General features: G+C 42.7%; 5 protein-coding genes across 5 annotated transcripts; all 5 read right to left on the bottom strand.

Moving 5' to 3' along the window:
• Nucleotides 1-3,439: 3,439 nt before the first annotated feature.
• LOC137375742 (protocadherin-10-like) lies at nucleotides 3,440-5,975 on the bottom strand. The gene has a single exon (XM_068043130.1). It carries the CDS (start codon nucleotides 5,972-5,974, stop codon nucleotides 3,440-3,442), a length of 2,535 nt encoding a protein of 844 aa, XP_067899231.1. The 5' UTR covers nucleotide 5,975.
• A 9,948-nt stretch (nucleotides 5,976-15,923) lies between these two features.
• LOC137375741 (uncharacterized) lies at nucleotides 15,924-44,963 on the bottom strand. Its single transcript, XM_068043129.1, is given in 4 exon segments — nucleotides 15,924-17,388; nucleotides 17,390-18,698; nucleotides 40,007-40,100; nucleotides 42,501-44,963. Coding segments are annotated over 4 exon segments (5,331 nt in total).
• A 296-nt stretch (nucleotides 44,964-45,259) lies between these two features.
• LOC137375740 (protocadherin-10-like) lies at nucleotides 45,260-54,355 on the bottom strand. The gene is made up of 3 exons (XM_068043128.1): nucleotides 51,872-54,355; nucleotides 46,178-46,364; nucleotides 45,260-45,336 (listed from the first exon to the last, which is right to left on the bottom strand). The coding sequence occupies exons 1-3, from the start codon at nucleotides 54,353-54,355 to the stop codon at nucleotides 45,260-45,262; spliced, it is 2,748 nt and encodes a 915-aa protein (XP_067899229.1).
• Nucleotides 54,356-54,650: 295 nt separating this feature from the next.
• LOC137375739 (protocadherin-10-like) lies at nucleotides 54,651-67,799 on the bottom strand. Its single transcript, XM_068043127.1, has 2 exons — nucleotides 65,313-67,799; nucleotides 54,651-54,761 (listed from the first exon to the last, which is right to left on the bottom strand). The coding sequence occupies exons 1-2, from the start codon at nucleotides 67,797-67,799 to the stop codon at nucleotides 54,651-54,653; spliced, it is 2,598 nt and encodes an 865-aa protein (XP_067899228.1).
• Nucleotides 67,800-87,777: 19,978 nt separating this feature from the next.
• Nucleotides 87,778-107,522, bottom strand: LOC137375738 (protocadherin-10-like). The gene is made up of 3 exons (XM_068043125.1): nucleotides 107,474-107,522; nucleotides 89,743-92,210; nucleotides 87,778-88,008 (listed from the first exon to the last, which is right to left on the bottom strand). Exons 1-3 carry the CDS (start codon nucleotides 107,520-107,522, stop codon nucleotides 87,778-87,780), a joined length of 2,748 nt encoding a protein of 915 aa, XP_067899226.1.
• Between the last annotated feature and the right edge of the window lie 14,374 nt (nucleotides 107,523-121,896).

Genomic DNA, 121,896 nt, shown 5'->3' with positions numbered 1-121,896 from the left:
CCCAAAATCCCATCGGGGGTGAATAGGCCCAGTGAAGATTAAAGAAGCTAAATGAAAGCCAATGGAATTTAAAGAGATGGAGGCAGAGCCAGAGGAAAGTAACGATGCTAATATAAATTCAGCAAAGTTTGAAGGGAATACACCAGATATATACTTTGCAGAAACCTTCTTTAAAGATTTAAATAGAGACAAGGAAAGTTGCCGAACAGGCAAACCAATAGTCAAGGAGATGCCTCACCCAGCTGAAGTACTGCACGGGAGTGCAGTGGAAGGTGGATAGCCAGTTGTGAGCAATAGTGTCCCAGATAACATGTGGCAGACTGGGGAAAACCCTCCCCGAAGTAAAGGGAAATGGGAAGGTAATATGCCCTAAGGTAAACAGCACTTGTGAAAGCCATAAGAAAAATAAAACTGAGGCCAGTGTGAATTTGCCCACTGAAGAATCAAATGGTCTGGTTCTAAATCCAAAGGTAACCAAACCCAACAAATTGGATTGAGAACGCACCATGGACAAATGGCAGGAGGAAAACCCAGATGACTCACAGGGGCTAAAAACAGTTCACCACCTGCTGACAACCTAAAGATAAGAATTATGAATGTGCTCGAAACCTAACTATTAAATCCATGCTGTTGTGGAAGCAGGAGTTAAGGCCTGGCAGGCAGCGAAATTTGGCAAAAGCCAAGAAAAATGTAGTAATGGAAATGTTTCTGTTACAAACCTTGGAAAAGAAAAAATGTCTGTGAAATTCGATCCCTTCAAGTGCTCAAGAGTTCAATTCGAGTTTCCACTTCGCCCAAAACTCACCAAAAGCCACATGTCTGTTGGTATTAAAATTCCCAAAGTACTGCAAAAAGATGCGAGGGACAATCCAACCCAATTTGACAACACATAACTGGGATTTAAAATTGGGAAACAGATAGAAGGCACCAGGTTTTCTAAACAGCAACCTCCCTAGAGCTAAATATCAATGCCTAAAAAGGATTCAATTATAATTGTGCCTCATCCAAAAAGGGTGATGAGAAACTCAAACTTGAACAACAAACGGCTATTGCAGACAATACCACGTGTAACAGTTATAACATTGAGGCATGGATGTCAGAATGGGTGCAGAATATGCGCTCATGTTTCTCTTACTTTACCCTGAAAATAATGTAAAAATGTAATCAAAATTCCCTTACTTTACCCTGAAAATAATGTAAAAATGTAATCAAAATTCCATTTTTTCAATGCAGTGGGGATGTGTCCTGCCCATTAATGACATGTCATATTCCTAACAACAACTGATGTACATTTCACGATTTTGCGTTATTATCAAGATTCATTCTATTCATACTTATGATACATTAATGAGTAATGAAATAAGCGGTCCTGATATCCAGACTCTGACACTATCAGTGGGTGCAATTATTTTAATAGCAGAGCTGTTAACCGCAATTTTAAAGTTAATATTTGTTTATACTTATTGGACATTAACTACCTTGGCATAAGAACTGAAAGTTGGTCTTGACCTTGTTGCAGAACATTCATATTCTTAGAGTTTAATATTTTTAGAATGTACACAAATAATAAATGCAATATTCTGCCGTACTTTGAAGCTATTGTTCAGTCAGATGTTCCATTTGTTTAAAAGAAAACAAACACTTTATGATAATTGCCCCAGGCTGAATTGGACTGTTTGGAACCTGGGCGTCCTATTTGACCTGAGCTGAGCATTTGACTCATGACCCTTCCATCCCAAAGGCAGCCGACTTCCATCTCTGTAATATCGCCCGTTTCCTCCCCTGCCTGATTCCATCTGCTGCTGAAACCCTCATTCACGCTCATGTTGCCTCCAGAACGAACAATCTTCTCCGGACATGTCTCCCATCTTCAAACCTCCATAAATCTGAGCTCATTCATAATTCTGCTTGCCATATCCTAACTCATACCAAATCCTGTTCACTCATCACAACCGTGCTCGCTGGACTACATTGGATCCCGATTGACCAATGTCTTGTGTTTTTTTTAAATATATAATTCTGATGTACAAAACACCATGCAGTCGTACCGGGGTCTCGCTCTGTATCCTCCTGAAGCCCTACAACTCTCGGAGTATTCCTCATTTCTTTAACTCTGGTCTCTTGTGAATTTCCGACTGCCTTCGCCCAGCATTGGGAGCTGTGCCTTCCTATGATCTCTGGAAATCCCTCCCCAAAACATTTTTTGCCTCCAACTGTCTCCTCCTCTAAGACTTTGCTGAAAACCTTCCTCTGTGAGCAAGTGTTTCGTTCCCTGTCCTAATCTCTCCTTATTTGGCGTATTTTCGTCCCTGTGAAACGCCTTGAAACTTTTAACTACTTTAAAGTGTTATGCAAATAGAAGCTATGTTGCTGAACTGAGTCGGGCAGTAGAGAGAACGAACACCTATGGAAATCGACACAGAATTAATCACCTTTTCCAGAAGACAAAGGAAGAAAACTAGAACAAAATACACCCATATTCTATGAATGTTTTCCCACTTAGTTCCACCACACTGCAAAATTCATAACACACTTAATAATTCAGTCTTAAATTGTACAAGGCATATCGACCTTGTTTCGTTATAGTTTGTTAATCCAAGTAAATAGAAACATGGAGCACTTATTAGCGCAGAAAGAGGCCATTCCACCTGTCGTGCCTGTGCCCGCCGAAAAAGAACTAAACTGTCTCATCCCACTTTGCAGTTCCAGTAGCCCTATAGTTTAGTAATACAGCACTGAAACAGGCCCTTCGGCCCACCGAGTCTGTGCCGACCATCAACCACCCATTTTATACTAACCCTACACTAATTCCATATTCCTATCACATCCCCACACCACCTACCTATACTAGGGGCAATTTATAATGGTCAATTTATCTATTAACCTGCAAGTTTTTGGCATGTGGGAGGAAACCGGAGCACCCGGAGGAAACCCACGCAGATACAGGGAGAACTTGCAAACTCCACACAGGCAGTATCCAGGATTGAACCCGGGTCACTGGAGCTGTGAGGCTGCGGTGCTAACCACTGCGCCACTGTGCCGCCCGAGATTACACGCATCAAGTGTATATCGATATTTTTTAATGTGACAAGGGTTTCTGCTTCTGCAACCTTTCAGGCAATGAGTTCCAGACCCCCATCACCCTCTAGGTAAAAAAAAAAGTTTTTTCTCAACTCTTCTACCAATTACTTTAAATCTATGCCTTCTGGTTAATTGACCTCTCTGCTCAGGTAAGTAGGTTATTGGTGAAGACTATCAAATAAACACGTCAAAAGGTTCTATTACAGACATATTGGAAGCTCTGATGTAAGTTGAAAATGTATTAAATAACACAGTATAACAGAGCTGTTAAAAGTCTGGCAAACTGTTTTCTTCGTCCACCTTTGTATTTAGTCACAGTAAAGGTGATAACGTCTGTATTAAGATGAAATGTCAAATCTCAAAGTAATTTCCCGCATTTTAAAACCATCAGCCTATCATTTCGCGTAGATGGGCATATTATGGGTGCAGAGACATTTATTTTACTCACCTCACTGGCAACATTAGCGCTTTGTTTCACGTGCTGACTGCACTCTGAGAAATGCATGTCAGCGTTCTTGGTATAGCTTCTACGCGTTGCAGAACTGGAAGGCGTGAGGAACACACAGTTCCTGTTCTCTGGTTCAGTTGTTGGACGAACATTATAGCAGTATGTTTCAGAGAGAGACCCAGTACCACAAACTTTCACAAAATTTGCGGTTGGTTGAACACTGGAGGCCATCCGAATGTTTGCATCAGACTTCTTCAATATATTGTTCGCAATCTCACGTCTAAAGCAACACGTGATCAGAGAACATTCGTCACCGTGATCATTGCTATTGTGGCACATGGTTGTAACGAGAACAATTATGATCAACAGAAGGATGAATGAGACTGTCCCTAGTGTTATTATCATATACATGGCCAAATTCGAGGAATGCTCAATGTTTTGGGGCATATTGCTCATGCCTGAAATCATTTCAGCAGTCCTATCCATCAATGACAACGTCGCTGTGACAGTAGTCGACAGGGAGGGATGTCCATTGTCTTTCACTAGGATTACAAGCACTTGTGTTGCGGAATCTCTGTCTTCAAAGAGTCGTATGGTTCTGATTTCTCCCGAATTGCGTGCTACAGTGAAAAGACTCCGATCAGAAGCTTGAATCAATTGGTACATCAGTCTCGCATTCTGTCCAGAATCAGCATCGACTGCAGTCACCTTGGTAACCAGGTAGCCTGGATGCGCAGATCGAGGCATCATTACCGGCGATCCATTATTTGTCAGGGAAGATACAATTACAGGTGAGTTGTCATTTTGGTCAAGGATTACTACATTCACAACAGCATTACTGCTGAGGGGTGGGATTCCAGCATCCCGAACTTGAACGTGGATTTGAAAGTTTTTAAATTGCTCATAGTCAAAAGAGCGCTGTGAAAATATTTGACCATTTTCTGAATTAATAGACACAAAGGACATGACAGACAGACCTTGAATCTGACTCTCCCTAATGGAGTAAGTAATGTGAGAGTTTTGACCCAGGTCTGAATCAAATGCTGTCATGGAGCAGATGGATGCACCGGGTGTATTGTTTTCCGTAACGTAAGCTGTGTATGATGCCTTCGTGAAGCATGGCGCATTGTCATTAATGTCTGAGACTTCCACTAGTATGACTTTATTGGCAAAGAGACGAGGGGATCCAGCGTCCGAACAACTGACGTTAATTGTGTATTGAGAAACAGTTTCCCTGTCCAATAAACCATTTGTGACCAGCATGTAAGTGTTCTTGAAAGACGATTTCAGCTGGAATGGGAGGTTATTGGCGATATGACAACTAGTATTACCGTTTACTCCAGATTCAGGATCCGTTACACTAATTAGAGCTACCATAGTCCCGATTGTCGCATTTTCATTTACGGGACTGGATAATGACATCAACGTCATCTCAGGTTTTACGTCATTCATGTCCACGATCTCCACTATAACTTTACAATATACAGGTACAGAAGTAGGACCCCGATCCCTAGCTTCCACATTAATCTCATAGACGTTGGCTTTTTCGTAATCCAACATTCCTTTAACTATGAGTTCTCCTGTATACGGTTCGACACTAAACAGTTCCCGGATTCTGTCTGGGGTGTTACTGCTGAAAGAGTAGATTATATCCGCATTAGTACCTTCATCCAAATCAGTAGCATTGAGATCAATAACTAACGTATTGTCCACTACATTTTCAATCACTTTCACCCAATAAACCGACTGATCAAATACAGGCACGTTGTCATTGACATCAAGGACAGTGATGATAATTTGGGCACGACCAGATCGCTTTGGAATCGCGCCATCTAAGGCACTGAGAAATAAGTGATGAACGGCTTGTTTTTCTCTATCCAAGACTTTCTCAAGCAACAAATACACACTTTTTGTTCCATCACTGCTGTTTCGAACATCCAATGTGAAATGGTTATTCGGATTGAGGATGTAAGTGTGAACAGAATTTGTACCCACGTCGGGATCATGCGCGCTCTGAAGTGGAAAGCGAGTTCCCGGTGGAGTTGACTCAAGAATCTCCAAACGTAGTTCATCCTGCGAAAAACTGGGGTAATTGTCATTGATATCTTGTATTTCAATCTCAGCACGGTACAGTTTTAATGGATTTTCGATGACAATCTCGAGATTTTGTAAACACGTAAGACTTCGACCGCAGAGCTGCTCCCTGTCAATTTTGTCGTTAACAAACAAAATACCATCTTTTAAATTCACTTCAAAATACCTCCTCTTTGCAGCTGACATGATCCGGAATCTACGCCTGGACAGTTCCCTTACATCTAATCCAATATCGTTAGCAATATGCCCAACAAAAGCGCCGTTTTCTAGTTCTTCTGGAATCGAGTACCGAATCTGGGCAGAAACAAAATCCCAGACGTATAGCAGAGTTATGAAAGATAACGTTTGCATTATCTGTGTGAAGACGTCCTTTCATTCGCACTGCTGTGTAAATATTAGTAAAAAGTAGATGTTACTTAAAGCCACCTGTCTTAGTGCGAAGTCCAAAGGAAAATGATTGATAAATCTCATGTCCGCCGAATGTAGAATCACTAGAAGGAAAGAAGGACAAAGATGGCTGAGATGCAACCGCAATCTGGGTGCCTGCCTTCCTTTCTCTTCCTTCTTCACCGTATGTACGGTGCTGGGGGAGGGCTGATGGATCTCTCTTCATTTTTCAATTCCTCATTGGTAGACAGCGACACAAAGAGTTTTATCCAATAATTACACATAGCACTTCTTAAAGTCATATCTTATCTCAGTGTAAAAATTGCCAATGTGCATTTTACCTGTAGTAATCCTTCTGTCATAACAAATTGGAATAGTGCTATCAGTTTCGGAGAACTCAATAATCTATTACCGAATGTTAAAGAAATTTTAATTGTGCAGTGACAATCACGCATGCTGCCTGTACTATAACTTTTGATAATAGATTTTGCCAACTAATTTGTATAATTTGTTTTCTCTTAGAAGATTCAAATAAATTCTTGCCAGTAACCAGAATATTCCGTGCATAACTAAAATGATGTCGCTGTCCAAGAGAAAATCCGGAATAGTTGCCAACTAGTTTTTTTCTGGACGTTAGCACATTGGAAGTCAGTCCCGTAGCTTAATTACAGGTGCTAGACCATTCATAATACTGTCAGGCCTTGCCAATTTGATACACAAAAAAATCACAAATTGGCTCAGACACTGAATTATGCTGTTACACCGAGAAAAGAGAACTACTTCCCTTAATCTGATTTTCCTCGAATGCAGCTCACCATCCACTTATTTTTTTTTAAATCTTCAGCTGAAACAATTTCTTCTACTTCTTGCCCCCAAGTCTGATTAAATACGATCTAGCGGAACACGCTTAATATTACTAAATGCGCTTTATCACGCAGTAGTATTTAAATTATAAATATGATACTCCGCAGGGTGCAAGCTAAATTGGAAGCTTCCATATCAAATATTTGTTTCTTCCTGCGACATCGTTTTCATTGTCACCAACTGCGTAATCCAGATATTAACGTATGCAGAATTAGGAAAGAGATATGTGACCAAATGCTCATTCAAAATACAAAACGACAAGTTAGATTATGCTAGACCACCCTCCTGCAACCATGTACCTTTTTCCTCACGAATCCGCCTCACAACTAAGGAATGCAGATCGCACATGGAACAAGAGAAATCCCTCCATTGCACATCTGAGAGTTTTGAATCATAAATAATTGTATGGAAAAAAAGATATACACAATAGGTTAACTTTCTGCTGAAACTCTACTCTCATCAACACAAATAAGAAAGAAAGAAAGAAAGAAAGAAAGAAAGAATTTGCATTTCTATAGCACATTTCATGGCCTCTGAACGTTTCAAGGCACTTTGCAGCTAATGAAATACTTTTGACGTATACTCACCGTGGTAATGTAGGAAACGCAGCAGCCAAAATGCACAGATCAAAGTTTCACAATCAACAATAAGATAATAACCAGATAATCTGTTTAATTGATGTTAATTGATAAACCCGTATAAAGCATTGGAGTAAAAGCAAAATACTGCGGGATGCTGGAAATCTGAAATAAAAATGAGAAACGCTGGAAATACTCAACAGGTCTGGCAGCATCTGCGGAGAGAGAAGCAGACTTAACGTTTCAGGTCAGTGACCCTTCTTCAGAACTGGCAGATATAAGAAATGTGGTTCGGTCTTATCTGGCAGACTGTGCCCAGTTATGGGCACTGCCCTTTAAGAAGGATGTGAAGGCATTAGAGAGGGTGCAGAAAGGATTCATGAGAATAGTTCCAAAGATGAGGAACTTCAGTTAGGTGGATAGATTGGAGAAGCTGGGGTTGCTTGCCTTATGGAAGAGTAGATCAAGAGGAGGTTTGATAGAGGTGTTCAAAATCATGAGAGGTCTGGACAGGGAGAAACTGTTCCTGTTGGCAAAAGGATCGAGAACCACAGGACACCGATTTAAGCTGATCGGCAGCGACTGTTAGGATCTGGAGTGCACTGCCTGAGAGTGTGGGGGAAGTACATTCGACCAAGCCTTTCAAAAGAGAATTATCAACAGAGAAAAAATGCAGGGCTACGAAAAAAAGCGCTGAATGGGAATAGATAAGCTGCTCTTGCAGAGAGCTGGCATGGCCATAACGGGCCGAATGGTCTCCTTCTGTGCGGTAACCATTCAATGATTCTACGAGTCTATCAACATTTACCTGGGGATCGGGGCTACATCCTTGCTCTCCTTCGAACAGCGCCATCCGATCGTTTCTGGCTACATGGGAGGGCAGGCAGACCTGGGCTTAATGTTTCCTCCGAAAGATAATGATAATGCGGCGCTTGCTCATTACTGTACAAAAGTGTCAGTTTGAATCATATGCCCAAGTCTCTGAGTAGAACTTGAACTCATAACCCTCTGGCTTACAGGCAGACTACTTTAACTGAGCCACGGCTGATGCGTAAAAATCAAATATTTATTCACGGCTTTTATTGAGACAGCATCGAGCAGCAGCGTGAAATTCTAATGCTACGTTGGGCTACCCGAAAGTGGAACGGGGAGTTGAAAGCTTTATGCGCAGATTAAAAGTCAGATATTCTAAGGACTAAGCAATTTGGCTCCTCGAGAGAAAACAAAAGCTGATGTATTCTAGTCTCTTCTCAGCATGGCACTGCTGATTTGCGTTCAAGCTAGAGTTGCTACTTCCTAGAGCATTCAGCCAGGATACAAAAATTGAAAACGATGACCCTGGTAGCTTCAAGGTTCCTCTTGAATCAACTCTTTAGCCGCATAGGGTTACAATGGAGCACTTTGACGAACCTGCTATATGTCACTGCTTAAACCACAGTTCAAGACGGAGAATCGAATAGATTCCCGCTTTCCAACAACATGCTGATTTTAAAACCAACAGAGAAAATGATTTGAAAAAATGCTTTGGAAAAGACACTTCAAGACCAACTTTAAACGCATCCACAAACAAATTATTGGGACACAGCGAAAGAAAATGGATGGCAACCTGCATCGCTTTCCTTCCAGAGAGCTAAGCTGTTCACAACCCTTACAAGTATCGTTGATCTGGGTTATACATCCCTGTCTAATAAGACCATGTAACCTGATAGTTTTCCACTGCTTCATAAAATTTTCATAAGGCTTTAGGTAAAATGGATATAAGATTCAGAAAAAAATGTAAATGCATTTTTCATTCATGCTATGACCTGGCATCAAGCCCCAAACAATTCTACCCTATCCATTCTTCACCAGAAATAAGTCCAGTTCTTTCATTACTACACTAGATGGGGGTGATCTAACATACTTGACAGTAAAACCCAAAGCCCCTAACAACAACTTGCATTTAACTAGAATTGTTTACATAGTTAAACGTCCCAATACGCTTCACAGAAATGTAATCAGACAAAAAATGGCACGAAGCCAAAGAAAGAGGCATTACGGGACATGAGGAAAAGCTTCATCAATTAGATAGATATTAAGGAGAGTCTTCGATATTCTTTATGAGTGTGACTATGATGCATTATCTCTCGTCATCATCCTCGACCTTTCTGTAGTCTTTTACACATTTGACCACACTACCGACCTTTGATGTTGCATGTCTGATGCTCAGTTCAATGGGGCGATCCTAACTTGTTTCTATTCTTATATATGCAGTCGTACCCAGAATATTTCTAGTCATAGCTTCTCTTTTTACCGTCACGCCATTACTTCTGGAATTCGTTAACAATTTGTCCTTGATCCCCTCGTCTTCCACATTCATATGCTGCCTTTGGAAACATCATCCATAGACAAGAGATCAACTTCAAACAGTATGCTGATGACAGACAGCTCTGCATTTCCATCACTATTCTCGAAATACTTGCTGTCTCATTGCTATCAGACTGCCTGTCCCACCTTTCATCTTGACTGAGCCGCAAATCCTCCATTAAACATCCAGAGTACTAATGCCATCGATTCTGGGCCCACCACAAATCATGTAAACTTGCTACTTGCTCTCTGCCTGTACATGGCCACTGTCTCAGGCTGCATCAAACGGTTTACAACGTATGGCATCCTATCTGACGCATAGCTTAGCGTTTAAACACGTATCCTGACAATCACAATGCTATTTCCACCTCCAGGACCACTCCATTGTCCACCTGTGCTTCTACCTCAGCCACTGAAAACGTAATCCTTGAATTTGTCACCTCTACAATTAACTACGGCAATGCTTTCTTGGGAGCCTTGCAACCTCTATGTTCTGTAAACGTCAGCTGATCCAAAACGGTGCTGCCCGTATTCTATATTGCACTAAGCCCCAACTAGATTCAGTACAGATCCAGCAGCTCAAAAGCTGACATCCATGAGGTGCTGTAGGCCATCAGCTGCAACAGAATTGCATTCCACCACAATCTGTAACCTCATGGCCCGGCAGAGCTCAATCTACCATTAATATTAAGCTAGGGGCCCAACCCTGGTTCAATAAGGAGTGCAGGAGAGTATGCCAAGAGCAGCACCAGGCATACCTAAACATGAGGTGCCGCACTGATGAAATTACAATAAGGGACTACATGCATGCGAAACAGCAGAAGCTGCATGCTATAGACAGAGCTAAGCAATTCCCCCAGCCAATGGATCAGATCAAAGCTTGTGAATGGTCATGAACAATCAAACTACTAACCGGAGCAGAAGACGCCCCCATCGGAAGCCAAGCACATCAGTGCAAAAGACAAGACTGAAGCATTTGAAACCCATCTTCATCCTAAGTGCTGAACGATGATCCATCTCGGCCTACTCCAAAGGTTCTCACCATCATAGATGCCGGTCTTTAGACAATTTGATTCACTACATGTGATATCAAGAAACAACTGAAGATACTGGATGCAGCAAAGACGATGGGCTCTGACAACATCCCGGCCGTAGTACTGAAGACTCGTGCTCCAGAACTAGCCATGCCTTTAGCCAAGCTGTTCCAGTACAGTGACAACACCGGCATCAATCCGACAACGTGAAAAATTGCCCAGGTATGTCCTGTCCACAAAAAGGAGGACGAATGTAACCCAGCCAATTACTGTCCCATCAGTCTACTCTCAATCAAATTCAAAGTGATGGAAGGTGTTGTCAACAGCACGATCAAGCGACACCTACTCAGAAATAACTGATGCTCAGTTTAGGTTCTCCTCAGCTCCAGACCTCATTGCAATCTTGGTCCAAACATGGACAAAAGAGCAGAATTCCAGAGGTGAGGTGAGTGTGGCTGTCCTTGGCGTCAAGACATCATTTGTCCAAGTGTTACACCAATGAACCTGAACCAGTTTCATGCCAATGGGAATCAGGGGAAAATTCTCCACTGGTTGGAGTCATACTGGTTGGGGCGGCACAGTGGCGCAGTGGTTAGCACCGCAGCCTCACAGCTCCAGGGACCCGGGTTCAATTCTGGGTGCTGCCTGTGTGGAGTTTGCAAGTTCTCCCTGTGTCTGCGTGGGTTTCCTCCGGGTGCTCCGGTTTCCTCCCACATGCCAAAGACTTGCAGGTTGATAGGTTAATTGGCCATTATAAATTGCCCCTAGTATAGGTAGGTGGTAGGGAAATATAGGGACAGGTGGGATGTGGTAGGGATATGGGATTAGTGTAGGATTAGTAGAAATGGGTGGTTGATGGTCGGCACAGACTCGGTGGGCCGAAGGGCCTGTTTCAGTGCTGTATCTCTAAACTAAACTAAACTAAACTAAACATACCTCGCATAAATGAAGATGGTTGTGGTTGTTGGAGGCCAATCAACTCAGCTCCAGGACAACGCTGCAGGAGTTCCTCAGGGCAGTGTCCTAGGCCGAAACTTCTTCAAGCTGCCTCATCACTAACCTTCCCTCCATCATAAGGTAAGAAGTGAGGATGTCCACTGATGATTGCAGAGTAATCGATACCACTCACAATAAGACCTGGACAATAGTCAGGCTTGGTCTGATAAGCATCCAGTAATATTCATGCCAAACAAGTGCCAGGCAAGAACCATCTCCAGTAAGAGAGAGTTTAACCATCTTCCCTTGATATTCAATGGCAATTCCGTCATTGAATCCCCCACCATTAACATCCTGGGGGGCCACCATTGGCCTGAAAATCAACCGGACTGCCATATACATATTGTGGCTGTAAGAGCAGGCCAGAGGCTTGGAATTCCGCAGCAAGTAACTCACCTCCTGACTCCCCAAAGCCTGTCCACCATCTACAAGGTACAAGTCAGGAGGGCAAAGGAGTATTCTCCACTTTCCTGGATGAGTGCAGCTCCAACAACACTCAAGAAGCTCAACAACATCCAAGACAAAGCAGCCTGATTGATTGGCATCCCATTTACCACCTTAAACGTTCACTCCTTACATCATTGGCGCACAGTGACAGCAGTGTGTACTAATATACAAGATGCATTGCAGCAACTCACCAAGGCTCCTTTGACAGCACCTTTTAAATTTGCCACCTCTACAAACTAGAAGGACAAGGGCAGCAGATATATGGGAACACCACCACCTCCAAGTTTCCCGCCAATCCACACACCATCCTGGCTTGGAACTAGATCACCGTTCCTTCACTGACGCCGGGTGAAAATCCTAGAACTCCTTACACAATAGCATTATGGGAGTACCTGCACTACATAGACTACAGTGGTTAATAAAAGTGGCTCCCCTTCTCAAAGGCAATTAGGGAAGGGCAATAAATGGTGGCCTTACCAGCGATGCTCACATCCCAATGACAAATAAAAAGAAACTATCATTCTACACGTGCTGACCTATACTAACTCCTATCGCCAATGCTTTATAATTGAAAGCTCATTCTCATGTCTTCACCCCTTCCTAATTTTTCACCCTTTTTCAAACTTGCAAATGCCCCAAAGTTTCTACCATTCTGAACCTGAGATACTGCCATGAAGCTTCATTGAAGTCATGTAGGAGGCCTAAGTGATTGAGGTCAGAGAGGAATTTAAGCGGCCAGCTAGATGGAGGTCAGGATAACAGATGGTAGAGCATGAAGGTCCTCAGTAATGTTTTCGCCCAATGTATATTAAGCTTTCCTGATGTAGATGTGGCAGCATTTTCGTCAGAAAAAAAAAGTTTGCGAGATTGAAGAAAATGCATGTAACATACTAAAATGAAAGGAATATTTGGAAACATGCTCCTCTGTGAGACAGGAAGTAAACTAATAGTTTTTTTTCATCTCCTGGAGTTAACTGAGAAGCTATAAGAAAAAAAACAACTGGATCTACTGGTGATGCTGGAAGAAGCAACTGGTGGTGCCAGGTCCCACCAAAGACAGCAAGGGAGGTAAGAGCAAAACGTGCTTATGTTATGTTTCTGTTGCAGTTGTTGGAAATGGCAGAAGACGACAATGCAAAGATTACTTTTCTGTGTAAATTGCATCGCCAGAGATGTAGGCTCCTTTTATCTATTGCACCTTTTCTGAATATAATAAATGCAATCTGTAATTATACACGTTTTGTTTTTAATATCCTTCCTTCTAAATGTCTACCCAAGTCCTCCTCCCTTCACTCCGTTTTTCTTCATAATTCACATTCAGAAAAGTGAATGTGTATATCTCTCCGCTCTAGCGTAAATGGTGCGAACCTTTATCATATTGCGCTGCTTCCAAGGTGACGTCTCACTGTAAATTGCTTCAACAATTTATTGCATATTATTTAGTCTAATTTTGCCTCTCCCATGTAGGTTCCTCAGATCACCCAGATTATGTTAATAGTACCGGATCACATAAGTAGACGTGCTTTGTCTGCTGATACTCACATTATGGCCGTCCAATTCATTGTTAGCACGTTGAAGTTCGCAATACGTCTGCGCTATATAAGCATCATACGCAATTATACATATTTATGATACTTAATTAACTATCCTCAAACTGAGGCATGATTAAATGAAGAAATCATTTCTTTTTTGAATGAAGTAACAATATTTTTTCATAACTACAGTAAGCAACGCATTATGACATTGAGCTCAGACTAATGTATTTCCAACAACATTCCTGTCTTTTTCTGCTGAGAAGTCCAGTTGGTGGGTTAATACCTAAAATGTAAGATACCTCAAGCGGTTGAGAAATATATAAAAAGACCTTGATTAATTAGCAAGTTTTGATTAGGTGACACCAGCTTTGGTTTAGCGCACACCAGTAAATTGTTCTCGTCCTTGCCCATGGTAGTTGATGAATATGTCGTATTTCTACAAGCTCGCCTTGGAACATTATGACAGCTGAGATAGCAAAAATGAATGCTAACTATTAAAATACAGTAGTAAATGTTCACACGCAAGCCTTACCAAAAATCGTGACAGCAGAAATTAGGGCTGCAAATTCGAGAGTGTGACAGCGGCGCAGTGGTTAGCACCACAGCCTCACAGCTCCAGGAAGCCGGGTTCGATCATGAGTACTGCCTGTGTGGAGTTTCGACGGGTGCTCCGGTTTCCTCCCACAGCCGAAGACTTTCAGATGACAGGTAAATTGGCCATTGTAAATTGCGCCCAGTATAGGTAGGTGTTAGGGAATATGGGGTTAGGGTTAGGATAAGTGGGTGGTTGTTGGTCTGCACAGACTCGGTGGGCCGAAGGGCCTGTTTCACTGCTGTATCTCAAAAAAAATTTGGGTGAAATGGAAGGGACAAAGCTTAATATGGATGATCCTTATAGAGCAAGATGCCTCATTAACATTAGAGAAAGAACATACGTGAAATCAGAAGATCAACCTTCACTTTTGCACAACTACCAAATTGGAGAAACAGATTAATCGAAGATTCCAGAGGCAACTTCTGTTACTGTCTGGAGTGAGCATCTGCTGAATGCGCAGCACGACTGTAGTGGATTATTTTTTGACGTTTATTCCAGCGGAATCAGTGGAGTATCAGATTAAAAACAAGAAATGCTGCAACCACTCAGCAGGTCTGGCAGCATCTGTGAAAAGAGAAGCAGAGTTAACACTTCGGGTCAGTGACTCTTCCTCGGAACTGACAAATATTAGAAAAGTCACAGATTATAAACAAGTGAGGTGGGGGTGGGGCAAGAGATAACAAAGGAGGTCTAGATTGGACCAGGCCACATAGCTGACCAAAAGGTCACGGAGCAAAGGCAAACAATATGTTAATGGTGTCTTGAAAGACAAAGCATTAGTACAGATTAGGTATTAATACACTGAATATTGAACAGCAGCAGTGCAAACCTGAAAAAAAAACAGCGGGTAAGCAAACTGAACAAACTAAGATGAAATGAAATAAATGCAAAAAAAAGATTGTAAAAAATGTAAAAAAGAATGTCTTTCAACACACCATTAACATATTGTTTGCCTTTGCTCCGTGACCTTTTGGTCAGCTATGTGGCCTGGTCCAATCTAGACCTCCTTTGTTATCTCTTGCCCCACCCCCACCTCACTTGCTTATAATCTGTGACTTTTCTAATATTTGTCAGTTCCGATGAAGGGTCACTGACCTGAAACGTTAACTCTGCTTCTCTTTCCACAGATGCTGCCAGACCTGCTGAGTGGTTCCAGCATTTCTTGTTTTTATTTCAGATTTCCAGCATCCGCAGTATTTTGCTTTTATTTTAGAGTATCAGATTAAACCTGGTCCCCACAATTATTATTGAATGAGGAAGTTCACCAAAAAAAAACCCACCAGAGGGGAAGTGCGAACTCATACCTACGTTTTCAACCTTTTGTTTTGTGTGTTGCTATGGATAATAGTGAAGAATCAGTATTGTTTAGTTTGAGATAGTTTAGCGTGTGCTCGTCAAATACAGTGAACGTGCGCAATGACATCACTACTCTCACCAATTCGGCCGTTTATACACCCTACCCATTTTAAAATCCGTGCCTTATATTCCCCAGGATCTGTTTTATGTTACAATCACTCCTTAGGAAAAGAAGCAACGTGAGTGCATCATATTTGCCAAAAAAAGTAAACTGAGCAAAATTGTGTAACGGGCAACGGAGTAAGACACAATATATTGCACTTTTGGTAGAATCAAATCTGAGCCAAAAATAGAAAATGCTCGAAATGCTAAATAGCAGGAACAGAACCTGAATTTTAAGTTGCCTCTTTCTCTAGATACTGGTCCACACGTTGTGCACTTCCAACTTTTGTTTTCTTTATTGTAACGTATAATACTCACTTCGCTAGGTATATATGCCCAATTATCCGTCATGTTTGCATTTCGTCCTGACGCACATGTTCGAATATTCTTTCTAAAAGTTCCAGAATTTGTTGGACTTACTGGAACGAAATACATCGATTCCATTTTGGTTGCCTCTGGTGCTAATCGAACTTTATAACGGTATGTATCTGAAATGGATCCATTCCCTCGAACCTCAAGAACATTCCTAATTAACTTGGAGTCTGGCACGACATGAAGGTCGACGTGTGAATTATGCATTCTAGCTTTGGAGTCTAATTCTCTGACACAGCAACAATTGGTAAGACTGCAAATTTCATTGCAGTCAAGTTGCCCGTCGGTTGGGCAAATGACAATAACAATAACAATGATAATAACAAGAAGTAAGAAGGATATTATTCCCAAAGAAATTATTATATAAAAAGCCAAATCGGACGATTGCTGTAAATCTCGGTGAAGATTGACAACTTCTGACTGAATTTGTTCGCTCTGTTCAATTATAGTGAGCGTAATCGTGGTAGTGGCAGAGAGAGATGGATGTCCATTGTCCTTTACCTGGATGACTAGTCTTTGTGCGGTGGCGTCATCATCATTAAATCGGCGAACGCTTCTTATTTCTCCTGTGCTATGAGAAACTCTAAAAAGACCCGGGTCAGTGGCTTGCACGAGTAGATAGGAAATTCGTGCATTCTGTCCAGAATCAGCATCAGAAGCAATTATCTTCGTTACCAAAAGTCCTGGATTGGCAGATCGAGGCACAATTGCCTTGTTGTAGTTCACTGAGCTAGGTGATGTAATTACAGGAGGGTTGTCATTCTGATCTAGAATAATGACATTTACAGTGGTATTCCCGGAAAGCATTGGGAGTCCAGCATCCTGAGCTTGAACTTGGATCTTAAAACTTTTAAGCTGCTCGTAATCAAATGACCGCTGCGAATAGATGAAGCCATTTTTTGAGTTGATAGAAACATATGAGGACACTGGATCTCCCTGAAGATTACTTTCCAGAATGCTGTAAGAAAGCTGAGAATTTTGTTCAGTATCTGCGTCGAACGCTGTCACTGATCCAATGGAATTACCAGGTGAATTGTTCTCGGTCACGTAGACTGGCGAAGACTCTATAAAGTTGGGCGCGTTGTCATTTATATCTGAAATATGCACAATAATTGTTTTGTTTGTGGATAGTGGAGGACTTCCTTCGTCTTTTCACAGTCACTGCGAATTCAGGGACACGTTCCCGATCAAGTATATCATTCAGGGCGAGTCTATAGGCATTCCAAAAGGAGGGTTTCAGAACAAAGGGCACATCTGGGGAGATCTGACAAATAGTATGACCGTTTCTCTTCGAATCTCGATCTGTAACACTAACCAACGCTACCAATGTCCCAGTAGGAGCGTCCTCATTGACTGTACTGGAAGCTGGTTTTAGAATCAAATCTGGCGCATTGTCATTGACGTCCTTGATATCCAGCCGAACAGTACAGTGTGCAGATAATGACAGTGCCCCCCTGTCTTTAGCTTCCACGTGAATTTCGTAAACACTTGTTTCTTCAAAATCCACTTTTCCCTTAAGCCTGATCTCTCCGAATTTCGGATTAATTCTAAATATTTCAGGTATTCTTTCCTCACTGTAGCTACCTAAAGAATAAACAATGTCGCTATTGGCCCCGTCATCCAAATCAGTAGCACTAAGTTTAATCACCAAAGTGCCAGGTGGGGCATCTTCCATTAAACTAACAGCGTACAAGGACTGTTGGAAAACGGGTGCATTGTCATTCGTGTCAGAGACATTAATGATTACCCGAGCAGTACCTGACTTCTCGGGTATCGCACCATCAACAGCAGTGAGTAATAAACGGTGGATCGATTGTTTTTCTCGGTCAGGAGTCTTTTTCACCACCAATTCGGGTAATTTCCATTTTCCAAGAGTCGGTACATCCAGGATGAAATATTCATTTGGAGTGAGTTGGTACATTCGAACAGAATTGCTTCCTAAATCAGGATCCTGTGCGGCTTCTAAAATAAACCTGGTTCCAGGTGCCACCGACTCTGTAATTTCCAAACGAATTTCCTGATTCGAGAAATTGGGAGAGTTATCGTTTATATCCAAAATCTCGATCTCTGCTCGATACTGTTCCATGTGATTTTCAATTTCCAGTTCCAAAAGCACGAAACAGGCAAGGCTCTGTTCGCAGAGTACTTCCCTGTCTATTCTTTTATTCACAAATAAGATTCCATTCTGGAGATTTATGTCGAAATATTGGAATGGTACTTGGGAAACGATCCTGAATCTGCGAGTTGCTAGTTCCTCTGAATTTAATCTGAAATCTTTGGCGATTTTCCCCACCAAAGCGCCGTGTTCCAATTCTTCTGGAATGGAGTAACGAATCTGCCCGGAAACCAGATTCCAGATACAAAGCAGCAAAATGGACGGTATGGCTTTCTTTCTCAACAAAAATAGCCCTTCTATAGGTGTAATTTCCTTTTCTGAGATGTGTTTTTCGACCCTCATTTTTACTTCCGTTCGTTAATATCAATTATTCAATTCCAAATAAGTAATATAATGCAAGAGATAAGTCGAAAAGCAAGGAGACCTTTTCAGGAGATCATCAATAGTCTGCCTGCTTTCGTCTCTCGGTGTTGGGGGATGGATGGTGGATCTCCAGCTAAAAATCTTCCCCTTATTGGTAGACAGCGACACAAAGAGTCTTTGTCTATAACTACACTGATGTCATACTAAAGCGAGGCATCACGTAAATTGTGAAAGTCTCAACTTTCTCATCATCGTTAAGTTAATTTTGGAGAATTCCAAGCTTAAAGAACCTTGTGACGGTGTCGATATTTTATCACTTAATTCAGTGATAAAGAACAAAGAACAAAGAACAGTACAGCACAGGAACAGGCCATTCGGCCCTCCAAGCCTGCGCCGATCTTGATGCCTGCCGAAACTAACACCTTCTGCACTTTCGGGGCCCATATCCCTCTATTCCCTCCCTATTCATATATTTGTCAAGATGTCTCTTAAACGTTGCTATCGTATCTACTTCCACCACTTGATGACAAGGAAATAACGTGTTACATTTGCAGCATCTATTATTGATATAATACAATTTGTTTTTGCACCCACACAAAATACCTCGTCCATGCTACCTAGTACTTTTATTTCTCAAGCTAAACGGCTGAACTATGCCCTTGGTTTAAATACTTTGGAGGAAAACAGAAATAATTCTGAAGTATATAATAATATTTGCATATACATACATGGACATATAAGGTATAGCAGTCACTTCTTATAATTACAGGAGGTTCACATCTCACTATATCCGTCATTGATGAATACGATGTCTTAGATTACGAATATTTTTCTCATGGGATTTAATATTCTTAGGCTTACATTGCACTTGCCTTTCAATTTTCTCACCTGTCTAGATTTACAGCTCCAAGTATTTGGCGTTGTATTGCTGTGATCCACAGTGATAATCTCTTCAGATTGCATTGCTCCTTCTGGTATGATGAAGTCTTGTCCTCGGCTCATTTTCCAACCAGCACAGCGCACGCGCAATGCGAAACGTGATCAGTAGATCCAATATTTCCCCCTATCTTGCAGAACTATTCACCAGATTTATCGTTCCTTTTCCTTTGTTATATGTATCCTCCTCCCAATGGTGCCCGCACGCTTCACTCCAAATTGCGGCGTAAAATGTCCTCCGATATCCCAACTGCCACTTGCTACGTGAAAACCATGCGCCCACCTGCCTTTCTGTAGCTATGGCGAGATTCCTTCCACAATCACTACCCACTGACTGGTGCTTGGTTCATCCAATGCCTACACCCCCACCCCCCCACCCCACCCCCGCACCCCCCGTACAAATCAGGAGGTAATTTTCTCCTTTTCGGTCAGCGACACTTGTTCGTGACATTCAAGGGTCACACTCTAATTTCGTTATTGTAATTGAAAGAGAAACTACAAACAAAACAGTAAATTGGCGCAGGACCTTGAATTTCACTGTCATCTGGCTGACGTTTGCGGTCAACATTAAAAGCTAAGAACGCCGTCGTGAACAGAAACTAATGTGTCCATCATTTCTGACTGATGTTCTCAAATACAAATACACACTATACAAATAAAAACCAGAGTTATGACCTGCAGCCTTAACATTAGAACAATAGAAATAGGAGCAGGAGTAGGCCATTGTCCCTTCGAGCCTGCATCACCATTCAATACCATCATGGTTGATCTCAAATCCACTTCTCCATACTATTCATCCTTAGTATCCCAAAATCTATTGTTTTCTGCCTTGAATATACTCACGGACTGAGCCATCACAGTCCTTTGAGGTAGAGCGTTCCAAAGATTCACAAACCTCATTCACCTCATCACAACCACTTACTTTGAGACTGGAACCCCTAGGTCTATCCACCCAAGCCCGGGAAACAGCTATCTAGCAGCTACCCTGTCAAACACTCATACATGCTTTAATGAGATAAACTCTCATTCTTCTAAACTCTAGGGAATATACTCCTCACTCCAAATATTCTTCAATCTCCCGTAATAGGACAAAACTCACATAGCATTGGATGTGGTGTATATGGATTTCAGGAAGGCGTTTGATAAGGTTCCCCACGGTAGGCTATTGCAGAAAATACGGAAGTATGGGGTAGAAGGCGATTTAGAGCTTTGGATCAGAAATTGGCTAGCTGAACGAAGACAGAGGGTGGTGGTTGATGGCAAATGTTCATCCTGGAGTTTAGTTACTAGTGGTGTACCGCAAGGATCTGTTTTGGGGCCACTGCTGTTTGTCAGTTTTATAAATGACCTGGAATAGGGTGTAGACGGGTGGGTTAGTAAATTTGCGGATGACACGAAGGTCGGAGGAGGTGTGGATAGTGCCGAAGGATGTTGTAGGGTACAGTGGGACATAGATAGGCTGCAGAGCTGGGCTGAGAGATGGCAAATGGAGTTTAATGCGGAAATGTGTGAGGTGATTCACTTTGGAAGGAGTAACAGGAATGCAGAGTACTGGGCTAATGGGAAGATTCTTGGTAGTGTAGATGAACAGAGAGATCTTGGTGTCCAGGTACATAAATCCCTGAAAGTTGCTACCCAGGTTAATGGGGCTGTTAAGAAGGCATATGGTGTGTTAGCTTTTATTAGTAGGGGGATCGAGTTTCGGAGCCACGAGGTCATGCTGCAGCTGTACAAAACTCTGGTGAGGCCGCACCTGGAGTATTGCATGCAGTTCTGGTCACCGCATTATAGGAAGGATGTGGAAGCTTTGGAAAGGGTGCAGAGGAGATTTACTAGGATGTTGCCTGGCATGGAGGGAAGGTCTTATGAGGAAAGGCTGAGGGACTTGAGGTTGTTTTCGTTGGAGAGAAGGAGGAGGAGAGGTGACTTAATAGAGACATATAAGATAATCAGAGGGTTTGATAGGGTGGATAGTGAGAGTCTTTTTCCTCGGATGGTGATGGCAAACACGAGGGGACATAGCTTTAAGTTGAGGGGTGATAGATATAGGACGGATGTTAGAGGTAGTTTCTTTACTCAGAGAGTAGTTGGGGCGTGGAACGCCCTGCCCACAACAGTATTAGACTCGCCAACTTTAAGGGCATTTAAATGGTCATTGGATAGACATATGGATGAAAATGGAATAGTGTAGGTCAGATGGTTTCACAGGTCGGCGCAACATCGAGGGCCGAAGGGCCTGTACTGCGCTGTAATGTTCTATAAAAAAAATCCCAGGAATCAGTCCAGTGAGCATTCGTAGCACTCCCTCTAAGGCAAGTAAATCCTTGCTTAGTTAAGGAGACCAAAACTATAAACAGTACTCGAGGCGTGATATCAGCAAAACGCTATATAATTGCATTAGACTTATTTATACTTATAGTCCAATCTTTTTTGAAATAGAGACGAACATGTCATTTTTCCTATTGCTAGGCTTTCGTGTTATCTTTCAGTGATTAGTACACAAGAAAACACAAGCCCCTCTGAATGCCAGCATTTCTCAGTCTATCACCATTTAAAAAAAAATACTTCCCTATTTTTCTTACCAAATGGATAACTTCACATTTCGCCACATCTTCCTTCATCATGCCTACTTTTTTGATCTGTCTATATCCCTTTATAGCATTGTTGCATCCCCCTCACAACTTACATTTCTACCTAACTTTGTGTCATCAGCAAGCTTTGATATATTATACTTGGTCTGCTTACCTAAGGCATAGACAGTGTAAAGTTTTTTTTAAATTAGTTTTCATGGGATGTGGGCATCGCTGGCCAGACCAGCATATATTGCTCAACCCTAATAGCTGAGGTTCAAGCACTGATCCTTGTGGTACCCTGATCGCCAGCCAAAAAGTACACGTTTATTCCTACTTTTTGTTTTCTGTCCATTAACCAGTCCTCAATCCATGTCAATATATTGCCCCCAGCCCCACGAGCCATAATTTTGCACAATAATCTCTCGTGTGGTAACTTTTCCAATGCTCTTTGAAGATCCAAATACATTACACCCAATTGTTTCCCCTGTTCTAACCTACTAGTTAAGACTCAGAAAACATTAATGGATTTGTCAAACACTATTTCCCTTTTATAAGTCTGTATTGGCACTGCTAAGCGCCCTGTTTTTATGTCCTTATAAATAGTTTATGACATTTTCCTTACTACTGATGTCGGGCTAACTGACCTACAGCTCCTCTTTTTCACTCTGCCTCTATTGTTGAATAGATGGTTGAAGTTTGATATCTTCTAATCTGCGGGCACAATTTTAAAGTCTATGGAATCCTGAAAGTACAAAACCAATGCATTCACTATCTCTAGCCACCTCTTTCATAACCCAAAGATGTAGGCCATTGGGTTCAGAGGATTTGTTCGCTTTTAGTCATATTAATTTCGTCAGCATTAGTTCTTTAATAATTCTTTAAGTTCCTCATTCTCACTAGAGCCTTGGTTTCTCCCTATTTTTGGAACGTGTATTGTGCTATCGTGCAGGCAGATGGCAAGTTTCTGTTGACTGCTTTTACTATTTCCTTATTTTCCACTCTAATTTCTCGTGCCTCTTTCTGAAAGTGACCTTCGTCTACATTTGCTAATCTTTTCCTTATGAAATACTTTTTGAAGCCTTTACAATCTGTTTCTCGGTCTCTTGCAATTCCTATGACTCCTACTCTCATGTTCTATTTTCTGTCTTTCTTTATCAATTTCTTGATCATCCTTTGCTGAATTGTAATATCCTGCCAATCCTCAGACCGACTACTCTTTTGACAACATTATGCGCCTCTTCCATTAATCAAATAGCAAAATACTGTGGATACTGGAAATCTGAAATGAAAAGAAAATCTGCTGGAAATGCTCAGCAGGTCAGGGATGATCTGTGGAGAGAAACAGAGTTAAATTTTCAGGTCTGTGACCTTTCATCAGAACTGGAAAATATTATAAATGCAATAGATTTTAAGCAAGTGAAAGGGGGAGAATTGGAAAAAGCATCCAAGGAAGGTCAGTGATAGGATGGAAGACAGGAAAGATTAAATAACAAAAGGTATGGTGGTGTAAAGCCAAATGGAGTGGTCATGAGGCAAAGAAAGAAACAAAATATATGACTAGTGGAGGTGTGAACGGAAGAAGGACGAATAGTTGTCCAAAAGTAAAGAAAGAGAAAATCAAGACAGTAAAGTCAAAAGCTGCAAAGGAAAAGGAAACAACATGGAGGCAGAGATTATGCTTTGAAATTGTTCAACTCAATGTTGAGTCCAGAAAGTTTTAAAGTGCCTAATTGAAAGATGACATGCTATTCCTCGAGCTTGCATTGAGCTTCATTGGAACACTGCAGGAGACCAAGGACAGAAAGTTTAGCGTGGCAGCAAGGGGAAAATTTAAATGACAGGTGACCAGAAACTCAGGATCATGCTTACGAACTGATTGGAGGTGTTCCACAAAGCAGTCATTCAATCAACTCCCCAATGTATTGCAAAGCACATTGTGAGCAGCGAATACAGTGAACTAAATTGAAAGAAGTACACGTAAATTGCTGTTTCACCTGGAATGAGTGTTTGGGGCCTTGGATAGTGAGGAAGGAAAAGCTAAAAGGGCAAGTGTTGTGTCGCCTGTGCTTGCATGGAAGATTCAATTGGAAGGGGATGGGCATTCGAGGCGATTTAGGAGTGGACCAGGGTGTCGCAGAAGGAACTATCCTTTAGCAATAATGAAAGGAGAGGAGAGGGGAAGATGTATTTAGTCGTGACATCATACTGGAGGTGGCAGAAATAGTGCAGGATGATTCATTGAATATGGAGGCTGGTGGGGTGCAAGGGGATATCTAGCATGGCTCTGGGAGGGAGGGGTAGGGGTGAGAGGTGAAGTACTGGAAATGGGATGGACACAGTCGAGGGTCCATGGAAACATAGGAAGATTTGCAGCACAGAAGCAGGCCATTCGGTAAAATGCTCAAGCATCTCAACACCATCAAGGAGAAAGCACCCTGCCTGATCGCCACGTCACCCACCACGTAAAACATTCACTTACTCCACCACTGGCATGCAGTGGAAGCAGTATGTAGCATCTAGAACTCACCAACGGTCCTTTGACAGCAATTATTAAACTCATGATTTCTACCACCGAGAAGGACAAGGGCAGCAGATGCATGGGAGCACCACCACCTGCCCAATTTCCACCAAGTTCCTCCCCAATCCATCCTGACATGGAACTATATCATCCTTTCTTCAACTTTGCTGGGTGAAATTCCTGGAACTCCCTCCCGAACAGCTCTGAGGGCATACCTACACCACTTGGATTGCAGCATTTCAAGAAGGCAGCTCACCACCACCTTCTCAAGGACTACTAGGGACTGGCAAAAATGCTGGCCTTGCCAATGACACTCAGATCCCTTGAATGAATAAAAACACATGTCTGCATCAGCAAAAATAATTTAAAAAATGTATCCAGGCTAATTACACCTTCCAGCTCTTGGCCTGTGGCCCTGTATGTTATGGCACATTATGCACATTTCCAGTGTTTTTTCAAATGCGATTAGGGTTTCGGCCTCTACCACCCTTTCAGGCAGTGAATTCCAGACCTCTACCACACTCTGGATAAACGATTTACTCCACAATCCCCCTCTAATCTTTCTACCAATTAGTTTGGACAGATATTTGAACAGGCAACATGCGATGCAAGGCCAGGAATCAAGGGAAACTCGCCTTAGACATTTGGGAGCCCATGGCTGTATTTAATGATACTCAGGCAGTTAACTTCCAGGCGCCTTGGTTCCCATCCCTTTCAGGATGGAGATCCTGCCTCCAAGAGCTGCCGACCAATCAGAGGATCAGCAGTTCAGCACTCCTAGCAGCACCAAGGGGTAGGCCAGACACCATGAGCAGCGCCGGAGCCCTGAACTGGATATTCATGGGATGATGGGTGGGTGGCCATTGAGGATGGGATGGTGTTGGCATGGGTACGGTGTTACTACAGGGAAGGCCCCCACCAGCCAGCCCACAGGAAGGCCACCTGGTTTTGCTGGGTGTCCTCCCCACGTGGCATAGGCTACACCCATTGCGGTTTAAATACCGGAGGCGGTGGGGTGAGACCCTTAAGTAGCCATTAATTGGTTACTTAAGGGGATAAATTGGCCTCTGGGTTGGGTGGGGAGGGGGGTGTAGAGCGGGGCGAGCTGGGAATGTGACAGGCACTCTGCTAAGGAAAATATGTCCTCTATATCCACTCTATATATGCCACCTCATAATTGTATGCACCCCAATTAAATCTCCCCTCAGCCGCCCCTCTCTTCCAAAGAAAACAACCCCAGCCCATCCAATATCTGCTTCAAAATAAAACTGTACATTCTTAACAACATCTTCATAAATCTCGTCTGTGCCTTCTCTACTGCAATCACACCCTTCCTGGAATGTTGTGACCAGAACTGTGTGCAGCAATCTAGCTGCAGTCTAACTCGTATTTTATACAGTTCTGGTATAACATACCTGCTGTTATACAATGGGGCCTCGGCCGATAAAGGAAAGTATCCCCTATGCTGTCTTGATCAAGTTATCTACCAGTCCTGCTACTCTCAGGGATCTGTGGACATGCCCTCTACACTCTTCAGAATCTTAGCTTTTGTTATCATTTATGTGATGGTTTGCTGATAAGGTGGGACGGGAGTTAACTGGTGTGGTTGGGAAGGGTTTAAACTGAATTGGCAGGGGAATGGGCACTATATCAAAGTAAAATAGAAGAATAAGCTACATAAAGGGCAAGTGTTGGACAGCATTCGGGAAGGAAGTAGCACCATATTAGATAGCAGCAGACTAAGAAGGGTTACTAGAAATAGAAAGACATGTTAAGATTACATGTATATGAACACACAAAGTGGGATGATTAAGTTTGGTGAGCTATAAGCAGAAATAGCCAAGTTGGAACATGATGACAATAACAGAAGCATCACTTAAAATGGTGAGGACTGGGTGCTTAACATTCAAGGATACAAAGTGTTCAGAAAAGATAGGGAAGGAAAAGAGGGAGGTGGGATGGTGGTACTAATTTGGGAAGACATTGTAGTGTTGGAAAGAGGATATCCTTGAGGGGCAGGGACAGAATTCATTTGTTTAGAGTTGAGAAGCAATATGGGTATGATCACGCTGCAAGGGTGTTCTACAGGTCTGCAAATAGTGAGAGAAAGAGACGAGCACATCTGTAGGGAAATCGAGAGATGTGCAAGAACTATAGAGTGGTGACATTGGGGGACATTAATTACCCAAATATCGATTGCCATAATCTTAGAGTAAAGGGAAAGCAGAGGGACGAATTTCTGAAATGTGTTCAGGAGCACTTCCTGGAGAATATATCTTCGGTTAAAAAGTGACATTGCTGGATTTCATGCTGTCGATTGAGGTGGGCCAAGTGGACCAAGTGTCTGTGGGATAACACTTGGGTAAGGGTGATTTGCATGGATTTGTCAAAGACAGATCGTGTTTAGTTTAGAGATACAGCACTGAAACAGGCCCTTCGGCCCACCGAGTCTGTGCCGACCATCAACCACCCATTTACACTAATCCTACACTAATCCCATATTCCTACCACTTCCCCACCTGTCCCTATATTTCCCTACCACCTACCTATACTCGGGGCAATTTATAATGGCCAATTTACCTATCAACCTGCAAGTCTTTGGCTTGTGGGAGGAAACCGGAGCACCCGGAGGAAATCCACGCAGACACAGAGAGAACTTGCAAACTCCACACAGGCAGTCCCCAGAATTGAACCCGGGTCGCTGGAGTTGTGAGGCTGCAGTGCTAACCACTGCGCCACTGTGCTGCCCCTATTTTTACGAATCTATTTTATTTTTTTGATGAAGTAACAGAAGATTGATGGAGGGAAAGCGATGGATGTTGTCTATATGGATTTTAAGGAACCTTTGACACAATACCACATAAAAGACTGAGTAACAGAATTGAGGCTCATGAACTAGGCGGGTCAGTATCTGCTTGGATAAAAACCACGAATTAAGGACAGAGTAAGTTGTTGTAATTGGTTGCTTTTCAGACTGGAGGATGGTAGGTCGTGGTTCCCCAGGGGTCAATGCAAGACCATTGTTTTTTTTTTGATATATGACTTGGATATTGGCAAACAAAGTAAAATTTCAAAAATTGGCAATGATACTAAACTTGAAGGTGTACAAACAGTGAAGATGATACCAATCGACCTCAACAGGACATAGATAGGCTAGCAGATTGGACAGACACGTAGCCGATGGAATTTGATATAGAGATGTGTGAGGTGATGCATTTTGGCAGAAGGGATATGGAGAGTTAATATAGGCTTAATGACACCGTTCTAAGGGGTGTAAAGGGACAGAGGCACCTGAGAGTTCATAAGCATCGTTCTTTAAAGGTGGCAGAATATATTAAGAGAGTAGTTAGCAATGCATAGGAGATCTTGGGCTTCATAAATAGAGGTATTGAGTAAAAAAGCAGGGGAGTTATGCTGAACCATTATCAAGTTCGGATTAGGCGACAACTAGAGTATTGCATCCAGTTCTGATCAGCACACTTTCAGAAGCATGTGAGGGTCCTTGAGGATGCAAAAGAGATTTACCAGCATGGTTCCAGGCATGGGGGAATTTTAGCAACAAGGTTAGGTTGGAAAAGCTGGGTTTGTTCTCCTCGGAGCAAAGGAGATTGAGGGGAGATTTAATAGCGATGTATAAGATTATGGCAGGTTTAGATAAGGTAGACAAAGAAAAGCTATTCCTATTAGCTGATCGTATAAGGACGAGGGGACACGGCTTTAAGTATTTGGGCAAGAAATATAGGTGGGATGTGAACAAGAACATTTTTTGTGCAACGACTGTTAATGGCCTGGAACTTGCTGCCGAGGATGGTAATTTAAATGCAGATGATCAATGATTTCAAAAGAAAATTGAAAGGGCACATGAGAGGAATAAACTTGCAGGGCTACGGGGATGGAGCGAGGGAATGGGACTGACTGGATTGATCTACAGAAAGCCAGCAAGTCTTCGATGGGCCGAATGGCCTCCTTCTATGCCGTAATGGCCCTATGACATTATGAGCTGAATTTTACAAGCCCACCACTGATATCGTGGGGTGAAAATAAACATGGTATATCACGGAGCCGCCGCGATCCTAAGCGCGGTGGCTCATTAGCAAGCCCAGGTCGGGCCACAGCCCCGCAATGATGTGGAGGGGGTGGGCTGGCTGACAAATCAGCAGGTGCTCGCACCATATTGAAATAGCAGCCTTCCCTGCATTCATTCAAAATCTCTTTCAGAACATTGCTGCATGAGCTGACCAGGCAGCACAGAATAATCTGTTCAGGCACATCTGTAAATCAAGACCCCTGGAATGCACACGAGGATGGCAAAGGTGGGAGGAAGGGTGGCCCCACGTTCAGCAAAGCCTCCCTGCTCACTCTCCTCTAAGCTGCACGGGCTAGGTGGGAGGTTCTTTTACTCAGCGTTGGTAAGAAGAGGCCCTTCCGCCTGGCCAAGCAAGCCTGGACGGAGAAAGCAGAGGAGGTAAGCAGCCATGGGGCTAGCCATCGAGACTGAGTGCGGTGCCACAAGTGGGTGAACAACCTCTTGCACTTGGCAAAGGTAAGTGGCACTTTGTTGCATAGCTCTGCTTGACCTGGGTGTCCCCACACAGTGGCATATGGGTGCCACTGCCATGCCAAAGACAGGGAGATCGGGCATGGAGGAATCATGCTACATGTATGAAAGAACTCACCTTTGTTTGCTGCACAGAGCATGGCACCTACAGACCGAGCTTCCCCCACATTTGTGTCATGCTGTTGTTTGGCAATGCTCAATCTATGCCTCCTTACTCCTCCAGGTTAAGAGGGCTACAATGTGCAGGAGGCATCTAGGACAGGTGGACGGGTGCCAGACATGCGACCGCTGACACAGGCCGAGGAGGAGGCCCCAGAGCTAACTGATATCCAGGGAAGATGTGCCATTGTAGAAGGAGAGTTTGGGGTCCTGTGTGAACTACAGCCTTTTGATACCAAGCCTCTCGTCAAGGTGTTAGCACAGAAGTGGCACCGCAAAACAGCACCCAAAAATGTTTCAAAAACACATCATGACACAAGTAGGTTTTTACGGGTAATAGTAATGGTGGAGACAAAGATGTTTACAAATGTGGACGGCTGCATGATAGGTGAACAAGGGTGGTGTATGGCGTGCAGAGCAAATGGTGCACTTAAGGGTTTGGTGAAGTGCTGAGCAATAAGGCATCATCATGCATCCCTTGTTCGCTGCTCACCCTGCATGCACTGCTGGGATGCTCTCTGTCCTCCCATTCACATTTCCTATTGTAAGCCCTCTGCCTCGTCATCATCCAAAGATGAGTCCTGTTCATGTCTCTCCTCATCCTGCAAGGCCGCCCTCCTATTTAGTGCAAAGTTGTGCAGAGCACAGCATGCAGCAACTATACAAGCAACCCTTTCTGCTGCGTAATGTAAGACACCACCCACCCACCCCCCCCCCCCCCACCCCCAATCTATCCAGGCACTGGAAACGCATCTTCAGCATGCCTATCACCTGCCCAATGGTGGCTCGTGTTGCACTGTGACAGACATTGTATCACTCCTTTGCATCACTGGTGGAGTTTCTCACCGGTGTCAGGAGCCATGTCTGCAAGGGGTATCCCTTGTCTTCAAGAATTCACCCCTTGATCTGGGCCAGAGCACTGGCACCTGGGAATGACGCAGGATGAAGGCATCACGGTAGCTGCCTGGAAAGCAGACATAGACTTGCATGATATGCTTCTGGCGGTCCCACCAAAGCCTTCCCACCATCCCTGACACCAATGATGTTACTTTGACCCCATTAACCCCTTCATGCACTGAGAAACCTACCTCCACCCCTCCCCAAAAGTGTTCCACCTCGTTTCCCTGGATGGGGATCTGGAGGGGCAGGAATGCTGACCACCGGGCCAAAGATCGGAGCGGGAACTCAGGCACATACATAAGTATAATTAATGCATTCATTTTCCTTTATTTAAATATGTAAATGGGGGTCCCATCACTGTGCAATGGGAGGCCGACACAAGGCCTCGCCGCTGCCAGCAATATTGGGCCAGGCCCTCCCAGTGTTAGAATGCATGATGGTCCTCTCCCAGAGGCACTTCCCGCCTCTCCACATCATGTAACCCGACACGTTGGAGGTTGGTGGTGGGGGCGGGGGGGGGTGGGGGGGGGGGTGGTGGGATTTGTAAAATCCAGCCCATTAAATCCCCTTTGGTTGTCAAACCTTCCACCAATGGGAACAGTTTCTCCTTATCTACTCTGTCCAGACTCCTGATGATTTTGAAACCCTCGATCAAGTCTCTTTTCAACTATCTCTTTAATGAGAACACCCCCAGCTTCTCCAATCTATCCTCGTAAATTAAATGCCTCATCCATGGAACCATTCTTGTAAATTCTTTGTGCACTCTCTTCAGATACATTATAAAGTTTGGTGCACAGAATTGGACATAATTAAAGTCAAACCAGTGTTTCAAATGTTCACCACAACTTCCTTGCTTTTGCACTCTATGGGCTGAATTTTATGGAGCCTTGGGGATCCTGGTACCAACCCTAAAAGGCACAGGGAGCCCCACCTTAGCCCTTTGGAGACCACCCTGGCTCTAGTTAATGTGCTTGGGCAATTAACTGCCCGGGCCATGGTCCCGGCCCTTATGGGGACCCTGCCTCCCAGAGCTGCTGGTCAATTACAGCCTGGCAGCTCAGTGTCGGCAGCGTCACTAGGAACGGTGGCCACTGCTGGTATTACAAGAGACCCAGGACCAAAACCATTGTCGGAACCCCGGACCCCAGGTAAGTGTGGCGGGGTCACAGGGGCCAGTCCGGCTGGTCCTGGTGAGGTGGTGGGGGGGGGGGGGGGGGGGGGGCGAGGGAGGTCATTGAGGGCAAAGGGTTTTCATGTAGGGGTGGCCTTTGCCACCAGGGGCCCTCTGTAGACCACAGGTAGGCCATGGGGGAGGCTCCCCCAAGCCCATAGGGTGGCTGCCTTGCTTTACCGGGTGACCTCCTCACATGGTGGGCTGAATTTAATGATTCTGCCACTGGTCCCAGCGGCAGGTCTGGAAAGATGCATCATTTCTGTCCATTGCTTGGGCGGCCGACCATGATCATGTGTGGGTTTTACATAGTGGAGACGTGGGCCCCCCAGTCATGTGCGAGGGCGGGATGAGCGTCGCCGATTATGGTGTCAGATGATGCCAGTGCAGCTGCTGGCACCATATTTAAAATCCAGACAGCCATGCATTCACTCCTGCCTTAGATTCATTGGCAGCTTGGAGGAGCTTTACACTTATTGTGACTGGTTCCAAAACTGCCCTCCCCCCATCCCCTGAGGACTGCAGAAAATTATGGCCGAGGCAAGACAAAGGGTGGCCTCATGGTTCAGTGATGTCTCCCTGCAGATTCTCCTGCAGACTGTCAGGGAAAGATAGGAGGTTTTCTTCCCCAGTGACAGCCAGAAGACTTCCTCCCAACTGACCGAGCAAGCTTTGGTGGCGATTGCAGAGGAGCTCAGCAGCCATGGGTCACCCAATATAACTGCATCCAGTGCAGGAAGTAGGTCAATGGCCTCCTGCATGCTGCCAGTTTGAGTGCTTCATACCACTCGCCTTTAGGGGGATTGCATGTGATAACATGGGGTGATGCGTGATATGGGGAGGTTGTTAATATTTTAGCAATGGCAGAGGTGCAAGATTAGGACCTCATCTTGACAGATGCATGCCTGTATCTCAGCCACAGGAAACTGTCCTTCATCGCTTACCACCTCTAACCCCTCTGGCATTGTGCGTCAGCATGAAAGATATCAGTTCCCCCAGCAGGGAATGAAGGTCTGAAACTAGCAGGAATGTCATGTTGATCGCTCTGGCAATCTCCACTGTCTCCATCTTTCCTCTTGCAAGATAAGAGGGCCCATAATAGGAGGGAGATCGCCCAGAATGGTGGCATTGTCCCAGCTCTGCATCCTCTCACGACTGCCAAGGAAAAGGCCTTGGAACTGGTGGGGACCCTGGGTGGCCCAGCAATTTTGGATGGGGAGACTGAAGTCCCTGCACAAGAAAGGGAAGATTTGCCTTCACTGACATAATTGTTTTAATGGCGAACCACACCATGCATGGTTGACATGACGAGATCTTCACAGCCTAACCCACAAATGTGTTCTTTCACGCCGTGCACAGGGGACTGCAGCTACATGGGGACAGCTGTCCACCTCTGAGGAGGAGGACCACACAGAGAATGCAGCAGTGGGTAACTGCTTGGCATTAAAATTAAGGTCACAAGCTTGTAAGAGCACTACATATGCGCCTGATCAGCTGGCTGCGGTTGAGACAGCCGAAGCTCTCCAACAGCCAGAGGATTTTCGGTGGCCAGGCACTTGTGGAGCTCCCGGCTGATGAGGAGCTTCTGGTGTTGACAGCACAGGGCATGATGGAGTTTCAGAACGAGGTATGGCAACATATGGCAGAAATACCAAAGGGCATGCACAACCATGATCAGATGATGAAGGAGTCCATCCATGCCATGAGTGTTTCCATGTCTAAGGCATGTGAGTGCATGGCTTCCTCCATCAAGAGGTCGGTGACTTTCATGATGAGCCAAATTCCACAGATGCATGCATCTGTGCAGACCTGCACACCATGGCCTTGGCCATGAGCTCGACGCAGCACTGGGAAGCTGAGCGAAGGAACAGAAGCCTGGAAACTTCCCCCACTCGTCGTCCTTCTCTGGTGAGCAGGGAGGTTCAAGTGAGCCTTCAAAGGGAGGAAGAGTAGCTGCCATCCACATCTTGGGGCTCCCCTCAGGGCCTTCTGAGCATGGACACCAACTCCACAGCCCCTCCTGCCATTGAGCCCTGCCCTGTATCAAACGCCTTTTGGAAGTCCATGTACATCACATCAACCACATTACCCTCATCAACCCTCACTATTTGACCTCGTCAGCAGACGTGGTCTCTTCAGACTACTAGAAAAGATCGGATGTCCACCAAAGCTACTAAGTATCATCACCTCATTCCATGACAATATGAAAGGCACAATTCAACATGGTGGCTCCTCATCAGAGCCCTTTCCTATCCTGAGTGGTGTGAAACAGGGCTGTGTTCTCGCACCCACACTTTTTGGGATTTTCTTCTCCCTGCTGCTTTCACATGCGTTCAAATCCTCTGAAGAAGGAATTTTCCTCCACACAAGATCAGGGGGCAGGTTGTTCAACCTTGCCCGTCTAAGAGCGAAGTCCAAAGTACGGAAAGTCCTCATCAGAGAACTCCTCTTTGCTGACGATGCTGCTTTAACATCTCACACTGAAGAATGCCTGCAGAGTCTCATCGACAGGTTTGCGTCTGCCTGCAATGAATTTGGCCTAACCATCAGCCTCAAGAAAACGAACATCATGGGGCAGGATGTCAGAAATGCTCCATCCATCAATATTGGCGACCACGCTCTGGAAGTGGTTCAAGAGTTCACCTACCTAGGCTCAACTATCACCAGTAACCTGTCTCTAGATGCAGAAATCAACAAGCGCATGGGTAAGGCTTCCACTGCTATGTCCAGACTGGCCAAGAGAGTGTGGGAAAATGGCGCACTGACACGGAACACAAAAGTCCGAGTGTATCAGGCCTGTGTCCTCAGTACCTTGCTCTACGGCAGCGAGGCCTGGACAACGTATGCCAGCCAAGAGCGACGTCTCAATTCATTCCATCTTCGCTGCCTTCGGAGAATACTTGGCATCAGGTGGCAGGACTATATCTCCAACACAGAAGTCCTTGAAGCGGCCAACACCCCCAGCTTATACACACTACTGAGTCAGCGGCGCTTGAGATGGCTTGGCCATGTGAGCCGCATGGAAGATGGCAGGATCCCCAAAGACACATTGTACAGCGAGCTCGCCACTGGTATCAGACCCACCGGCCGTCCATGTCTCCGTTATAAAGACGTCTGCAAACGCGACATGAAATCGTGTGACATTGATCACAAGTCGTGGGAGTCAGTTGCCAGCATTCGCCAGAGCTGGCGGGCAGCCATAAAGACAGGGCTAAATTGTGGCGAGTCGAAGAGACTTAGTAGTTGGCAGGAAAAAAGACAGAGGCGCAAGGGGAGAGCCAACTGTGCAACAGCCCCAACAAACAAATTTCTCTGCAGCACCTGTGGAAGAGCCTGTCACTCCAGAATTGGCCTTTATAGCCACTCCAGGCGCTGCTTCACAAACCACTGACCACCTCCAGGCGCGTATCCATTGTCTCTCGAGATAAGGAGGCCCAAAAGAAAGAAATTACCTCATCAAAAAATTAATAAAATTAGGTAAGCACGAAATAGAAACAGAAAGTGCTGGAAATACTCAGCAGGTCTGGCTGGGTTCTGATGAAAGGCCACAGACCTGAAACATTAACTCTTTCTCTCTCCACAGATGCTGCCACACCTGCTGAGTATTTACAGCGCTTTCTGTTTTCATTTCAGATTTCCAGCATCCGCCGTATTGTGCTTTTATTTTAGTAGTTAAACACGATTTTCCCTTATAAATCCATCTGGCTTTTAAAAAAATTAATCCACATTTGTCCAAGTGACTGTCAATTTTGTCCTGAGTCATCGTTTCTAAAAGCTTTCCCACCATCGAGGTTAAACTGTGCTTGCTTGAAACATCCTTACACCCTTTTTTGAACAAAAGTGTAACATTTGCAATTCTGAAGTCCTCTGTCACCACCGCTGTATCTAAGGAGAATTGGACCTTTATGGCCAGTGCCTCTACAATTTCCAGCCTTCTTTCCTTCAGTACCCTCGGATACATCTCATCCAGTCCGGGTGACTTATCAACTTTAAGTACAGCCAACATGTCTAATAAATCCTCTTTATCAGGTTATTATTTAGCCCATCAAGTGTTTCAACAACCTTCCCTTTCAGAATGACTTTGGCAGCATCTTCTTCCTTGGTATAAGCAGCTGAAAAGTACTCATTTAATACCTCAGCTATACCCTCTGCTTCCATATGTAAATCCACCTTTTGGTCTCTCGTCAGCTCTACTCTTCCCTTTATCGCTCTTTTATCCATTTTACTATTTATATCTCTATAGAGGAGTTTTGAATTACCTTTTATGTTGGCCGCCAGTCTCTTGTAATCTCTCTTTGCTGGTCTTTCCATCATTTCCCCGACCTTCTATATTTATCCTGGTTCTTATTTGTACAATCAACCTGACATCTGTCACACACGCCCTTCTTCTGATTCTATCTCTTTCGACATCCAGGGAGGTTTGGCTTTGTTTGCCATACCTTTTCCCATCGTGATTACGTACCTCGGCTGTGCTTAACTATATCATCTTTAAAGGCACTTACAGTTTTGTCTGCCAATCATTTATTCCAATTTACCGGGAACAAATCCATTTCCGCCCCATTGAAATTTGCCCTATCTCAATTAATTATTTTTACTCTGTATTGCTCCTTGTTCTTTTCCACAACTAACCTAAACCTTATGACAATGCACTATGATCACTATCCCCTAAACGTTTCCCTACTGATACTTGATCCACTTGCCCTCTCTCATTTCCCAGAACCAGACCCAGCACCGCCTCCTTCCACGTTGCACTGGAAACATATTGACCTAGGAAATTCTCCTGAACACACTTAAGAAATTTGTCCTGCTCTCTGCTCTTTACACAGTTGCTGTCCCAGTCTATATGAGAAGTCTACATTAGAATAACTCAATTCTCCCATTATAACTACTCTAGAGTTTTGCACTTCTCTGTAATTTTCTTGCAAATTTGTTCATTTATATATTTCCCATTAGTTAGTGGCCTATAGAATACATCCATTAGTGTAACGCTGCTTCTATTGTTTGTTACCTGGAACCAAATAAATTCTGCCCTTCACCACTCTAGGGCATCCTCGCTCTCCATGAATATAACATGTTATATTCATGATAATCAATACTCATTTGAGAGAAAAAAAAGTACTGCAACAAAGAAGCAGTAGGAATGAAATTCTCAACAGATAAGATGGGCTTCTTCATCCCAAGCTATATTCTCATCATGGGTTTTTCTGTTGACTCGGTACCTACAGCTGTGGATTTAGATTTTATAGTTCCAAGTAAGTAATAAGTAGGAGAAATTGATGAACGTGAAGAAGACAAAATAACTCTTTTTTTGTGAGGCAGATGTTTGAGACCAGGACATATAGAGCTGACATTTAAGTGTTTCAAAGCTAAGTTGCTGCAAAACCTAGACAGTTGAAGATGTTGGCTTTTCCAGAATAAAATATGGTTTGTTCTGTAGGGGCAACAAATGCTGCCAAAGCAGGTTTCGTTGGAACAACAAGATGATCAGCTTTGAGTCACACTGACTCCAAACACAAAAGATCGTCCTCCCCAATAATAATAGTCACTTAATTAGATTTGGCAACTGATGAACATAGGGTTCACCCATCGTTAGTTGATAACAAGTGTCAGAAGCTCCTCCCCAGCAGTACACATTTGCCACATTCTTTCAGATCATAGAATAGACATAACACACAACATCGAGCCTTGTTCCAATTGGTTCGAAATGTGGAGTTTCAGCAGTATGTGTTTGTTTTTCTGCAGTCCAACCAGTGGAAGCAGCATGCTTTTGACAGACCTAAGTGATCGCTCAACCAACACATCAGTTCAAAGCCGCTTCTTGCCACATCCAGTTGTGAATGGTAATCGACAATTTAACAACTAGCAGGAGGAAGCGGCTACATGAATATTCCCATTTTCAGCGATGGTGGAGCCTAGCACATGAGTACAAAAGAAAATGCCATAAGTGTTGAGGTCAACATGATCTTCGTTGCCAGTCTTCAGCCAATTCGATTGACTCCACGTGATATCAAAAAGTGACTAGAGTGCACTGCACACACCAAAGGCTACGTTTTCCAACAATATTCCAAATTTAGTGTGAAGACTTCTCCTCCAGAACAAGCGATGCCCCTTGCTACACTCTTCCAATACAGCTACAACACTGGCATCTATCGAAAATGCTGAAAATTGCCCAGGTCTTGTCTACAAAAAGCAGGAGATAGCCAGTCTGATCAATTACGACTTAATTGGTCCTCTCACAATCATCAGAAAAGTGATAGAATGTGTCATTGACATCGTGTGGCACTTACTCACCAATAATCCGCTCAACAATGCTCAATTTGGGTTCTGTAGGACCACTTGGCCCAGTCCATACTGCTGCCTTGGTCCAAGTATGGACAAAGGAACAGAATTCTAGAGGTGGAGTGCGAGTAACTGTGCTCAACATCAAGGCATTATTTGACCGTGTGTGGCATCAACCATCTTTAGCTGTTTCATCAATCACCTTCCTTCTATCATAAGGTCAGAAGTGGGGATGATCACCGATGTTTGCATTATGTTGAGTTCCATTCTCAACTCCTCAGATGATGAAGCTGTCCATGCCCTTATGTAGCAAGATCTGAACAACATCTAGGCTTGGGCTGATAACGGGCAAGTAACAGTCACGTCACATAAGTGTCAAACAATGGCACTGTCAACAAAACAAAATCTAACCACCTCAACTGGACATTAAACGGCATTACTATCGCTGAATTCCCTGGCATCAACATCCTGGATGGCACCATTGTCTAGAATCTTAACTGGACCAATAACATAACATACTGTGGCTACAAGAGCAGGTCAAAATCTGGGTATTCTGTGGTGTATAGTGCACTTTTTCACTCCCTAAAGCCTTTCCACCATCTACAAGTATTGAAATGCTCACCATTTGTCTGGATGAGTGCAGCTCCAACATGACAGAAGAAGCTCGAAACAATCCGGCTCAAAGCAGCAAGCTTGTTTGACACCTCATCCACAAGCTTATATATTGAACAACTGTTCAAGAAGGCAAATCACTACCACCTTCTCAAGGACAATGAGGGAAGGAAATAAATGCTGACCTTGCCAGCGATGCCTTCATCCCCTGAATGAATAAAAATACTGGCCCAAACCTTGGAGATATATATGATTTGCATATTCAATCACCTAGTTATATATTTCAGCAGCTGTAGTTCCACATTTTGCAACTAGTTATAACTTAAAACATTTGCCTTCAGCATTGTTTAAAGATGCATTTAACACATCTCACAGTGTGCAAGCTACAATGTCGCACTAAGCATCTAATTTCAACGATATATATTGGACTTATTCGTAACCAACTGTATTATGCAGATCCTTATTTGGATGGGCTGTAGAAGAGCTATTCCTAACTTAACACTGACTCATGGATCTATCAAGCTACATCGCATAAATATGTACCTGCAAAGGATATGGAGCCAAAATTGCTATGTGTAAACAGTTGGATAAATTGCAAGGCTGGGAACAATCATTGCACTGAACTCAGCTAGTCAGCTGGTCTGGAGACAGACAAAGGAAAACCAAAGTGTCATATTGCAATCACATCGTATTGCACAGTAATACATTGTACGTACAGCACAGAAGCAGGACATTCAGCCCAACAAGCTGATACCGCTGTTCGTGCACGTTACCATCTTCCTCCTAGCCTTCTTTGTCTAATCTCATGAACTATTTCGTTTTCCATCATGACTTTATCTCGATGCCCCTTAAATGCATATGTCCTAGTCACCTCAACTACTCTTTGTGGTGGCGAGTTTCACATTCTAACGACCCTGTACATAAAGAACGTTCGCCTGATTTCCCTATTGGATGCATCACAGATACGGCATTGGATGAGGAAAGGAATTTTCGGTTTCATATCACAGAATAGTAACTTGTGTAAGAATAAACAAAGCCAGACGAAAGCCTTTACAATATCGGAGGACATAGCAAACGTCATCAAAAGGAAAGTAGTTAAGGAGATATGTAGCTGGGAGATCACCAGTAGCCTAAATTCAAAATGGACTAGCCTATTTAAAACAGTGGGAAATCTGATATTAGACAGCAGCTTTCATAAATTGTGATGTTTTGGAAATAGGAAAACACTCGCAAGGATAGGAAGTAGAATCATTGATCCAGAGAAATTTTACAAACAGGATGAAGGCTGTATTGCGAATCAAAGACAATGTTTTAATGATGGATATTCCACACAAAAAATTCCATATATGCATAAAACCGCTATGGATGGAATGTTGGATGATTTATTGTTGTAAGGGAGCTGGAGATCGGAATCAGATGATAGAGAAAAACGTGACGTAGACCAAAGTAGTGGAACCCAGAGCAGCATCGCAGGCATTTCTTTGCCAGCATCTTAAAGATTTGATATAGAGTGAAAATCACAGACATAAATTTTAGCTGCGCCTTGAGGAATATATCATTTGAATTGCCAACACGCTAATTTCCACTTTTTTGAATTGTTGGACCATTCTGAACAATTCGCAACCGCACATGTAACTCAGATACAGCTTCGAAAAGCAACATATTGCAGATGCTGGAAATCTGAAATAAAAACAGAAAATTCTGGAGATACTCATTAGGTCAGCCAGCATCCGTGGAGAGAGAAACAGAGTTCACTTCTCATGTCAATGACTTTTTATCGGAACACGGACCAGAAACATTAAAAGAAAAGCAAAATACTGCGGATGCTGAAAATTAGAAATAAAAACAAGAAATGCTGGAAATACTCAGCAGGTCTGGCAGCATCTGTGGAGAGAGAAGCAGAGTTAACGTTTCCGGTCAGTAATTCTTCTTCAGAACTCCTGAAACATTAACTCTGTTTCTCTCTCCACAGATGTTGTCAGACATGCTGAGTATTTTCAGCATTTTCTGTTCGTATTTCAGATACAGTCCAGTAGGTTGCTAAGTGATATAACTGCCAATGACAAGAATGCTTGCAACAACACAGCAGCCATAATGATAGGTTATAAATGACGGTTTACATTGCACACACCCTGTCTTCCAAGATAAGCAACAACATTCCTAACCAATGTTGAGACAAAGTCTTCTTGAATATTTGTGCCTATTCAGCAAACCTATTTCTTTAAGCAGCCTTTACGTTACACCAAACAAAATTACGCATTCAAACAGGAAGCAATTGGAGGAACAAGGAGTGGTGCAACTATAAGAATGATTACTTAATACAGAAGACAAGTACATGGAAATCCTTCACATTAAACACATTCAAGATATCTTCATTACTCGCTTCGCGTTCCTTTTCAATAGGAATTACAGAAAAGGAGGTAGACTATTCATTCGGGGCGGCACAGTGGCGCAGTGGTTAGCACCATAGCCTCACAGCTCCAGCAACCCGGGTTCGATTCTGGATGCTGCCTGTGTGGAGTTTGCAAGTTCTCCTTGTGTCTGCGTGGGTTTCCTACGGGTGCTCCGGTTTCCTCCCACATGCCAAAAACTTGCAGGTTAATTGGCCATTATAAATTGCCCCTAGTATAGGTAGGTGGTAGGGAAATATAGGGACAGGTGGGGATGTGGTGGGAATATGGGATTAGTGTAGGATTAGTATAAGTGGGTGGTTGATGGTCGGCACAGACTCGGTGGGCCGAAGGGCCTGTTTCAGTGCTGCATCACAAAACTAAACTAATCCCTCAAGCCTATACCGCCATTTAAATAGATCATGACTGAGCTGCTCCCCAATTTCATGTTTGCTCAATATTCCCTGATACTATTATTTAATATAACTATATTGATCTGAGCCTGGACTGCCTTTTGGGGAGCCAGTTCCTAATACACATTAACGACACTTTCCCCATCCTCCCCCGACACACTGCATGCATTCACAAATGAGAAGTTTTGATCATAATACAAAACTGAACGTCTAACTTCTTGCAAGCTGCCAGAAAGCGAACAGTTCGCTGGCATCTTACAGAAATGTTGTCGTTGTTGAGCAACATTTTGTAGCTATTGTCTCTAATGAGGGGCAACGTTTTTTTTGTAAGCTGTCGGAAGGCATGAACAGTAGAAAATACACCCTATTGCGTGTATCTCTGCAAGTCTTGCTCCATGTCAAAATTGAAACGACATGTCGATTTGGAACCCCGAATACATTTTGGATACGTTAGTGCAATGAAAGAAACGTCCAATCCTATCAAGTTGCCCGATGGTAGCTTGAAAAGCAACAACACCTAAAGCGTTGCAGGCAGTGACCTTAAAAACAAAGTTGTGTTCATGGTCCACAGCCATGTAGTTGTGATGCCAGAGGATGAAACGTCCATCCAGGTAACTAAATGGGTTGACTACCCTGCTGCATAGTCATGCAGGTAATTGTTATATGCATTAAATGCGTTCCCATTAGTATATGAGGCAAGGGACCGTAAGAATTCTAGTCATTCTGCACTATCCTTCTACTCTCTAATTTTTGTGCGTGCGTGATAAACAACAAACTTTAAGAATTGCTGCATATTGTGTAAGCAGCACAATTTTTGTTATATTTCGTTGGTTTAGCTCCCGTTCCAAACAGAAACAACTATTGTAATACATAAGAAATCAGAAAGGCAGAACCAGTCATGCGACAAAAACAACTTTTTCATGGTTACTTTGTTTTACTCATCCAAGTTCCGAAAGTTATACTTTAATTTCACTTATTAGAATATGGGGCAATGTTAACATATATTTTGGTAGATTGCATCAAGTGAAATGATTACGTTTAGTAAATAGACAAATCAGGCGTTTGGCGGAAAGGATTATGATATTTCTAGGGAATTGGTGAAAAACTAAATGCTAAAGATATGATTATAGATGTAGAAAGTTCTGTAAGCCTACAAAGGTGGGTCTGTATATGGAAGTTAAACTGTCTGTCTATCCATGCCACCGGAGTAGCTTTCCTTTCCAGTCTTTTTTGCTGTTGTTATCATTGCGGCGTTATCGTGTGTCTATGCTACTCACCTCATTGGGTAGATCGGACCAGTTGTAATTCGGCTTCCCATTCTGCTGCGACACATACTTCGTGTTCCTTCCAATAGTTCCCGACACTTGCGGAATGAACGGTGTGAAAAACATTTCAGTTGATTCTGGCACGGACCGAATTTTATAACTGCAGGTGTCTGAAAGCGATCCATTTCCACGAACCTCGAGAATACTTGAAATGAAATTGGAATCCGGTACAATTTGAAGATTGACATTTGAATTCTGATGTTCTAATTCTTTGGTGCAGCAACAATTAGTGCGAGTGCAAACCGGACCATGAACTGGGCGTCTGCCCGTTGGGCAAATAGCGACAACAAGGACAATTATAACGACCAGCAGAACAAACGATGTTGCTCCCAAAGAAATTATTATATAAAAGGTGTGACTCTGTGAGTCTTCTAAATCCATGTGGGGTTCACCAAAATCAGCCTGAGTGTCTGTGCTCTCCTCAACTATTGTCAATGTAACAGTGACCGTGGTAGACAGAGCTGGATATCCCTTGTCTTTCACCTGGATAATTAGCCTTTGTGTAATGGTGTCGTTATCGTTAAATCGCCGAACACTTCTTACTTCTCCTGAGTTATGTGAAATTGTAAAAAGACCCGGATCACTGGATTGCAGAACTTGAAAGAAAAGTCGAGCATTCTGACCAGAATCAGCATCCGAAGCAATGATCTTTGTTACCAAATATCCTGGATCTGCAGATCGAGGCACTGTTGAAATGGTATAATTTCTTGATCCAGGTGATATTATAACAGGAGGGTTGTCGTTTTGATCAAGGACAATCACATTCACAGCAACATTGCTCGAAAGCAATGGCAATCCAGCATCTTGAGCTTGAACATAGATCTGAAAACTTTTAAGCTGTTCATAATCAAATGGACGCTTTGAATATATGGTGCCATTGTTCGGGTTGATATAGACATATGAAGACACCGGCACTACCTTAAGCTGGTTCTCCACAATAGCGTAAGAAACTTGTGAATTTTGGTCTATGTCAGGATCTAAAGCTGTTACTGACCCAATCGAACTGCCAGGTACATTGTTTTCTGTCACGTAGGTTGTGTATGAAGTCTGTGTAAAGCGTGGTGCATTGTCATTTATATCTGAAATCTGCACAACGATTGTTTTGTTGCTGAATAAAGGAGGGGATCCGCGATCCTTACACGTGACCATTATTTTATATTGTGGAGAGCTTTCCCGGTCGAGCACATTATTCGTGATGAGTCTATACGAATTTCTAAAAGAAGATTTCAAATCAAAGGGGACGTATGGAGAGATTGAACAATCTGTGTATCCGTTTTTATTAGAATCTTGGTCTGTTACACTGATCAAAGCTATCAGAGTTCCAATCGGAACATCCTCACTCACTGAAGGCGAGATTAAATTTAGAATCAAATCAGGAGGATTGTCATTGACGTCTTTGATTTCAACTCGCACGTTACAGTGGGCAGATAATGGTGTTGCACTTCTGTCCTTAGCTTCTACATCAATCTCATAAACACTTGTTTCCTCAAAATCCAATATTCCTTTCACCTGGATCTCCCCGGAATTAGAATTAATTTTAAATATCTTAGATATATTTTCCTCATTGTAATTACTGAACGAATAAACCACCTCACCATTAGGCCCCTCGTCCATATCAATCGCGTTAAGTTTAATCACTGAAGTGCCTGGTGGTACGTTTTCCATTAGACTGACAGTGTACAACGACTTCTGGAAAACCGGTGCGTTATCATTTGCGTCTAAGATAATAATAGTTATATGTGCGGTACCTGTCCTTTCTGGAGATCCACCGTCAAGAGCTGTCAGCAATAAAGGATGTCTTGATTGTTTTTCTCGGTCTAGAAAGTTCTCCAGCACTAATTCTGGTAGTTTCCATTTTCCACGAGTCTGCACATCTAAAATAAAATGTTGATTTGCAGTGAGCTGGTATGTGCGGATAGAATTGTTTCCTCCGTCCAGGTCGTTCGCGTGCTCTAAGAGAAAGCGCGCTCCAGGCATCGTTGATTCTGCAATTTCCAAACGAATTTCACTGTTTGGAAAACTCGGAGAATTATCATTAATATCTAGAATTTCAACCTCCACCCTGTACTGCTCCACAGGATTTTCAACTACTGCTTCCAAAAGCAGTAAACAGTTAACACTCTGGCCACAGAGTTGCTCCCTGTCTATTCTTTTATTCACAAATAAATTTCCGTTCATGCGATTTACATCCAAATATTGCATTGACGAGGCAGATATCATTCTGAATCTACGGCGTGATAGTTCCTCCACGGTCAAACCCAAATCTTTTCCGATTTTTCCTACAAAGGCACCGAGCTCCAGTTCTTCGGGAATGGAGTAACGAATCTGCCCTGAAACCAGATTCCAGGCACAAAGGAGAACGATGGATGGTATCGCTGGCTTTCTCAGCACCCAGCGATTGCCCGATTGTGTCATTTCTTTTCAGGTAAGATTTCTCCAAACCTCAAAAATTCTTCTTGGTGATGATATCACTGTGGCAAAGTAGCGGCAACACGAAGTGATCTTGTGAGGAGATGGGCTCGCCGCATTCGTGCAAACACCACCATTCTTTCTGCTGCCTTTCCCGGGTGTTGGGGGATGGGTGGTGGATCACCAGCTGTATTTCATCTCCTTATTGGTAGACAGCGACACAAAGAGTCTCGGCCTATAACTGCACTGAGATAATATTAAAGCTAAACTTCACTTAAAATGTTGAAATTCTAACTTTTTGGTCAGTATTCATACAGGTCCAGAATAGATGTAGCGTATGAAATAGTTGTATCTGTATTCCGACCACGTTTCCGTTTATCTGAGCGGCAAGAAATGAACAATTGCCATCATGAAGTTCTTTTATTGTATCTTTGGTAGCAGAATTCGCATATTAATGTGACTTGATAAGATATCTTAAAACTTACCTCGTTGTATAACTTCCAATCGAAGAAACATGTTCCTCAACTAAGCGAGTATTAATTGAAAGTAGAGTAAATTGTAACACCAGAAAAAAACCGCCGATTTAAAGTTCATCATTGTTCTTCACTTTAGCATTAAAGTTGTTTTGATATTCGAGTGTCAGTTATGTTGCTGAAATAAGATTTGACGTTTTACTTCGCGTCGAGGTCAGAGACATATCCCTGTCGGTCAACGGATAGTGTGCAAACCTCCCTTCCTGAAGGTTGCAAGAAGTATTAGAATTTCGAACCTATAATGCTTCATGCGGTTTCAAGCAATGATTGGGTTACATTGAATGATAAACAATTTTGCAAAAATGCAGTTTTGATGTATCTGTCCATACATTAATATTTCCCCCCCACTGGCTGCAATTCAGAAATGATTATTCTAGATAATTGACTATTCAGTACTAAGTGGAACTTTATGGTTGCGGTATCATATTAGTGTGGTGGAATAAATGTGCCTGAATCAAACCTTACAGCATTTTCGACAAACTCAAATCTAAAACAGTAGATTTTGAAAATATGAAGCATTAAATATTTTAGTAAAATTAAATAGTTCACACTATGATGTGAAGTATGATGGCATGTGTAGTATATTCATCAATCTTATGACATATACACTTCCTGTCTAGAGTGGTATTTATTTTTTGACGTTTTTGGCGCACTTCAGTGCCAACTTTTGATATGATAATTTCCTACGTTCAGGTTTACAATTAGAATTGCTTATGTGAACTTGCCACCTTGTAATTACACTTTGCATCTTGAGGTAGTGCTCGAGTGGTTCAGTTTTGTTCCTGAGCCACTGCAGTCGATAAACCTCCATGCTGCAAACACGGCTATTTCCCTCCTTCCCAAAATTTCCCTCAAGTTTTCTATTTGATTGCAACTAATGAAATAAAACCAACGTGCCATATAAAAGTAAGAGCAGATGTTATGACTTTAAAATGGTACTGAATGATAGCTGTACATCCTCGTGCTGTTGCTCCCAATCTCTATCTCAAGTTTACTAAAGAATGCATTTGGTCTTAAATCTAATGTGCAAAGCCATTGCTGTGTATAATAAGCCAGCCCAGCTAAGCAAATGGGGGTGAAGATTCAAACTTGCGTGACCAGACGTTAAGTGCGGAGAAGCATATCGTGAAAGCTCAGAAAGCATAATTATAATAAAAATAATTTGTCAGTGAGCATAACAACCTGCCGCTTTGAGAAACAACAAGCTTGCACCTGACAGTACATTTAATTTCTCTGAGCACACAATAAAATTTTTCGCAGAGTTTTACAAAGATGCATCAGACTACAAGACGTATGCTAAAAGTCCAAGATTGTATCAAATTACTGCAAAATTTAAGTAGCAGGTAATGTGCAGCATTTAGGATGATCACAGTTGGGCATGGTATAATTGTTGTGTGGAACGTCTTTGAATAATTTTGTAAATTACAACTTAATCTGACTAAACTCAAATGGTTCTACATTGACATCATTTCAAAATTCGAAACTATTATTTAATTATAGGTTATCAATCTGACACAATGTTTCAGACTAGAACAAGAAAAATGCTGACAAAGTGAAGAATTGCCCAGGTATGTCCTGTGCACAAAAAGCAGGCCAAATTCAATCTGGCCAATTACAAAATCCTGTAACCCCCTCTTTTCATGAGAAAAGTGATGGAAGGTAGCATTGACAACGCTATCAAGCAGCACTTACTATTGCTCACTTTGGGTTCTGCCACAACCAGTTGGCTCCAGCCCTCAATACAGCCTTCATCCAAACATGGACAAAAGAGCTGAATTCCAGAGTAAAGGTAAGAATGACTGTCATTGACATCAAGGTAGTTTTTGGCTGAGTCTGGCATCAAGGAGCCCGAGCAAAATTGAAGTCAATGATAATTAAAGGGAGCCTCTCCCCTGGTTGGAGATATGCCTGCTCAAAGGAAAATGGTTGTGGTTGCGGTTCGCCATTCATCTCATTCATCAGGGCAGTCTGCTCGACCCAACCATCTTCAGCTGTTTTCCTCCAACATCAGGCCAGAAGTGGGGATGTTCGCTGATGATTACACAGTGTTTTGTACCATTCCCAACTTCTCAGATAATGAAACAGTCCGTGCCTGCATGCCACACGCCATAGGCAACATTCAAGCTTGGATCGATAATTGGCAGGTATCATTCGCACCACACAAGTGCCAGGTAATTGTCATCTCAACAAGAGAGAGTCTAAGCACCTCACCTTGAATTTCAATGAAATTACCATTATTGAATCCCCACCATCAACATCCTGTGGGTCACCATCGATCACAAAATTAATTAAATGAACCATATAAATGCAGTGGCTACAAGAGCAGGTCAGAGGCTGGGTGTTCTGTGGTGACTAACTCACTTCCTGACTCGCCAAAGTCTTTACAAGGCACAAGTCAAGAGTGTAATGGTACACTCTCCAGTTGCTTGGATGAGTGCACCTCCAGTAAAACTCAAGAAGCTCGACACTATTCAGGATACAGCAATTCGCTGGATTAGTACCCAATCTATTACGTCAAATATCCACGCCTTCCACTAACAGTGCACTGTGGCTGCAGTATTTATCGTGTACAAAATAAACCACAGCAACACAACAATGTTTCTTCGACAACACCTTCGAAACATGCAACCTCCAGCACTCAGAAAGACGTGGGCAGCAGGCGCTTGGGAACACCACCAGCTACAAATTCCCCTCCAAGTAATTTATCATCTTGAATTGGAAACAAATCACCATTCTTTTATCGTCATTGTATAAAATTCCTGGAACTTACTACCTAACAGCACTGTGGGTGTACATGCACCACAAGGACTGCAATAGCTCAGAAGGTGGCTCACCACTATTTTCTCAAGAGCAATTAGGGATGAGCAATACATGCTGGCCTTGCCTGGTATACCCATACCCCATGAATGAATTAAACAAAACACACTAGCGCTGGAAACTCTTCTACTTCTCAGATTTTCAAACTGGTCAAAAAATTTACTTTTTAACTATAACAAATAATTAAAAATGGAATGTATATTTTATTAACTCTGCTGTATTTGCATAAACTTCCTTACTCCAAACAATAATTTGTAAGTCACATTTTTCACATTTTTATGAACGTTTTCCGATTATAAATTGGTGTCTACATTTCTGAAGATCATTTTTTTGTGCAGCGTGTTGTTGTGATTTAGGAAGTACTGCCTGCTGGAAGCATATTCAGTAGTCACTTTTTAAATGGAATCGGAGATATATACTTGAAAAGGAAACATTTGCAGGCTAAAGGGGAAAGAGCAGCAGAGTGGATTAAACTGGATCGTTTTTCAAACAGCCTGTCTGAATATTTACAGTGTAGCAATTACACTCTTCGCACGTCGACCCACCACATTCTCCAAATCGCAGTGTTGCGCTGTAGCACTTCAAATTTGACCAAACTACGTCTGCGAAACCACTCCATTTTGGTACCTGATGTGGAACGTTACAGATTAGCAACTGGGATGTTTGAAGAGCGTGTTCGGATAAAAGGCATGGCATGGATTACCTATCAAGCGTAGTATTCAAGTCTTGCAGACTGACTTGCGCTCTAAATCATGGAAAAGTTGTTTTGGCCAAAGTAAGTGGTCAGTAATAATGAGACGGCACAACTTTGGTGGGCAGTTTTACCACTGGAGTTGATATGCCAGTTCTATCTGATGTAAAAATAAATGGCAAAAATATGTAAAAAAAACCTAATTATCATCAAAGATACGAGGCAGTAACAATTGGCAAAGCACTACAGCTATGTACTAACTATGTCTCCTTAGAAGTAAACTAGTGAAACAAATTATAATGCTCCATTCCTGGGTTATGTCAAAAACTTAAATTCGTGTTTTAAGAATGCTGCTGATAAAATAACTTTCCATATCCTTTAGTATATGACGAAAGGTGATGAACATAGAGTGGAATTATCAACAGAGAAGGGAAGTGTGATCACACTTCTTAGCAAAAAGACGGGCATGAGTAATCTTCTACCCTGAAAGAACATCGGAACATAAGAAAAGTATAAAGCCATTCAATCCCTCAAGCCTGCTCTGCCATTTAATTAGCTTATAGTTAATCCGGACCACAACTCCATTTGCCCATCTTCGCTCTATGTACCTTGTTGCCTTACCGAACAAAATCTGTACATCTTCGTCATGAAAACTCCAATTATCCCAACAACCCAAGCCTTTTTAGGGAGAGAATTCCGCGTGACATGAAAACGTGCTTCTCGATTTCCTTCCTAAATGGCTTGGTTCTAAGCGTAAGACCATGGCCGTCCACATATACGGGATACATACGAGAAACAGTAGTCGTGGTACATAGAACCAGCACTGGAAAGTCCTTTGGGAAATGAGGGGGGAACGGTATGGGACAGGGCAAGTTATAATATGCATTTCCTTATGACAACATAAGGGATGTCACAAGTCCAGAAGCCTTATGGACCCTAGTGGGTACATGGTTCGATGGGCTTGGAAGAACAAAATATGATGCGGATCACAGCGCTACAATTGAAAGAAGTAATCGAGGAAGTGTCTTTGGCAATGTTATTAACATTCGTGAAAGAGGAGGGAATGTAAGTGACAGATCAACATTAATTTTTGTATTGTTAGAAAATTGAACATCCATATGAAATACTAAGGGTCCCGTCAGTAACTGATGTAGTTGGCATAGAAACGCGATCAGCTGCATAGAACAACAAGGTGCCGGGTTTGATCCCTGCGATGTCTTTACTTATTTGACCTCAAATGAGGGAAACAAATAAGGCTGTAATTAGAGCCAGCATTAGTTGAAAGGAATGAATTTTTGAGGAACAGTGAAACAGTCGGTTATACACTTTTTTTCAGTAAAGAGAGGGTGAGCACTTTTAATTCTGAGGTTACAGAAGTTACCAGCCAAGATGCAGTTGTTGGCCGAAGATGCTTCATATTGAGTGGTCAAGAAGGCATACGGCATGCTTTCCTTCATCGGACGGGGTATTGAGTACAAGAGTTGGCAGGTCATGTTACATTTGTATAGGACTTTGGTTCGGCCACATTTGGAATACTGCGTGCAGTTCTGGTCGCCACATTACCAAAAGGATGTGGATGCTTTGGAGAGGGTGCAGAGGAGGTTCACCAGGATGTTGCCTGGTATGGAGGGCGCTAGCTATGAAGAGAGGTTGAGTAGATTAGGATTATTTTCATTAGAAAGACGGAGGCTGAGGGGGGATCTGATTGAGGTGTACAAGATCATGAGAGGTATAGACAGGGTGGATAGCAAGAAGCTTTTTCCCAGAGTGGGGGATTCAATTACTAGGGGTCACGAGTTCAAAGTGAAAGGGGAAAGGTTTGGTGGGGATATGCGTGGAAAGTTCTTTACGCAGAGGGTGGTGGGTGCCTGGAACGCGTTGCCTGCGGAGGTGGTAGAAGCGGGCACGATAGAGTCTTTTAAGATGTATCTAGACAGATACATGAATGGGCAGGAAGTAAAGAGATACAGACCCTTAGAAAATAGGCGTCATGTTTAGATAGAGGATCTGGATCGGCGCAGGCTTGGAGGGCCGAAGGGCCTGTTCCTGTGCTGTAATTTTCTTTGTTCTTTGTTCTTTGATGAAGTTGCCCATGTCGTTCAAAGAATACATATTCAAGGAGATGGTGGAATGTTGAAAAGATTGAATAGAAAATAAGATCCAGTGTCGACAATCAGAGAAGCAAAACTAAAGTCTGACCATGAAACTTGAGTAAACCAGTATTGAAGATCATCCCAGTTGGGTAATTTATAGTGTCAAATAAGATTGCGTTTTCCCCCCAAATATGCCTGATTTTGGGGTGTTCTATAAGAGACAGTGACTGACGATTTTTAAATTAATAATGTCTATGATACAGACGAAATGACTAGAAAATGCAGCACAATATGATATCTTGGTTTAGATTTCATCAGTACTAATCAGAACGGGCAGATACTACAAAAGTGGTTGACATTTGTGACTTTTGGCTTATAGCGAACAATTGCCAGTTATTGCAAAAGTACGTCAAATTACTACATGTTTTTTTATCACTACATCCTAAACGATTCATTAAATGAGCTTTGTACTCATAGATGCCAATTAAAACCTACCTCTTGGCTTACTTCTCTTCGTACCTTAGGTTATCCAACGATTTAAGGTATTATCAGCTGTTGGGAACTAATGAAATGCTGTTCTAGTATACTTCTTTGAATTGCCTCAAGTGAAAGTGGGTTAAATTGGTAAACAAATCAAAGCTATTATATCAGAAAATAAAGCATGGGATATTGAGATAGATCAGCACCTGCTCGTTTACCCCTCCTCGTCGATTAGCTGTGCGTTGCCGCAATATCTATTTATACGTAAGCATTTGCTTTGTTTCAGTGTATACTACTCACCTTATTAGTTTTATCAAGCCAGTCATTGGTTACTTTTCCATTAACTTCTGACACAGCTGTTCTGTTATTCCTCTCATTAGTTCCTGATGTTACTGGACTGAATGGTGTGACGAACATGCTCTGGGTGGTATCTCGTGGCGCCGAACGAACTCTGTAGTAGTATGCATCTGAAAAGGACCCATTCCCTTGTACTTCAAGGATATTTGCAATCATTTTATGATCCGGCACAATCTGCAGGTTGACTTTCGAATTTTGGAATCTGTCCTTGGATTCGTGCTCACTGATGCAGCAACATTTCGCAATGGAAAAACTCCCAGAGCAAGCAGGGTATCTGTTAACTGGCCAAATGATGGCAACAAGAGTTATTATAACAACTAAAAGTATGAACGATATCACCCCCAAAGGAATTACTATATAAAATGCTAAATCAGAAGAGTGTTGTAAATCCTTGTAGGGCTCACCAAAGTTTGAGCGAATTTCAGCGCTCTGCTCAGTTAGTGTAAGCGTAACAGTAGTCGTGACAGAGAGGGGTGGATGTCCATTGTCTCTCACCTGTAGAACGAGCTGTTGTGTTGTGGCATCGCTATCCTTAAAATGACGAGCCGTTCGCACTTCGCCTGAATTATGTGAAACTGTAAACAAACTGGGTTCAGTGGCTCCCACAATCTGATAGAAAAGCCGGGCATTTTGACCAGAATCAGCATCGGAAGCAATTATCTTGGTCACCAGGAATCGCGGATCTGCAGATCGAGGCACAGCTATCTTGCTGTGGTTCATTGACCCGGGTGCTATTATTACAGGACGGTTGTCATTCTTATCAAGGATCATCACTTTCACAGTAACAGTATTGGAAAGCAATGGAACTCCACCATCTTGAGCTTGAATGTGAACTTGAAAACTTTTAAGTTGCTCGTAATCAAACGTCCGCTGCGCGTAGATGACACCATTTTCAGCGTTGATGGAGACATATGACGTTATTGGTGCCCCCTGCATTTGGCTCTCCTGAACATAGTAAGAAAGGTGGGAGTTCTGGTCCGTATCAGCGTCGAAAGCCGTCACTGCCCCAATGGAGCTTCCGGGTGCATTGTTTTCCATTACATAAACGGTGTATGAAGATAGGGGAAATCTAGGTGCGTTGTCGTTTATATCTGTAATGTGCACAACTATGGTTTTGTTGGTAGTCAGTGGAGGAGTTCCGCGGTCCTTGCACTTAATCATTATTTTATATTCAGGAGCACGTTCCCGGTCCAATAAATCATTTGACACTAACCTGTATGAATTCTTAAAGGACGATTTGAGAAGAAACGGGAGGTTTGGCGATATGTGGCAATCAACGCGTCCGTTTTCATGGGAATCCTTGTCCCTCGCATTGATTAAAGCTATCAATGTTCCCGTCGAAGCATCCTCACGTATTACTTTAGCAACAGAATTTAGGGTGATATTAGGAGCGTTATCGTTCAAATCCTTGACATTCACCTGAACATTACAGTGTGTGGCTAACGGGTACAAACCTCTATCCTTAGCTTCCACATCAATTTCATGAATACTTGCTTCTTCACAGTCCAATATTCCATTTATCTTGATTTCACCCGATATGGGATCAATGCTAAATAGTTCACGAACCCTCTCTTTATTGTAGTTGCTGAAAGAATAAACGATGTCATTGTTGGACCCCTCATCCAAATCAGTAGCGTTAAGTTTAATCACCAAAGTGCCCAATGGCACATTTTCCTTTAGACTAACAGTATACAACGACTGTTCGAAGACTGGTGCATTATCATTAATGTCCAAGACAGTAATAGTTACATGGGTGGTACCTGTCCTCTCTGGAGATCCGCCGTCAATAGCTGTAAGCAATAGCTTGTGCTGGAATTGTTTTTCTCGGTCCAGCGTCTTTTCCAGCACTAATTCGGGTAATTTCGTTTCCCCGCGAACTTGTACATCTAAAAGGAAATGGTCATTCGCAGTCAACTGGTATGTGCGAAGGGAATTGACTTGCACGTCAGGGTCGTGCGCGCCCTGCAACAGAAAGCGCGCTCCAGGTGTCGCAGATTCAGCAATTTCCAAACATATTTCACGAACCGGGAATCTGGGAGAATTGTCATTTATATCCAGAATTTCGACCTCGGCACGATACTGTTCCACAGGATTTTCAATTACCACTTCTAAAAGCAGAAAACAGGCCAGGCTCTGCCCACAGAGTTGTTCCCTGTCTATTCTTTTTTCTACAAATAAGATTCCATTCTTCAGATTTACATCCAAATATTGTGTTGGTGAATCAGAAACAACCCTGAATCTACGGCGCTTTAGTTCCTCCACGCTCAATCCCAAATCTTCTGCGATTTTTCCTATAAAAGCACCGTGCTCTTGTTCTTCGGGAATGGAGTATCGAACCTGTCCCGAAGCCACATTCCAGACACAAAGCAAAAATATGGACGGTATCGCGAGCTTCCTCAGCATCCAACGACTGTCTGAATGTGACATTTCTTTTGCAGGGTACATTTTTCGAAGCTCATCAGTGTTATTAACGTGAATTACAATAATCTCAAATAAACCATGCGATTCAGGACACGGTTTGGAAAAGAAAGAAGAGCGGCCGAGGAGATGTTCGCTTGGTTCACGTAAGCGCCAGCAATGCGTCTGCATCCTCCCCCTGGTGTGGGGGTATGGGTGGTAGATCTCTTGCTAAATTTCATCACCTTATTGGTAGACAGCGACACAAAGTGTCTCAGCCTATAACTACACGAGATTACAATAAAGCCAAACTTCACTGAAAATATCAGTCAAAACTTGTATATGAATTTTGCTGTAACTGAATATCTATCATCATTGTATTTTCCAAAGTGACAAAAAATCCTACTTCTATAATTATATTAATAACAGCTTCTGACTATAAAATATAAATTCCATACGCCCAAGCACAGAATATTCTGTAGATACTGCTGTTTGATAGTTTCAAGTTACCACAGGATTGTAAATATAAGTGGATTTTTTAGTATAATTCAGTGTCTTTAATATACACTCAGTACTTCACAAGATCTGACGAAAACTCCATTTGATTTTGGAACTTACTTCACTTTTGATGAATTTGACAAAATCTTTCCAAGTATAGAATGCGGGTCTAAAGCAATATCAAATGAAGCATTGGCCTTATGTACAGCATTAGTAAAAGAAACGTGCATGTTTTGCTTGAGATCAAAGAAAGAATGGGGCTAATACTGTCGAATGTTGAAAGAATAAGAGAAGTACGAGATGTTAGCAGTGGTTACATGAAATTTTGCTGGGAATCTAATCGATTCAGGTGCACATTAAATAATGCAATGAATGAATATAATAATGCTCGGGCCGCCCTGACTATTGAATGGAGTAAAGAGAGTTCTAGACCACTTGTAATAGGTAGAACCTCATCTCTTATACTTTGTGTCAAATGGATGAAGCAATAATTTAAAAATGACTAGCCAGTCTACTGGACATTCTAATAACTTAGTAAACTTTATTAGCACTTTTACCGTTACGTTTCTCCCGGAATTGACTAAAATCAGTGCTGTGAAACTCTGTCCGTGCATTCAATTGTACATGTGGAGCGGTGCTTTGTTGTTGAGTTGAATACGACTTATAGCAGGATGAAAAGCATGCTTATGTTAACTGCTTCTGTACGAGACAGGTGGATCATAATTGTGGCCTAAATAATTTAATATTGAACTAAGAGAACAAGCATGTGATATGAAGCTTTCGATGATACAACCCCAACATATGGTTCAGAACATGTTCTCTCTATCCGCCTCTCAACTCAACTTTAACCTTCTGATTATCTATGCTCCAACTGTGCGCTCCACTGCAGAGACGAAAACCCAGTTCTACATAACACTGCTATCAGCGGAAAGACAGAAAGTCTTTACCTACTGGGGGATTTCAACGCAAAAGTGAATGCCGGCTTGAGACATGTCTCGGACATCATGCCACGGGAAAGATAAATGAAAATGGGCAGAGAATACTTTAGCTTTGCTGCTACCATGAGCGTTGTGTAACTCACATTGTTTTCATAACAAACCATGCCACAAGGCGTTCTGGAGACATCCAATATCGGGACATTGGCACCAGCTGTACCAGATGACCCCCAGAGGTGACTCTTTCAACAGCATCCTCAACACACGCAGCAAACAAAGCACAGACTGTGACATAGATCACTCTCTGGTGCACCATTATCAGTTTGCAAATCTTAAAGCTTTTCTATTCAAAGCAGAAAGGCCGTCCTTGTATCACCATCAGCCAAACTGAGATCAAACAGTTCCTTGACTCCATTGAACAGGTGCTCCTCGGCATTAGCAGACAGAATGCAGAAGTGAAATGGAACATACTTCGAGACACTACTTAGAACGGGGGAAAAGGGGCGTAGTGGTAACGTCTATGAACTGGTTAAACCAAAGACCAAGGCTAATTCCTTGGTGACGCAGGTTCAAATCCCACCACGGCAATTGGTGAAATTTAAATTCAATTAATTAATAAAATCTGCAAAAGAAGTCTAGTCTCAGTAATGGTGCCATCAAACTATGATCAATTATCATAAAAACCCATCTGACTCATTAATGCTCTATAGAGAAGGGAATCTGTCAGCCTTACCTGGTCTGGCCTACATGTGACTCCAGACCCAGAACAAAGTGATTTACTCATAAGTGGCCTTCCAAGGCCCTCAATTGTCAAGGGCAATTAGGGATCAGCAACAAATGCTGGCCTTTGTGGCGACGCCCACATCTCACAAAAGAATAGAAAAGAACATTTGCAATACCACACTCCCAGCATATGGGAAGCAAGAATGGAAAAATGCTGACTCGTTCGAGGCTAATGTTGTTGTAATGGAATCTACCATTGAAGTCAAGCAGTACATTCTTCGGCATGCAAAGAGAGTCCCGTTGGTGTTGGGACAGAGCCTGATTTGTAGTCGGAGACCCGCCACCTTCAGAGCAGAGCTTGCCCTACACACAGAGCCTCGACCCAAGGAGAAGGGATCTAGCCAGGGTAAAATGGAACCAAAGAGTGAGAGGAAAAGCTGTATCGGAACAATAGGTTATCTTTAAGGAAGAGATGCTTTGGGTACGGGCTAGGAACATTCCAACAAGGGCGAAAAGAAGGTGAAGCAATTACAGGATCCCTTGAAAGACAAAGAAGATAGAGATTATGATGAAACAAAAAAAGGGTGCATGATGCATGTCAGATGAAATCATCAATAAGACTGGCAAAGGGAGAACATGAGAGTAAAATGGCACTCAACATAAAAGTGAACCCAAACATCTTCATTTGGCATGTGAGTAGTAAAAGGTAGGGCCTATTAGGGACAAAGAGCATAATGTACCCTTAGAGGTACAGGGCAAGGCTAATATACTTTGTATCAGTGCTCAATAAGGAAATGGAATCTGATAAAATATCAGTAGCAGCCACGAGAGCAGATGCAACGGATAGGACAAAAATTGGAGGAGGGGGAGCACTAAAAAGGTCGTCTACACCTAGCGTAGATAAGTCACCCCGTCCAACTGGCTTGCATCTCAAGTTGCTTAAAGAAGTGGGGATGAATATAACGGAAGGGCTGGCCATAATCTTCCAATCTTCCCTCGATACGGGGGAGGGGCCGAGGATTGAACAGTGGCAAATGTAACACCCTTATTCAAGAAAGGGTGTAAGAACAGTCCTAACAACTACAGGCCAGTTAGTTCAACATCAGTGGTGGGTAGAGTTTTAGAAACAATTACCAGGGAAAAATCAACAAACACTTAGAGAGGTTTGAGTTAATTAATGATAACCAACACGGGTTTGTAAAAGACAGATCATGCTTGACTAATCTAATTGAATTTTTTGATGAAGTAACAGCAAAGGTTGATAAAGGGAGTGCGTTGGATGTTGTTTATATGGATTTTAAGAAAGCGGTTGGCAAGGTACCAGAGAAATGGCTGGTTATCAAAATCGAGGTGCATGGAATAGGAGGGTCAGTGTGCAATTGGCTAAAATTTTGGCTTAAGGGCAGAAAACAGTGAGTCATAGCAAATTGTTGCTTTTCAGACTGGAGGATCACGTTCCCCAATGGCCAGGTCGAGGACCACTGCTATTTTTGCTATATATAAATGTTTTGGATCTTGGAATACAGAGTGGAATCTCAAAATTTGCCAATGACACCAAACATGCAGGATTGGCAAACAGTGAGGATCATATGAACCTCCTGCAACAGGGCATGGATAGGCTTTCAGAATGGGCAGACAGGTGGCAGATGAAAATTAGTACAGAGAAGTGTGTGGTGATGCATTTTGGCAGAAAGAGTAGGGACGGGCAATATATACTTATTGCCATATTTCTAAAGAGTGTGCAGGAACAGAGGGATCTGGAGCTGTATGTGCATTGATCGTTGAAGGTGGAAGAACAGATTGAGAAAGTGGTTAGTAAAGCATATGGGTTCTTAGGTTTCATAAAGAGAGGCATTGAGCAAAAAAGTAGGGAAGTTATGCTGGACCTTTATAAAGCTCTGGTTAGTCCTGAACTGGTCATCACACTATAGGAAAGATAACAGGGTCCTTGAGAGGGTGCAGAGGAGATTTGCCAGAATGGTTCCAGGGATGGAGGATTTTAGTTATAAAATTAAGTTGGAAAAACTGGTCTGTTCTCCATAGAACAAAAGGGATTGAAGGGAGATTTAATAGAGGTGTACAAGATTATGGCAGGCTTGGATAAGCTAGACAAGGAGAAACTGTTCCCATTAACTCATGGTACAAGGACTACGGGACACAGATTGAAAGTTTTGGGCAAGAGATGCAGGGGGAGTATGAGGAAGACATTTTTTTCCACAGTTGGTGGTAATGATCTGGAACTCGCTGCCCAAAAGGGTAGTGGAAGTGGAGACAACCAATGACTTCAAAGAAAAATTGGATGGCCACTTGAGGGAACTAGACTTGCAGAACTACGGGGATTGAGTGGGGGAGTGGGACTGACTGGATAGCTCAGTGGAGAGATGGCATGGACACGATAGGCTGAATGGCCTCCTTCTGTGCCTTAAATGACTCTGTGACTCTAATTACAAGAGACATCCGGCGAGAAGACTCTGAATGCACTAAGAGCTGCTTGAAGTAAAATCCAACAGACTGTGAGCTGCTGTGCCACTGGCTACTAGTTATAACTTTGCCAGAATATCCAGATGTCCTCTGACACACGGAACACTAGTGTCATGTATGATGGGATCACAAAGACAGCAAGTCCATTAGCAAAGAAAACAGCTTCATTGAAAACAAAGGCAGGGGATATCATCAATAACTGTAATAAATGTAATAAATGAAGAAGATAGGTGGAGCACTACCTTGAGTTGTACTCCAGGGAAAACAACATCATCGAGAAATCTCTAGAAACCATAGAGAGCCTGCCTGTCATGGAAGAGGTAGATAACGAGCCCACAGCAAAGCTACCGCCTTACTTGCCATTGGCAAAACTCCAGGTGTTGATGCTATACCACTTGATGGGAAACCAGCACTCCTGCAGCATCCACATGAACTTCTCTGTTTCTGCTTGGGGCAGGGCAGTGCCTTAGGAGATGTGTCCTCAGTGCACTCCTCTACAGTAGAGGACCTGGACAACATATGCTGGGCAGGAGGAAAGGCTGACTGGTTTCCATCTTCACTTTCTCAGATGTATCCTCGGCATCACCTGGCGGGACAAAGTTACTAATTCAGAGGTTTTGGAGCATGATGATTCGATCAGCATGCAATCATTACCAAGCCAATGATGTCTGCGATGGCATAGCTATGTTCATCGGATGAATAACGACTGCATACCCAAAGATCTTCTGCACAGTGAAATGGACATTGGATCACGACCTGCTGGACGTCCAATACAAAGACACCTGCGAGTGAGATATGAAGATGGCTGACATCAACACAACTTGGAGACAGTCGCCAACGGACAGGAACTCTGGAGGCTGGCTCTTCAAAGGGTCACTGGGAGATACAAGGTAAAATGGAAAGCTCAGCTGGCTGTGAAGAGGGCCTGAAGAAAACAGAGTCCTGTGAATCTTAAGCCACTTCACCCCGCTGCCTTCATCTGAATGAAGTGCAGCAGAGTCTGCCATCAAAAATAAAGCATTTGAGCCACGCCTGGCGATGCTTAATCCAGAGTTGACCACCCGTCGTCCCAAGAGATGGAAGGCTGCCACATCAAGTATGTGGATTGATATTTAATGAGTAGTCAGATGAAGAATTATACAGATAATTGAAAATGTTGTTTTCTATATTCAAATGAAATCAGAAAATGCAATTAGTGTTCCTGAAATTTGATTCTCCAACAGGTGTTATGATAGGAAACTGTGATAATATATTTAAATCTCGATTCTGGATGAAACAGAGTTGAACATTGAATGGCTGATGCTCCACCAGCCTTTTTAATGTATTGATGTTAATGACCAGTTCTATTATTTTGCTATTAATCCATGTTAGACCAATGGGTCTGCTGTTATGCACTTTTGTTGCATTGTCACATTTTTTGATGGTGAGTACCTATTTCACCTGTTTCCAATCCAATTGGATTTTATCTGCATTTATTGACATCTGTGGCAAACACTGTTACAAATTTAGGTCTGCCATCGATGCCTACTCAGGTTCATGGCACCATTTGCTCTCTAATGCGGACTAAGCATTTAAATTTTCTGGGAATTGCCTCACAATGCCTTTGTTGTGCGATGTCATAACACGAAGACTTCATCCAGATACATGTGTCTCTTGCATCTTTTTTTTTTCAATCTCTCCAAAGGTAGATCCAGATAACACTAGATGAGGTCAAGTTTATTTTGAATTGAAAGCTGTCTTATTGCGCAACATGGCGATGGTACAGGCTAATAGCTATAACTGCATTAACTTAGAGCAATCAATACAATTTGCGTTTGCCCAAAGAAATGAGCACAATGAATCTCTGATCTAATACTACTCAGTACCTTGAACAGCATATCCCCTTCCAAGTCCAGCCTTTCTCTCAGAATTTTCCTGTCCTTTTTTAACATTTAAATATAACTTTACTGTCTAACTGGCATTTTGCTGTGTGTGTTCTGATTTTTAAAAAGCCTCACATTGTTCAAAAACCCTGTACCACTTCGTGCAGATTAAGAAATATCAAAGTAAAAGCAAAATACTGCGGATGCTGGAAATCTGAAACAAAAACAAGAAATGCTGGATTCACTCAGCAGGTCTGGCAGCATCTGTAGAAAGAGAAGCAGAGTTAACGTTTCGGGTCAGTGACCCTTCTTCGGAACTGACAAATATTAGAAAAGTCACAGATTATAAACAAGTGAGGTGGGGGTTGGGCAAGAGATAACAAAGGAGAAGGTGCAGATTGGACCAGGCCACATAGCTGACCAAAAGGTCACAGAGCAAAGGCAAACAATATGTTAATGGTGTTTTGAAAGACAAAGCATTAGTACAGATTAGGTGTGAATATACTGAATATAGAACATCAGCAAGTGCAAACCTGAAGAAAAACAACCTGAAAAAAACAGTGGGTAAGCAAACTGAACAAACTAAGATGAAATGAAATAAATGCAAAAAATGTAAAAAGGAATGCAAAAAAAAGGAAGAAAAAATAACTAAAAATGAAAGTAAAGTGGGGGGCTGTCATGCTCTGAAATATCAAAGGGTTTGTTATCACAATGCTCTCAAGTGACTTTCTGAATACCCATCAAGATATCCAATTACCTACTGCGTACACTGTAATAGAAGCAAGTTTTGTATAGTATGTTAACTACATTTCTTCCGAGTGCCTCTTTTTTCAAGTCGTGAAAATGAAATATACTTTAAAAACCCCAGTATTAAAAGTTACCCTTTTGCCAACTACTTTCTGTGGGAAAATGGTCAAAAATTCAGAAAGAAATTAGCAATCAGCTTTTTTTGAGTCACTTTTTTTATTTTCCGGGCATTTAATCTATTCCAAAATATTGATTTTACATGTTTTTAACTATGGCAATGTTATATAATATATTACACATTGTTTTAAGGTATCTAAGATAGTTCACACGTTGCTAGTGTCATGATTTAATTGAATGGTGCATCAGGCTCGTAGGTCACAGGGGACAACTCCTGTTATGTTACATTAATTATTTTTAGTTCGCCTTCACTTTCGTTCGGGGCTCGTTATAATGCTGAAACAATTTCCTACCGTTACATTATGCTGCAATTGCTATTTTCATTTATGGCCTTGTTAACCTTGATGATCCCTTTTGCGCTGGTATTTTTTTTTCAGGTTTGTGTTTTGTTCGCAGTGGATTCTCACGTTCCGCTCCAGAAGGGTTGTTCATAATATATTTTCTTATCTCCCCCATATAATTTGAAAAGCGTGCTTTCGTTTTTTCCAATTTATATTAGCTGGCTAATCCAACTCTCGGGATTGTTTAATTAACCTGCACGATAGCACAATGGTTCTGCTACTGGAGTAGCAATCCTGAGGTCTGGACAAATGATCCGAGCAACATGAGTTTAAATCCTACAATGGGAGGTGGTAAATTTAAATACAGTTAATTAAATTAATCTGGGATTGAAAAGAAAATGTCCAATATCAGGAATTGTGATCATAAAGCTACTGGATTGCCGTAAAAACCCATCCGATTCACTGGAAAGAAATCTTCCCTCCTTACCCGCCGGGCCCACATATGGCCTCGAAATGCCCTCTCAAATGGCTGATTGAGCCATTCAGCCGTATCCAAAGAGGGCAGCTCCCCACCAGCTTCTCAAGGGAAATTAGGGATGGACAATGGTTGTTAGTTTTGTCTGTGACCCTCACATCCAGTGAATGAGCATGCACTAAAAAGTAATGCTTATTGTTTCGTGGTCTGCATTTATTTGTTTTTGGACGAGAATGTCCTTAACCACATTCCATTTGTTTTCTACGAAACGTCTCTCGAAAATAGTTCACCTATTAAAATGTTTCAGACCTCCTCTCATTATTTTGAATTTGGTCCTTTTCAAATAATAAATCCAAATATTAGGTTGGATATTTTCAACTGTAATCATAATATAGTCTCTGGAGTTCAGTATGGCCGCTATTGGCATTCATATCGTTCTAACTAGTTAGCTATCTATTCTCAGGTTGAGCTGTAAGTTACTTGCCTTGGCATCCCTAAAACAATTGGCTATAAATATCTCATTTGCTATCAGATTGTTGACCAACTGAATATCCCTAATTCATAGTAGGCTGGTTACAACTCCCTATTATTAACTTCTTTCAAATTCCATGCACCTCCGTTATCTGTTCAGATAAAACCTTTTTCTTTTATGATGTTATTGACCTTCTAGTTTTCAGGAAAATAGCGAATTAGTTTTCTGCCTTTACACAACAAACTTCCAGTGAGGGTAAGTCGTGGAGATGCTTATCCTCGACATGGGGATCTGCATCTTAAAGACCAAGCGAGCTTTCTACATAATTTCATGCAGAGTACTTCTTTCCTGAATACTCAAAATTCGTGTACAGTACATTAATTTTAACCATTAGGAATTAACTATATTTTGGGATTCCATGACATCATTGTTCGCAGTTTGCATAATCTTGTACACTTATGCTTTCTTGTTATCCAATGTTCTTAGCAATTCCGTTTTGATATTTATGTTTCGTTTTATTTTTCTGCCAATACTGCCATTAATTTTCTTTCAGTCTGATTCCTTGACCTTACTAGTTTTTCTCCGCTGCACTTTTTGATTGTCACCGCAAGCACAATAGTAGCAGTTCAACGTAAGTGATTGTTATAACTTCTTAACGGCTTTCTCTTGCCCTGAAATCTTGTCCGTTTTCTTCTTTATTCATTTTCTTCTTTATTCATTCACGGGTGTGGGCTCCCATCCCTGATTGCCCTTGACAAGTGGGCTTGCTTCTTGCATAGAACTGCGTATTGCATTGCTAGACCGTTTTAGAAATGTCAGAAGACCACATTTTTGGGGTCTTGAGTCATATCTAGGTCAGAACTGCAGATTTTTTTTTAGTGATACAGCACTGAAACAGGCCCTTCGGCCCACCGAGTCTGTGCCGACCATCAACCACCCATTCATACTAATCCTACACTAATCCCATATTCCTATCAGATCCCCACCTGTCCCCATATATTTCCCTACCACCTACACTAGGGGCAATTTATAATGGCCAATTAACTTATCAACCTGCAAGTCTTTGGCATGTGGGAGGAAACCCACGCAGACACAGGGAGAACTTGCAAACTCCGCACAGGCAGTACCCAGAATCGAACCCGGGTCCCTGGAGCTGTGAGGTCCCTGGCGCCACTGTGCCGCCCACTGTTTCCTTCCATAAAGGACATTAGTGAACCAATTGCTTGCTGCGGCAGTCCGGTAGTTGCATGGTCGCCCTTACTGCTGCTAACTTTTTATTCCAGATTTATTTAATTAATTGAAGTTAAAATTTCCAGCTGCCATGGTGGGATTTTAACCCATATGGCCAGCTCATTAGTCCAGACCACTGGTTACTAGTCCATTAACATAACCACTATGCCACCGCACCCCTAATATTCTAGCGGTATAAGTTGTAATTGTCGTACCAGTCCACCGGTTTAAAACGGGAGCAAAATGTATCCACTTCAATGTGATAAGTGCAGCGCCTCAAGTATTCCTGAAAAAAAATATCTGACTGGAAATGCTGTTGGATCACCTTTTAGGAGTGAGGGTGATCATTGTAAGCAACTATTAGGCTCAATTCAAGGATGCATGAAACTGACATCTTCCCTCTTACAAGCCGACTTTGGAGGTGTTTATAGGCACTGCCAGATTTACGGTTATTTACGGTTATCACTGAAGGCTCGAAGAACGACCATTTCAACGAAGTTACAGTCTAGACGTATGGTTTCAGTTATATTTTTATCCGAAGATTAGATTATTTAAACAAAACTGAGCTTCACAATGATTCTTTAGATTTAACTTCCTCCGTTCTAATGGGATCGTTGGTAATTACTGTAAGACTGCGGTATTCTATCGATTTCCCTCTTGGTATTCGAGGTCTTGTTTAATTGTATTCAATTGCCATATATAGAAAATGCGCAATAATTACTTGTTCATAAACTCTAAAGAATTTGTGCAATGAGACATTTAAACAATAAGGCTATTTTATGGTACACTATCAAAGTTACCGTGTTCATTCATATTGTCATCTCAACATAGTTAAATTAACACTTAGGAAATTGAGCAATGCCTTTTGTACGTTTCTGGATTTCAAGAAGTTAAAATGCACATGATTTGCAAGCTACAAAATCTTTCTCGATAAACTTAAGCATGGCATATTGAATGTTTGATAAATAAATGTTAGAGTGTTAGAGATATGAAACACAAGCAGAAGGTTGCTGAATGTGCACTGGATAAACTGTTGAAAAGTAACATTATTCAGGGGTTCGCCGCCCAATTTCTGTATGTTCTATTTAATGCAGATTTTGACTCACCTCACTGGATGCCCCAGCCCAGATGTTCATTGGCAATGCACTCTGCTCTGACATATATGTTCTGGTTAATTTCTTAATAGTTCCTGGCGTTGCTGGATTGGACGATGAGAGAAACATGAATTCCATGTTACTTGGTTGCGGAGCTGATCGCACTTTATAACGGTATGTGTCTGAAAGGGATCCACTGCCTCGAACTTCAATAACATTTGTAATTAATTTAGAATCCGGCTCAATCTGAAGACTAGCATTTAAATGATGTAAACGATCGGTGGTGTTCAACGAGCTCTTGCAGCAACAACTGGTTAGAAAACATCTCCGAGCGTAAGCAGAACTTCTGTCGGCTGAACAAATGGCGATAACAAGGGCAATTATGACAACTAGGAGTATGAAGGATATTACTCCTAAAGTAATTATTATATAAAAAGATAAATTTGAAGAATATTTGAAAGCCCTGTGAGATTCCACAGAATCGTGGTTCATTTCTGCGCTCTGTTCACTTATTATGACCGTGACAGTGGCCGTGGCAAAAAGGGGTGGATGGCCATTATCTTTTACCTGGATAACCAGCCTTTGTCCGTTACCATAGTTGGCTTTAAGTAGTTGAGTAGTTCGGACTTCTCCGGAACTGTGCGAAACAGTAAAAGAATTGGGATCAGTGGTTTGCACAAGCTGATAGAAAAGCCGCGCGTTTTGACCGGAATCAGCATCCGATGCAATTACCTTGGTAACTAAATAGCCGGGATCCGCAGATCGCGGCACCATTATCTCAGCATGATTCGCTGACCCGACTGATGTTATTACAGGAGCGTTGTCATTCTGATCGAGGATTATCACTTTGACAGTAACGTTACTCGACAGTGGTGGAAACCCCGCATCTCGAGCTTGAATTTGGATCTCAAAACTTTTCAGTTGCTCATAGTCAAATGAACGTTGTGAAAAGATGATACCGGCTTCCGAGTTCATAGAGACGTATGAGGTCACTGGCAGCCCCTGAATTTGGTTTTGCAGAATAGTGTAAGAAAGCTGTGAGTTTTGTTCCAGGTCAGGATCTAAAGCTGCCACTGACCCAAGAGAACTGCCAGGCGGATCATTTTCCATAGCATAGACGGTATATGAAGATTGCAGAAAGCTTGGCGCATTGTCATTTATGTCCGTAAGATGCACAACGATAGTTTTGTTGGTGAACAATGGCGGAGTGCCATGGTCCTTGCAGGTAATAGTTATTTCATATTTCGCAGTAGTTTCCCGATCTAGGAGGTCTTTTATTACTAGCCTGTACGAATTCATAAATGAAGATTTCAGATCAAATGGGAGGATTGGAGAAATCCGACAATCTGTTTGTCCATTTTTATCGGTATCCCGATCAGTTACACTGATTAACGCTATTAACGTCCCAATCGGAACATCCTCAGAGATTTTGCTTGAAACTGAATTTAGGTTCAATGTAGGTGCGTTATCATTCACATCCATAATATTCACCCGAACGGTGCAGTGTGCTATCAATGGAGGAGAACCGTTGTCCTTAGCTTCAACATTAATCTCGTAAATGTCAGCTTCTTCGAAGTCCAATATCCTCTTTACACTAATTTCTCCGGATTTAGAATTAATACAGAAAAGATCACGAACCCATTCCTTATTATAGCTACTAAAGGAATACATGATGATACTGTTTGACCCGTAATCCAAATCAGTGGCATTAAGCTTAATGATCACAGTATCTGGCGGGGCATCTTCCATTAGCATCGCAGTGTACAGAGGCTGTTGGAAAACGGGTGCATTGTCATTACTGTCTAATACAGTGATGGTTATTTGAGTAATACCTGATTGGTGCGGTGTCCCACCGTCAATAGCTCTTAATAGTAACTGGTGCGTCGATTCTTTTTCCCTGTCCAGAGACGTCTCCAGTACCAAATGGACTAATTGCCATTTTCCATGATTCTGCACATCTAAAGAGAACTTCTCATTTGGAATGAGTTGGTACTCACGGATAGAATTGGTTCCGACGTCAGGATCGTGCGCGTTCTCTAACAAAAAGCGCGTTCCGGGTATCGTCGATTCAGCAATTTCCAAACGGGTTTCACCGTGCGGGAAACTGGGAGAGTTATCATTTATATCCATGATATCAACATCGACACGGTACTGTTCCACCGGATTTTCAATTACGACTTCTAATGCTAGGATGCAATTGACGCTCTTTGCACACAATTGCTCTCTGTCTATTCTTTCACTTACAAATAAAATGCCGTTCCTTATGTTGGTGTCCAAATAATGTTTTGGTGAGTCTGAAACAATCCTGAATTTGCGACTTAATAGTTCCTGCAGGGTTAATCCCAAATCTTTCGCAATGTTTCCTACGAAAGCACCGTGTTCCAGTTCTTCGGGAATGGAATAGCGAATGTGCCCGGAAACCAGATTCAAGGCACAAAGCAGAAACATGGACGGTATCGCTTGCGTTCTCAGCAACAATAACCTTGCTGAATCTGCCATTTATTTTGCAGGGTTGAACCCGTCGCCTCTCATAAATCTTTTTCTCGGCCAGTACCTTGATTACACCCAAATTAAACAATGTAATTTGGCAGGAGACTTGAAAAGCGTGGAGACCTTCTGACGATCTCGCTCTTTATATGAATAAAAAGACCAGCAATCCCTCTGTTTCCTTCCCCTAGTGTTTGGGGCAGGGTGGTGGATCACCAGCGGTGTTTCATCTCCTTATTGGTAGACAGCGACACAAAGTGTCTCAGCCCATAACTACACTGAAATGATGATAAAGCAATACTTTAAACAAATTACCGACCACAATCTTCTAAATTAGTATATGCTGAAATACAGCTAGCGTAATAATTTCTTGTAACTAAATCCACGTTACAATTTACCATAATTACAATAAATCCGTGCGTTCTGTACGTAAATGTATGGTTTACGCAAGATATTTTGTACATATTACACACGAAACCGTTTCCAATGGCACTACATGTATTGGCATTTCCTTCGACATTTATAGAAATTATTTACACTGGGAAAATATGTGTTTCTCACTGTGAAGTAAATTCACTGCCCTGAAGTAAGACCTACTCGTCAATAACCAGCTCACGGACTTTCAGTTCAACTGCTGCTAGAATATCTTGGCTTCATCCAGACATGAACGCAAGAGTTGAATTCCAAAATATTCGCGAGTAGCTAGCTCGAAAACAAGTTAGTATTTTATCGAATAGGGCACGAAGGAGATCCAGTGAAACTGAAGTCAGTGGGAAAACCTTGCAGAGGCTGGAGTCATTCCTGATGCACAAGAATACGATCCGGGTTGTTAGAGGTCAATGATGTAATCCCAGGACATCAACATAAGTGTTCCTTAGAACAAGGTGCTCGGCGCTAACTTTTCAAAGTTGTTTCATCAATAACCTTCATCATAAGGCCGGGAGAAGCTTTTTGATTACAATTTCATTGTTCCGATTCATTAATGACTCCTCTGATAATGAAGCAGTTCTTGGGACAACACCTAAGCTTGAGCTGACAAATGGTAGTTAGCATTCACAACATATGATTACCAGATAATGAACATCCCAAACAGAAACTGCTCGAAACATCTGCCCCTTGTTTTCGACATTATTAAGACCCTGACAGGAACATCATGGGCACCGAGACTAAATGGAAAGTTATATCAACAAGGTGACAGCGGATGGGTACTTTATAACGTGCTACGAACCACTTGCTCCATTCAACTTTCAGGCCAGAGCAGCCCGCTTGATTAGCATCCCTGTACCTGGACAGACTCAATACAACTGCAAAATGTGGTAACAATAGGATAAAGTGCATAAAATCATACAGCTTACTTTTGCAGCAGCACCCATCTTCACGATCTCTACTACTGAGATGAAATACCCAAGAAATGTCCAGGTTACTCCATCACATCCTCATGATGTTAAATATCATCATGATTTGAGAATATACTCCCCATTCCGTCATAGTCGCTGTATCAAAATCCTGGATATTCTGACTAACATTATTGTGGCAACATCAGCTTAAGGACTGCAGTGGTTCATGGAGAAGACCTACAATATTTAGGGTTGGGCAATAAGGTAACGCTGTCGCATCACTTACATCTAGAAAGCGAGAGAAAACAAAACAATTGGAAGATTTGTCTGAAAGCCAGAGTATGGTTTTGGCTTCTGGCAAGTGAGCTGTATCTATTTGGTGAACAGACAATCCACTTCAAAGTTGTTTTCTTAGGGAACACAACAAAAATATAGAAGTATTTACCTTGCTTCATGCTGTTTCTAAGAGTGTTAATTTATCTTTAGTTACAAAGTAAACCCCGTGAAAGACCTTCCGAGATATCTGTTCTAGGTTGAACAGCGTACTTTATCAATTATCTAACGATCTTCATGCCTTGTAAATGGTATCTATTGTTGAGTATGGCCAACTCTAGTTAGTGGAAAGAGTTGGTCTGCATTATCTACACGTTTGTGGTTTAAATATATTAACTTCATGCATAAATTGTCTGTTTATCAAACCATGCATTTCTAACTTTTCTAACAGTAGTATACTGTATTCGCTGCTCACAATGTGGTCTCCTCTACATTGGGGAGACCAAGCGCAGACTGGGTGAGCGCTTTGCGGAACACCTCCGCTCAGTCCGCAAGCAGGACCTTGAGCTTCCGGTTGCTTGCCATTTCAACACTCCCCCCTGCTCTCATGCTCAAATCTCTGTCCTGGGATTGCTGCAGTGTTCCAGTGAACATCAACGCAAGCTCGAGGAACAGCATCCCATCCATCGATTAGGCACATTACAGCCTGCCGGACTGAACATTGAGTTCAATAATTTCAGAGCATGACAGCCCCCCATTTTACTTTCATTTTTAGTTATTTTATCTTTTTTTCTTTTTTACATTTTTACAACCTTTTTTTGCATTTATTTCATTTCATCTTAGTTTGTTCAGTTTGCTTACCCACTGTTTTTTTTCATGTTTGCACTTGCTGCTGTTCAATATTCAGTCCGTTAACACCTTATCTGTACTAATGCTTTGTCTTTCAACACACTATTAACATATTGTTTGCCTTTGCTCCATGACCTTTTGGTCAGCTACGTGGCCTTGTCCAATCTACACCTTCTCCTTTGTTATCTCTTACCCCACCCCCGCATTACTTGCTTATAACCTTTGACATTTCTAACATTTGCCAGTTCCCAAGGAGGGTCACTGACCCGAAACGTTAACTCTGCTTCTCTCTCCACAGATGCTGCCAGACCTGCTGAGTATTTACAACATTTCTTGTTTATATTTCGAAAGTCAACTTGATTCATTTAAAAAGTGTTTGCAAGTTGTTAATTGTTGAAATTCGCTGGAGAAGGAAAGCATCACTTACTGCTGGAATTAGACCATGGAAGAATCTTTTTTCCCCATCAGACGGCGGTGAGGAATTCAAGCAACATTGAACTGTAAATTTGCAAGGACTCTATTTTTTTCTATTTTAAATGTTGTTTATATCTTCATAGTGTTTATGAATTTAGTTTTTTTAATTAAACAGTTAATTTGTTTATTTAAAGACACTTGATTTGGTTAGCCTCATTTAATAGTACAAGTTGGCTGGGTTTTTCTTTAATTTGGAAAGTTTAAAATTACATGTTAGGCAATCTATAGAGCGACGGGATTGAATTAACTGTGTTTCTCCCACCACAATCAGAATTGTATGCTTTTGGTTGGGAGCTTTGACTGGGGCGGTTGGTCATAACATATTTATTGGGGGCTCTTCTGGGATTTTGAATAACATATTACTTGCGTTTCTCAGGATTTGAATCATATCTTAATTCGGTGGCTTGATTCTGGGATCAGAATCAGACTAATCTGGAAGGCTCACATTTGGAATCATATGAATTACTCGTTTCTGAGATAACATATTCAAATTGGGGTCTTGCATTTGGCATCATATTAATTGCTCTCGAGTTTGGGATCATATCAGTTGGAAGCTTGATTGTTGGGATCTAATTCTAACACCAATTACAAAGAAATTAAAATAATCAGGTCTCTTGTATAATTAGGTACAGTCTATACCATTGTTATGGCATTAGTGGTTGCAGCAGAGTTTTTGGGAAAGCAGAATATGTTCCTGAGTGACTCGATAACTTTAACTAAGGACAAATTAAAAGAATTGGCAGCGAAATTCATGTTGGGATTGAAACCAGGTGCCAAAAAAGCAGAGATAATTTACATAATAGCTGAATTAGGAATTAGTAGAAAAAGATGATGCAGATAAAGGGCAATATGAGGAACAAAAAGGGAATGTGAGAAACATGAAGGTAGTAGATCAGAGAGTGATGCAGTGGAATTGGCTAGGATTCAGTTAGAAATTTAAAACAAACTGGAGCTTCAGCAGCAAAAAAGAATTAGAAAACTTGAACTTCAAAAAGAAAGTGAAAGAGAAGAGAGGGAATTTAAGTGTAAAGAGATGGAACTAAGACAAAAGGGTCAAGAATAATCAGAATTTATATCAGGACCCAACGAAAAGTTGTTTAAATTTATACATTCGAGTAAAGGGATGGAGAGGCATTTTTCATATCTTTTGCAAAAATAGCCAAACAGATGAAATAGCCTAAAGAAAGCTGGACATTCCTCATTCAGGGCAGGCTGGTAGGCAGAGCTCATGAAGCATATGCCATGCATTCTGAAGAGGCTTCTGCCGATTATGGGATGGCAAAAAAGGCTATTCTCGCTGCATATGAGTTAGTCCCTGAAGCTTACCGTCAGAAGTTTAGGAACTTCCGGAGATTGACTGGGCAGACATATTTAGAATTTGAGAAGGTGAAGCAAATGAATTTTGACCGTCGGATACGGGCATTAAAGATAAAAACCACATATGAGAACCTTCGAGAATTAATTCTCTTCGAAGAGTTTAAAAACTCCATTCCTTCAGTACTGAGAACGCATATAGATAACCTGAAAGTTTTGAAAGCTAGGCAAGCAGCCGAGATTGCCAATGATTTTGAGCTTGTGAATAAGCCAAGCTATTTTGTCCATCACCCCCATAAACCCGAGAAGGATAGAAAATGGGAGAGTGGAAGAAAGGCAAGTAGCTGGGGACAAGAAGGAACAGGTGGGAATGTCCCAGGATCACCTCCTCAGGTCAGAAAGGAAGGTGGTGAGGGTAGAAGTAAGGTTTGCAAGCCAAAGTATTATCATTGCAACAAAACGGGTCATCTTCATTCAGAGTGCTGCAAATTGTGAGGTAAACCCATAGGACTTGTTGGGGTACGCAAAGTTAGTGCAGCGGAAAAGAATCTGCCTGAGACTTTGGCAGACCAGGCTATAGCTTTAATGACAGCTGTGAATGTGAAACCAGATACTAAAACTAAGAGGAGTGTGGAGGTTAAGAATAAAATACCTGAGTGTTATAATGATTTTTTGTCAAAGGAGAGAATAACTCCGTATCCTGCAAGTGAGTCAGGAAAACCTATCAACATACTGAGGGACACAGGAGAAACCCAAACACTCTTGATGGGGAAAGATGTGAGGTTTCCACCAGAGAGCGCCTTGAACGCTAAAGTTTTATTTAATGGAGTTGGCAGGGTGTGTATACACGGACCTTTGTATAAAGTGTGCCTAGAGAGTGACTTAATATCTTGGGTAGTAACTGTCGGTGTTGTCCACAATTTAGCAGTAAAGGAAATTGATCTACTCCGAGGAAATGATTTGGCTGGATCAAAAATATCAGTTTTTCCTATAGTTACAGAGGAACCAAGTGAACTTCGGGAAACAGAAAAATTACAGGGACAAGTTCAGGGAATATTTCCTGCATGTGTCGTTACCCAAGCAATGGCTAAACAGGATCCATTGTCGGAGGTAAAAGGGACACCACAAATAGATAGCCAGGCAGCTGAAACCATATTTGGGGATTTAGATAATCCAAATGAGATGTTTAACAGATCATCTATCATTGCAGCAGAGCAAGCTGATCCAGAGATCTACCGAATAGTACAGATGGCTCTGTCAGAGACTGAGGCGAAAGGAGTTCCAGAAGGCTATTATATGGAAAACGGGGGTTTGAGGAGGAAATGGAGACCACCTCATAGGCCTGCTGATGAAGACTGGACAGTTGTTGAACAGACAGGGGTACCAACTGAATATCAACAAGGATTCTTATGGTTAGCACACGACATACCTTTTGCAGGACATAGGGGAATTCGGACGACCAAATCATACATAAGCACGCTGTCCAGTTCTTCCAAAGGATCTGAGACACTTTTGTAGGACATGCAACACCTGTCGAATGGTGTGAAAACCACAACCTACCATAATACTAGTTCCACTAGTTTCCATACAAGTGGTTGAGAAACCATATTACTGCAGGACGGAGAATAAGCCAGGACAGCTGTATGAGGTAATCGGGACTATGGAGCATGAAAAGGATAGTAAGGATGATGCAGAAGTAGGCCTAGGAAATTCATAGATTGAACCTCCAACTCTCCCATTAGCGAATGCAAAATGGTTAGGAAAATTAAACCATAGGCTTTTACACTTAGAGGTAAAACAGCGTGACGTCCAGGGTTTTCACAAAGTTTCAAAGAGTTTGTAGGGATGAGCCAGGATGTACAATCTTAGCCACAAATAATGCGGGTATAATAAGATCATAAGAACTAGGAGCAGGAGTAGGCCATCCAGCCCCTCGAGCCTGCTCCACCATTCAATAAGGTCATGGCTGATCTTTTTGTGGATACAGATCCACTTACCTGCACTCCCACCGTATCCCTTAATTCCTTTATTGTTCAAAAAGATATCTACCTTAGCTTTAAAGACGTTTACTGAAGAAGCGTCAACTACTTCACTGGACAAGGAATTCCAGAGATTAACAACCCTCTGGGTGAAGAAGTTCCTTCTTAATTCAGTCCTAAATCTGCTCCCTCTAATCTTGAGGCTATTCCCTCTTGTCCTAGCTTCACCTGCCAGTGGAAACATCCTCTCTACTTGTATCTTATCTATTCCCTTCATGATTTTATATGTTTCTATAAGATCCCCCCTCATTCTTCTGAACTCCAATGAATATAATCCCAATCTACTCAGTCTCTCCTCATAAGCCAACCCCCTCAACTCCGGAATCAACCTAGTGAACCTCCTCTGCACCCTCTCCAGTGCCAGTATATCCTTTCTCAAGTAAGGAGACCAAAACTGCACACAGTACTCCAGGTGCGGTCTCACCAGTACCTTATACAGCTGCAACATAACCTCTCTGCTTTTAAACGCAATCCCTTTAGCAATGAAGGACAAAATTCCATTTGCCTTCCTAATTACTTGCTGCACCTGTAGACCAACCTTCTGCGATTCATGCACAAGGACACCTAGGTCCCTCTGCATAGCAGCATGCTGCAACTTTTTACCATTCAAGTAATAATCCTTTTTACTGTTACTCCTACCGAAATGAATGACTTCACATTTCTTAACATTGTATTCCATCTGCCAGACCTTTGCCCACTCACTCAATGTATCTATGCTCCTCTGCAAAGTTTCACAGTCATCTGCACACTTTGCTCTGCCACTCATCTTAGTGTCATCTGCAAACTTTGACACCCTACACGTGGGCCCCAACTCCAAATCATCCAATTAAATTGTAAATAATTGCGGTCCCAACACCGATCCCTGAGGCACACCACTAGTGACTGATTGCCAACCAGAATAGCACTCATTTATCCCCACTCTCTGCTTCCTGTTAGTCAACCAATCCTCTATCCATGCTAATACTTTACCCCTGACGCCATGCATCCTTATCTTATGCAGCAGCCTCTTGTGCGGCACCTTGTCGAAGGCCTTTTGGAAATCTAGGTACACCACATCCACTGGGTCCCCATTGTCCACCTTGCTCGTAATGTCATCATAGAATTCCAAAAGATTTGTCAAGCATGACCTGCCCTTCATGAACCCATGCTGCATCTGCCCAACGGGACAATTTCTATCGAGATGCCCTGCTATTTCTTCCTTGATAATAGACTCAAGCATCTTCCCCACTACAGAGGTTAAGCTAACTGGTCTATAATTCCCCATCTTTTGTCTACCTCCCTTTTTAAACAGTGGCGTCACATCTGCTGTTTTCCAATCAACTGGGACTACCCCAGAGTCCAGCGAATTTTGGAAAATTACCGTCAGTGCACCTGCTATTTCTCCCGCCATCTCTTTTAGTACCCTGGGATGCATTCCATCAGGGCCAGGAGACTTATCAATCCTTAGCTCCATTAGCTTGCCCAACACTACCTCTTCTGTAATAATGATTGTTTCCAGGTCCTCACCTACGTTCGTCTCTTTGTTAATTACTGGCATATTATTAATGTCCTTCACTGTGAAGACCGATACAAAATACCTGTTCAATGCCTCGGCCATTTCATCATATCCCATAACTAAATTCCCCTTCTCATCCTCTAAATGACCAACGTTTACTTTAGCCACTCTTTTTCGTTTTATATATTTATAGAAACTTTTTCTATCTGTCTTTATATTCTGTGCTAGTTTTTTCTCATGTTCCATCTTACTTTTCTTTATAGCTCTTTTTGTAGCTTTCTGTTGACCTTTAAAGTTTACCCAATCTTCTAGTTTCATGCTGCTTTTGGACACTTTGTATGCCTTCTCTTTCAATTTGATAGCCTCTCTTAATTCCTTAGACACCCATGGCAGATTACCCCTTTTCTTCCAGTCCCTCCTTTTCACTGGAATATACTTTTGCTGAGCACTTTGAAAAATTGCTTTGAATGTCCTCCACTGCTCGTCAACTGTCCCACCGTAAAATCTTTGTTTCCAGTATAGGGGGAACCATTCCTTTAAAATGACATCCTTGTCACTTAGGTCCAGACAGACAGGCCCAAGTGGAAGCAGAGGTGCAATGCATGCTGAAGGGCAGCTTAGATGAACCGAGTCAGGACAGCTGGAATACGCAGATGGTCTTGATGTCTAAACCTGGTGGTTTGGCTCAAACTTGCACAGACTCTAGAAAAGTTACTGTGGTAAAGAAAGCAGACTCCTACCCAAATTCTCATTTAAAGGACTGTAAGGACAGAGCGGACAACACAATGTGTCTTAAATAGAGAGATGTGTTCGAGGAAAACTGCCAAATTCCTTTGATACCCCAGGATAATGAAAAATCAGCTTCTGTTGCACCAGACAGGGACTAGCGTCAAGTGATGCTGTATAGGTTAAGGGGTACTCGTGAAACATCTCAGAGTGTAGTAAACCCAGTAGCGGTCAGTGCTCCTAGCTGTGTAGTTCACGTGGCTGAGGTGATGGACAATAGGGACACTTGGAAGGAAAACGCAAAACAATTGGAAGACTATGCTTGGAAATTTAAAATGGGTTAATTGGAACAACCTTCTGAAAATTTAAAGCTAAAATGAACTTGTTGCTGTAGTCTAAGCATTTTTTAAAAAAGAAAAGTGTATATCTGTAACTGCAGGAAAAAAATGTGTTGGCATTTTTTCAATTTGTAATATTTTTACCCATTGTAATGAAACACATTTCAGGAATGGCGTTTCATTCCGCTACGGGCGGAGGTGTCATGGTCCTGTAATTTTTTTTCTCCCGGGAATATGTGGGTTGCCTTTAAGGCTTGCAAATGATCAGTACTGCTTTAAGAACCAGAAAGCCTCAGGAAGTAGAAAACTGCATTTTAGGTTGCCATTGGATACAACCATTTGGAGACTGTGATTCATAGGGTGCATTCTTGTTATCATAGATAAAGCCACATGGAGTGAGTATCAAGCGATACATTTGTTGTAATTCAATTTTGAACTGGCTTATTAGTTGAATACAGTTTGTTCTAACAGAAATATCAGACACAGCTGGTGTTGGTACCTGAAAAAAAAGCGCTCAGCAAGTTAAACTGAATGAAGGGAATTTTAGTCTATTTAATTATTATCTCTCAAAATTCTAAAAAAAAATGACAAGCCAACACGGAGATATCTGATAATTTAAACTGAAGGAAGGGAAGTCAGACTGTGACAATATTTTAACCCTCAATAACTCTAAAGTCAAATTGATTAATTGAAAAAGTGTTTGCAAGTTGTTAATTGTTGAAATTTGCTGGAGAAGGAAAGCATCACTTACTGGTGGAATTAGACTATGGACTGTTCTACTGTTGAAGAACCTTTTTTCCCCATCGGACGGCTGTAAGGACATCAAGGACTGTAAATTTGCAAGGACTCTATTTTTTTATATTTTCAATGTTGCCTATATCTTCATAGTGTTGAATAATTTAGTTTTTAACTAATCAGTTAATTTGTTGATTTAAAGAAGCTTGGTTTGGTTAGCCTCATTTGATGGTACAATTTGGCTTGGTCTTTCTTTAATTTGGAAAGTTTAAAATGATTTGTGAGGTGATCTGTGGAGCGATGGGATTGAATTAACAGTTCCTTTCTCCCACCACAATCAGAATTGTATATTTTGATTGGGAGCTTTGACTGGAGTGGTCGCTCGTAAGAATGGACGTGTATTTCCTGTTTAGATTTTCATGTTTTCATATGCAGTTTTATAAATATTAGTTCAAGTAGCATAAATCTTATATCCTGTGCTAAACAATTGTTAGAATTTCCTATTGACGTTATGAACAAATAGCACATTTTGTAAAGGACGGCAGCTTTGATGTCCATTAACAACTAAGTAATGTGCAGAGAAACTTGTGGTAAAGGAAAAAAATGCGATACTGTTGAGAATGTTGTGCTTTGAAGCAATGGGAATTCAAAACAAAATGTGCGGCATGAACCTATTACCTTGTCAAAACTGCGAAATTGTTTAGGTATCCTGAAAACAGCTTTCATTAAAAAAAAATCAGTTATCCTTTCACCAAGTTTCTAAACCATCCTGAATAACATGGCTCATACGCATCAAATGGTTTGTGAGAAAGACAACGGTGCAGTACACAATACAGCCAACTTTCAGGAGCAGTTCGCAATTTATAAATTTTCCGGTTGTTTAAATATGCGGCAAAGCAAAATCTTATTACTTATTACATAATATGTGATACCTTGAATTCGAACATGGTCTTGGAAAATATGCCCAATATCTGAAACTGTTATAGGCTGCACAAAGCTCCACGTTTTATGGGTGCACTTCCATCAAAGATGTCGATTGATAAGTGGTTCATTTTTTTCTCGCAGTGTATCTTCGTCGTAAGCTAATGGAACATAATAGAAACTGAATACCGTGTGTGTTTTCAAATGAAGAAAAGAACCTCGGCGAAGGATCAAAACCAGTAATGGAGCACAAGGGTTCAAACTCGGCGACATTTTCTAGGCTGCCTTTTGAACCTTCGTGCTCCACTACTTGTTTTGATCCTTCGCTTAGGTTCTTTTCATTTGAACATGCACCTTTATTCTGTTTCTAATATGCTCCATTAGCTTGCTATGAAGATAAACGGCGGGAAAAAAATGTACCACTTATCAATAGACAATCTTCCTACAATCCACGGGTTTGTGCACCCAAACTGGCTGAAAAGTTAATTGTGGTAATATTGCCTTGAAAATGTGGCCTACTTTGAATTTACAAACCCGTGGATTGTAGGAGGAAATAACTTTTGTAAATGCTGATCTCCGGACAATCACTCGTTGTACACATTGGTACAAATGACATAGGCAGAACGAGGGATGTGGTCCCGCAGTAAGATTTTCACAGAATTTACGAAAGTTTACGACAGAGAAAGAGGCCACTTGGCCCATCGTGTCTGTGCCAACCGAAAAACGTTCCACCCATTGTAATTCCACCTTCCAGCATTTAGTCCGTCGCCTTGAAGATTACGGCACTTGAGGTGCATATCCAGACTCCTTTTGAATGAGTTGAGGGTTTCTGCCTCTATTACCCTTTTAGGCAGTGAGTGTGAGTCACAGACCCCCACCACCTTCTGGGTGAAATTTTTTTTTCCTCATCTCCCTTCTAATCTTTCTACCAATCACTTTAAATCTATGCCTCCCTAGTCACTGACCTCTTCGCTAAGGTAAATAGGCCCTTCACCTCCACTCTATCCAGGCCGCTCAATATTTTGTACATTTCCATCAGATCTCCCCTCAGTCTTCTCTGTTCCAAGGAGAACAACCAAAACCTCTCCAATCTTTCCTCATGGGTGCATTTTTCCAGTCTTGGCAACATCCTCATAAAACTCCTCTGTACCTTCTCGAGTGCAATTACATCCTTTCTGTAATGAGGTGACCAGAACTGCAGACAATACTCAAGTTGTGGCCTAACTAATGAGTTACACAATTCCAGCATAACCTCCCTGCTCTATTCTATACCTCTGCTAATAAAGGAAAGGATTCCATATGCCTTCATAACCACCTTATTGACCTGTCCTGCTACCTTCAGGGATCTGTGGACATTCACTTCCTCTACACTTCTCAGTATTTTCCCATTAATCGTGTATTCCTTTGCCTTGTTTGCACCCCCCCACCCCCCCCCCCCCAAATGTATCACCTCACACTTCTCCGGGTTGAATTCAATTTGCTACTTTTCTGCCCATCTGATCAGACCATCAATATCTTCCTGCAGCCTACAGCTATCTTACACGCTATCTACCACACGACCAATCTTTGTGTCATCTGCAAATGTCTTCATCATGCCCCATATATTTACATCTAAATCGTTGATATATACTACAAAAAAGCAGGGAACCCAGTACTGAGCTCTGGAGAACGCTACTGGAAACAGCCCTCCAGTCGCAAAAACACACATCACCAATTACTCTTTGTTTTCTGCCACTGAGCCAATTTTGCATCCACCTTGCTGCATTTCCCTGGATTCCAGGGGATTTTTTTTAACCAGTCTGTCTTGCTAAAATCCATGTTGACCACATCAACTGCACTACCCTCAGCTATCTTCCTTGTTACTTCTTCAAAAAATTCGATCAAGTTAGTCAGACAAGATCTTCCCTTAACAAATCCATGCTGACAATCCTTGATTAACCAATGCCTTTCTAAGGAACAGTTTATCCTGTCTCTGAATAGATTCTTATAATTTTTCCACTACTGCAGTTAGACTGACAGGCCTGCAATTATTTGGCCTATCCCTTGCTCCCTTTTTAAACAGAGGTACAACGCTAGCAGTCCTCCAGTCTTCTGGCACCACACCTGTATCCAGTGAGGACTGGAAAATGATGGTCAGACCTTCTGCTATTTCATCTGTTGCTCCTTTTAACAGCCTGGGGTACATTTCATCCAGCTCTGGAGATTTATCAACTTTGAAGGATGCTAATTCCATTAATATGTCCTCTCTCCCTATGTTGATCACATCCAATGCTTCACACTCCTCTTCCTTAACTATAATATCTGCATCGTCCCCCTCTTTTGTGAAGACAGATGCAAAGTATTCATTAAGAACAATGCCAACATCTTGCACCCCTGCACAAAGGTTACTTTTTTGGTCTTTTATGAGCCTTACTCTTTCCTTAGTTATCCTCTTACTCTTAATGTATTGATAAAACATCTTTGGGTTCACCTTGATTTTGCTTGCTAATATTCTTTCATGCCCTCTCTTAGCTTTCCTAATTTTCTTTTTGATTTCACCCCTCCACTTCCTATACTCCTTTTGGCTTTCTGTAGTATTGAGTTCTCTGTCGGGCATAAGCTTTCCTTTTCTGTCCTATCTTATCCCGCAGGTTCCTTGACAACCATGGAGTTCTATATTTGAAATAAAAACATGAAATGCTGGAACCACTCAGCAGGTCTGGCAGCATCTGTGGAAAGAGAAGCAGAGTTAACGTTTCGGGTCAGTGACCCTTCATCAGTTGAAGGGTCACTGACCCGAAACATTAACTCTGCTTTTCTTTCCACAGATGCTGCCAGACCTGCTGAGTGGTTCCAGCATTTCATGTTTTTATTTCAGATTTCAAGCATCCGCAGTATTTTGCTTTTATTTTAGAGTTCTACATTTGGCCGTCTCAACCTTTACCTTTGTGGGAACATGTTTACTCTGAACCTCTTGAATCTCCCCTTTGAATGCCTCCCACTGATCTGACACTGATACACGTTCAAGTAGCTGTTTCCAGTCCACTTTTGCTAAATCTTAGTAAAATTGGCCTTGCCATAATTGAGAACTCTAACTCCTGTTCGATCCTTGTCCTTTTCCAACATTATGTTAAAACTGACTGAATTATGATCACGACCACCAAAATGCTCACAACTGCCAAATTTAGGGGGCTAGGCAGGAAATTAGCAAGCAGGCAGTCGCAAGTACGAAGATCTGGATTATTCCTAGTTCCACGTGCAAGTGAGTATAAAAATTGGTGCATAAAGCAGAAGAATGCGTGTCTGGAAAGATGGTGCAGGAGTGAGGGCTTTAGATTATTGGGACATTGGGTGGCTCTGCGGGAGATGGGACCTGTACAGACTGGACGGGTTGCACCTAAATAGAGCTCGGACTGACTTCCTTGCGAGGCATTTTGCTCGTCCTATTGGGAAAGGATGTGCCAAACAGGTGGAAATATCAGAGAGGAATACCAAGGTGCACAGGATACTGGGAGAGATAGCATTAGAGTATGGAATGATAAGTTATTACGTGGGGTCAGAGAAAGGGAGGAAGTAATAAAGTCTACATCAGAATTAATGTCGATGTAGGTGAATGCAGCGTGTGTGCTTATTAAGACTGGTGAGTTACAGGTGCAGAATGACATGTAAAAATATGATGTTGTAGCTATAACAGAGACCTGGTTCAATGAAGTGCAAGACTGGGCGTTAACTATTCCTGGAAACAGGGTGTTCAGGATAGATAGGAAAGGAAGAAAAGGTAGAGGAGTGACAGTGAAGTGCAGTGCTGGAGAGAAAGGATATCGCAGAGGGGTCAAGGACAGAATCTATTTGACTGGAGCTAAGGAACAAGAAATGTGCAGTTACATTATTCAGTATAGTCTACAGGCCACCAACTAGTGGAAAGGATGTAGAGGAACGCATTTGCATGGAAATTACGGAGAGGTGCAAGTGTTATAGTGTAGTTATGATGGAGGACTTTAATTATACGAATATAGACTGGGATATTAGTAGTATAAAGGGTAGAGAGGGGCAAGAGTTCATTGAGTGTGGTCAGAAAAAAATCCGACAGCAGTATGTTTCCAGCCTAAACAGTCGGGGGCACTGCTGGACCTGGTTCTTGGGAATGAGATGGGCCAAGTGGATCAAATATCAGTATGAGAACATTTAGGGGACAGTGATCATTGCATCATCAGTTTAGGTTGGCTATGGAAAAAGACAAAGAACAATCTACAGCAAGAATAGTAAACTGGGGGAAATCAAACTTCAATGGGGAAAGAATAGATCTGGGCTGATTAAATTGGAATGAAAAGTTGGCAGGAAGAAACGGTAGATGAACCTTCAAAGAAGAGATGGTTTTGGGCTCAGTCAAGGTATGTTCCCTCGAAGGGGAAAGATAGTACAAACAAACCAAGAGCTCCCTGGATGGCAAACGAGATAATGCTTCAGAAAAAGAAGGAAAACTGTGCTTATGACAGATGTCAGGTTAATAATACAACGGAGAACCAGGCTGAATATACAAGGTTCGGGGGCGTGGGTGGGAGGGGTGGCGGGGGGGGGTGGAGGGGGGGGGGTACTGGAGGTGGTGTAGGGGAGCGGTGGTGGGGTAGGAGTGAAAAAGCGAACAAGAGAAACCAAAGTGGGACTATGAAACGAGACTGGCAGCTAACATAGAAGAGGATCCCAAAGTTTTCAATGGGCAAATAAGTAGTACAAAAGTGGTACAAGGAGGAGTAGGGCCGATTAGAGATCAAAAAGGGTATTTAATGGAATTTAATCTGGAGAAGCGTGAGGCAATGCATTTGGAGAGGGCAAACAAAGCAAGGGATTACACAATAAACGGGAGGATATTGAGGGGAGTGGGAAAAGTGAGAGATCTTGGAGTGAATGTCCACTGGTACATGAAGGTCACAGGACAGTTAAATAAAGTGTTGAAGAAGGCTTTCCTTTATTGGCCGAGGTACAGAATACAAAAGCAGGGATGTAATGGTCGAACTGTATAAAACGCTGGTTCGGCCACAGCTGGAGTATTGCTTACAGTTCTGGTCACCACATTACAGGAAGGACATAATTGATCTGGGGAGAGTAGAGAGGATATTCATAAGAATGTTGCCAGAGCTTGAAAGTTGCAGTTATAAGGGAAGATTGAACAGGCTAGGGTTGTTTTCCTTAGAACAGAAGAGGCTGAGGGGTTTCTTAATAGAGGTGTACAAAATTATGAGGGGCCGAGATAGAGTATTCAGGAAGGACCTGTTTCCCCGAGTGGAGAGGTCAATTACCAGGGGGCACAGCTTGAAGATAATTGGTAGAAGGATTAGAGGGGACATGAGGAAAACCCGTTTCACCCAAAGGGTGGTGGGTGTCTGTAATTCACTGCCCGGATCAGTGGTGGATACAGAAACCTTCAACACATTGAAAAGGAGACTGGACCTGCACCTGAAATGCTGTAACCTGCAAGGCTATGGACCAAATGCTGGAAGGTGGGATTAGATTGGGGGTTAGTTTTTTTCAGCCGGCGCAGACATGATGGGCTGAATAGTGGCTTTCTATGCTGTACCTTTTCTATGGTTCTATGGCTCTATTTACACATGGAGGCGGGGGAATAATTGAGGTGCTAAATGAATACTTTGCATCTGTTTTTTTTTACTAAGGAAGAAGATGCTACCCAGGCCAAGGTGAAAGACAAGGTAATTAATACACTAGAAGGATGTAAAATTAATAAGGAGGAGGTATTATATAGGTTTTCCATACTTAAATTTGATAAAGCACCAGGACTGGATGAGATGCATCCAAAGATACTGCAGAAAGTAAGATGGGAAACTGCAGAAGCACTGGCCATTATTTGTAAGTCTTCCTTAGACTTAGGGGTTGTGGCAGAGGACTGGAGAATTTTTTAAAAATTCATTCATGGGATGTGGGCGACGTTGGCCAGGCCAGCATTTATTGCCCATCCCTAATTGCCCTTGAGAAGGTGGTGGTGAGCTGCCTTCTTGAGGCACTGCAGCCCATTTGAGGTAGGTATACCCACAGTGCTGTTAGGAAGGGAGTTCCAGAATTTTGACCCAGCGACAGTGAAGGAACGGCGATATAGTTCCAAGTCAGGATGGTGTGTGACTTGGAGGGGAACTTGCAGGTGGTGGTGTGACCATGTATTTGCTGCCCTTGTCCTTCTAGTTGGCAGAGGTCGCGGGTTTGGAAGGTGCTGTCCAAGGAGCCTTGGTGCATGGCTGCAGTGCATCTTGTAGATGGTACACACTGCTGCCACTGTGCATCGGTGGTGTAGGGAGTGAATGGTTGTAGATGGGTGCCAATCAAGCGGGTTGCTTTGTCCTGGATGGTGTCGAGCTTCTTGAGTGTTGCTGGAGTTGCACCCATCCAGGCAAGTGGAGAGTATTCCATCACACTCCTGACTTGTGCCTTGTAGATGGTGGACAGGATTTGGGAGTCACGAGGTGAGTTACAAGCCTCAGGATTCCTAGCCTCTGACCTGCTCTTGTAGCCACGGTATTTATATGGCTACTCCAGTTCAGTTACTGATCAATGGTAATCCCTACGATGTTGATAGTGGGGCATTCAGCGATGGTAATGCCGTTGAATGTCAAGGGTAGATGGTTAGATTCTCTCTTGTTGGAGATGGTCATTGCCTGGCACTTGTGTGGCGCGAATGTTACTTGCCACTTATCAGCCCAAGCCTGGATATTGTCCAGGACTTGTTGCATTTCTACACGGACTGCTTCAGTATCTGAGGAGTCATGAATGGTGCTGAACATTGTGCAATCATCAGCGAACATCCCCACTTCTGACCTTATGATTGAAGGAAGGTCATTGATGAAGCAGCTGAAGATGGTTGGGCCTAGGACACTTCCCTGAGGAACTCCTGCAGTGATGTCCTGGAGCTCAGATGATTGACCTCCAACAACCACAACCATCTTCCTTTGTGCTAGGTATGACTCCAGCCAGCGGAGGGGTTTCCCCCTGATTCCCATTGACCTGAGTTTTGCTGGGGCTCCTTGATGCCATACTCGGTCAAATGCTGCCTTAATGTCAAGGGCAGTCACTCTCACCTCACCTCTTGAGTTCAGCACTTTTGTCTATGTTTGAACCAAGGCTGTAATGAGGTCAGGAGCTGAGTGACCCTGTTGGAACCCAAACTGAGCGTCACTGAACAGGTTATTGCTAAGCAAGTGCTGCTTGATGGCACTGTTGATGACACCTTCCATCACTTTACTGATGATGGAGAGTAGGCTGATGGGGCGGTAATTGGCCGGGTTGGATTGTCCTGCTTTTTGTGTACAGGACATACCTGGGCAATTTTCCACATTGCAGGGTAGATACCAGTGTTGTAGCTGTACTGAAACAGCTTGGCTAGGGGCGCGGCACGTTCTGGAGCACAGGTCTTCAGTACTATTGCCGGAATATTGTCAGGGCCCATAGCTTTTGCAGTGTCCAGTGCCTTCATTCGTTTCTTGATATCACGCGGAATAAATCAAATTGGCTGAAGTCTGGCATCTGTAATGCGGGGGACTTCAGGAGGAGGCCGAGATGAATCATCACCTCGGCACTTCTGGCTGAAGATTGTTGCAAATGCTACAGCCTTATCTTTCACACTGATGTGCTGGGCTCCCCCATCATTGTGGATGGGGATATTCGTGGAGCCACCTCCTCCAGTTAGTTGTTTAATTGTCCACCACCATTCACGGCTGGATGTGGCAGGACTGCAGAGCTTTAATCTGATCCATTGGTTATGGGATCGCTTAGCTCTGTCTATCGCATGCTGCATACGCAGTTTGGCACACAGATCATCCTGTGTTGTAGCTTCACCAGGTTGACACCTCATTTTGAGGTATGCCTGGTGCTGCTCCTGGCATGCCCTCCTGCACTCTTCATTGAGCCAGGGTTGGTCTCCTGGCTGATGGTAATGGTACAGTGGGGGAATATGCCGGTACATGAGGTTGCAGATTGTGGTTGAGTACAATTCTGCTGCTGCTGATGGCCCACAGCGCCTCATGGATGCCCAGTTTTGCATTGCTAGATCTGTTCGAAATCTATCCCATTTGGCACCGTGATAGTGCCCCACAACACGATGGTTGGTATCCTCAATGTGAAGGCGGGACTTCGTCTCCACAAGGACTGTGCGGTGGTCACTCCTACCAATACAGTCACGTGCAGAAGCATCTGCAGCAGGCAAATTGGTGAGGACGAGGTCAAGTATGTTTTTCCCTCGTGTTGGTTCCCCCACCACCTGCCACAGACCCGGTCTAGCAGCTATGTCCTTTAGGACTCGGCCAGCAATTGTTACACCCCTGTTCAAAAAGGTGTAATGATAAGTCCAGCTCCTACAGGCCATCCAGTTTCACCTTGGTGGTGGTGAATCTTCTAGAAACAAAATTCTGGGATAAAGTTAAGAGGCACATGGACAAACACAAATTAATTTAGGAATGCCAGCATGGACTAGTTAAGGGAAATCGTGTTTAACTAACTTGATAGAGTTTTTGAAGAGGTAACGGAGAGGGTTGATGAAGGCAACGCTGTTGATGTGGTGTACATGGACTTCCTGAAGGCATTTGATACAGTGCCAGGCACCAGACTTCTAAGCAAAGTTATAGCTCATGGAATAAAAGGCACGGTAACACATGGACTGTGATTGGCTGAAATTGGCTGTGACAGGAAGCTGCGAGTAATGATTAAGAGATGTTGTTGGACTGGAGGAAGGTTCGTAGTGGAATTCCCCAGAAGTCAGTGTTGGGATCCTTGCACTTGCTGATATATATTAATGACCTAGCCCTTGCTGTACAGGGTGCAATTTCAACATTTGCGGATGATGCGAGACTTGACAGTATTGTGAACTGTTAGGAAGATAGTGTAGAACTTCAAAAGGACATAGACGAGTTGGCGGAATGGGTGAACAAGTGGAAGATGAAGTTCAATGCAGAGAGATGTGAAGTGATACATTTTGGTAGGAAGAACATGGAGAGACAATATAAAATAAAGGGTACAAGTCTAAAGGGGGTGCAGGAGCAGAGGGCCCTGAGTGTATATGCACATAAGTCATTGAATGCGGCAGAACATTTTGAGAGAGTGGTTAATAAAGTATGCACTATCCTATGCTTTATTAATAGGGGCATGGAGTATTCGAGCAAGGAGGTTATGTTGAACTTGTATCAAACACGAGTTGGGCCTTATCTACAGTTCTGGGCATCACACCTTAAGAAGGATGTGAAGGCATTTTATCGAGTGCAGAAAAGATTCACAGCAATGGTTTCAGGGATGAGGAACTTGAGTTATGAAGAGAGATTGGAGAAGTTAGGACTGTTTTCCGTGGAGAAGAGAAGGCTGACAGGTGATTTGATAGAGGTATTGAAAATCATGAGGGATCTGGACAGAGTAAATAGGGAGAAACCGTTCCCACTTGTGAAAGGATAGAAAACGAGAGGGCACAGATTTAAAGTAGTGGGTAAGAGAAGCAAAAGTGACATGAGGAAAAAAGCGTTTTCACGCAGCGCAACGAATGATTATGGTCTGGAATGCACTGCTTGAGAGTGTGGTGCTGCCAGGTTCAATAAGGCATTCGTAAGGGAATTCGACTGCTATCTGAACATGAAGAATGCGCAGGTATACGAGGAGAAGGCAACGGAATGGCACTAGTGAATTGCTCATTCGGAGAGCCGGTGCAGATATGGTGGGACGAATGGCTTCCTTCTGTGCTGTAACAATTCGGTGATTCTGTGAAAAAAGAAAGCGTCAGTGGTCTTGATTTCAACACAATGGAAGAACCTATATGACTGTGATCTTGCATCTTGAAAGAAGCAAAGAAAAAAGCATGAATTCAAATGGTTTGAATAAGCTCAAGAGAACTAAGAAAGGTAGAAGGATAAACGTGAGATAAGTATCCTTTATTAGATTCCAAGTGTCTTTGTATCCCGCTGGAAAATGTGAAAAATAATATGGTAGAGGTATACACATCATTAATAAAGAAAAAAAATAGAACGCAGCATTCATGAAAATAAGCGATCCTTGGTGCGTTTTTAAACTGGCGAGAGGCAACTTGCAATTGTGTCGATCCATAGATGGAAGAAACTAGCTTTTTGCCCCACCGGAAGATAGTAGAATAAATTCATATGGATTTATGCAGCTGGCGAATTAAGTTTCGTGTAAACGACGGTACGAAATATTCATCATCGTTTAGGTCTAAATCTATATTTAAATTGAAGGGGGCAGTAATCCTTATATTTACACACCATCTTTCACGACCTCAAGACTTTCCAAAGCGTGTTATAACCAATGAAGTACATTTGAAGTGAAGTGATTTTAGAAATGATTTTAGAAATTTTAGGAAACTTGAACCAAATTTAAGCACAGAAAACTCCCACAAAAAGCAATGAAATAAATAACTATATGATGTTTGGGTGTTGGTTAAGAAATAAATGTTCGTCAGGCCACCTGGACAACTCCACTGCTCTTCTTTAAATAATGCAATGTGATCTGTTCTGTTCACATGAGAGGGCAGACCGAGTCTCTATTTAATGTCTTATCTAAACGATGGCACCTTCCTCAGAGAACTGAAATCGTAGTCTAGATCACATGCGCCGTGTCTTTGAAATGGGCGCTGAACCACAACCGTCAGAAGCAGGAATGCTGCCACTGAGTCAAAGGTAATGTCTAAATCCCCATTAAACCATGCATTTTATGTGAAGCAGAGAATTATTTATAACATTCCGTACGTACTTGATTGCAGGAAATGATTTTGATCAGAACAATTTAAAAGTCAGTTAGCCCAAACTCGTCAACAGCTCAATAGGTAATGCAGTAAATATATATGTTCATGCATGAAGGCTATGAAGGTTTTATACTGCGTACTGCAGATTTAGCGGTGTTAGATTACTTGAAGCTCTCGCACTGGTTATCTTATCCCCATGCAGCAGAAATAAATCAGACTGATTTTTAGTGACACTTGTTAGAAAGCCGCCAACTTATGGCTGTGGCCAAAAACATTCGTAGGGTTCCAAATAGTACGAATCTCTTGATAATTATCACCCTGTGTCAAAAGTAAATTCTGATAACGTTTGCAAAGAACTGGAGAACTAGTGGCGTCAACAATTGTACCAAAGCACGAATAGCAAGAACATTTCCTACTATGCAATGAGGAGGCATACTAGCGCTGTTCCGAACAATAGAAAATTCACAATTTGCACCGTTATGTATTCTCTCTCTTCTAAAGTAAGTTACTAACACACGTAAGGCGCTTTCCACAAACGATATACTAAATCCACAATATCCTCTGTAGTGTTATATGGCTATTTGTTGAATGAATTATGAACCAGGTACTACCCTCTCTGTTGAAAGTGTTACAGTAACTACAACGAGGTAGTAATTGAGCGCATGAAGTCGTGACCAATTAACTTCATGAGATAAGCGAAGAGAATTGCTATCCACAGATTCTTTCAATCAATATCTTACCTCATTAATGGCATTGGTGAAATGATTTGTTGTCGCCCCAATCAATTCCAAAAGAGCCGTGTCAACATTTTTAACATAATTCCTATATTCTGGGGGTCCATATGGTTGAGAAACGAAAGCCGTATTATAGGATGTAGATTCGTCTGTAGGCACCTTGTAGCTGTTGGTTCGGCAAATGGATCCCGTTCCACGAACTTCAATACAATTAGAAATTAAATCAGAGTTAGTTCCAACTTGAAATTTAATATGGGAATCTATGAATTCACCATTCTTCTTGTTTCGTCGCAAGTAGCAACAGTTTGCGAGATGCCCGCCACCGTCCTTGTGGCACATCATGGCAATAAGAACAATCACACCAATCATAAGAAGGAATGTGATTGCACCTAAAGAAATGATTATATTAAAGGCTAGATCTGACGAATGTTCCCCTGTTTGAGGCACGCTCCTAAGGTCAGAATGTACTTGTGTATTGCTATCCGTTATGGAAAGTTCTATAGTTGTAGAGGCTGATAGAGATGGGTACCCATTATCTTGCACAACGATAACAAGAGTCTGCACTCTAAAATCCTGACTTCCAAATCGGCGAATCGTTCTGATTTCTCCAGAGCTCAGTCCAACAGTGAAAAATCCTGTGTTTGCATCTTGAACCAGCCGGTATGAAAGGCGCGCATTCTGTCCTGAATCAACATCTGTTGCGATTACCCTAGTAACCAGATAGCCTGGGTCAGCGGATCGTGGAACCTTTATCTGAGGACCGTTCTGTGACAAAGGGGACAAGATTACAGGTGCATTGTCATTCTGATCCAGGATAATCATGTTTACTGTAATGTTGGCACTCAATGATAGAAATCCGCCATCTTGGGCCAATACTTGGAACTGAATGTTTTTAATCTGTTCGTAGTCAAAAGAACGCAGTGCATAAATGGTACCATTTTCTGAATTAATAGAAACATATGATGAAACAGTAACGCCCTGAACCCGAGTGTCCTGTATAGAGTAGGAAATGTGTGAATTTTTGTCTAAGTCGGAGTCCATTGCAGTTACTGAAAAAATAGAAGTCCCGGGAGTGTTGTTTTCCATAACATAGCCTCTATACGAAGGTTGCGAAAACTCTGGCGGGTTGTCATTAATGTCTGTTACGTGAATCACTATGGTTTTGTTCGTGGAGAGAGAAGGGGACCCAGCGTCTTTACATAAAATGTCAATATTATATTCAGATGCAGTTTCTCTGTCTAGCATGCCTCTGGTTACCAAAATGTAGGAACCTTTAAAAGAGGATTTCAGTTGAAATGGATGGTGACTGGGAATATTACAACTGGTTCGTCCGTTGCTCTCTGAATCTAGATCAGTTACACTAATCACAGCTACCATAGTTCCAGGCTGAGACTCCTCACGGACTGTGCTGGATATTGACAGTAAATTCACTTCTGGGGCGTTGTCATTTACATCGTCAATATTCACCAAAACAGTACAATGTACTGGAACTGCATATGAACCCTTGTCCTTAGCGACGATATTAATCTCAAAACTTTTAGCTTCTTCGAAATCGATCAGTCCTTTAACTCGAAGCTTTCCTGTTTTGCGCTCCAAACTAAAGAGCTCTCGCACTTTATCAGGATTGTAGTTACTGAAGGAATACTGTATATCACTGTTTAACCCTTCATCTCTATCAGTTGCGTTGAGTATGATCGCTAATGTACCCACCGGCGCGTTTTCTGATAAATTCACCGTGTATAACGGCTGTTGAAATACAGGTGAGTTGTCATTTGCATCCAAAACTATAATGGTAATGCAAGCAGTGCCAGATCTCTCTGGTGAACCACCATCTATGGCCGTTAGCAGTATATGATGTACAGCTTCTTCTTCTCTATCCAATGCATTCTCTAGGACGAGTTCAGCTAATTTACGTTCACCGCGGGTCTGTACATCCAAACTGAAGTGTTTGTTTGGATTGACCTGGTAGGTACGTATTGAATTGACACCCACGTCAGGATCAAGCGCGCCTTCCAAAGGGAAGCGCGTTCCCGGTGAAGCTAATTCAAAAATGTCTAAATAAATCTCACGATTAGGGAAACTTGGGGAATTGTCATTTACATCCTGAATTTCGACCTCAGCACGATATAAATTCACAGGGTTTTCAGTAACTATCTCCACTGGAATAACGCAAGTAGGGATCTCTCGGCAGAGCTGCTCCCTATCTATTCTTTTGTTCACAAATAGAATTCCATTGTTCAGATTCACTTCGAAATACTGTAGACTAGGACCAGCGATGATTCGTAATCTACGAACTGTTAGTTCTTTAAAATTTAAACCCAAATCTTTGGCGATATTTCCAACGAAAGCACCGTGCTCCAGCTCCTCAGGAATCGAATACCGGATCTGCCCGGAAACCAGATGAGAGATGCAAAGCAAGAAAATGGACGACAACCCTGTCTTTCTCATTGTATGCCACCGGTCTGACTTTACCACTATTGTATATTAGTTACCCTCGAAACGTACTCAGACATTTGTACCCACAAAATGAATATACCTTTTAATACCGTGCTTCTGTAGCCTACAGCCGCAATGATGTGTTGCTCCGCGACGCTAATACAAGAATAAAATGTATGCGTCACCTTCCTTTTGTAGGGGGATGGGTAGTGGATCTCCAGCTCCGTTTCAATCCCTTATTGGTAGACAGCGACACAAAGTGTCTTGGTCCATAATTGCATTGGAACCTTCTTAAAACAACATGTTATCAAAAGGAATGTGCTGTCGAAGGGGATTATTAATGATAATATATCGTAACCCAATATTAAGCCATTACTGCAATAAATCCGGAAAGTTATCAACATTATTAAATTACATAAAATCAATAAATTCTCTTGTTCATCAGAAATCGTTTGACTTACTACAAATACAACAGTTTGTATAATTCAAGAAGATAACTTCCAGCCATTTATTTATCTGAGGACGTACGTCAAAGGTAATTTTAAAACACTTTTCTGTTGGAACAATGTTCTACTGCTTCTGAATTCTTGAAGAAATGTTTGAAATGCAATTTGTTCTTGATTCGCTCATTCGACCTGACAGGTCACTTCAATTTATTCAGCCAGTGAGTTAGTCCTGTATAGTTATATCATTCAAGAGTTCCTGGTATAGTATGGTTTCCCCATCCGCCATTGATTCAAGTTTCGTTCAGCTTTTAGATGACAACTTGCTATGTTGTATATTCCATTTTCAGTGCAGTTACATATGAATGTAAGGATAAATAAATTAATATTCATCTTACATATTAAGTAATATTTAGGTTTGTTCTAATTCACAATTATGAACGCCTCGATGTAAGTTACGCACTTTGCAAGATAAAATGTCACAGGGCAATCACAACAGACAAATGATGATGAGCATTTTCCATTTCATGGTAATGTTCACGACCATAATTATCATGATGGGTAGAAATTTCATAATATGGTACATAATAAATATTAACGATCATATGGAATGAAATATGTGTCTAGACTAGGTAGTACGGTTGGTACAACAAAAGGAATTCGGATGCACGTGGCTCAATCATGCAAAATAAACCTCTTGCATGTTTTGACACCAAACGCTTACTGACAAATTTGGCTCATAGTGAAATAAAATAACAGATTTACTTCAATTAAAAGGCACTTATGCGGTAAAGTAGAAAAATATCAAACAGCCGCTCTTCCTCCAAAGCACTAAGGTATGTTTTCCAAGTACGATATTACGCAAACACTTTCGGGAGGAAATGGAAGTGAAGGGATCACTGTGAATGCAAAAAAAACCTGCCACATTTCACCACAAATATCCTTGCTGTTAATTTCTGTTCATTAGATGAGACGCCAAACATGGACACATTTCTGCTAAGCAGGGATTAGAAACAGAAAAAAAATCAAATTTTTGGCAAGTATGAGTCGATATATGGAAGGCTAGAGCCGTCATTACTGTCACTGTGCTGCAGACAAAGACAAAGCCGATAACGATTCTACACTTCGTTGTGTCTTTCATTTTACGCATTCTGTTGCGTAACTTACAAAAATAAACTTAATATTTCCTTATTAAGTCTGAACTCGTGCACATCGATGTGCGTCTGCTTCGCATCTGGATGCAAGAACCAAGAATTTTGAAATACTTGGAATATAAGATTAGAGAAATAAATTGAAATTATAATGTACTGTATTGCAATATGATGCATTCTTCAGGAACTTGATTTTCCTGCAAAATGTCTAAAGTAAACTTCGAGGTCTGAACTTATTTTAGACAGAGAATCAGCAAAATTGTTGCAACGTGTTTTGCGTTTGATAATAAAATTGCCAGCAAAATTGAAGGCTATGGTTTAAGCCAGTGGTTGCGTAGATACGAAATTGCTTGAGCCACAGAAACCAGAGAGTATCAGCGCTTGCTTTTCAGATTGGAGGAAAAATGTATTCCCTACAGATTGGTGTTAGGACTCTTAGAAAACACCAAAGCAGGATTAGTGTGGTCAAGTACGGGCAACACACTTTAGAAAGGATGCCAAGGTCATTGAGAGGGAGATTACTTGAATGGTACTAAGGATGAAAAAAAACTGCAGTTACGTGAAAAGACTAGGGAAACTAGGACAGTTCCCTTCAGAGCAGAAACGGTTAAGGGGAGTATTTAGACAGATGTTAAGAGTATTAAAAAAAAACAATAGCAACAGGAGTAGGTCATTCGGCCTTTCTAGCCTGCTCTGCCGTTTAGTAAAATCCCGTCTGAATACCCTGAAACCAGGAATGTTGTGCAGCCAATCCCGCTACTCTTTAAGCCATGTTTCTGTATTAATTATGATATATTATTTTCAAGTGCCTATCAGCTCATGTGTCTTATTGACTTGCATAGAAGGATACGCCACAATCATAGAACAACTTCTTTGTTGTCTATTTTCTAGTGTTTATTTTCTCTGCTTTCCATGCTCGTTTACTAATTTTCTGCCTTACATTTCCAGTTTTGCTTCTCTGCTTTCTGAATCTATGCTTATTTTGCCATCTCCAACAGCATTCGCAAACCTTGCCGCCACGATATTCATCCTGGCTGTGTTGCGCTGCAACCCATCGAGCGCATTTTCGCTTCATTTTCCTCAAAACCAGTCCGTAGCCCAGGAATCAAAGCCCTCCCTCCTGCACCAACTCTCCAGTCACCGTTTAATCTGCATTATACTCCTATCTCTCTACTCACGAGCACGTAGCACCAGGATTAATGCAGAGCTTACTACCTTTGAGGACTTTCTTCTTAATTTGTTTCCTAGCTCCCTAAAACCTGCCTGAAGGGCTACATCCCTCTTCCTACCTCTATCATTAGTGCTAATATGGACCATGATATCTGGTTACTCATGCTCTCTCCTCAGAATGCTCTGCAGCTGCTTAGTTGCATCCTTGACCCTGGCACCAGGGAAGCAGCATATCATCCTGGAGTCGCAACCCCAGCTACAAAAATGCTTGCCGGTTTCCCTAAATATTTAATTCCCTATCACTATTACATTTTGTGAATTGACTTCATTGAGAAAAAGTAAGGAAATGTTTATTAAGTTTTCAGATAAACTATAATCACAAACTCAGGCAATGATTAATGGTCTAATGCAGGTTATACTACCTGCATCAGAAACTGGATGGCTGGACGCACAACTAGCTTCTCTTGCAGTTATTGGTCTTCAAGGCTTTCTCTCTCTCTCTCTCCTCTCTTGTCTTGGTTGAACATTCTCTCAACCATACAGGGGCAAATTCTAAGGATAGGGAGCAAACCATTTAGGACTGAGATGAGGAGCGATTTCTTCACCCAGAGAGTGGTGAACCTGTGGAATTCTGGACCATAGAAAACAGTTGAGGCCAAATCATTAAGTATATTCAAGAAAGAGTTGGATATAGTTCCTAGGGCTAAAGGGATCAAGGGATACGGTGAGAAAGCGGGAACAGGATACTGAGTTTGGATGATCAGCCATGATCGTATTGAACGGTAGTGTAGGCTCAAAGGCTCGAATGGCCTACTCCTGCTCCTATTTTTCTATGTTTCTATGTTTCTAAATTCAAGTCGTCCTTTATTCTGGCTGCTTTCCAGTTAACACCTCCCTTTCCCCAACCATTCTTAGTCTTGTGCTAAAGGATGCTTTTCTCAATCAAAGATTATTTATTGGCTAACCATTCTGCTTTACATAAATAATGCCCCTTTATGTTGACCACTTGATCTTCATGCTTTTACATTCTGTGTTCCCTTTGATTCTCACAAAAGCTGTTTTCACCGTCTGCTTCAAGGTCTCACCCTTTTGCTGCAAGTAAGCATTTTACAACTTTCCATAATCTCCCAGAATCCCTTTACGTTGACTATGTACCCCTTTCCTAAGTGTTCCTAATTACTATACTACAAAGACGTGCTCTAATAAAGCTAAATTATAGTTTATGATAATAAGTCAGTTGTTAGTTTATAACATCTAGATTTTAACAATTAGTATTGTGGTTAATAACCTAATAATCTTACTATGGAGATTGCAGAGGAGGCCAGCAGCCGTGGGTCACCACCTACTCCCCACCCCCACCCCTCCTATCTCCTTCCCTTACTGGGTCCAGTGTCACAAGAATGGTCAATGGTCACCCTCACTCGACCATACCGCTTTTCTCTTTGGGGCTTGCATGTGGCGACGTGGGAGAGGGTACGACATGGGGAGCGAGTGACGATCAAAGCAGTAGCAAGGGGATTAGGCATTACCACAGCCTGGCAGATACATGGCTGCTTCCTGGCGACAGGCCACCTTATTTCACAGCTCAGCCCCATTATGTCCCCTGAGAGAAGACGTTGGGAGGAGCCATACTGGAAACCACATCAGGGGATGAGGGGCTGCCACAAGCATAGCTGTTCTGTTGCAGTTCCTGTGAGGTATTACTATGTCCCTCTTACCACTCGCAGTGCCAATGGGACCATCATCAGGGAGACCTCAATGACTGCTGGACGGATCATTAAAAATCATCGTCTGTCAACGGCTGAGGAGGAGGGTCTGGAGTTAGCGGGAACACAGAGCAGCCATTCAGTTGCAGATGGTGAGACTGGACTGTCCACACGGGAGAGTGAGGATTGTGTTCGTGTGACCTCCACCACACTTCTGGAGATTCACATTTCGCAAGGCTGGCATGAGGAGATCTGCACAACCTAACCCAAAATTGTTTGTTTTTTCTCATGAAGGTAGGCGAATGCCAGAGGCAAGCATAGTGCTGCGACAAGGGGCCTGCGTCGATCTCTGAGAAGGAGGAGCAATCAGGTGATGCACTGGAGGATCACTTTCCACCAGCAGAGATACTTTCACATTGGTGGTATGCACTCAGGCTTACATTCAGGGTCACAATTTGGTGAGAGCACCACACAGGCACCTGAGCAGGTGACAGTGGCTGTGACAGTCAAGGCTACTGACAGTCAGAAGATGGTGGGTGGCCAGGCCTATGGGGAGCCTCAGGCTGATGACGAGCTTCTGGTGTCAACAGCACATGGCATGTTGGAGTTGCAGAGAAAGGTAAGTCAACAACTGGCAGAGATGCCAGAGGCAATGCACAGCCATGAGCAGAAGATGGAGGAGTCCATCATGCTATGAGTGCTGCCATGTCTCAGGTATGTGAGTGCATGGCATCCTCCATCGAGACGTTGGCTACCCTAATGGAGAACCATATCCCACAGATGCATACAGAGCTGCACATCATCGCCTTGGCCATGAGCTCAATACAACAGTGGCGAAGTGAGAGCAGAATGAGGCGCTTGGTGTCTTCTCTAGGTCCTCGTCCTTCTCTCATCAGCAGGGAGGTTCAAGTGAGCCATGAAAGGGAGGAAGAGAGGCTGTTTCCACATCTGGATGCACCCCACAAGTCGCTCTGAGTGTGCACAACAGCTCCTCAGCCCCACCGAAATGTGCCCAGCTTCAGTAGCTCAAATGACTGAGGAGGCTCCTGTACCTGTGCAGGAATCCATCAGCCAGCCAGGGCCCTCCAGGCCTCAGGGAGCCAGAGGACATCCACAGTAGTCATCCCAGACCGAGGGGCAGCCATTTCAGCAGACTGCCTCCATCTCAGCTGTTAGCACAGAGATCACACCTTGTTAAAGTACACAAAAACATATAAGGAAGAGCACCTAGATGCACTTGGGATTTATGGGTGTGTTATATTTGGTCTTTATAATGTTTTCATCGATTGGTGTTGTAGAGGTTGCATTCATTGTCGTGAAATGTTCATTCTTTCATGCCTGAATGGTGAGATGCTGCCTTCACCCTTTCTCCCTCAATGGGATTCAACTGTCAGAACAGGCCACCTTTGGTAATCATCTCAGATGTGCTAGAGTGCGTGGTGAAGCTAGGTGCTAGGCATGGAATCGAGATAGAGAGTAGGCCACAGGCAGAATACAGTGAGGTGAGACGTTTATTGAGTTCACCTTGAGAGGCCATCATAGTGGAAAGAACCGGGTATGTATAAGATTATTTCTTACCTCCCTTGTCTGTCTCTCAATGGCCTTTGTGTCTGGTGCAAAGGAACAATATCCAGTGGTGCCTGCTCATTAGCCTCCTCCACATCCTCCTTGTTGTTGAGGACGGCTGATCAATCATGTCCTCTTCATACAAGGCCTCCTCCCTCTGCAGTGCTGCATTGTGCAGAGCAAAGCTGACCCCCACGAAATAGGCGGCACAGTGGTGCAGTGGTTAGCACTGCAGCCTCACAGCTCCAGTGACCCGGGTTCAGTTCTAGGTACTGCCTTTGCGGAGTTTGCAAGTTCGCCTTGCATCTGTGTGGGTTTTCGCCAGGTGCTCTGATTTCCTCCCACAGTCAAAAGACTTGCAGGTTGATAGGTAAATTGGCCATTGTAAATTGTCCCTAGTGTAGGTAGGTAGTAGGAGAATGGTAGGGATTTGATAGAGAATGTGGGGTTAATGTAGGATTAAGTATAAATGGGTGGTTGTTGGTCAGCACAGACTGTATAAGTTCTACCAGATTGATTGAGGCAAAGGAATCATATCTTCAGCATTCCAAATGGCCTTCTCAATGTTGCTGGAACCAGGACAAGTGTTTCATCTCTCCTCTGCTGCTGTGTGATGGTTTCTCACAGGTGTGAGTAGTCATGACTTCAATGGATAGCCCTTCTCCCCGAAATTCTATCCCTGAAGGTGAGCTGGGTGCCTGAAAAACTGTGCCACCTGGGATTGTCGAAGTATGTAGTATCTAGGAAGTGGGCACAGACCTGCAGGAAATGCTTGCGGAGGTTGCAGACTAGTTGTACATTGGTGAAATGGAATCACTTCCTTTAGTTGAAGGTGGCTGGCTGCTCCATGGGAGGCTTGATGACCACATGCATGCAGTCAATGACGCCTTGCACCTGGGAGAATCTAGCATTGGCCTCAAATCCGATAGCACCTATCACCTGCCTGTCACCGTCAGTCTCATTGTGGCCTGACCTCTTGAACAGGGCATTAGTCACCTCCTTGATGCCGTGCTGGCCTTCTGTTTGGGAGACACCACACATGTTCCTGGCGGATCCCTGAAGAGCTAGATGCATAGAAGTTGAATGCAATCACTTCAATTCAAATGTATTAAAATGATCTATTTACCAATTTCAATTGCCGTCGGGACCGCAACGTCTTCTTGGGACTATCCAGCCGCTGACAAAATCCGTACGTCACAACACTGCGTTTCCAGACGAGTGCGTCCGCCCAGATCTTTTGCAACCCAACGCCCCCCGCCTCCACTTCCGCTCCTTGTGACTACAAAATTCAGCCCGTAGTTATGCAGAACGTGAGCAGCATCAAGGAGTTCTCAGATGGCACAGGACATGTATTCGACGAGACTGAGGTGCCTGTCACGCCTATATTTACTAGATGAGTAGTTAAACTTACCAGAAATAAACTTACGACTTATTTTTTGATCTAATTTAAATTATAGTTAAGTTAAATTAAATATTTGCCTGTAAGTTATCAGCATCGTCTCGTCGTGTGATGAGACGTCCTTCTCCGTCTCCGTGTTTCATGTGATGTCACTTTTTAAAATTCCCTTTGTGTTTATTTTCCGTTGTCTGTCGATTCTGCTGCCGCTCGGTTGAAATCTCAGACCTTTTCCGCAGTGCTTTGCGGTCTGCCGATTCTGCTGTTCAACTCGTTGCGAATTGATTTGATTTTTTTGATTTAGAGATACAGCACTGAAACAGGCCCTTCGGCCCACCGAGCCTGTGCCGACCATTAACCACCCATTTATACTACTCCTACACTAATCCCATATTCCTACCACATCCTCACCTGTCCCTATATTCCCCTACCACCTACCTATACTAGGGGCAATTTATAATGGTCAATTTACCTATCAACCTGCAAGTCTTTTGCCTGTGGGAGGAAACCGGAGCACCCGGAGGAAACCCACGCAGATACAGGGAGAACTTGCAAACTCCGCACAGGCAGTACCCAGAATTGAATTATATCTTAAAAGATTGCCATTGCTAATCTAAAACCATAATTTTATATGTAATTTCCCAATCTATTTTAGCCAATTCGCAGCTTTTATCTCCACAATTGGCTTTGTTTAAAGAGAAAGGATTGGCCCACTAAAGGACAAAGGAGGAATGTTATGTAACTAGAGAAAGGATTGGCCCACTAAAGGACAAAGGAGGAATGTTATGCTTGGACTCAGAGAAAATGGGTGAGATTCTAAACGAGTACTTTGCATCGGTATTCACCGAGGAGAGGGACATGACGGATGTTGAGGTTAGGAACAGATGTTTGATTACTCTAGGTCAAGTCGGCATAAGGAGGGAGGAAGAGTTGGGTATTCTAAAGGGCATTAAGGTGGACAAGTCCCCAGGTCCGGATGGGATCTATCCCAGGTTACTGAGGGAAGTGAGAGAGGAAATAGCTGGGAGGACTGGAGAATTGCTAATGTTGTCCCCTTGTTTAAGAAGGGTAGCAGGGATAATCCAGGTAATTATAGACCGGTGAGCCTGACGTCAGTGGTAGGGAAGCTGCTGGAGAAGATACTGAGGGATAGGATCTATTCCCATTTGGAAGAAAATGGGCTTATCAGTGATAGGCAACATGGTTTTGTGCAGGGAAGGTCATGTCTTCCCAACTCAATAGAATTATTTGAGGAAGTGACAAAGTTGATTGATGAGGGAAGGGCTGTCGATGTTATATACATGGACTTCAGTAAGGCGTTTGATAAGGTTCCCCATGGCAGGCTGATGGAGAAAGTGAAGGCGCATGGGGTCCAAGGTGTACTCGCTAGATGGATAAAGAACTGGCTGGGCAACAGGAGACAGAGAGTAGCAGTAGAAGGGAGTTTCTCAAAATGGAGACGTGTGACCAGTGGTGTTCCACAGGGATCCGTGCTGGGACCACTGTTGTTTGTGATATACATTAATGATTTGGAGGAAAGTATAGGTGGACTGATTAGCAAGTTTGCAGACGACACTAAGATTGGTGGAGTAGCAGATAGTGAAGGGGACTGTCAGAGAATACAGCAGAATATATATAGATTGGAGAGTTGGGCAGAGAAATGGCAGATGGAGTTCAATCAGGGCAAATGCGAGGTGATGAATTTTGGAAGATCCAATTCAAGAGTGAACTATACAGTAAATGGAAAAGTCCTGGGGAAAATTGATGTCCAGAGAGATTTGGGTGTTCAGGTCCACTGTTCCCTGAAGGTGGCAACGCAGGTAAATAGAGTGGTCAAGAAGGCATACAGCATGCTTTCCTTCATCGGATGGGGTATTGAGTACAAGAGTTGGCAGGTCATGTTACATTTGTATAGGACTTTGGTTCGGCCACATTTGGAATACTGCGTGCAGTTCTGGTCGCCACATTACCAAAAGGATGTGGATGCTTTGGAGATGGTGCAGAGGAGGTTCACCAGGATGTTGCCTGGTATGGAGGGCGCTAGCTATGAAGAGAGGTTGAGTAGATTAGGATTATTTTCATTAGAAAGACGGAGGTTGAGGGGGGACCTGATTGAGGTGTACAAAATCATGAGAGGTATAGACAGGGTGGATAGCAAGAGGCTTTTTCCCAGAGTGGGGGATTCAATTACTAGAGGACACGAGTTCAAAGTGAAAGGGGAAAAGTTTAGGGGGGATATGCGTGGAAAGTTCTTTACGCAGAGGGTGGTGGGTGCCTGGAACGCGTTGCCAGCGGAGGTGGTAGATGTGGGCACGATGGCGTCTTTTAAGATGTATCTAGACAGATACATGAATGGGCAGGAAGAAAAGAGATACAGACCCTTAGAAAATAGGCGACATGTTTAGATAGAGGATCTGGATCGGCGCAGGCTTGGAGGGCCGAAGGGCCTGTTCCTGTGCTGTAATTTTCTTTGTTCTTTGTTCTTTGTTCATAAGACACTACTGCCATACTTAACCACATCACTATCAACATTCATATGGCAGTCTGTAATATTCTGATCACTGTGCCCAGAAGATCCTTTACTATAAGATAACTAATTAGCCCTGTCTCATCAAATAATGCTAGATCTGAAATAGCCAGCTATCTAGTTGGTTGCCTGACATGTTCTAAATCATGAAGGTTTGTGAGAAAGTAAGTAGAAACTGTTTCCGGTGGCTGAACCTTCGGTAACCAAATGACATTGATTGAACTTGATTCATAGAATAAACAGAATCGACAGTGGGGAAAATTTTCAGTGAATTGCTAATATCTGAAATGCACTTACTGAATGGCTACTGGAAGCATATTCAATAATTGCTTTCAATGGGAATTGAACTGTGACGTTTTAGCATAAGACTGGCAGCACCCTCATAGACTATCAACCAATAGATTGCCGGTGATTTAATGTTGCTTGCTGATACTATTGATTGCACCTTTCATCACATTGTTGCTGATTGTGAAGAAACTGAGGGCAGCAGTCGGCTTGGTTAGATTTGTCCCGCGTTTTGTGCGTATCACATACCTGAACAATTCACTGCATCGTTAGCTGAATGCAATGTAATGGCTTGGCTAGGATGGGAAGATTAGTTCTTCACTTTGTTCTTTGCACTCAGGCATTATGCAATGTCACATAAGAACTTAAGAACTTTCAAAATAAGAGCAGGAATGGGCCATGCGGCACCTCAAGCCTGCTCCACCATTCAATGCAATCATGGCTGATCTTCTGCCTCAATTCTGTTTTCCCGCCTGCTCCCCCATATCCCTTGCTTCCCTGAGATATCGAAAATCTTTCTATCTCAGCCTTCAGTATGATGAATGATGAAGCATCCACATCCCTCTGTGGTAGAGAATTCCAAAGATTCACAATGCTTTGACTGAAGAAGTTTCTCCTCAACTTTGTCCCAAATGATCGACCCCTTATACTGAAACTGTGCCCTTCAGAATCATGTATGTAAGATCACCTCTTATTTTTCTGAACTCCTGAGTGTAAAGGCGCAATTTACTCAATCTCTCATTATAAGACAACTCTCTCAAAATAGGAACGAATCTAGTGAACCTTTGCTGAACCACGTCCAATTCGAGGATATGAAGACCAAAACTACACACAGTACTCCAGGTATGCACTCAACAAAATCAACATCTGACATGTGGGAGTCTTTCAAATGTCAGCTGATTAGAATCCAGGACATGCATGTTCCTGTCAGGAAGAAGGATAAGTTTGGCAAGTTTCGGGAACCTTAGATAACGAGGGATATTGTGAGCCCAGTCAAAAGAAAAAGGAAGCATTTGTAAGGGCAATAAGGTTGGGAACGGGCGAAGCCCTTGAGGAATATAAAGAAAGTAGGAAGGAACATAAGCAAGGAATTATGAGTGCGTGGAGCCAGAGGAAATGGGCGAAGTACTAAATGAGTACTTTGCATCAGTATTCACCCAAGAGAAGGACTTGGTGGACAATGAGTCTAGGGAAGGGAGTGTAGATATTCTGGGTCATGTCGATATCAAAAAGGAGGAGGTGTTGGCGTCTTGAAAAACATTAAGGTAGATAGGTGCCCAGGGCCTGATGGGATCTACCCCAGAATACTGAAGAAGGCAAGGGAGGAAATTGCTGGGGTCTTGACAGAAAACTTTGTATCCTCACTGGCTACAGGTGAGGTCCCAGAGGACTGGAGAATAGCCAATGATGTTCATTTGTTTAAGAAGGGTAGCAAGGATAATCCAGGAAATTACAGTCCGGTGAGCCTTACGACAGTGGTAGGGAAATTATTGGAGAGGATTCTTCGGGCCAGGGTTTACTCCCATTTGGAAACAAATGGACTTATTAGCGAGAGGCAGCATGGTTTTATAAAAGGGAGGTCATGTTTCACTAACTTGATCGAGTTTTTTGAGGAAGTAATGAAGATGATTGATGAAGGAAGGGCAGTGGATGTTGTCTACATGGACTTCAGTAAAGCCTTTGACAAGGTCCCTCATGGCAGACTGCTGCAAAAGGCGAAGTCACAGGGGATCAGAGGTGAGCTGGCAAGATGGATACAGAACTGGCTCCGTCATAGAAGACAGAGGGTAGCAGTGGAAGGGGGCTTTTCTGAATGGAGGGATCTGACTAGTGGCGTTCTGCAGGGATCAGTGCTGGGACCTTTGCTGTTTGTAGTATATATCAATGATTTGGAGGAAAATGTAGCTGGTCTGATTTGTACGTTTGTGGAGGACACAAAGGTTGGTGGAGTTGTGGATAGTGATGAGGATTGTCAGAGGATACAGCAGGATATAGATCGGTTGGAGACTTGGGCAGAGAAATGGCAGAGGGAGATTTATCCAGACAAATGTGAGGTAATGCATTTTGGAAGGTCTAGTACAGGTTGGAAGTGTACAGTAAATGGCAGAACCCTTAAGAGTATTGGCAGGCAGAGAGATCTGGGCGTACTGATCCACAGATCACTGAAAGGGGCAATGCAGGTAGATAAAGTAGTCAAGAAGGCACACAGCATGATTGTTTTCATCGGTCGGGGCATAGAGTATAAAAATTGGAAGCCATGCTGCAGCTGCACAGAACCTTAGTGAGGCCACACTTGATATATTGCATACAATTCTGGTTGCCACACTACCAGAAGGATGTGGAGGCTTTGGAGAGGGTACAGAAGAGGTTTACCAGGATGTTGGCTGGTCTGGAGGGCATTAGCTATGAGGAGAGGTTGTAAAACTCGGACTGTTTTCACTGGAACGACGGATATGGAAGAACGGCCTGATAGAGGTTTGCAAAGTTATGAATGGCATGGGCAGAGTGGACAGTCAGAAGCCTTTTCCCAGAGTGGAAGAGTCAGTTACTAGGGGACATAGGTTTAAGGTGCGAGGGGCAAAGTTTAGAGGGGATGTGCGAGGCAAGTATTTTACACAGAGGGTGGTGAGTGCCTGGAACTTGCTGCCGGAGGAGGTGCTGGGAGAAGGTACACTAGTGACGTTTAAGAGGCATCTTGACAAATACATGAATAGGATGGGAATAGAGGGATATGGACCCCGGAAGTGCAGCAGGTTTTAGTTTAGACAGGGATAAAGATCGGAGCAGGCTTGGAGGGCCGAATGGCCTGTTCCTGTGCTGTACTGTTCTTTGTTCTTTGTACTTGACTCCACTTGGCCCTGAGGAGCCCACCCACCGATCGTCAAGATCTCCCTTTATAGTCTTTTAAATAAGGAATGTAAATTAAAATTAAAGCATTTCCAATAACTCTAAAACATTGCCAGATTGCATTATCTCATTCAATGTGTTGTACAATTGAATCAAGACCCGTGGAACAGTGCTGTTCGCAGTCACAACATCTTCAATGTCCTTCCACGCCAAGATGGAAAGACAGTAGCATTTTGGTAATGCTGTTGGACTAGCGATCCAGAGGCCTGGGCTAATGCTCCAGAACATGAGTTCAAATCCCATCATGCCACCTGGGGGAATTTAAGTTCCATTAATTAATGCACCTTGCATAAAACCTAATCTCAGTCATTACTAGAATGTCGGCAAAACCCATCTCGTTGAGTTCTTCAGGGAAGAACGCTAGACCCAAATTAAGGTGGTGGACTCTCTGAGATGGCGTGGCAAGCCATCAAATTTGTACAGAAATGTTAAATAATAATAAAATTTGTCAGATAACCTAGCAGCTACCTAGGCATCTGAGAAGACAAAACAACACCCTTCCCAGTCCACCCTGCAAAATTCTCCAGACTAACATCTGTGGTCTTGTGCAAAATTAGTAGAGCTGCCCCGCCGACTAGTCAAGCAACAGTCTAACATAGTCATAGTCAGCGAATCATATTTTACCATAATTTATAGCCAAAAGCCCAGATACCTCCATCAGCATCATTGGGTATATCCTGACCTAAATAAGGTCAAATCCACCAGTGATGACGCCACACTGGTAAAGAGTCGAGAGTGAGTGGCCTTATCTGTCCTTCAGACCCCAGGAATTCAGATGGCATCAGGTCGAGCACGGTCAAGGAAATCCCCTGCTGATTACCACGTACTGCCCTCCCTCAGCAGATGAATCAGTGCTCCTTCATGTTGCACACCACTTGAAAGAAGCACTCAGAGCATCAAGGACACAGAATGCACTCTGGGTGGGAGATTTCAATGTCTACCACCAACAGTGGCTCGGTAGCATAACTATTGACTGAGCTGGCAGAGTTCTGAAGAACGTTTCTGTCAGATCGGGCTTTTCTTTTATTCGTTCGTGAGATGTGGGCGTCGCTGGCTCGGCCAGCAATTATTGTCCATCCCTAATTGCCCTTGAGAATGTGGTGGTGAGCTGCCTTGGGGAGTAGTTGCACCAACAATGCTGTTAGGAGGGGAATTCCAGGACCTTGACCCAGCGACAGTGAAGGAACGGCGATATACTTCCAAGTCAGGACGGTGTGTGGCTTGGAGGGGAACTTGCGGTTGGTGGTGTTCCGATGCATCTGCTGCCTTTGTTCTTTTAGGTGGTGGTGGTCGTCCGTTTGGAAGGTGCTGCCGAAGGAGACTTGGTGAGTTGTTGCAGTGCATCTTGTATATCGTATACGCTGCTGCCACTATGCATCAGTGGTGGTGGGAGTAAATGTTGATGGTGTTGTATGGGGTGCCAATCAAGTGGGCTCCTTTGTCCTGGATGCTGTCAAGCTTCATGAATGTTGTTGGAACTGCACCCATCCAGGCAAATGAACAGTATTCTATTACACTGCTGACTTGTGCGTTGCAGATGGTGGACAGGCATTGGGGAGACAGGAGGTGAGTTACTCGCCACAGAATTCCCAGCCTCTGACCTGTTTTTGTAGCCACCGCATTTATGTGGTTGGTCAATGGTAATCCTCAGGATGTTGATTGTGGGGGAGTGAGCCATGGTAATGCCATTGAATGTCAATGGGAGATGGTTAGATTCAACATGTTCGAGATTGTCATTGCCTGGCACTGTGTGGTGCAAATGTTACTTGCCACTTATTATACCAAGCCTGGATGTTGCCCAGGTCTTGCTGCGGATGTACATGGGATGCGTCTGCATCTGAGGAGTTGTGAATGGTGCTGAACATAGTGCATTCATCAGCGAACATCCCCACTTCTGACCTTATGATGGAGGGAAGATCATTGATAAAGCAGCTGAAGATGGTTGTGCCTAGGATACTACCTTGAGGAGCTCGTGCAGTGATGTCCTGCCACTTAGATAATTAACCTCCTACAAACACAACCATCTTCCTTTGTGGCAGTTGGTGAGTGAACCAACAAGAAGGGAAAAACCTACTTGACCTAATCCTCACCAATCCAGCTGCCACAGATGCATCTGTCTATGACAGTATTGGTAGGAGTGACCAACTCACAATCCTTGTGGAGACGAAGTCCCATCTTTGCACTGAGGACTTTCACCATTGTGTTGTGTGGCACTATCACCTTGCTGAATGGGAAACATCCAGAACATATCTATCAGCTCAAAACTGGTCTTCAGTGAGGCACGTTTGGGTATCATCAGCAGCAGAATTGTATTCAAACACAATATTAACCTCATGGCCCGCATAGCTCTCACTCCACCATTATCAGCAAGCCAGGGGAACAACCCTGGATCAATGAGACGTGCAGGAGAGTATGACAGGGACAGCAGGAGACATACTTAAAAATTAGATACCAAACTGTTGAAGCTACAACATAGTACTGCATGCACGCCAACTAGCAGAAACAGCATGCTATAGACATAGCTACATGATCCCACAACCAACAGATCAGGCACACGCTCTGAAGTCCTGCAGTCGTGAAGGGTGGTGGATAATTACACCATCAACCAGAGAAGTAATCTCCACAAATATCCCCATCCTCAATGAAGGTGGAGCCCAGTACATCAGTGCAAAATACAAAGTTGAATCATTTGCAATCGTCTTTAGCCAGAAGTGCCGAGTGGATGATCCATCTCAGCCTTCTACTAAGGTGCCTGACATCACAGATGTCAATATTCAGCCAGATCGATTCACTCCACATGATATCAAGAAACCGCTGAAGACACTGTCTGTAGAACTGGACACTTGTGCTCCAGAACAAGCCATCACCTGAGCCAATCTGTTCCAATACAGCTACAATATTGGCACCTAACTGACAATGTGGAAAATTGCCCAAGGCTACCCTGTCCACAAAAAGCAGAAGAAATCCAATCCGGCCAGGTACCGTTGCATCATTCTACTCACCGTTATCAGCAAAGTGGTGGAAGGTGTAATTTACAGTGTTACCATGTGGCACCTACTCAGCAATAACCTGCTCACTGATGCTCAGTTTGGGTTCTGCCAGGGTCACTTGGCACTAGACCTCAATGTAGCCTTGGTCCAAGCATGGACAATAAAGCTAATTTCAAGAGATGAGGTGAAGTAGCTATCCTGGACATCCAGACAGCATTTGACTGAGTGTGGATCAAGCAGTCTCAGCAAAATTGAAGTTAATGGGAATCAGGAATAAACTCTGCACTGGTAAGATCCATACCTAGCACAAACAAAGATAGTTGTGGTTGATGGAGGCCAATCAGCTCATCCCCAGGACATCGCTGCAATTGATGCTCAGTTCAGTTTCCTAGGCCCAGCCATCTTCAGCTGCTTCATCAATGACTTTCCCTCCAACATAAGATCAGAAGTGGTGATGGTCGTTGATGATTGCAGTGTTCAGTCCCATTCACGACTCCTCAGATACAGAAGCAGTCCATGTCTGGACAACATTCAGGCTCTGGCTGATAAGTGGTAAGTAATATTTGCACCACATTTTGCCTAGCAATGACCATCTCAAAGAAGAGAGAATCTAACCATCTCCCCTTGACATTCAATGGCATTATCATCGCTGAATTCCCCCAAGATCAAAATCCTGGCGATCATCATTGATCGGAAATCTATTTGGACAAGTTATATAAATACTGTAGCTACTGGAACAGGACAAAGGCTTGAAACTCTGTGGCAAGTAACTAATTTGCTGACTCCATAAAGCCTGTCCACCATCCACAAGGCACAAGTCAAGAATATAATGGAATACTCTCCAATTGTCTGATTGATTGCACGTGCAACAACGCAGAAGAAACTTGACACCATCCACTGAAAAGCAGCCTGCTTGATCAGCACCTCAGGCACTACCTGAAATATTCACTCCCTGCTCAACCTACACACGGCGGTAGCTTCACAAGATACATTACAGCAACTCTCCAAGGCCCCTTTCACAGCACTTTGCAAACCACGACCTCTACTACCTAGAAGAACAAGGACAGCAGACGCATGGGAACACCACCACCTGCGAGTTTACCTCCAAGTCACATGTCATTTTGACTTGGACCTATATCGCCACTCCTTCACTGTCACTGGTTGAAGATCCTGTACCTCCCTCTGTAACAGATGTACATACACCACATGGACTGCAGTGGTTCAAGGAGGTGACTCACCAGCCCCTTCTCAAGGGCAATTAGTGATAAATGCTGGCCTTGCCACCGACGTTAATATCCTACGAATGAATAAAAAAATGCTAATTTTGCTAGGCACCTTGCACCTACTGTTGTTGACAAGCCAAAGTTACTTCTCTTCCACCCCATTGAAAATGTGTTCAGATATTCTTCATGAAATATATTACACCTGTTGCCCTTTGAGCTGCTATCCTCTTCTCTGTTAGTAAGCAAATACGTGCAGATGATATGAGACTTGGAAGCATTGTGAACAGTAAGGAGGATAGTGTAGAACTTCCAAAGGGCATAGTCAAGTTGGTGCAATGGCAGACAGATGACAGGTGAAGTTCAATGTAGAGAAATGGGAACTGATTCATTTTGGTAGGAAGAACATGGAGAGAGAATATAAAATAAATGGTACAATTCTAAAGAGGGTGCAAGCACACAGGGACCTGGGTATATGTGCATAAGTCATTGAAGATGGCAGGACAGGTTCAGAGAGTGGTCAATAAAGCAAACAGTGTCCTGGGCTTTATTAATGGAGGCATAGAGTACAAGAGAAAGGAAGTTACGTTGAACTTGTATAAGACACTAATTCGGCTTCAGCTGGAGTATTGCGTCCAGTTCTGGATGCCACACTTTAGGAAAGACGTGAGGGCATTGGATAGTACAGAAAGTATTCACGAGAATGCTTCCAGGGATGACGAATTTCAGTTATGAAGATAGATTGGAGAAGTTAGGACAGTTTTCCTTGGGGAAGAGAAGGCTGAGAGGTGATTTCATGCAGGTATTCAAAATCATGAAGGGTCTGGACAGAATAGATAGATAAAAACTGTTCTCCCTCGTGAAAGGGTCAGAACGAAAGGGTACAGTTTAAAATTATTTGGTAAGAGAAGCAAAAGTGACATGAGGAAAAGCTCTTTCATGCAACGAGTGGTTAAGGCTTGTAATGCGCTGCCTGAGAAAATGATGGAGGCAGGTTCAATTGAAGCATTCAAAAAAGAATTAGACAGTTATATGAAAAAAGGCAGAATGTTCCTTGAAATTGCTTGCTTACCTATCCTTGTACAAGTTCAACGTCCTTTCAATGCACCCATAAAGTTCAACTCTTGTTATGAACTTCTTTTCAAAACATGTCAGGAATTCTAATTATTTGCAGGTGTCTTTCACTAAGCAAAAGCCTTTTCTCAGTTTTCGAAAGCACACAATTCTAAGTTCTGAGTACAAAAAATAAAACCTTTGTAACACCATATAGACTACCTAAAATCCGCTACCATCATCAATCCGCCTTGTTACTTTCTCAAAAATTTCAATCAAGTTAGGCAGACATGATCGTCCCTTAATAAATACATGCTGACTGTATTTGATTAATCTGTGCCTTTCTAAATGCCGATTAATACATGTCCTCGGGTTTATTCCCCATAATGTGTCGTAAGGTTAGCCTGACAGACTTGTAATTGTTTTATCTATCCGTTTGTCCTTTCTTAAACAATTTTATAATATCATCACTCATCCAGTCCTCCGGGTTGGAGCAATAAATGATTCGAACGTGATGCTAAGATCCTCCTCTATTTCCTCCCTTGCTTCTCTTAACACCCTGAGATACATTTCATCTGAGCCTGGTGACGTCTCTACGTCTGCTAAACCCATCAATATTTTCTCTCTTACTGTATTTATCCCGTCTAATATTTTGTTCGTGACTGCAATTTCTGCAATGCCCATATCTTCTGTGAAGTCAGACACTAAGTATTCATTAAGAACTATGCACAGGTATCCTGGCTCCATGGACAGGTTACCTTTTTCATCTCAAATAGGCCCTACTCTTTCCTTAGTTACCCTCTTGCTCTTTATGAAATTATGATACGTCTTTGGACTTTTCTTGACGTTACTTGTCAATATTTAAATCCCTTTACTTTAATTTCATAATTTCCTTTTTAGTTTCACCCCTGCACTTTCTAGATTATGCTATCTGAACTATTAAGCGCTCAAAGAGTCTAGATTTGAATTTCCACAAGTTTTCTTTGTAGGAAGATATTTGTTATGAGCAATTATCTTCTCCTTAAATGTGGCGTGCTGCTCTGATACTGTTTTACCTTCAAGTAGATATTTCACGTCCATTTTTGCTCAATCACTCCTCTGGGTAGAAATTTGGTCCTGACCCAATCGTGAACTTTTACTTTCAGCTTATTTTTGTCCATTTCCATAACTACAGAAAATCTTACTGAATTATGATCACTGCCATCAAAATGCTCTCACTCTGACGCATCTTGCACCTGCTCAACTTCATTCTCTTTTTCTTCAATTAAGGAAGAAGGGAGGCGTTTCACATTGGGCAGACCTTCATTGCCCTTGACGTTTGTGGCCTTATCTTCATATTTACTGGATTCGCCCACTACTCTGTTGTCAGGTTTAGCTCAGTGGCTACTTCGCAGCACTCAACTTCATATGAACATTGCACCAGAGGGAGCAGGCAGTTGTAATCGTTATGGGGAGTTTATTGTGCATTTAAGTGCTTCTTTTAATAGAGATGATGGATCTGACTCATGTTCATGTCTTTCTTCCCTCAAGTCAAGAAATTAACACTGAACAGACTTGCATTACGTTTGTGATGTCATCATCTAAAAATCACATTTCTTTTTCAAACTATCATTAACCACCCAACCCATATAGGGTGCATCCCTGGCGTTTCAGCGCATGCACCATTCATGGCCCTCACTTTCTTACGCTTGGCGGTTTTTGTTTATTCATTCATGGGATGTGGGCGTCGCTGCCTAGGCCAGCATTTTATTGCCCATCCCTAATTGCCCTTGAGAAGGTGATGATGAGCTGCTTGGGGTGTAGGTACACCCACAGCGCTGTTAGGAAGGGAATTCCAGGAATTTGACCCAGCGACAGTGAAGGAACGGTGATATAGTTCCAAGTCAGGATGTTGTGTGGATTGAAGGGGAACTTGCAGGTGGTGGTGTTCCTATGCATCTGCTGCCCTTGTCCTTCTAGGTAGTACTGGTCACGGGTTTGGAAGGTGCTGTCGAAGGAGCTTTGGGTAGCTGCTGCAGTGCATCTTGAAGATGGTACACAGTGATGCCACTGTGAGTCGGTGGTGAAGGGAATGAATGTTGAAGGTGGTGGATGGGGTGCCTATCGAGCAAGCTTCGTTGTCTTGAATGGTGTCAAGCTTCTTGAGTGTTGTTGGAGCTCCACCCATCCAGTCAATTGGAGAGTATTGCATCACACTCCTGACTTCTGCCTTGTAGATGGTGGACAGGCATTGGGAAGACAGGAGGTGATTTACTTGCCGAAGGATTCCTAGCCTCTGGTGTGCTCTTCTAATCACAACATTTATGTTCAGTTTCTGTTCATGTTAACCCACACGATGTTGATTGAGATGGTCTCTGCCTGCCACTTGTGTGGCACAAATGTCATTCGTCACTGATCAGGCCAAACTTGGAAGTTGTCCAGGTTTTGTTGCAAATGGACATGGGCTGCTTCAGTATCTGTGAAGTCATGAATAGTGCTGAACATTGTACAATCTTCAGCGAACATCCCCATTTCAGAGCTTATGATGGAGGGCAGTCCATTGATGAAGCAGCTGAAGAAGTTTGGGCCTCGGGCAATATGCTGAGGAACTCCTACAACAATATCCTGGGACTGATCTGATTGACCTCCAACAACTCCAACTAGCAGAGAGTTTCTCTCTGATTCCCATTGACTCCAGTTTTGCTGGGGCTTCTTGATGCCATACTTGGTCAAAGGCTGCCTTCATGTAAAAGTCAGTAACTCTCACCTCACCGCTGGAGTACAGCTGTTTAGTCCATGTTTGGACCAACGCTGCAATGAGGTCAGGAGCTAGCTGGTGCTGGCAGCCTCCAAACTGAGCATCAGTGAGCAGGTTATTATTGAGCAACACGACGGAAAAACCTACTTGACCTTGTCCTCATCAATCTTCCTGCCACAGATGCATGTGTCGATGACAGTATTGGTGAGGGTGACCACCTCACAGTCCTTATGGAGACGAAGTTCCACCTTCACATTGAGGATACCCACCATCGTGTTGTGTGCCACTAGCACCGTGCTAAATTAGATAGATTTTGAACAGATCTAGCAATGTAAAACTGGGCATCTATGAGGTGCTGTGGGCCATCAGCAGCAGCATAATTGTGCTCAACGACAACCTGTAACCACATGGCCCGGCATACCCCTACTCTACCATCACCATCAAGCCAAGAGACCAACCCTGGTTCAATGAAGAGTGCAGGACGGCATGCATCAGACCTCAAAATGAGGTGTCAACGTGGTGAAGCTACAACACAGGACTACTTGCATGCCAAGCTGCATAAGCAGCATGCGATAGACAGAGATAAGTGATCCCATAAGCAACGGTGCAGTTCCAATCTCTTCAGTCCTGCTACATCCAGCTGTGAATGGTGGTGGACAATTAAAAAACTAACTTGGGGAAGTAGCTCCACAAATATCCCCATCCTCAATGATGGGGGAGACCAGCACATCAGTGCGAAAGATAAAGTTGAAGCATTTGCAACAATCTACAGCCAGAAGTGCCGAGTTGATGATCTATCTCGGCCTCCTCCTGAAGTCCCCAGCATCACAGATGCCAGACTTCAGCTAATTCGATTCACCCTGCTTGATATTAAGAAACAAATGAAGGCACTAGATACTGCAACGGCCATGGTCCCTGACAATATTCCACCAATAGTGCTGAAGACCTGTGCTGCACAACTTGCCATGCCCCTAGCCAAGCTGCACCTGTACAGCTACAACACTGGCATATACCCGGCAATGCACAAAATTGCCCAGGTATGTCCTGTACATAAAAAGCAGGACAAGTCGAAACCGGCCAATTACCGCTCTATCAGTCAACTTTCAATCATCAATAAAGTGATGGAAGGCATCATCAGTAATGCTATCAAGCGGCACTTGCTTACAGAACCTGCTCAGTGACGCTCAGTTTGGGTTCCACCAGGGCCACTCAGCTCTTGACTTCATTACAGCCTTGGTTCAAACATGGACAAAAGAGCTAAACTCAAGAGTTGATGTGAGAGTGACTGCCCTCGACATCAAGGTAGCATTTAACTGAGTATGGCATCAGGGAGCCCTAGCAAAACTGGAGTCAATGGGAATCAGGGGGAAAACTTTCTGCGGGTTGTAGTCATACCCAGCGCAAAGGAAGATGGTTGTGGTTGTTGGAGGTCAATGATCTCAGCTCCAGGACATCACTGCAAGAGTACCTCAGGGTAGTGTCCTCGGCCTAACCATCTTCAGCTGCTTCATCAATGACCTTCCGTCAATCATAAGGTCAGAAGTGAGGATATTCGCTGATGATGGCACAATGTTCAGTACCATTCGTGACTCCTCAGATACTGAAGCAGTCCGTGTAGAAATGCAGCAGGATCTGGAAATTATCCAGGCTTGGGCTGATAAGTGGCAAGTAACATTCATGCCACACAAGTGCAAGGCAATGACCATCACCAACAAGAATGAATTTAACCATCTCTATTTGACTTTCAATGGCATTACGATTGCTGAATTCCCCACTATCAACATCCGAGGGGTTACCACTCACCAGAAACTGAACTGGAGTAGCCATATTAATACCATGCCTACAACAGCAGGTCAGAGGTGACTGAGTGCTTGATGAAATACTTGATAAAAAGCTTAGAAACTCCACGCACCTCTTCATAGATAAGACCAGAGATGTGTGCAACGTCCCCACAGCGAGCCAGTGAATGGACAGTGTTATAGCTGAGGTGGGAAGTGTGCTATTTTCAAGTTCCAATTCTCCACGATGGGCCGAAGAGCCTGCTTCTGTGCTGTATAACTCTATAACTCTATGACTCTATTTAAATGTTTACCCAGTTACTGATAAAGCCAATCATATACTGTACTTTATATCCCTGAATAAAATACACCAACCATGTTTCTTTGATAAACAATGAAATTATTAGTTTATTATAAAACAAGACTCAACCAGTAATGAAACAAAACACTAACATACCGATTAAAGTATAAAAGTTCCCTTTTCAAAAATTCACCAACGACACTCACACACACACACACTGGAAAAAATACAGAAATTCATCCTGTTACAAAATAAAAGACAAACATAAACCACTTTGGCCAAATACCTGCTAATCCGTGACGGAAAGAAAAGATGTGCAAGGAAGTCAGTTGTCCCTTTTTTGGTGTGGCATACCGGTACACGGAGACAGGTCACCAGGATCGCTTCAGAAGCCTGGACATTTCGAGAATTATTCAAGTAGGCTTTCCTGGAGAAATGTGGCATCAAAGTTTTTCCGTGAGCACACACCTGAATTGCAGGATTGTTTCAGTTCCTCAGCACCTTTTGCACACGTTTTTCCATTTCTATGTTTCTCTTAACTCCTCCCAATATCCACAGGATACGATATACGGCGCTATAAAACTAAATACAGTAAGTAATGAAACAGCCTGGTAGCAGAACTGTTCAAACAAACTGCTGTCATTCTGCAAAATGATGTCTTTAAATGCAGCGCATTTTCCTTCGTCTTGCAATAGGAGCGACGCCAACCTCCGATACAAATATAATTGGGAATGGAAAGACAAAAGAGGAGAACAGATCACTTATGTCTGTTGTGAACGCAAACAGCAGTGAACAGAAATTGTCTGGCACTTGTAACGGGTAACAAGTGTCTTCAAGTAAAATGATTTTTGGAAAGTAGACGTTAGCATTTTGCCTCTATGTTTGCTTTTTTTTCAATAAAGGTGCGGGTGTCTGACACATGGCCACATCTATTTCATCAATTGAATAAGAAAAGGGGTGTTTCACATTGAACAGAACTTCATCGCGCATGATGTTGTGACATCATCCTTTATATTCATTAGATTCGTCTGAGTTTTACGGCGCCAGCTTTCGCTCAGTGGATAGTTCGGAGTAAATAACGCTTTCTGACGTTTGTTATTGTGCCACCACCACGACTATCTGACGTTGTGATTGCAGCCTCACAACTCTAGGGACCCGGGTTCGATTCTGGGTACTGCCTGTGCGGGGTTTGCAAGTTTTCCCTGTGACTGTGTGGGTTTTCGCCGGGTGCTTCGGTTTCCTCCCACCGCCAAAGACTTGCAGGTAATAGGTAAATTGGCTGTTGTAAATTGCCCCTAGTTTAGGTAGGGAATATAGGGTTACTGCAGGGTTGGTCTTTATACTCTCAATGGGTGGTTGTTGGTCGGCACCGACTCGGTGGGCCGAAGGGCCTGTTTCAGTGCTGTATCATAGAATAAAGATGCGATTTTGAAAGACCTCAATTATTCATTTTTAAATGTTTAAAAAGGAACCCATGTTATTTCAATCTGGAAACTTGGAAAACAATGAAAGAATCGACTTTTAAACGATAGATACGTTTTGCTGCATTAGGTGTATTTTCGTACTCTTTTAGCATATGTTCTCCCATTTCCATGTCTCTGGTAACATATTCCTGTCTCCAAAGGGAACGAATTACGACATCACAAAACTAAGTGTGATAGGTAATTAAAGAGCACACGTTTTCAAACGAAATATTTTCCATCGTGCTGCTTGGTTCCTTTAAACGTCGCGCGTTTTTTTCTTCACCTGGCAATGAGAGTAAATTGGCACATCACATATAAATACAAATGCAAATGGAGTTTATCGAAAGGAATCATAAAACAGATCGCGTATGGAAGTATATCTGTTGTGAACACAAATATCAAGGCACTTATCAGATTCTTATCAGTCGGTGTTCAAGTAAAGTGAAAGAACTTTGATTGTAGATGTTTGCGAAGTAGATGTAACTTGCGTTTTGCCTTTAATATGGGCGCCAGTCTTGACTCACGTTCATATCTCTTTTTTATCAATTGACTAAGAAAGGAAATGTCTCACGTTCAGCAGACCTGTATTGCTCTAGAACCTTGTGCCATCATGCTTTATATTGACTGTACTCGCGGCAAAGCCACGCTCTTAGCTTTAGCTCTGTGCTTACTTTGCAACATTAGACTTTATTTGAAAGTCGAAACTATCTCACCGTGGGCGCAGACTGCCTTATATATAATGGAAGTATATTTTACATTTACTTGTTCTTTTCAATAAAGGTGCTGGTGTCTGACGCATTTTCATGTCTCTCTTCCCTTAATTGAATAAAACAAATCTTTCACATTGAACAGACCTCGATTGCGCTTGATTTTGCAATGCAATCCTTTTTATTCAGTGGATTCATCTGAGCTTCTTGTCATTTGCAATCCTCATATTTTGTGCGTAAACAAACAATAAACGTGGTTTTTAATTAATCGGACGTTATTTTGAAAGGCATCAATGATTCATTGTAAGTGTTTCAAAAGCAGCAACTGTGTTATTCCAATCTGGCAATTTCAGTAGAAATGTTGAAAACATTAACATAATTGACGTTTAAATAATGATAGATATGGTTTCCTGTGGTGGGATTATTTTAGTGCTACCTTTGGATTGGTTCTCCGATTTTCATGTTTCTGTGAACACTTCCCAATCTCCACAGGATCCGAATTATGAAAACTCAAGGTCATGAAAACTGCGGATAGCACACACCTCCAAACCAACTCTTGTCAGCATACAATTTGTTTCCTTTTAACGTATTATTTTTTCTTCATCTTGCAAGCAAAGTCACTAAAATACTTCGCTAATTGTGAGGGAAAGGTGAAAGAATGTGGGAAGGACAGCAAAAATCCAGACCAAGCCGGTACGGCACATAAGGCTGACCAAGCTGAGAAGAGTAGATTAAAAATATGGTAGTGATAGGGGACTCTATAATTAATGAGACAGATAACATCCTCTGCAGCCACGAGCGTGAGTAGAGAATACGTGGTGTCAACCCGATGCAAGGGTAAGGGGTATCTTGGGGCAATTGGAGAGAAATTTGGAAAGTGATGAGTAATTCAGTCGTCGTGGTCCATGTTGGAACAAACCAAATAACTAGGAAAATCGAGGAGTTCCTGCTGATGGATGAACGGACGTTCCAAGCTAAATTCAAAAGCAGCACCGCGAGGGTTATAAGCTTTGGATTATTGCCTGGACCATATGCAAATATGTATAGAGACAGCAGATCAGACGAGAGAACACCTGGCTGAAACACTGATAACGAAAAGAGGAGTTCATTTTCATGGGGACTGATACAAAAACTGGGACCGGAAGGAAATGTAATAATGAGAGGGGCTCCACCTGAATCAGAATGGGTCGAGTGTCCTAACAGAAAGGCTAACTAAGGATCTGGCAAACGTTTTAAACTAGAAAGACGTGAGATGAGACCTACACGAAATAAAACAAGCTAAATTAAAACGAAACAGTGAAGGAGAGCATGAGACAGACCAAATGGAGGGCATAAATAACCAGGAATATATAGAGTTACAGAACAGTCCTCAAAAGTAGTAATCTGCAGATTCTTCCCACGCGCAAGTGAGTATAGAAATAAAAGGATAAGACAGATGAATGTGTGGCTGGGAAGATGGTGCAGGAGGTAGGACTTTAGATTCCAGGGACGTTGGGACCGTCTCTGGAGGAGATGGGACCTGTGCTGGCTGGAGAGTTGCATCTGAACTGAGCTGGGACTGAGTTCCTTGCAGGACGTTTTGCTAGTGCTGTTGGGGAAGGTTTGGCAGGGTGATGGGGACCTGAGGGTAGACTCAGTTGCGGCAAAATCAGAAATGCAAATAGATGGCAAAAAATTAATGGATGAGTCTGGAAGCCAGAGGAAACAAAGGTTAGAAAATAAAAAAAAAGTCTGTCAGTGTTCAAGGGTATGTATTTCAATGTAAGGAGCATCGCAAAGAAAGCAGATGAGACGGGACCACAGATAGACACGTGGCAGCATGATATCATAGCTATTACAGAAACATGGTTTAAGGAGAAACAGAATGACAGCTAAACGTTCCTGGTTACAGGGTTTTCAGACACGACAGGGAGGGGGATAAGAAAGGAGAGGGAGTGGTAACTTTGGTCAGTGAAACTATTACAGCTGTGAGAAGGGATGATATGCTGAAAGATTCATCACATGAGGCCATATAGATAGCGCCAAGGAACAAAAGAGAGGCAAACACACTGCTGGGAGTCTATTATCGACCCCCAAACAGTCAGAGAGAGATAGAAGAGCAGATATGTAGGCAAATCTCTGAGAAGTGCAAGAACAATAGAGCAATAATAGTAGGGGATTTTAACTACCCAATATTAACTGGGATAGCTTTAGTATGAAAGGAATTGAGGGAGCAGAATCCTTGAGGTGCTTTCAGGAGAACTTTGTTGCCCAGGGTGTAGCAAGTCCAACAAGAGAGGGTGCAGTTTTAGACTTAGTTTTAGGAAATGAAGATGGGCATGTGCAAGGAGTGGCAGTGGGAGAGCATTTTGGTGATAGTGATCATAATTCAGTCAGTTTCAACATAATTATGGAAAAGGACCGAGATAGAAAAGGAGTTAGAGTTCTTCACTGGGGCAAGGCCAATTGTAATAAACTGAGGAGTGATTTAGCCAAAGTGGCCTGGGAACAGCTACTTGAAGGTAAATCAGTGTCAGATCAGTGAGAGGCATTCAAAGGGGAGATTCAAGAGGTTCAGTGTAAACATGATCCCACAAAGAAAAAGTGTGAGACGGCAAATCCAGAGCCCCATGGATGTCAAGGTGCTTACAGGGCAAGATAAGGCAGAAAAGGAAAGCTTATGTCCGACACCGAGAACTCAATACTTCAGAAAGCCAAGAGCAGTGAAGAAAGTGGAAGGGTGAAATCAAAAAGGAAATTAGGAAAGCTAAGAGAGGGCATGAAAGAATATTGGTAAGCAAAATCAAGGTGAACCCAAAGATGTTTTATCAATTCATTAAGAGTAAGAGGATAAGTAAGGAGAGAGTAGGGCTCATAAAAGACCAAAAAAGGTAACCTATGTGTAGGGGTGGCAGATGCTGGTATGGTTCTTAATGAATACTTGGAATCTATCTTCACAGAAGAGGGGGACGATTCAGATATTGTAGTTAAGGAGGAGGAATATGAAATATTGGATGTGATAAACATGGGGAGAGAGGAAATTTTAATGGGATGAACATCCTTGAAAGTTGATAAATCACCAGGGCCGGATGAAATGTACCCTAGACTGTTAAAATAAGCAACAGAGGAAATAGCAGAAGATCTGACCATCATTTTCCAGTCCTCACTGGATACAGGTGTGGTGCCAGATGATTGGAGAACTGCTAACGTTGTACCTCTGTTTAAAAAGGGAGCAAAGGGTAGACCACGTAATTATAGGCCAGGCAGTCTAACCAATTATTGGAATCTATTCTGAGAGACAGGATAAACTGTCACTTAGAAAGCACAGGTTAATCAAGGATAGTCAGCATGGATTTGTTAACTGAAGATCTTGTTTGAACAACTTGATCACATGCTTTGAAAAAGTAACAAGGAAGATAGATGAGTGCAGTGCAGTTGATGTGTTCGACATGGATTTTAGCAAGGCTTTTGATAAGGCCCCACGTGGCAGACTGGTTGAAGAAATAAAATCACATGGGATCCAATGAAATGTAGCAAGGTGTATTCAAAATGAGCTCAGTGGCAGGAAACAAAGGGTAATTATTGACGGGCGGTTTAGTGACTGGAGGGCTATCACCAGTGGCATTCCATTGGTCTCAGTAACGGGTCTCCTGTTTTTTGTGGTATATATTAATGATTTGGATGTAAATGTAGGGGGCATGACCAAGAAGTTTGCAGATGACACAAAGATTGGCCGTCTGGCAAACAGTGAGGAGGATAGCTGTAGGCTGCAGGAAGATATTGATGGGGGATCTGGTCAGATGGGCAGAAAAGTGGCAAATGGACTTCAACCTGGAGCAGTATGAGGTGACGCATTTGGGGAGGTCAAACAAGACAAAGGAATACATGAATAATGGGAAAATACTGGGAAGTGTAGAGGAAGTGAGGGACCTTGGAGTGAATTTCCACAGATCACTGAAGGTATCAGGACAGGTCAATAAGGTGATTAAGAAGGCATAAGTAATCCTTTCCTTTGTTAGTTGAGATATAGAATATAAGAGCAGGAGGTTATGCTGGAACTGTATAACTCATTGGTTAGGCCAGAACTTGAGTACTGTGTGCAGTTCTGGTCACCTCATTACAGAAAGGATGTAATTGCACTAAGAGAGGAGATTTGCGAGTATGTTGCCAGGACTGGAAAGATGCAGCTATGAGGAAAGATTGGATGGGCTGGGGTTGCTCTCCTTGGAACAAGAAGGTTCACGGGAGATCTGACTGAAATGTGCAAAATTCTGAGGGGCCTGGATAGAGTGGAGGTGAAGGGTCTATTCACCTTAGCAGAGAGATCAGTGACGCGTGGGGTGAG

Source organism: Heterodontus francisci, chromosome 12 (genome assembly GCF_036365525.1).
Source record: "Heterodontus francisci isolate sHetFra1 chromosome 12, sHetFra1.hap1, whole genome shotgun sequence".
In the NCBI taxonomy this organism is placed as follows: domain Eukaryota; kingdom Metazoa; phylum Chordata; class Chondrichthyes; order Heterodontiformes; family Heterodontidae; genus Heterodontus; species Heterodontus francisci.
This window is presented reverse-complemented; position numbering and strand designations above follow the sequence as displayed.

What these genes read in the sequence shown, in the direction of transcription:
- LOC137375738 (XM_068043125.1), bottom strand. Translation starts at nt 107,522, where the DNA reads ATGGTGAAAGTCCTCAGTGCAAAGATGGGACTTCGTCTCCACAAGGAT. An exon ending in ACTTCGTCTCCACAAGGATT is followed by an intron (nt 92,211 to 107,473) that starts GTGAGTTGGTCA and finishes AATATACAATAG; the next exon opens with TGGTAAAGTCAGACCGGTGG. An exon ending in TCACCAATGCCATTAATGAG is followed by an intron (nt 88,009 to 89,742) that starts GTAAGATATTGA and finishes CTTTTTTCACAG; the next exon opens with AATCACCGAATTGTTACAGC.
- LOC137375739 (XM_068043127.1), bottom strand. Translation starts at nt 67,799, where the DNA reads ATGGCAGATTCAGCAAGGTTATTGTTGCTGAGAACGCAAGCGATACCG. An exon ending in GGGCTGGGGCATCCAGTGAG is followed by an intron (nt 54,762 to 65,312) that starts GTGAGTCAAAAT and finishes TATATTTTATAG; the next exon opens with TCAGAAGCTGTTATTAATAT.
- LOC137375742 (XM_068043130.1), bottom strand. Translation starts at nt 5,974, where the DNA reads ATGCAAACGTTATCTTTCATAACTCTGCTATACGTCTGGGATTTTGTT.
- LOC137375740 (XM_068043128.1), bottom strand. Translation starts at nt 54,355, where the DNA reads ATGTCACATTCAGACAGTCGTTGGATGCTGAGGAAGCTCGCGATACCG. An exon ending in GGCTTGATAAAACTAATAAG is followed by an intron (nt 46,365 to 51,871) that starts GTGAGTAGTATA and finishes TTATTTCATTAG; the next exon opens with TTGCAATCAAATAGAAAACT. An exon ending in TTCTAATTGTAAACCTGAAC is followed by an intron (nt 45,337 to 46,177) that starts GTAGGAAATTAT and finishes CTTGCCGCTCAG; the next exon opens with ATAAACGGAAACGTGGTCGG.